Source organism: Strongylocentrotus purpuratus, unplaced genomic scaffold, assembly GCF_000002235.5.
Source record: "Strongylocentrotus purpuratus isolate Spur 01 unplaced genomic scaffold, Spur_5.0 spur5_scaffold_6, whole genome shotgun sequence".
Classification (NCBI taxonomy): Eukaryota; Metazoa; Echinodermata; class Echinoidea; order Camarodonta; family Strongylocentrotidae; genus Strongylocentrotus; species Strongylocentrotus purpuratus.
In genome coordinates, this window is record NW_022145612.1 from 25939809 (window position 1) to 26083987 (window position 144179).

The 144179-nt window shown below is 36.8% G+C and overlaps 4 protein-coding genes, 1 long non-coding RNA gene and 1 other non-coding gene across 8 annotated transcripts; 3 read left to right on the top strand and 3 right to left on the bottom strand.

Annotated features, from left to right (window-relative positions):
* The first annotated feature begins 1544 nt into the window (after positions 1-1544).
* Positions 1545-1625, top strand: Mir182 (microRNA mir-182). Its single transcript, NR_036409.1, has one exon. It is a non-coding gene; the product is annotated as a microRNA mir-182 (primary transcript).
* Positions 1626-8687: 7062 nt separating this feature from the next.
* LOC115918326 (ubiquitin-conjugating enzyme E2 H-like) lies at positions 8688-41731 on the bottom strand. Its single transcript, XM_030973581.1, has 7 exons — positions 41574-41731; positions 25516-25592; positions 24018-24092; positions 21622-21661; positions 19640-19692; positions 15698-15826; positions 8688-13752 (listed from the first exon to the last, which is right to left on the bottom strand). The coding sequence occupies exons 1-7, from the start codon at positions 41624-41626 to the stop codon at positions 13634-13636; spliced, it is 546 nt and encodes a 181-aa protein (XP_030829441.1). The 5' UTR covers positions 41627-41731; the 3' UTR covers positions 8688-13633.
* Positions 41732-44997: 3266 nt separating this feature from the next.
* Positions 44998-56486, bottom strand: LOC762737 (nuclear-interacting partner of ALK). The gene is made up of 9 exons (XM_030972067.1): positions 56359-56486; positions 53872-54028; positions 53227-53377; positions 52465-52548; positions 51729-51853; positions 50809-50933; positions 50393-50534; positions 48883-49095; positions 44998-48185 (listed from the first exon to the last, which is right to left on the bottom strand). The coding sequence occupies exons 1-9, from the start codon at positions 56457-56459 to the stop codon at positions 48105-48107; spliced, it is 1179 nt and encodes a 392-aa protein (XP_030827927.1). The 5' UTR covers positions 56460-56486; the 3' UTR covers positions 44998-48104.
* Positions 56487-56589: 103 nt separating this feature from the next.
* Positions 56590-73392, top strand: LOC585525 (kelch domain-containing protein 10). The gene is made up of 8 exons (XM_030972066.1): positions 56590-56739; positions 65194-65342; positions 66014-66098; positions 67574-67725; positions 68522-68788; positions 69172-69286; positions 70147-70289; positions 70884-73392. The coding sequence occupies exons 1-8, from the start codon at positions 56682-56684 to the stop codon at positions 71118-71120; spliced, it is 1206 nt and encodes a 401-aa protein (XP_030827926.1). The 5' UTR covers positions 56590-56681; the 3' UTR covers positions 71121-73392.
* A 12063-nt stretch (positions 73393-85455) lies between these two features.
* LOC593261 (glutamate receptor-interacting protein 2) lies at positions 85456-143861 on the top strand. 3 transcript variants are annotated; one of them, XM_031000225.1, is made up of 18 exons: positions 85456-85671; positions 115589-115663; positions 117011-117082; positions 121554-121763; positions 122319-122481; positions 123312-123457; positions 129742-129889; positions 130855-131039; positions 131695-131847; positions 132375-132561; positions 133189-133328; positions 133709-133786; positions 134147-134216; positions 134601-134746; positions 135369-135513; positions 135900-136056; positions 136404-137357; positions 141703-143861. In XM_031000225.1, exons 1-18 carry the CDS (start codon positions 85629-85631, stop codon positions 141904-141906), a joined length of 3276 nt encoding a protein of 1091 aa, XP_030856085.1. In that variant the 5' UTR covers positions 85456-85628; the 3' UTR covers positions 141907-143861. The 3 variants fall into 3 exon arrangements, with proteins under 3 accessions (XP_030856085.1, XP_030856083.1, XP_030856086.1); XM_031000223.1 differs by lacking the exon at positions 85456-85671 and adding an exon at positions 98162-98269; XM_031000226.1 differs by lacking the exon at positions 85456-85671 and adding an exon at positions 112899-113216.
* LOC115929982 lies at positions 109245-111308 on the bottom strand. The gene is made up of 2 exons (XR_004066780.1): positions 111123-111308; positions 109245-110150 (listed from the first exon to the last, which is right to left on the bottom strand). It is a non-coding gene; the product is annotated as an uncharacterized LOC115929982 (long non-coding RNA).
* Positions 143862-144179: the final 318 nt, after the last annotated feature.

Below are 144179 nucleotides of genomic sequence, written 5' to 3' on the forward strand. Positions count from 1 at the left end.
CCCGGAATGAGAGGATCTATAGAAAATAAAATGGAAAGCACACTATGTTATGGAACGTTTATACCAAGATATTATTTATTTCCTCAACATTCACCCGCTGAAATCAAGTATGACAACATAATTAGAATGAGTGCCCCTCATTATGTAATCAGTCACGTGTCTCTCGTTAACGTGATGATCGTGGTTTGCTGAAATCTAATAATAGTATAGTCTGCTAATTGATTAAGCCCTTGCTTTGACCGTGGTACATCATTGTATTGAAATATCTGGTGTAGGATTTTTTGGTAAGCATTAGTAGCTGGAGGTATAGTATACTCACAATCCAATCCATTGTGAAGGAATTGAGAAAGATGGCCTCTGCCAAACAAAACTGTGACAGAATGCATAGGAGTGGAAATCCAGTCATGGCGAGTCTCATTCAGGAATCTCTTCGATTTGGAGTTGAATCTGCTCCAAATATGTGGTTTAAATTACTCTTATGAGAGTGGATTCCACTAGTTTAAACGTGAATTTCCACTCCAAAACGAAGTGATTTCTAGTATGACTCTAAAAATGTGGATTGCTATGCCTGTACATTTAGAAAGCGGAGGGGTACGAGGGGGAGGTGGTGAAAAGATGAAGGATAATATATGGGTATATTGAGTGCGGTTTTATTTTCAAATCTATAACTCTATATATAGACTCTATACAAAACCAACTGATATTCTTTTTGAAAATACATGATGAGGAGGACAAAATCTACATGATTAGTCGGGAAAGGAGGGAAGACATTGGTTTATAAAAAGTGAAAAGAGACATGAATAATAATTGTATTACATAAATGATCGGAAAGAAAAGAAAACCCCATAACGATCAATATAATCCTGATTTAGCCTGAAATCGATAGAAGATAGTGTGAGCCACAGCACGTAGAGAAACGGAACTGAAAATACGTGAATGTGGGCGAATTAGTAAAAAGAAGCATAGAAGAAGAAAAAATATTATTTTCAAGTAAGGGACAAAAATATGTTAATATTACTCAAATTAGATTCATTCTTGGTTTACCAATATGATGTGCTTTCAATACTTTGATTCCTGCATGATACGAGGAGTTCAAACTCGTTTCGGTATGACACAACTATAATTATAAACTTTCGTGTCCTTTCTGTTTCTTAACAGCAGTATATTTAATGTGAAAGTTTTCCTATACTCCCAACAAAGGAACACAATAAGAAATGAATAAACATTATTACTGTGACTACTTGGAACTCAATGTGGTTTCTCAAAAATATAGAAATTGAAAGTATAACAAATGTAAGTTATACTTTTATCATTACGACATCGAGATATCCTTGCTTAAAACTTCAATCATTATTATGTGTATAACCTATGATGATAAAGGAATGTAGCCACAGACGACGCATTTGACATGACAACATCCAGGAGACAGAACTGAAATCGAATTGAGACCAAGACGCAAACTACCAATGCCAGAGCTGAGCCATTCGACTGAGAGACCACCTCTATCCAACTCCTTCTCTTCAATCCTTCCCCCACAGTCATCCGCCTCTATTTTTGGCAATTGATAGAATTCACACTGTAACCTCATTATGTAATCAGTGGTTCTCTCATTGCCAAGCCTGGTGGCGTGATTTGATTACATCTCATAATGTGCACCATCTCCATCTTTAAAGCTACTTCATGGTCGAGTTGAGACGGAGGGAAGTATATTAAAGCGGTGGTAAGAAAGGTGAGTTAAGGGTATTTTTTCTTCTAAATTTAATACAAGAGAAAGTGGAAGAGAGTTGACGGAGGTTCCCTGTCTGCCACGCATCGATGGTCAAGGCTTTCCATTTTTACTTTAATGTTATGGGAAGTAGTGTATATGGTGGTACTAAGTGTTACCAGTCAGCTCGTTGAATCACTCCATTTGAGACGCTATCGCCTCCATTAAAAAAAAAAACCCACCTCTCTCACAATATTCAATATTCCAGTTAATATATCATTACCTTCTGTGCCTTTTTTATCCATTCCCTCCCCCATTCCTGACATATAATCTGGAATTATCTTCTCCTAATGATGTCTAGAATTGATCTTTCAATCTTTCAGGTCTTAAAATTATTTTAAAATGCCATCAGGCCATGATTTGAGACGGAGTTTGGACTAGGACAGCTGGAGACAGAAGAGAATGGAAATGTTATGAGGAGGGCTTTGTCCAACGTCTGGATGAACTATAGCCTGATAGATAAATAGATAGATAGGCCATGATTTATTTTTTACAAAAATCCTAAGATGAAGCTTTATTTAAGCTACCCTTGGACTTCTTGGCACATATTATATACGAAAGCGAAAAACAGAAAAGAAGTTCATACTTCATTTGGAGATGCACTTTTAATAGGTATGTTAAGGAGATAATAGTTGCTCTGTATGAAAATTGAGGTAAAAGGGTATAATTATGATGTATATCAAAAGATTAACTAAAAAAAAGATGTTCATGGAGGTTATAGTGAAAGTAAAATAAACTGAATAGAAAATTGATGACGCAAGATTTTGGTATTTATTTATTTTTGTACAGGCAAAAGTCCAATTTACTTAAATTTCTGACAATAAATGACGTAAGTGAACAACTTGAAATGTGTACTCCTTAAGCTATTGATGAGTTATGACTAAAAACTAAATGGGTTTAATTCCATTTTCGTTTTCGACGAAAAAGTAATTGGTATTCCTTCATTTCATTGTTCACATATAAAGTCAATGTTATGCATTAAATATGTTATAACAAGAAAGTATATATCCTTGGCTTATTTCTTTTTCTATTGGTTTGTTTGTCTTTCCCTATTAATCATTCCTGTGAACAGAGGCATTTTCATGTACTTATGGATATTGGTTTATTGAAAGTAAATAACAGATAAGATGTTGCATCAATCAACGATGACAAGTATCAACATCATTAGGAATTTGTGGTCATACAATGGCAAGGCGATGTTCTCCAGCGATGAATTCGGGTCAGACCTTTGCCTTTGCGTACCCCAGAAAGGATGGGTTTTGCTTGGATCCTGCTGGCAAGTGCGGCGGCACCCCCCCCCCCCCCCCCCACGCCCCCGATTTTTCAAGTACCGCTAAATTGCCCCTTTTCACATAAGAAAAGTGCCCCTTTTAATCTCTGATAATTGCCCATATTATTTTGACTTGTGCCCCTTCTTCTTTCTAATGAGTGCCATTTTCCGTCTGATAATTGCCCTTTTCCTTTGAAATAAGTGCCGTAGGCACCGCGTACCTATGGCGTATGCGATTGGCGTACCTATGCGTACGATTGCGTATAACAAGCGTAGGGTTCAGGCGTACGTTTACGTAGGCCTGGCGTATAGGTTTGCTTACGGTTGCGTACGGTTGCTTACTATGTGCGCAAGCATTTACTGCTTCGTAGGACTGGCGAAGGGAAGCGTTCAATTGCGTAGGCTTGGCGTAGTGTAGCGTAGTGTTGCGTAGACTTGCGTACAAAATGCGTACTTTCAGCTTCTAGTGTCTACGCCGAAGTATGCCAAGCGTCCATCTCGCGTACCCCTTTGCGACCCTCCGCTTATTTTTACGTACGCCAGCGTAGGGCAGCGTAAGCTCGGCGAAGTCGGTACGCAACACTACGCAACTCTACGCATGGCCCGGTGTGACACGATTTAAATGAATATTCAGACCATCAAACCTAACCCCAAAGTATGTTGCTGAAATAGTATCTTGCATCATGTAAATAGGAAGAAAAAAAAATCAAATCTTACCTCATAACGTAATATGCCAACGGCTAAAATTGTACAGCTTCGTTGACGAAGCTGTTCATGATGACCATGGCCCGACTGGGCCATTCGCTTTGAGATTTCCCTTTGCTGGTGCCCCTTTTCCAGAAAGTGCCCCTTTTTGTTGGTGCCCCACTTTAAAATAATTACGCCCGGCGCCCCTGACTGCTGGGAATTCTGCAGGGGATGTCAGCGCACGTTTTCTTGTCAGAAAAGTTTCGGGATTGAGCATTCTCCACCTTCAACATCCCCAGCAAAACAACATCAACAAAATCCCATGTTCTTTCATTCTACAGATTAATTTAAAAAAAAGATTTTCAGTACATTATTCAAATTCGATCGAAACAACATTTCTAATTTCAAAATGACTCTCGATAGTGTTAATGGAAGTGTTAGTTTACAGAGAGGAGTGACGAAAAAAATAGCAGGGGTAATATTTTAATTTTCTGCCCAAATGGAATTGATGTCATTTATCATGACTGGATGGCGCAATTGCTCCTTGAAAACCAATAATGTTGAGTCATATCACGGCAGAGATTAAATTTTCCGAGCCGATAATAGTTCTTTCAATCATAGCACGTTTAAGAGAGTGTATAAATTGTGAGGAGAGAGAGAAAGGGAGAGAGAGAGAGAGAGGGGGGGGGGGAGTGGGAGGGGAGAGGGAGGGGGAGGGAGGGAGGGAGGGGGAAGAAGGGGAAGAGAGATATAGAAAGAAAGAGGGAGCGAAGGAGAGAGAGAGAGAGAGATAGATATATATTATAAAGAATAAAAGAGACAGAGCAGAAAGAGAGACAGAGCACAGAGAGAGAAAGGTAGAGAGAAAGCAGAGAGATCAGAGAGGGAGACGGAGAGAGAGAGAGAGAGAGAGAGAGAGGGGGGGGGGAGAAAGAGAGAGAGAGAGAAAGAGAGGGAGAAAAAAAGGGGGGGGGGGGTGTATAGCCTTTACTTATTATATTTCTCGACAGTTTAGTTAACATTCACCTGAAACCATTTCTCCTCTCACTCATCCCCTCTATCTCTCTCTCTCTCTCTCTCCCTCTCTGTCCACACTTCCTCTTTCTTTTCCTCATTATCATCAATAGTTACATTATCAACAAAATCTTATATTGTATAAAATATGTGTCTCATGGAAGGCTGTTTTGTGAAAACAATATTCTGCGCAACTGACATTGAAAAGTTACAAGTATTTAGGATTAGGACTATGAACACTGTATAATTTTGTTATTTTCTCATCTGCGTTCCCAATTCTAAATTGATCTGAATGATTATATTCGCATCGACAATTATTGGTAAAGGAGGTAACGATTAGGAAAATATCGTTTAAGCAAGACATAATTAATTTCGGATATGTTTTCTCCAGAAATTCCAGAAACATTAAATTGGAAATGTCAATGCCCCGATAAATTCACCGAAGAGATAACCCAAACTTAGGCAACATGATCTAAAGATGGCGCTAAAACTCTTCTGTACCAATCGCAACATAGAGTGCCCATAACAGATTTTTGCCATCATCACAGTCCATTTACCATCGTCTCAATTTGTTTACCATCATCACAACCATTTTACACTGAAGTTTTTGCCATCTCCGCAACCTCCGCAATTCATGTTTCTATCATTTTACTATCATCACAATGTCATGTTACCATCATTTTATCATCCTCACAACCCTTTTACATTGAAGTCTTTGCCATCACCAAAACGCATGTTTCTATAATTTTACTATCATCACAATGTCATGTTACCATCATTTTACCATCATCACAACCCTTTTACATTGAAGTCTTTGCCATCACCAAAACGCATGTTTCTATAATTTTACTATCATCACAATGTCATGTTACCATCATTTTACCATCATCACAACCCTTTTACATTGAAGTCTTTGCCATCACGAAAACTCATGTTTCTATCATTTTACCATCATCACAATCTCATGTTACCATCATTTTACCATCATCACAACCCTTTTACATTGAAGTCTTTGCCATCACCAAAACTCATGTTTCTATCATTTTACTATCATCACAATCTCATGTTACCATCATTTTACCATCATCACAACCCTTTTACATTGAAGTCTTTGCCATCACCAAAACTCATGTTTCTATCATTTTACCATCATCACAATCTCATGTTACCATCATTTTACCATTATCAGTTTTATCACAGCCCTAAACATGGACATTTACTTTACCATCATCACAATATATATCACCACCATTACACTCTTCTCTACTACATTGTAATATTTTTGTTACCACCATCAGCACCTCATTATCTCACCTTATTACCATCACCAAAATCTCCTTTATTCATTCAGTCAGTCAGTCATTGATATCAAGTTTATGACTAATATTAACCCATATTGAGCGGCATAGCTATAGGGGCGTTGCGGAGATAGAAGGCAATAGAAATAGAAGGCAATCACCGGATTGTGTCCGTCTCGCCCACCTGTGACCACATTATACGAATGTTCCCAAAGAGCATCCCTGACTCAAGTTTGGTTGAACAATGAACAATATGGTATACAAACTTACCTTTTTCTGACAGTTGCTATGATTGTGTTGGGAAATAAGTCTTTATTGGTTGAAAACTAATTTGGTCACAATGGGATCCCGGAATGGGATTAACAGGTACAAAGTTATTTTCACAAGAGAATCTTCAAATGAATTTTACATAAGCATGTGACACTTGACAGCATCAAACTGTGGAGGTCCAGCAAATGGGTCTGGTACCCAAGTTTAGTCACAATAGGATAGAGGGTTGCAAAGGTAATTTAAACTTTAAGATTTGTGACGGACGCCAAATGACGATGGATCCCATAGTCATATACCACCTTATGGAGATATGGGTGTGTGAGGTAATGTGAATGGAAATTGTAAAGGCGTGTTCATTGATCACACAACATAACTCTCTTTATGATTTGACTACGAGGAAACAAGGTTGCACTGGCAATAAAATACATGATAAAAAGTATTCCCTTTTCGTTATTTTATTGGGTACTGATTTGCAGACACAACTCTTGCAAAGTGTAGTCATGCAAGCAAATAAATGATTCAGAATGAGAATCACAAAAATGAGGATCGTGGATAGCATTTATTCAGGTTCGTTCTTACTCATTACATGACCATTTAAACTAATTGCACGGAGTTTAAATGGTCATGTAATGAGTAAGAACGAACCTGAATAAATGCAATGAATAGAGTTTACGACAATGGTAGAAATGACGTCGAAAGTCCATGAAGATGATGACGGATGAAACGAAGAAAGGGGCTCACGCGATGATTGTGCGGAGGCTTGATGATGGAAACGCGACTTCATTGACGTGGCTGAAGAGCCGTGAAGAATGCGATGTCGATGCCGACGCTCGTGATGATGATGAATGTAGCGCTCGGGCGAGAAGAGAAGAGAAGAAATGTGGCACTCGACGACGAGGCAGTGAGTCGCTCGATGTCGGAGTCCCAGGTTGAAATGTAGACATCAAAGCCGGTAATTGTGGTGATCGTGAAGAGCGATGCTGGATCGATGAGCCGGACTTTGCAGTGAAATCATCAGAGTTGCAGTGAGTTGGACTCGTTGATGAAAGTTCAGACGAGCTACAGTGATTCGAGCTCGTGTGTGAAAAGAGCTAACGGAACTAAGAAAATGGCAGCTCCCAGCGGAGAATCAAGAATCATGTCGGGTCGTGATTTAAACGTTCCACTGCACTGCAAGACTGCCCGTCCTTTGAAGACGGCAGAGAAAGAGTTGATGTGCCATAAAAGAGGTGATAGGCACGGAAGAGAATTCTCCAAATGATATGAAGGAGGTTAGAATTGAAGATGGATTTGCTCCTGGTGTGCATGAAGCAAATTGTGGTGGTAGAGGTGACATTCTCAACTTGACGTGTTGCTTCGATGAAGAACTTTGAGAAGTGTGAGTTAGAGAGAGAAGATGTTGTTTTCATCCTTCTTGGGAGGCAGGATAAAACAAAGAGAGTTCTATACCAAATTCTGGGAAGTTAGGGCGAGTCACCGGTGATAACTGCAGTGTCCAGTGCCAATACGCTGGCACATATATAGGGATGGCAGTGCCTGGCATAAGTCAGAGGGCAATGTCCTCCCAAATTGGGTTTGCAAAGTAACAAATGAAATTGGGAAATAAAGAAAGATGAAATGAGGAAAATACTACAACCTCATCCTTCGATGGGCGAGACAACAAAAAGAGAAAAAGAGAGAAGAAATAAGGAGGGAGAAAGGAATATGAAAAATACTATGATCCCCTTCAACACCCCCTTAATTGATGGCCTTGTTAATTTGCCTTTCATCCACTCAGAAGATCGTCATTGTCAATGCCCCTCCCCCCCCCCCCCCTCAAAGGAGGAACCTAGGTTATTGCCACAGCATCACCACAATTCATAACATCACCATCCATATGATCCCCTTCAACACCCCCTTAATTGATGGCCTTGTTAATTTGCCTTTCATCCACTCAGAAGATCGTCATTGTCAATGCCCCTTCCCCCCCCCCCCCCCCCCCCCCTCAAAGGAGGAACCTAGGTTATTGCCACAGCATCACCACAATTCATAACATCACCATCCATATCCTTACAATATTCTTTACCATCATCACAGTATTCTTGATCAATCCTGTGTTTTAAATCATCACAAGCCTCTCTCTCTCTCTCTCTCCATCCCCCCCTCTCTCTCTCTCTCTCTCTCTCCCCATCCCTCCGTCTCTCTCTTTCTCCACCCCCTTCTCTCTCTCCCTTTCTCTTTATCATCATCACAATCTTTAATATCATATAAACCTTTAATGTCTTACAATCACATCCATCCATCAAACGTGTAAACTTTTCATCTCTGTGTATGTTTGTATGTGGTGAGTTTTTGACATGAAATAGAGCATATACACAAAATAAACACAACATTGACACCAGAATTGCTTTTAAAATATGAAAGATTGACATTCACAGGTTCTCTTTTTCTACCTTTCTTCATATAACCTCAAAGGGTTCCATGCAGAGCCTTTTTCGACATTGACAGTGCTTCATTCTATACCCATTCTATCTAATGTACAAATTGATATGTACAGCCAGTTCTAACATTTCCATTCACAATATACATTGTACATGTATCATAATACATAGGGATGTTATTACCAGTTCAAATGACAAATAAATGGAATCTAAGTGGATAAACAATACTGGTCAGGTAATGTTTAACAAGATACAACAGCACATGGGATTGAGGCTTTTCAAAATTTTATACTACATGTGGCATGATGCTATCTGTAAACAGACAAATTAAAAGAAGCACTACAACAGATTAAGAATCCATGTAAATTAGGCCACATAGACAATATTCAATAAAGAAATTGGAGAATTTAGCCATCAGTATATCACAGGACTTCAGAAAAAAAGAGAATTACATATAAAACTTTCAATGCTGATTTCTTAGCTTTTAAGCCAATGAATGTATGTGTCTCGGTTAAAGCCTCAATAATACACCATTTTGGTTTCGGCCACAGGACCTCTTTCTAACAAGACCACTGCTCTACCATCGAATCTTCCAGCTTCTTGGGGTAGGATTATTATTCAATTGAAAATTAAAAAATAAAAAAAATATACTGAGATTAAAGTGATTAGTAATACATGTACTTCTACTACTTGTTACATGCTGAAGTCACAGATAGACAAATGGAAATAAATAAATAACTTATTAAAAATCCTAAAGCACACAGTTCAATTTGATGGATAGCATTCTATATTCAAACATGTACACCCCCTAGGTACGATCCTTACTGCTTAATACCAAGGCAATAAATATCACCCTTGATCATTACACAGGGTACAAGCAGTTAAAAGATTGATATCGGAACATGTAAAATTGGGTTAGAGCTTTTATCTCTATGTTATTAAAAACTCAGGTTCTTTGAAAATGCTTCTCTTTTAAAAATGATTTTTTTAAAATGCTACTAAAATTATAAAAACAAAACAGACATCTGGGTGACATCTCTACCGAGATTGAGATAAGATTTATCCAAGAACGTTGCAAAGTATTAGGCAATATTAGGAAACACGGGGTGCAGGATTTTGCTGAACCAGCATCTATTCACCACATTTAATGAAACCTCACAAAAAACTGACCAAACAACCCATAAATGTGCATCAGACAATCCTCTCCATTGCCTACATAAAAAATACAGACAATTCTACATAAATGCCATTATGCGTATTGAACGAATCAATCATTCCTCCCACACAATACACAATACAGATGGTAATAAGAATACAATATATATATACTTGTCATTTAAAAACTGGCATGTTCCACAGTCCATCAATCACCCACCTACCTACCTGCCTCCTCCTACGAAATACATCTCAATATCTAATCTACATGCACACTCTAACTACGGTAATTAAATAGTTCTAGCAAAAATCTTCTCTTCGTATGTTTGTTTAAATATAATATGCATGTACAGAGGTAAACATATACAAATAGAGATAATGGACATAGATGAGATAGAAAAAAAGGAGAATATGGATTAGGATACGGGGATGGGGGAGATTACATATAGGTTGTGCCATGGGGGGAACAGGTTATACAATACAAATGTTTGTTTTCTTTCCATGATCTTTCTCATGAATCTCACTCGGAGTCGCTCTTCTGTCTTTCTATATTTTCATTTTCAGTCAAGCTAAGAATGCAACAAATCTCAACCTTCAAAATGGAATAACAGATATTTCATGAAATGATTTAGCAAGAAAAAAAATTTAGTTTTGGGGTGATGGTTATAATCCCACCCACAGAAAATTTTGAGGACTTTTGATATCAATTTTTTTTTGAAGACCCTAACAACATTCTTTCTCTGAAATCTGCCATTCGTTAGTAATCCATATACTTTTGATATTTGGTTTTTTTCATAGGATTTACTCAGCTTTCAAATTAAAAACGCACATTCATGTGGTACTTTACGATGATGATTTGTGACTTTGTATGAAAATCACATACAAGACATATGTCAATGTCAAAATGTTTATGTAGACAGCATATAAAAAAGAAGATAAAAAGCAAAAGTCCTTGGATATGGGTAAAAAATCAGACTGGTTTCATGACAAGATGATTGTGTTGTCTTGAGAAGACAACTGCTAAAGAATTAATGCAATGGGTTTGATTTGGTAGTATGCTCAGTCATGTATTTCCAAACAAAAACAACTTTTGGTATTAAAAAATATTGCTATATTCATTCATTCAGGTGACTATTCTCCTGTATGTGTAAATCAATAATTTTACCTTTTAAAAAATAACCTGAATATTGACTTTCATTATGGAACCCTTTTTTACACTTATTTGTGTGAGCGAAAGTATTGACCATATACAATTATAACTAGCAAAACTTAGACTGTGTTATTGGTGCAATGTGCAAGTTGTGAATACATGCATACTAGCTGGACACATACATGTAGACTGAACGAAGACATTTAAACATTATGTATGACCTCACTGTAACAACTATTGCTCTATTTTGACATCAACTTGCATGGTAAACTCATTCCAAATACACAGCTGAGTTTGTTGAACTTTTCTCTATCAATAAACGTGACCATTTCATGGAAATGAAATAAAATTTGGTTTCATGTGCTGTTTTGCAAACTAAAAGCATGGTTGACTCATATATGTGTGACCCAGTTACCCCACTCATGCAATTGCACACAAAGTTGGGAAAAGTTGCACTGAACAGCATCAACTTTCTCTTTTGAGTGAAAATACATCTGAACATCAGCTCAAGTCTTTCTTGTTGTTGATGTTATTGTTCTTCTTCTTCTTGAGCCACGTAGATTAAACGAAACCATCAAATACATTGCTTTACCATTCCAACCGTCATGAATATAAAATCAACAAAATTTACACCGCAGCAGCAAAAAAAAAAACGAGAAAGGATGGTAACTGTACAATTTGGTTAGACCTGCAGCTTTTGAAACCAATAACAAGTTATTCTCTTGAAAAATAAGAAATATTAAGAACACTTCACAAGTGTACAAATCAAAATACATGTTTAAGAATAAAATAGAAGTGGATAACTTGTGTTCACCGCTTAGGATACTTTTTTTTCAATAACTCCCTTTCACACAAGCTCATGGTTGGGATAATATTGTTGAATGAAGGATATCAATTTACTTAATTTCTTACAGAAATGTCATACTTTACTGTTCCCATAGAAATACATTCCATACCTGTTACTAAGAATTGCTAAATAAGAGCTTCTTTTGTTCTTTGAAAGTTGAAGGCATTTTTGATAAAAACTAAATAGTTTCCGTATTCATAGTTTTGTAGTTTGTTGCTTCATTTCTAATTTATTTCCAAAATTTATTTGTATTGAAGGGTTTCAAATAATGATAAATAAACATCCATGATAAAATCAAATTTTTTCTTCATTTCACCTATTTTAGAAACCAGAAACTTTTGCAAATTGTTAACATGTTTTCATGACATAGTTTTAGTGAAAATAAACGAGGCAATTCAATTATTGCAGGGGAATGAAACTTTGCCCGGTCTGGAGCATTGGCAAAGTTAATGCAAGCGCAAGTTTTTGGATTGAAAGTATACCATCTTCATGATCACACATAAAAATAAAAAAAGATTGTTTCAATAAAATCTGCAATAAAAGCCTGAAATCACCCTGTGCAGCTAATGCATGGTAATCAAAGCATCCTCTTGTAAGTTGTAGAAAAATTAATCAAAAAAAGATTAGATTTTAAGATAAAAAGGATAAATATGTTGAATAGATTGAGTATAACTACACCTGACAAGATACATTCATGGCACAACACTTCAGACTTTTGTATAACATCTGCAGGAGACCAAAAAAAAAAAAAAAGAAGATATGTCACAAACTCCCATCCTGCTTCTTTCAAATAAATACTCTATTCATATCGATACATTTTAAAAATAGATCTTTAAAAAGATTTGACAGCAGAGAACTGGCACAGAGGGCGAGGAAGGTCAAACACTGACCATGTTTACATTGCCGGGAAATTTATGATTCATGTCAAAGATCAATAAACTCTTTGTCCTTTTTTTTTCTCTCTACATTTTCTTAAATGGAACCATGCAATAATTTCTTCATGAAGCCGTCTTTGTTGTAGTGGTATTGCATTCAAACCTGGACGTCGTAAAATTCTTGCACCTGGTTTGTTACATTGTTAACCAATCGTCTTGGTGCAAGCCACTTCAAGATGCTGCACTGGTTTTTCTTGTACAAGTGAACATGGAGATAGTCTTCAGAAGTTTAGTTATGTGAATAACTCCGAGAACGTGGTGCATCGAAGGTTGAGGTGCAGTGTTTCTGTATGTATACTGTAGATGATCATATGAAGTGAGATGCCCCTTTCACACTGCCAGGTACCCTATCCCCATCTTTCTTCACCAGACTTTGGACATCAAGGTTGTTTGAAGCAAAAGCTTATAGCTGTCTACCGATACCACGTCACAACGAAGAGCTTTAGCACCAAATCAGAAATGATCCTCGTACGACTTTCTCTCTTTCCTGAAAGCATGCTTGATAATGGCGCAGTTACACGATGCATCACTGGGCATAATGAATGCTACAGTCCAATAATAATCGTACGATTTGAAGCCTCTGGAGACCCACGACAATGAGTACTGCAACCATTTAAGAAGAACATTTTTTGTGCTAGATGTCAAACAAAGTCTTAGCAATGTAAACAAGGTCTGGAAACAGGAATAAAACCAACATTTCCATATTCCTTCTTTAAAAACATTTCAATTCTAAGGGATTACTGTACAAAATGGGGGCTAAGATTGCAAGAGACAAGGGGGGGGGGGGGGTAGGAATAAAAGGGAAGAGGGAGGGGGCTGGGGCTATAGCTCCATCCCTTCTGTTTCATCTTCTGAAAAATCACTCATGGAACTTTCACTCGATGATGAAGGGTTCTCCTGCTCTTCCAGTACTTCCTCTGTTGCATATTTTTGTATATATTCTGCACAGACAAGAAATGTAAAAAGAAGAGAGAAAAAAGAAGATTTAGTAAGATTCCCAACTTTTCACATTCCAATTTATCTGGCTCTCCCATGGATATTAATTAACTATCTTATCAGTTTTTAAATCAATTTGTTTTCAAGTGCATTTACTTGGTTGACACTTAATAATATTTAATAATAATATTTAGCTTTTATATAGCGCTTAATACAAATGTCTCTAAGCGCTTTACAAATATACTATTACCCTGGTCACTTCACTCTGTTCATCAAGAATGATTTCACCAATCACTTCAATCTCAAAAATGTCTGTAATTGCAATGATTAAATTTCTATAGCGTACTCTTTGGCATTTGCCCTAATACACTGTACTACTATGATCACTTTAGATCACAGTACATATTTAATTAGATTGGCCAACAAAATTTTACCTGAAGTAAATGTTAATAATTAACACAGAAAACAATGATACAAAATATCGCCTCTAATCATACAAGTTTACTTTATATCATATCGCGATTCCACCCGATAACCAATATAGATCAATAAAAAGTAGATTTCCGCTGCTTTTTAAGTCCATCACACCCCCATTCCTCACCAGCCTTTTAGGCGCGGGGGAGGTTTCTTGGACTTATGCTGTAACCACAATCTCTGTTAATCTAGACAGTCATCACAGTCCTGCGACGATCAAGGACAGAGTCACTCAAGTCAATTTACTGGAACAACGACTAGGTAAGATGCAAAATGGTCGAGGGGTAATTTTTTTAATCATATGGAATTTTAATAAATTATGCATAATCAAGCTATTATTTATAACCCTTCTTATTTCATGTCTAAATTATAACAGCCCGGCCTCTGGCTGGGTGATTTTTCTCACCGCTGGGCGGGTATACCGTATGGCATCCTGTGCGGTGTACCGCCACCAGTGCAGCCTATACGGCCACGTAAGGACCGAGGCTTACTAAATTGATCCCCCAAATATATAGATTTGATTTGATGTTTGGTTTGGTTTGATTCATCCTTTGTCAAGTAAGTGTCTATAGAATAGGTCCCAGCCAAAAACCCACTTGAGTCTAGATCTATGTTAGATCTAGACCTACTTTGGTGTCTTACTTGTTGATATTTGCCTTCCATTCCGAGATGCATGGCCCTACTTGTATTCAGTGTCTGTGATGTGGTGTAATATTGAAGCCCTAAAAAAAAATTGCGCTTCAAAATGATCATGAAGTGCCTCAAAAAAGTAAAAATCTTTGAGTGACCGGTTTTACCATACTCATTTCCCAAATAGACTGTCGTGTTATGAAAACCGTTAGGAAAAAGAATTTTTAGATTTTGATTTCCAATCATAAATATCTTTATAATTAAACAGTCAATCGGCTTGTAAAATTCATGTGGTCCCTGACTTGCCCAAAGGTTTATAATTATCATTGCAGCATGAGCTTAAAGATAAACTCCAGTTCTTGTAATGCGATTGCATTGTGAAAGAAAAGGTGTGAAATGGATCAGAAACAGTTGATCATGTAGCATGTAAGTATTGGTGTGCACTGCAAGGTTCTGGAGTCATCAAAATCATAATAAATTTGGCCGAGTCTTGGTAAAGTAACAAGCACTGTACACAGAAAGCTATATATGGGACGACACACATGGTGTCGGGGCTAGTACTACCTTTATGTCCTTGTCTTTCTATGCTCATTACTCAGCCAGTATACATTTTCTTCCAAAATTGTTTGGCACATGTCATTTATTTGTAATCTTGAACATTCAGTGTAAGTTTCATTTGATTCTGTGAGAATAAATTTTCTTTTTTTTACCAGAACTGGAGTTTATCTTTAATCCAGGATTTTGTTTATGTTTCAGAATCTCAGACAAACTTATCCAATCCCTTTAACTTTTAAGTTACTTCCAATAATTGTAGGCCTACCTACATTCACCTGCTGGTTTACTTACCCCTGATTTTCTTCTGGTAATCTTCTGGTTTGTGCAAGAATAGTGCTGCAGCATCTCCGTTGAGAGGGTCTATCGGGTTGGGATAGCTCAGAAGCTGTGGAAGGAACTGCTCAAAGATATTCGATAAATCTGAAAAGACAATGCAATGAGCATACATATAGGTTAGAATATATATTTGTTTGATGCATCTACTAATCATAGAAACCTCAATGATAGCAAAAGATCTTCCCCACATTTTTTCTACAATTTGCACATTTTACAAAAGTATGTACATATAGTAGAACTAGATGGAACTTCGACTGCGCGCATTCGAAATGATGCCTCCGTCATAGAGCAATTTACAAACCAAAACAGAAGAAATTTTTCAAATTCAAGTTCAATTGTAATCCATTAACAGGTTCTCAGAATATTGTGATTACAAGCAATTTCTCATATACATATATGACCCTTTGATCTTTGACCTCATGACCCTAACATCTACTCAGTTCATTGGCTCTGCAAGATGTCCCGAGTTAAATAGTAATCCATCTGTCAGTTCTAATGAGAATGTGTTCACAAGCTATTTTTGCATACATAATGAGCCCGTGACATTTTACCTTTGATCTCATGACCAAAGAATCTACTCAGTTCATTGGCTCTGCAAGATGCATACATGATCTAAGTTTGGCAGGAATCCATCAATCTGTTCTAATGATAATGCGATCACAAGCTATTTTTGCATACATAATGAGCCACATGACCTTTGACCTTGACCTCATGACCCCAAAATCTAATCAGTTCATCGGCTTCGCAAGTAACATACATGACCTAAGTTTGGCAGGAATCCTTCAATCGGTTCTTGAGATAACGCGATCACGAGCAGTTTTTGCATACATAATGAGCCCTGGGACCTTTGACCTTTGACCTCGTGACCCCAAAATCTATTCAGTTCATCAGCTCTGCAAGATACATAAATGACCAAAGTTTGGCAGGAATCCATCAATCGGTTCTTTGGATAACGCGATCACGAGCTGTTTTAGCATACATAATGAGCCCTGTGACCTTTGACCTTTGACCTCGTGACCCCAAAATCTAATCAGTTCATTCTTCTTCTTATCGAGTCACTACACAAGTCCCGTCCAGTGGTCCACACAGGCTTTGGCACGGAAATTAACGGCTTCCAGGTCATCTTGGGTGCATGGCTCTGGCAGGAGTGGGCAGACTAGCAGGTGTTCCATTGTCTGTTCCTGGCCGCATTCACATGCCGTTTGTTCGTCTCCTAGACCCCACCTCTGCATTAGGACTCTACATCGACCGTAGCCAGTTCTTAGGCGGTTGAGGCTAAGCCAGGTAGGCCAAGTCTCACTGGAGCCGGTTGCGAGGGATTCCTTCGGGCTGAGGGAGAGTTTATGTGGAGTTGTCTGAAGGTGGTTAGACCACAAAGTCATCCTTTGGTTGTGAGGGCTAGTATTAAGAGGCTCTACCGAGTGCAGAAAGCTGTGTCTGGATTTGAGCCGCTTGCCCACTGGCTGTTGTTCGAAGAGTGGGTGGAGTGGATTGTTTTCTTGTTTGTCCTTTTCTTTCTGGGACAAGACCAACCTTCTGACGTGTGGAGGGGCAATACCGCAGAGCAGGTAGATGTCTTCTACTTTAGTAGGCCTTAGGCATCCAGTGATCGCTCTGCAAGATGAATTTAGAGCTGGGTCAATCTTGGGTGCATGGGCCGACCTACTCCATACTGGTGATGCATACTCCGCAGCAGAGAAGCAAAGCGCGAGGGCTGTTGTCCGGATTGTTCTGGCATCAGTCCCCCAGTTGGTGTTGGCTAGCTTCTTGAGGATGCTGTTGCGGGCTCCAACTTTTGCCTTTGTGTTGGCGATGTGGTTCTTGTAGGTAAGGGAGCGATCGAGTGTGACGCCTAAGTAGACTGGGTTGGGAGTGTGCTTCAGCCTTTTCCCATACCAGCTGATCCTTAGTTGATGGTTGGCATCCCTGTTCTTGAGGTGGAATGCGCTTATCTGAGTTTTATCAGGGTTAGCTCTCAGGTGGTTGGTCGCATAGTATGGGATGAGACCAGCCAGGGCATCACTGAGGGACTCCTCCAACTTCACAAAAGACTGGTTCTGGTTGGCGATGCAGAGATCATCGGCGTAGAGGAAGCTCCTGGTGTTTGGGTGGATCGGTTGGTCATTCGTGTACACGTTAAAGAGTAACGGTGCGAGCACACTTCCTTGTGGTAGGCCATTTTTCTGTCTGCGCCATCTGCTGCGATTCCCATTGAGAACCACAAAATATCGCCGATTGGACAGCAACGTCTGGATGAGTCCAGTCAGTCTCACGTCCTTTGTCAGCTCAAAGATCTTCCTGGTAAGGATTCTGTGATTCACGGTGTCGTAGGCAGCAGAGAGATCAACGAAAGCAGCTCCGGTGATTAGCTTACTCTCATACCCGTCCTCAATGAACTGAGTGAGGTTTAGGAGTTGGCCAGTGCATGATTTTCCTGGCCTAAACCCTGCTTGTTCTGGAATGAGATGTTCATCCACGAATGGGGCGATGCGGTTGAGGATAAGCCGCTCGAACAGCTTATATGTATGGCACAGTAGGGAGATAGGCCTGTAGCTCTTTGGACTGGCTGCGTCTTTACCAGGCTTCAATAGGGCAATAACTTTGGATTTCCTCCAGAGCTTTGGGATGTTGTTGGTGCCCAAACATTCGTTGAACATTTTGAGAAGCCAGTTGAGGGCGCCTGGTCTAAGCTGTTTGATCTGCTCGCAGAGGATGTCATCAAGTCCAGCAGCTTTGTTGTTTTTCATTGCTTTGATGGCAGCAAGCAGGTCGTTCATGGTGAACGGTCTAGTGAAGCCTGGGTCATCTTGAGAGCTTAGAGCGTCTGGGACCTTAGGGAGTCTGGCCCTTCTGGGGTGATGGTCAGGGTTCCCCGACCATTCAATAGGAGTTGATGGGCAACTTGGTCAGCAGTGACTTCAGTTCATTGGCTCTGCAAGATACATACATGACCAAAGTTTGGCAGGAATCCATCAATCGGTTCTTTGGATAACGCGATCACGAGCTGTTTTTGCATACATAATGAGCCCTGTGACCTTTGACCTCGTGACCCCAAAATCTAATCAGTTCATCGGCTCTGCAAGATACATACATGACCAAAGTTTGGCAGGAATCCATCAATCGGTTCTTCAGATAACGCGATCACGAGAACGGGACGTACGGACGGACGTACGGACGGACGGACGGACAACCAGAAAACATAATGCCTCCGGCTACTTCGTAACGGAGGCATAAAAATAGATCTAATATTAAAGTTAGCGTGTGTGTGCCAATCATATCCATCTCTAACCTGTAAGAATAGCTACAAACAATAGAGGGCAAGGCAAGGAATTTGGTCATTGCTCCATACATTACCTATAATAATCAACAAATTAAACCCTACATTCAGACTACCTGAATTCATTGTATAGCTACACAATAACTAGTTACATTTTTCCTAGTCTAAACGTTCAACTTTGTAGAAATGTCAAGGTAAACGTTGTACAGTGAAATGCACGTTTGAGCATAGTTTTGAACAAAACTCAATAAAGAATCAACGACCTTGGAAGTGTTTCACAAAGACTAAGATCGACTTTAAGTTGGACTTAAATATGGCAGGCTGTTCATGCCACTGTTTGCTTTCAACATTATGATTTTTGGATATTTTTTTCCTTCAATAATGAATTATCAAAATATATCACTTCTGTAGATTTGTGATCAACATTTTTACGTCCCTTGAGAGTCAAATGCAAGGAAATGCCAGTAAATGGTGAGATATCAAACAGTGGCATCAACGGCTCTTGAATAAGAGTTTTGCATAAAAAACAGCTAAATACACCATCTCCTTCATTTATTATTATTTCTAGAAATTGAAAAGAAATAATTTTCAATGATCGCTTATCATTAATTTAGATTTACCATACAACGGTGTCCATGCTTGGTTGATTACATCTAAACAAACCGTCCCAGAACTGCAGAGGAAAAAAAAAGTGAAGAAAAGAAGAAGTGAATTTCACATCTTTTGCCCAGATTTCTAAAAATGTTCTACATTCTCTATTGATTTTGAAATACTTGCAATTCCCCTGACGATGTGTTTTATAAAACTTATGTAAAAGCAAATTTATATCTCTTTTATACTCGATGATGAACAGGCATGACCTATTTTATTTGACTGTTATTCAACACATAAAAGTCTCTTTTATATGAATTTGAATATTATTACTATACACAAATATTTATTACAAGATTTCTAAAGAGCAAGGGATATACATTAAAAATTCCCACTGTCTATACAATATGTCATCAAAGATTTATTACTTCTTAAATCATTAAACAAGCATTAAAAACATACGTAATGTAATAAGAGCAAAAACAATGACATAAACTTTGCAACAGAAATTACGTCATTTACAGGGGTGATAATGAGCTCTAAAAAAAAAAGTTTTTTTTTTCCCCTCAACCACACCTCCCTTGAGTAAAAAAAATTAAAGAGGATTCGCGGGAAAAAAATTGCATCTAACATTGCAATTTATTGGGAAAAATAGGGGAAAATAGGGAAGAATAGAGAAAATAAGGACAAAAATCTGGAAAATTGGGATAAATTCAGGAAAAAAAAAAATTGGGGTAAAAAAAAACAACAGGAAACCGATTTAAATCTGGTTTTTATCAGGCCTGCATTTAGTCTGTTGTCATTTGGTCAATTATAGAAATTTGTGAGAATTTTTGGAAACAAAAACAAAAAAAAGAATGTCACAACTAAAACTTTAAAGCATTCTTACCAATTTTATTTGCACGAGGAGATTGTGGACTGCTACAGGTGACGTCTTTCTAAGGCACTGCCAGGCACTGCCAGTGCCTTAAAAGGATGTCACACCTAGCAGTCCACGTTCTCGTCGTGCAAATCTAAAAGTCCCTATTGAGTCTGAGGTTACATTTTAGGCATTTAAAAATGATGAGTTGGTCTTTTGAATGACTTTTTTAATTATGAATTTTTCAAAATATTCTAAACTGCAATAGATTTGTATAGATATAATATTGTAGAAGATTTTAATGAAAAAAAGATGCAGAAAATTGTATAATTATAGCTAATATAGGCCTTCAAAAATATTTTATTTCATACGCCCTCTAAGATGAGTATGACAAATGGTTATCTGCACTTACAAATGTTTTATACAGCATTTTCAAAGATGATCAAAATGCATATCAACGACAAAATTACTGACGTAATCCATTACTCATTGCAAGCATAAAGCTAGGATTGACTGACAGAAAATATTGTGTTAATAGGGTTGCATATTTCTTTTCTCTAGATACTTTTAACATATTTGTGTTGTTTCTCAACAATTTGCCACTGTTTTATACTTTGATCAATGTCAAACACTGTCGAAAACTTGAAAGTGCAGGTAAAATCTTCTCATACTCAACATTGAGGGCATGTCAAATAAAATATGTTTGAAGGTCCACAAAAGCAATAAATATGCAGTTTTCACAATTTTTTGTCATCAAAATCATCTTCAATATCCTATATATACAAAGAATAGGGGAAAATAGTCATACATCTTTTTGTAATATTTTATAAAATACCAATTGAAAAAGTGCCAATTCAAAACCCACAAAAAAGGCCCAAATCCCCATTTCTAAAATGCCCGAAAAGTAAGTTTAGACCCATTTTAAAATTAAGAAACAATATGAATGTTCTTAGTTGTGACATTCACTTTAAAAAATATATGTTTCCGAAAAACCTCGTAAAATATCAATAACAGCTCTTTTCGACCAATTGACAATGGACTAATTCTTAAAACGAGGATAATTACAACAGGAAATGTCAACATCATAAATGTGAATAGATGTAAGTGCTCCAGGCAAGGGAATAATATTACAAAACACAAGGTATTACTTACGCCTCGTCTATATTTGGATGATATATTTTGTTCAAGAAGCCTGGATCGAAACAAAGATAACAAAAGAACAAGAAAAAGACAGTAATAAATCATGAGCTTAGCGATACTGAGACAAAACATGTTTTAGATGCACCCTAACTCACAGGTTTCTGTCAAAGATATCTTTGAGAGGATTTTGAAGATACAAGCTGCATGTCAACAAAGGAATAAAAACTTTCTTTTTGGTTCTATTATGCTTTGTTCAGACCTAACTCTGTCACTGAATTAGTTACTCTGTATTAGACACTATTTGTTCATTTGAATAATATCATACATAACATTCACAAGGTTAGTCAAACTTTCATTCATTTTTTTCTGGAATTTCTTTTTAAGATAAAATTATGATATAAAAGACCCTAATTCAAAAATTTCAATACAAAGGTTATATTTCACTTAATTTTTATTATTAATTAGGGATTAACAAATATATTTGCTCCCTTGCCATAAATTGGAAGATGAGGTATAATCGCTACACACATACGCATTTCTGGTGTAAATTGAGGAATCATATTTACACATCAGTATGTTATTACACGTTCAAGGAAACATGTATGTAGGAATATAATATACAGATGACAATCTCAAAACGTACTGCTTAACAAAGGACCTACTTTTTCCAAGCAAATATAAAAACACCAAAATAAACATATCCTATATAAAAGGGCCTACAATTTTCTCAAAACATGGACGTCCTTGTTTTGCAAGTGGTCTCAAAGTGAAGGTACAGTTCTTATGAGTGTCCTTGGTACCACCCTCCCCCCACCACACGCACACACCCATATACCTATTCTTAACCAATCTGACATCACTGGCAGATTGGGAGGGAGGGGGGGGGGTGCATCCAACCCAAGCCCTTGAAAACCAAGTAGTACACCTGTCCTATAAAAGGTGTGACCGTCATATTTCATACCTGCCAACATTTGAAAATGAGAATTAAGAATTTTTAGCACGGTATGTCTTCGAAAATAAGAAATCTGTACCCTTAACAGGCGTTCGCACATGCAGCGGCAGTGTAACTGGCAATACGCGGTAAATCTGTGCAAAAAAGCGAATACAAATTCGCTGCTCAATCATGCAGCCCTTCAACGCACGCAATATGTGAACTCTCACATCGCGGCATATGATAAAACAAGCTTAATTTGGCTTAAGCAAAAAACAAACACACATAAAAAAAAATTTTAAAAATGAAATTTTGAAAATCAGGGATCTCCCGCATTTTGGGGTCCTAAAAATCCAGAAAAACGGGATATTCCGGATTATTTGGGAGGGTTGGCAGGTATGATATTTGATTGAAGGTGATGCCCATTGTTTCAGCTGTCTGAAGAAGTTTTTGTTGTTGTAAAAAGGCACTGAAAAATTCTGTGGATAAACCCCTTTTTCCTCTTTTATCAGCAAAACGTATATATGCCCCCTTTTTACAGAATCCTGTACCCGCCCCCTATGTATGTATGATCATGTTAATATACACTAATACTGAGTCACCGTGTCTCCTATTACCAGTATACATATGTTTTTAAACTTTCCAGCTATCAAAGTGTGACACACTGTTCAAAGTTTCATCAGCCAAGGTTATTATGTGGTTAATATGGCATACAAGATAAACACTATGGTTTATCACTTTGCAGTAAAAAAACACTGATTGGAGTTCTACTGTAGGGGGTGCTTGACCACTCTTTAGGCATGAGGCCATGATAATGAATGTTATCATCAGATATGAAGACTGCTTTAGATCCCACAACAGCCTTACAGCCATTGAACACACCTTGTACATACATGTATAAGACTGCAATGTAGTTTCAGATAGTTAATCATTGACAGTGTTATATTCTTTTCTGATTTTGAAGTAGAATAATGATTGTAATTAAAATATAACAGGCAGCACAATGAAGCCGGCATAAAGAAAATAAACTAGAAACCACCAACAACAAAAAAAGAAAAACTAGAAATTCTTACTTAGCTATTTGTACAAGCCTGAAATCTGATATGTACATTTAACCTCACAAGTAGAATAGTAGAAACGCCTCACAAAGGGCATGTCCTCATCAGACCGAAGTAACCCGCAAAATAACCCGCTATTTTCAGACTTAGGATATTTTCCCGAAGCTCGAAATTGTGTTTTCACCAGACCGAAACGCTCATCACAAACTAGATAAAGACAGGCAATTTTGGAAACAAGACCAAGATTTCTCTGGATATTTTCTCGACCAAATAACCCGCTAATAACAAAGCGGGCTGTTGAAGAAGCAAATTAGCTGGCTTATTTGAGATCGGGCCAGTTAAAATAATGGGTTATTGTGCAACTTCGGTCTGATGTAGACAGGCCTACAATGCACAAGTATAGGCTTGACTGTACTTACCAATGGAAGGTGACTTATAAGGATACTTGTCTGGAAGATCTACTCTGACTTTCCATACTCCTCCCTCATAGGCCGCTACAAACAGAGAAAGAAAGGAACGGAAAGAAGAGGGAGAAAGAAAGATCAAGAACAAGATAAAAGTTATTCAAACAAAAAAACAATTAGAAGATTTTAGGGAATTTAGGGAATTTGAAAACAAAAATAACATAGAGAGATTTAAAAACAGAAGGAAGAATAAGAATAGGAGAGAGTGAGAACAGGGAAAAAAGGAGGATGGGAAGGTAACAGTAGTGTTTTGAAAGTGGTAAGAGAAAATATATACTTATGACTGTCACAAGGGAAAATAGATCAAAATACTTGACAGAATAATATACATTGTGTAAAAAGCTTTACATCTTTTTTCCCCAATAGAATAGGAAAACAAATCAATATACATATCATATGTGTTGCCAATTTAACATTTTACCTATACATATTTTATCCATTGTCCATGATATACTGGCAAAAATTAATTTTACTTTCTTTCCCTTGGACTTGAACTACTCTACATTGATCAATGTGTTTCTGATTTTGCCACCACTATTTCATCTTTTTCATTTGTTCATTTTTATTGCCATTAATGCATGTGATTTGCAGAAGTACATCAATCACACGTGACAGATTCTCACCGTATAATTATTAATGATAACAAAGGCCTGACATCCCTGAAAATTATATTCCAGACAGACCACTCTAAAGCCCTGAATGGCCTTAAATATATGTCCAGTATAACAATCGCCATACTTGCCCGAGTTGAAAATATTGTAGGTTATATTAGAACTGAGATGTAATCATTCACTTAAAGTCACTTACACCCTGTTCCCTCTATATAATACAGGATCACCATGAAGTGAAATGAGTTTTCAGTTGGGAAGACGTACCAAGTATCCTCTTTGTTTTTATCACTATACACAGGCTGTAATTTGACATTTCAAGAAATCCATTTCACATCATGTCCAATCATGGACCCTGGTCCAATACAGAGCAAATGCAATATGGGTACCTGTAATGAAGTAAAGAGGACCTTTGGGAGCTATAATAAATGGCAGTGTTCATTCCTCTTTCTCAATATAAAAACCCAGTATATTTTCTCTGGATCAAAGTCCTGGGGGGTGTTTCACAAAACTTGTCATCAGTGACAGTTTTTGTTATAACTTATAACAAAAACAGAAGCTGAGCTACTGAAATCCCTGCTTCTGATTGGTCATCATCAGATTTGTCACTGACTTTTGTCATTTGTCATTGAAAAAAGGCTTTGTGAACCCCCCCCCCCCCCCCTGGACTACAATATTGCTTGGAATATATGATTTGTATGTGACACAATTAATTGTCACAGTCCACTGCCAGTTCCAGTAGTTGAAAAGAGTTAATGATTACAAGGATTGAACAGTGTCCTAGAAGGCTCCTACAAATCAGTATAGGGTGGTTCCCCTACAATGATTTATCATTATATACTTACTTCCTTTAGGTCCGTAGAATTTAACAAGGAATTCATTCAGCCCACGTAGAATAGTCACTTCTCGTTTTGCCTCAATCCTGATTGAATAAAATACTTGAATTAAGGAGAAAATATGTCAATACTAAATAATACAAGGTACAGTGGACCTTTAGAACTCCACGGACACCTACAGATACAGAGGAATGTGTGAAATAATTTTGGACATGTTTATCATTTTCCATGTACATGTACACTTTATACATACGTACAGCACTTTGTTTCTCACTAAAGCTAGCAAGACATGCATGTAATTGGTGTCATATTTTTTGTGTTTTACATGTGATGGTGAAATATGGCAAATGCTTGCAATTCATAAAAAGGACATTCACTAACAATTTGCAAATGTTCAAGGCATTATTAAGAGTGGCTAGTTTTGACAGAAAATGACATCGAATCTACATTCTGCAACATGGGTATATAAAGATCGCTAGATGTGTCTTTTGGCCTCCTGCTAATACTTTGACATTTACATCCCTTCATAGTATGATATCTAACACAGATACAGACACTTCACTCCAACCCATCACTAGCTCCCACCTCACCACCTTAAACATCCACACATTTCATTGTTTGGCTCAGGACTTAAATTTCATCACTGCAGGAGAGATCCATGACAATAAACCAGACTATAATCACTGTTAAATGTACATCATGTAGACTTTAGGTTTGCGATCCAAATCAAATCACAATAATGCATACACAGCAGATGTATTTTGGATTAAAACATATACTAAGCAAACCAATTAAGACACTTGACTCAGGGGTGTCTCCTAGTAAGTGTTTGTGATGCTTGACTCAAGGGGTCTCCATTCCTTCTCCTAGTCACCCGTTGTGTTACTTGACTCAGGGGTCACTATCCCTTCTAGTCACCCTTTGTGTTACTTGACTCAGTGATCTCCACCCCTTCTCCTAGTCACCCGTTGTGTTACTTGACTCAGGGGTCACCATCCCTTCTAGTCACCCTTTGTGTTACTTGACTCAGTGATCTCCACCCCTTCTCCTAGTCACCCGTTGTGTTACTTGACTCATGGGTCACCATCCCTTCTAGTCACCATTTGTGTTACTTGACTCAGGGGTCTCTATCCCTTCTAGTCACCCTTTGTGATACTTGACTTTAAGTAGTCACCATCCCTTCTAGTCACCCTTTGTGTTACTTGACTCAGGGGTCTCTATCCCTTCTAGTCATCCTTTGTGATACTTGACTTTAAGTAGTCACCATCCCTTCTAATCACCCTTTGTGTTACTTGACTCAGGATCGAGTCACCATCCCTTCTAGTCACCCTTTGTGTTACTTGACTCAGGGGTCTCTATCCCTTCTAGTCACCCTTTGTGATACTTGACTTTAAGTAGTCACCATCCCTTTTAATCACCCTTTGTGTTACTTGACTCAGGAGTCACCATCCCTTCTAGTCACCCTTTGTGTTACTTGACTCGGGGATCACCATCTCTTCTCCTAGTCACCGTTTGTGATACTTGACTCAGGAGTCACCATTACTTCTAGTCACCCTTTATGATACTTGACTCAGCAGTCACCATCCCTTCTAGTCACCCTTTATGATACTTGACTCAGGGGTCACCATCCCTTCTAGTAACCCTTTATGATACTTGACTCAGGAGTCACCATCCCTTCTAGTCACCCTTTGTGTTACTTGACTTTGGGATCACCATCTCTTCTCCTAGTCACCGTTTGTGATACTTGACTCAGTAATTTCCATCCCTTCTCCTATCACCCTTTGTGATTCTTGACTTAGGGGGGTCACCATGCATCCCTTCTAGTCACCCTTTGTGATATTTGACTCAGTGGTGACATCGCTTTTCCTAGTGGCTCTTTGTATAGTGGCAAATATAATCAAAAATTAATATTGAATTATGGACATGGGGTGTTTTCAATTCAATTTACAGTATTCAAGATGTTCACAAGAGTATCTTTCTCTTCTGCTCTCTTTCTTCATTCCGAAGTGACAAGAATTACTTCATGCCTTCATATTCCAGATTATTGGAGATAAATGCAGACACTCCATTGATCCTAGTAAAGTTCTTCTCTACATCCTTTCACATAGGTACATGCGTAATATTTCATCATTCCCTTTATCCATTTTGCTTACTACATGCATGTTTTGTCTATACTTACAGATTTTTTTTCTCTCTATATATAATCATACACTATAGATTTTTAAGTGAAATCTAATCTAGCTCTATCATGAATCTCAGTTTCAATGTTTTTTTCTTTCTATTAATGTAAGATGCTCTCTTCCCCCCCAAGGAATTGGAATGGAATATAAAGACAAAATATTTACATTACGAAATCCATACATACTGCAGGGAATATGGGGCTTAAAAGTTAAAGCTTGCATCTGAAGCAACTTCTCCATTAGCAAATCGCAGACAATATCAAATTGCAATGAGCAGCCTTCAAGTCACACATATGTATTGCACATGGCATTGGTGTATGCTTGGGTCTATTTAACGAAAACTGCAATTGAGCTTACTGTGATTACTTGGACTCCACTCCAATGGAATGCACGACCCTATGATCTTGATCTAATTAGAAAGCTTAGAAGCTACTTTCGTTTCAACTTGCATTACATTAACACAGCCACAGGGGAAGCTAGCTGGCAAGATAAATAAGTTGTAATGAATTCACATGATTACATGGATGTCAAAGTTGAATGGAACAAGAAAAAAGAGAGTTTGAATTTTTGATCATGTGTTTCTTCTTCGGAGTATATCTGACGAAAACTCTTTTATTAATTTTGCTTATTACACTTGACTAGTTTTACATACGTACGTACTGCACTTGTACATGTACATGCACATGCAAAACAAAGGATCTTCTTAAAGGGATTGAGGAACTTTGTCTCAGATTCTGAAACAAAATCCTGGATTTAGCTCATGCTGCAATAATAATTATAAACCTTTAGGTACATGTAAGTCAGGAACCCATGACTTTTACAAGCCGATCGTCTGTCTGATTATCAAGATATTTATGATTGGAAATCTTAATCAAATTTTGTGTTTTCCTAACGGTTTTCATAGCACTATAGAGAGTCTATTGGGGAAAACGAGTATGGTAAAACCGGTCACTCAAAGATTTTTACTTTTTTGAGGCACTTCTTGATCATTTTGAAGTGCCATTTTTTTAAGAGCTTCAATATTACACCATATCACAGACACTGATAACACGTAGGGCCGTGCATCTCAGATTTAACATTGTTAAACAATGCCTTAAAGTGTATATGTATCTCAATTTATCTGAGTTTTGAAGCATTACACTATCCATATTGGAGAAAAAAGAAAAGATATGATGAAATATTCATCTTCCTAGGGGTCATATATTCTATGTACATCTACAGGAGAACAACACACTGTTAGTCATGATGGATGGTATTGATAATATAAGAGCTATTGAGAGCTCTGCTAAGACTTTATAAAGATGTTGGGGATGGGACCGGAGACGATCAACTCATTTATCATCTTTTCCAATAAAAGACCATGATGGCAATGATACCGAACAGTGCAGTTTTGTCTAGTTTTAATGATTTATTTTATTTAACAATAAATGTACAAACTGTAAACTATTAAACCACTATTAAACCAGGGACCTACCATTATTAAACAGTGCATCAATTCAAGCAAATGTGAAATTCTGGGTATAGTTCTACATTAGAAACAATAACATGAGAACCCTTAACCTTTTAAAAACCTTCTCTTCTTTAATAAAGCAGACTTTATCAACACATTATTCAAGAATTGAGGAAATGAAGAAGACCAAATTTGCAACATTGCTGAAAATACAACACATATTTTTGTTACCATCCCACATTGTATTATTTTTTAAAGCATGTCCTGTGCCTTGTGTTAGTGTAAGACTTGTCATGTGCTATGACTCACAATGCTAGTCATAGCTCAACTTGTTGTTAAATCATTCCTAAGAATCCTATACCAGTTCAACCATACATGCATGTATTCGTCCTGTTGGACATTGTGGGCTTGCAGGCAAATACACATTCAATTCAAAGTGTTGCAGGATGTTTATCATGATTCATATATTCCCTGATGAGATATCTTAAGCTCTTATTCTTACCTATATGTGTCTAAGTACATATTTTCCAAGCACATACTTGGCATTTACAATGCATCTAGAGACGATTTGCATCATATGTGAGATGAGAAAACATATACATATTATAATCAAATTTAAATATTCAATGTATTGATGTACATTTGTAAGCCTGCTTACGCACAAATTAATAATTATTAAGGAAGCAACACTGAAGACAAATACAAGTAGCATTTATGCAGTCATTTATTGTAAAACTGTTGTCTGCTTATATAGCATTGGTAATTTTTTCACTCCATTTCAGATCAATAGATTCATGTGCAAGAATAAAATTAATTTTGTTCACGAGAACTGTTCTGTGGATTTCTTACAAGATCAGTGATATTTCCTCAGGGGCCAATTTCAATATTTAATTGTATAAAGCTAGATCTATGTTTTGAGCTTTCCAGAGCAACTTGTAAATAACTGTAAGCTCTATAATATTTTAATTGTAAAAGTAAGTCATTTTAAAAGATTGCTTTTGAGGTGACTATTAAAGAGTCGACGCAAACAAATTCCTAGGAATTTAAACTGAATTTCTTTTTTCTAGGAAGGTATCACTTGCATTAATTTAAGTGCAATAATCACTAATCTTGTGTAAATGTTTAAGAGCAGTTCATTTAAAGTATTAAATAGAAGCAAGCTATTGAAAAGGTATGGAATGCAGACTTAAGAATTAAGAGTTCAATGACGTTACTAAAATGTTAGACAAAAAAAATAGCTAATGAGCATTATACAAGTATATTGCTTCTTTTCTTTTCACTTGTAAGAGGCACATACATGTAAATGTATCACATTATTAATGTGTATTGCTCAATTAATTTTTCTGTAATTGCATCAAGGTACATGCATGTACATAATAGTGCTACTAACTACATCAAGATGCAAGTTTAAGTTGATAGTTACTAATAGTGAATAACATGCAACTGGCTTTCAGCCAACCATTTGATTAAGATTTACACAACGATTTCAAGTAAGCTATATGCCAACAACTGTGGCATTTTTTCATAAGTAGACCAGATAGATCGAGGCAATGAAAACTCGCATGTCCATGATTCAGTGACATAGAAATTTTTGGCTCAAGCCATCATTCAGGAAAAGCTATTCCTTTCCTGAAAATTTCATTATAAAATCAGATCTATTGATTGTTGAGGGTTTATAATAACAGTTTAGCACCGTTGTTCAATAGAATCAGATTCTCTCATTTCCTTCCGTACTTCAATGTACATGTATATGCAACACTTGGAATGCTACTTTGCATGTTCAATGTAATGTATGCTCATCAAGGTTCAAAAGGGCCATTTACACTTAAATTGGTTGAATTAATAAATGAATAAATGAATAAATCATTGGTTGAACGTTCAACTCCTTTCAATGATATTTGAGATAGATGTTGAAACAAGGCAACGCAAAGCATATATTTAGCACTTTTTGCATATTCAATGAGCTATGACCTTTGACCTTTGACTCACATATTCCGAAATCGAGCTTAGGCTGTATTTTGATACCATGTACCTTCATATCAAATTTCATTAAAATCTGTCAAACATTATTTAAGTCATCGAATGGAAACCACATTTTTTGATATACAATTAGCTATTTTTGCATATTTGATGAGCTATGACCTTTGACCTACATACTCCAAAATCAAACTTGGGCTGTGTTTTGATACCATGTACCCTATATCAAGTTTCATTTAAATCCGTCAAACATTACTAAAGTTATTGAACGGAAACCAGATTGTTATGGAAGTACGAAAAAACAGACGGAGGACAGCGTTACTACCGGTTTATATCCCCTCAAACTTTGTCGGCAGTTATAGGTAGGTAACCAGATATAAAGGGAAAAAAATACATTAGATGTTTTATTCCAGAGGTATGTATGAAAATAGAAAACTGTCTCCATTAATTTTATACTAATGAGATATAAAGTCTACTCTGCAACAATACAAGCTAAATCAACCCCTGCATTCATCCACTTTAGGGTACCGTATTTGCCGGCGTAGAGGCCGCAGTATTTTTGGAAGAGAAAATATCAAAAAGTCGGGGTGCGGCCTTTACGGCGAAACAGAAAAAAAAAAAAAAAAGTCAAAACCAGCACGAATTTGTACATGGGACTAGATCTACGAACGGTACAATAACTATACATTTCCACACATCTTACCGACAATTTTATCTTGCATTGTTGACATGAAGACGAAAATAAACTTCCAAAAACAAACATGCCGACAGATTTTGATCTAAGTTCGTGCCAATGCATTGCAAAAGTAAAAGAAGGGCCCGTTTAACAGAGCCACCGCGAAGCATCCAGCACGCGCGGTTTAAGGTGGTGATTTTAGTCACATCAACATTTGTACGCAAGAGATCGAATCCCGACTTTGGCAAAAGATCTTTTTCTTTTTTTTTAAATGTCAAAATCGGGGGTGCGGCCTATACGGCGCTGCGGCCTTATCGCCGGAAATACGGTATTCCCCTAAGCATCTATATACCGGTACTTGAAATAAAAGCATTAACCTAATCAAATCTGGAATATTATTCACATAATCATCAAGCAAATGCATAAATTATATGAAAAGGTCATTACACAAATAATTCATGTTTGTTGGTGCATTAGTGAATATGCACTGCAAGCATGTTAAGTCACAATGGGATAATGAACAAGACTTGTCGAGGTGAATGTCCGCTCATTGTAACGTATCTGAGTACAGTGCAGATCATTAAAACAAGAGCTTCAAACATAAATTATTTATATCATGAAATGGGTCTACAATATGAATATAAAGTCAAGAAATAAGAGACATTGATGATTGGGGTGTCATTAAAGATTTATTGAATGACGTACATCATAATATGTCAAACAGTACAATGCACATCTCCATGGGTGCATCAACGTCCTTGCCATTTGAAACTATGTGTATTTTATCACGCCTTTAATTTCGCACGAGCTAGAGATGCGCATACGTACATCACAGCCATATATTACCATTGTCAGCCGTGCGTTATCACTTTTTGATGGGAATTTAAGCAATTTTAGAAATAAACCTTTTCTCAGACTTTCACTTCTATTCAATTTGTTTTTAATTTGACAAGAGGAGCTACAACTTCCCAATGTATTTCATGACAACTACCACTGAAATTAATTGTGATATAATGGTATCATTCTGATAAGTGCTCTTATGTATGCCATTTAAATTTCACCATTTGTGCATTTATATCTTGCCTCATGGCAGAGAACTAAAGACTTCAGGAAGAGGCATTATCTGCACTTCTTTCAATTACTATATTTTCACGATACAGTAAGTGCACTTTACAGTTAATCTATTTTTTTTCTGGTTAAAAGGGTGCGATTCAAGTTAAGATTTTTATGATAATGTTTAAAAATTTACCAATGGGACCCAAACCTAATAGTACTTCCTCGTAAAAAAAATGCCAGATAAAATTCTTTTAGCTCTCTTTAGCTCTCACGCTACGACGTGGTGTCCTTTTTTCATTTGATAAAAGTGCTCTATAAGGAAAATACTCTATCCCTGGAGGACATTTATTTTGGAGCAGTTCACATTTGGGATGAAGAATGAACGTAAAATTAACAGGTAAGAAAACATCAACATTTATCAATGTTGTGCTATAAAAGTTGAGTTAGCTGATCTTAAGAGCTGAAAATAGATCACCAAGGTTACACAGTCACACAGGTATTATGCACCACTTCCTCTCGAGTCCTAAAATACTTCACACAAGAAACTTATTGGATATTAAGTTTTACCATGGACTAACCATAGAGATTATGGATGACTGTACATTACATGCTTGTGTATATGGTAATGTGAAAATTAAAGAACTTTTTACAATAATGTTTAAAAAAAAATTAACAAAAATTCCCACTAGACTACGGTAATTAATATTTGTGCCACAGGTTTCCTCGCAGAATATGGTAGTAGCTGCAGTTACACTACAACAAAACGAATCATTAATTTTTCTCACATTTCGATGCTTTGTATGCAACTACCAGCAAACACACTCAAAATTTATATCTAGAAAGCCACCTCTGGAGTATGTTTTTTGTAAACGCCTGTCTTACATGTAGTTTCACCAATTTTTGCAGTGTAAATGTAAACTTCTGTAAAATACTGATTTTTTTTTTGCTCACGTGACTCTCCTTGCTTCCGGGCAAACGCTAGCCTTTTGACAAGGCCTCGTGACTCTGGCTAAGCGGCTGAGATGAGTCTAGATACCCGGAGTGAACGCGCGACCGAGTGACGAATGTCACGAGGCCTTTTGGAAAGTAGGTTTCACTGCTCTGCATGAATTATTCATAGACACATATTAGCATGCCAATACGCCTACCGGTACTTTGGATTTATTGACCAATCATAACGGCAATCTCCCAGTTGGCTTCGTTCGTGATTCGTTCCATGTAGAGGTCAGTGGTCTTAGCACGTACGTAATAGTTCATAGTAGGTCCATGTTCGTACTACATAGAGTTTACTGTGTGAGTGTGTGTGTGTGTGTGTGTGTCTGTGTGTGTGATGGATACTATATGCTGACGTCGTGCGAGGATACGCTCGCTGATTGGACGCTTTCCAGTAGGAAACAATGGTTAACATAAGAAATCCAAACCAGATTGATAAAGGCTACTTGGAAGGGCTTCTCGCTCTCTCGTTCACTCAGGTTTTCGCGATTAGTCTCGTTTTAGTCGCTAGGCGTCTATCAGACAAGTGGCCTTGTTTAAAGGCTAGGCAAACGCATGCAGAGCACTGAAAAGTGGTGCATGCACACTACTCACCAAAAAGCCTTTATAAGCAAACTTTTATTGTGTTATTTTATTTTTCCAGTAGTGTAAATGGTAGTAAAAAAAACAATCAATGATTTTTCAAAATGGTGTTTGGGCTGTGTAAATGGGCCTACTGGTATTGTCATTTCATGCAACAACACAGTTTAAAAAAATGATTGCTAGCACACCTAAAATAAGCATTGGGGATTCTTCTATGAAACATGATATGCAACTGGGGTCAAAGAGATTGCTTGCCTATGCTGAACAATATGGAACGGGTGATAAATCCCCCAGCTGCTTGCAATTCGCAATAAATCTCTTCTGTGTGTTAATAAAATGGATGCACTTTAAAATATGACAATCATATAACATGCACAGTGCCAATAGTGAGCTCTAATTTTATAGGAACGTGAAGGGCTCTGATTGTACAGGTCTCAAAGTGCAAAGATAAACTGCATGGTGGTCAATTGTTTCCAATTTTGTCAATTTCCAACTTGCATTCTGTAATATTCGCAATTCCACTTATCTGTTTTTCATCTGCTCAATTTGAATAACAGTCAGGAAACATTGTGCATATTTCATAAAACTGGTACTTGACTGATGTGTATCATTGTTCTGTTGATAACAGTCAAGAATGGCAAATTTGATATATTTTCATATTCATGCCCTGTTTACTAGGATCAATGGCACACAAAACTATTTATATCTTCCTTTCAAATGTGCATATTTAGCACCAATTTGCAGAATCATCACATTAAAAATAGTTTCCTTCGGTGTTTGTGTCTGCTGGGTTGAACATTGTCCATATATAACTAATGAATGCTGGGAAAGATATTAAGATAATATAACAACAATGTATGGCATTTTCTTACTTTTTACATATGTTTCAATACCTAATATGTAGTCCAAAAATGATATTTGCTGTCCGATATATTTCATTGGCAATGTCCCAATATATTAATAGACTGACATACATTATATACCAAATGGTGCTAATAGAGCTTAGTCTAGAATGTTAGTGTTTTCAAGAAGTATCGATATGCACTTGACTACCGTTAACATGATCTTAACAGCATTTGCTTAAAAACCACTTTGTAGTTTGTATGCCTTCTAAATGCATAATCAAGTTATCAATCAAGGTGCATACATGTACATGTACATTCATTAGTCCCTAAAATCAAAATGGCCAATAATTTCTTGCATCTAATTTAGCCTGGTCATTACATAGCCCAAAAATTAAGAGTGATGATGTAATTATCCAGCTATTACACATTTGCAGTTACATGTAGGAAACTAGCTCAAGCTTTGGCAAAAACAAGAAACTCTTATGAACTTTTAACGTAATTTTACAGGTCTCAACCACTTGCAAAATTGTGAGTTTCATACATGCAAAATTTTAAAGTACTACAGTATTATCTCAAGCTATTTTTAATTCACCTTACACCCCATGTAGCTACATTTTTTACCGTTTAAAAAGTCATATATATTGCGGGCTCTTACAAATATTGGACAAAACAAAATAATAGTACCATATGTGACACCTTTTCAGCCCGTAAGATAGTCGCTAACAATACTCTATTTCATAAAAGACTTTGCAGATCCGATTGAGTAAATAATCTTACATGGGACTAATTTTCCAAAAATCTGGAATTGGTTTAAATTCTGATGTCTGAGCACGCTTGGGAAATTGAAGATGTACAATGTATCTTTTTTGATTTATCAATCCATGTGGAAAATGAATCTGTCTTGAATGTCATCTTGAATGTCATCTTGGCTTTGAATAAGTTGTAATACCACAAATAATTTTCAAGACGATTGATCGCGAACAACCCCCCCCCCCCAAAAAAAAAAAAGCGATAAAGAGAGCAATAGAGAGCACTTTGATCATTTACACATAATCATAATTTATGAAAAACAATGGAGAGTATTGCAGAATCAAGCATCTAGCATAAAAACACAACTCTATACTTAGCCCTAGAGCTTGGTGAAAGGTTGACCTTTTAATTAACACAAACTGAGAGATCATTGTGTGACCCTCGATCTGCTTCTCTGTTATTGTTAATTATTATTAATAATCTTGTTATTGACAAGAAACACTGTCACAGAAATCGTTGAGTTCTAGTTAATATGGAAATCCAAGAGCAGAATATCCGGAATGTGAATTCAACTACAAACATTGTAAGCATGATGTGAGTTAATTGGTACGAGGTATACACTATCACCTGACTACCACTGGTACATACATGTGTAGCTGTGTCTTTGTCCAAATGACTTAGGGTGCGTTTATCGTGTCTTGCCACTAGATATGTACATATTATCGAACCCCACTATACAAAATAAAAAATACGATTTGCGGGATATCGCATTTATCGTCTCTTCACGATTCAAAATAAGGGTCTTGTCTTTGCACAGCTGCTTTGCACCGTTTGACCCGGGAAGCAGACAGTTTCTCTGAGGTCAACTAGATGGACGAGTAGCTTGTACAACAACATGACCACTGAGGTCAGTGAACATGACACAACACATGGCACGCTATCTCTGAACCGGAAATTAGTCTGCATGGGAAAGTCCGATTTGTAAGTGGGGTTCAAAACAGCTTTGCGTTTATGTCTCAGAAACGTGATTCTGGCTGTATGTCACATTCAAAACGCATTTATCACCTTAAAAATTTGCCTGAAAGACGTTTGAGAAACCCAATTCTAGGCAAAAAATTGGTCAATAAACGCACCCTTAGACAGTCCCAATCCAAAACTCAGATGCATCTTCCACCTGGTGACTTAAGAAGTTGGTTACCTAGCTATGATAATAATAATAATTGGATATTTCTATAGTGCACATATCCATTTACGTGCTCGAGGTGCACCAAGAATTTCCCGGCTCTGTTAATCTAACAATTTCAGTGCTCACAGCATCCAAGGAATAATTTCTTCCAAGTGGTACCAATTTCGTACCTGGGTGTTGAGTGGCAAATGTAGATTAATGTCTTACCAAAGAACAGTGCCATGAAAAGACTCGAACTGCAAACCATGTGATCTACAGTCCAGCAACGTATCCATAATTAGACCAATACACCTCTACAAATGTATGTAGATCAACACTATTAGATTGATGCGCATCTGTAAAAAACACACACATACATACATGTACACCCAACCCCATATATTTCTCTTTGGAAATCTCAATGAACTACAAGAAATCTTATCAATGGCCATTACTTCTAGAGATTCATGTATTTGACGGGAAATGCAAAGGTAATGACTTTAAGCTCCCGCGTGGTTTTTACATCCTTTTAGGTAAATTTGCCACTCTTGACCCAGGTGTAGTACATGTAATAAGGTACATGGTAAGAAGGTGCATTCACTGAATGTTGTAAATGCTAAAAATGGTAGCTAACATGCAACACACAAGTATCTACAGCCTGGGTAATTCAAGAAGGCTACATACACAGGAGACACATTGGAGGCAGATATGGTAGCTAATTCTCATCTCAAGACTAAGACCAAGAAATAAGTGTACCTTTACATGTACAGGACACTATCACAGTTCTTTGGTAAAACCAATCACAACTTGCAGTTTCTTTGCGTTGGGGTTTTTCTGAAGACAGTAAAAATAAGTAGGAAGTCATGTTTCTATGCCAAATTGTGCATACATGTATACACATTATGTTTTCTAGAAATATCTCTTTGCTCATTCAAATAACCTTTCTCTATATGTACCGGTACATGTACAATTGTACATACTGAACAAACATGAGCTAAAATGTTCATTAAAGCTAATTGCACAGCTGGTACACAACTGGCATTAGATTACTGTACCGGTAACTACAATTCCAGCGATAACAAGGGATTACTGAATAAGGATTAGAGATACACTAACTGATAGCTACTTATGGTGATACATTGCTTAGGATTCATTCAAGCATAAAACGTAAACAAGTGGAAGAAATGAAGTTTTTGTACAATGGGCAAAATCTGAAGGGATAGATTTTTCTGCACGAGTAAAAAAAAAAAGGGTACTATTTTCCAATTGAAAGACACGCGGTATAAACCCCAAAGCCATTGTGCAATGGTAGTCTGGTGAGGGAAGAAGTGATTTTGGATGCATTTTTAGGTTTTGTTTGACTGCCTCTTCATACAGGGGTATGGGTGCCATTCAATGCTAGGTGATATTAATATCATATTTTATATTATCACCTAGCCCTCAAGGCTACAACATCGTCGATTCAGTCCTATTATTTTTGTCTTTTTTACATTAAAAGTATGCTACCTATTCTAGCATGAAAATTTACATCATTATTGTAAATGTTTTTTTGCGTACGAAAGGCAAAGAATTTAAAAAAATAAAATGAATAATTGTACAAGCCTTGACTGGCAAATACATATTTCCGAGAATTTGCCACAGCGAATCCAAAGTCCGCACTGCATGAGCGTGCATTGCTGCAAAGCTTTTCTGAGCGAGCTACCTGGGCGTCCAAAGCGCAGACATAACCCCCTTTGGTCACATGGATTCGTGACCTCCTGTTTCACTTCCTTTGTGAGCAGAAAAGTCTGCCCCCTGCATTAACTGCTGTTTGTTCTCAAGCATGCACTGAACGCTGCACACCGCGCGAAGGCCCATTAGCTTACTAACTTGCTAGCTGTGCTAGCAACACCACCCCATGCTTGCAAACAGCGAATTTCTGTGCAACCCATTTTTTATATCAGCAGTTCGGATCGATTTAGGATGGGCTAGAATATGAAATACAAATTAGAAAAAATGAAGAACTAAAGAGTTTTAAGGTGGATGAATGTCTGTGGTGTGCAATACTGCAATTTCTTATATATTTCACTATTTTTATCGGAGCATAGATTTCCAAAAAGTGAAATCCAGGAACCGATGGCGACAGTCGGGATTCGGTGTGAACGGTTGTACCGACTCGGGCTTAACATGTTTTGATTTATAGTCTAGACCAGCGTTTTATTACTAGGATGCCAGGGCACCTGGGGTGCAGGAAAACATCTCTAGAGGTGCAGTGGGAGAAATTTAGTTGCATAAAACAATTATTTTGGAATAATAATCATGCAATACCATACATTAGAAACCGCCTGAGTAGATGAGGGAAAGTCATGGTCAGTAGCCCGTCGTAAGAAGGAAAGTGCTGACTTTAATAAATGATGATGTACACTGGTCCGAGAATAAGGATCGTCGGCACAAATGAAGATTGTCTTCGTAAACATGGACAGAAGTGTCCGCAAAAATAAGGATCTTCCACATTTACGCTGTCGATTCTGATTCACGAGTTGGCAATGCAAAAAACGGGTTTCGCAATGATTTTCTTGATGCATTTTACATGACGTTACATTACGGTGAGCTGGGGTTATTTTATTATGCGGGATCCGTTTTTCACATTGCCAGCGCGCGGATTGGGAACCCGCAACCTGCAGAGTGCCGAGGAAAAAATATGAATGCAATTCCTATGATACAGCACATTTTACAGAAGCAGCACACTTTACGGAAGTGCCGTCAACACATGTCAGAGGTCAACACCAATTTTTACACCATTGTAATGTATCACAGATCGTAAAGTCACACGCTCCTGTAGAAAGTAACTAAGCCAAGCTATATTGCTCTGTTAAGATATTTGCTAATATTTCGTTATTTTTATCTCTGATTTTTAATTGCCGTAGGTCATTAGGAGTAGGAGCGGCATAGCAAACGTTAAGGTAGACAGCAATAACCATCTGATTTGGGTCATTTCTTTAATAAAACTGACATTTGTTGTCATTCCCCAATACAGATGGCAACCCAGAGATCTCGTACCGTGGGGGTAGCTATAGCCAACAATGGCAGCTTTTTGTGTCAAAACATTTTCTCCCCGATTTTCTTTATTTAGATCTAATTTTCTGATTTCTAAATCAGATGTAAATTAGGTCGGTATGTCATTTGTCCTAATTACAGTTATCAAAATTTGATAACTTAATATTAAATATATAATTTACGGACTTACTTATATGAATTATCCAATTTGTATCTCAGATCCGCGAAGCAGTACGTTCATGCATTCGAAATATTACCCGGCGGCCGATATATTTCCGGGTCCACCTACCAAAACATAGCCAAATGGCCAATCAGAGCACTCGTTTCGTGGGAGTTCGTTGGTCAAGCTGGGCCGACTCGTACGTAGCTACGGTAGCTATTGGACGTTCGAAAAGAAAAAATGAATATTCATCAACTAAAACCAAGACGGATAATGTTGACGACGAGACTTTCTCGGATTAATCATTAAATTAGGATCTAAATGAGCAAGCTATCGTAAGTCAAATAAGCTATATATATGTTATTTTTAATTTGTGTTGTAATTGCAGCAGTTATGAGGATGTAAAGAGTGAAAATCTCGTTGCATATCTCATTCATCGCGGTCCGGTCGAACCGAACCATTTGTTCCGTACAGTGCCTCACAGAAAGAGGTCCCCAGACTTCAGTCTCTATAATCGGAGGTCTAGTGGAGCCAGACGTAGTCTCAGTGGAACAACCGACGATTAGAGAGACTGAAGTTTTCGGTCTAACGTTAAGGCCACTGACTAATATTCGTTGGGTGCGGGAAAGGGCAATTTCGGACGCATTATAGGGTTTGTTTACCTGCCTCTCTGCGCACGTCTATAAGAGCCAGTTAAGGCTTGGTGATATCAATATCATAAAAACATTATCACCAAGCCCTTAGGGCTACGCCCCTACTGAATATATATTTTATATTGTATTTCACATTCCTCTTCTAATTTTAATATTAAGTGGTAAAAACTAGTTTGGCATTTAGGTCTAGATCTAGATCTAGATCTAATAATAACATGAATTATTTAATAAATGTCAGTTTGATTTATCATTCTACATGCACATGCAAAGAATACAGCTGTGACTACTAATCACCGAATTCTTCACCACACTCGCAACATGCAATGTACAAGTTCTTTTCTGGTCGATGGCCTAAAGAAGGCTTTATTTGGTGTTCACAACACAATACGTGTACACACATTCAACTCAACAGAATCCAAATGAGAAGACCTCTCTGCACTGCACTGCCTACGTTGCTGGTGCGAGTAGTAAGTAACGATAGTCAGATAACATCTTCTAAAAAATGGACGAAAAATAATATTATCACTTATATTCAAAAGGATACAACTTTATTATGTCTGCATCTATTCTTTTCTTATTAGGTGGTGGCGAAGACATCTTGGAAAAGGCCAATTCTGGGTTGTTATTTTTAATGAAAACACAGCTGATTTCCACAACTGGCCGCCCACAGCAACTCGCAGAAAACCGAACTTTGCCGAACGAACCAAAACAATGACAGAAGTGGTCCCTTCCATTTGGAATAGGGGTGAACAAGTCCGGTAATTAATTGATCAGTAGATCATGTAGCTCAAATATGTTGTTTATACTTAAAAGAGTTGTCTTTAAAAATATGAATAAATACAAAAATCACACATATACAAGTTCTAAGTATATTCATCAAGGAAAAATAATTATTATCACTTTGTTTTAAATATTGACTTCGCTTGTTTGTTATCCCTCTGATATCATATCCTTTTCTAGAAATGATGTAAGCACATGAGCTTCATGACCAGGTGAAAAGGTCACGAACGCAGGGTTGAGGATATTGCATAATATGCAAATTAGGTAAACAACCTATCAACGGGGAAGGATCAGCTGTTACGGACATCCTTTGATTATTATTTTTGATAAGCTTTATTGAATTGTAATCTGATCATACCTTTTGTCTTCTCACAGGTATCGAGGTTTTGACAAAACAATATATATCTTGGCCTTCCAATAACAACATACCTTCTCTCATCATGCAGCACAACTTTGAAAGTTTTATAATGCACGGTTAGCTTAGGTGCATGCATACACAGTTTTGACTGGCCTTTATTAATTATCAAAGTGTATTGCCAAGGGAAGAGGCATAAACTAAAAGACAAGCAAAATATTTGCTTCAATTTGATTTATTAATATCTTACAGCAAGAGGAAGCAATATTTTGTTAGTTATTTCATGCACTGTATATTAAGCAATTAGCTTCCCCTCCTAATAAATACATGAGGCAGGTGCAATATAAGCCATTTTATTTTTACTAATCATAGCAGATGCACCTTTCATTTCATTCGATATTATGTAATAATTTTCATCACATTAATTCATTCATGTATCACACAACTTTCATGCTAATGCTGTAATGATTGTGAAACCACTGTTATTTATTTGTTCATATTTTTGTCTTTACTGGAGATACAAGTTGGTAAAGGTTCCAATTAAAAAAAATATAAAGAAATGAAAAATTATTTTCCTTGGAATTTGTTATATATTTCATGTTATGCAAGATAAAAACTGTAGTGTGTGATCTCTTTCTAAGATATTCACTGTATTTATAGAGTAAATAGGTCTTCAGTTTTCAATGGTTCTTCTGAGTCTTTATGGCATTCATTTTCAAAGAATCACTAAATGGAATCATGTCATATCTCAACTTTCAAATTCGTTTATAGTCATATGGTATATAATCTTTCAAATATGTAATTTAACCGATTTGCTATTGAATGGTTATCACAAATTGCCATCAACAGGGCCTTCATGTGCAGCCAAAATGCAAAATGCAATCATCATCATACATCATGCTATGTACATTTCATGCAACTTATGTAATAATGGTTCTAGTATTATATTTGTGCTGAATGTTCAGAGTTGAGGAGATTTATATTGTTTGTAAATTGTAGCATTTTAAAAAATATTTTTTTGTTTAAAGATAAACTCCAGTTCTGATAAAAAAAAAGAAAATTAATTCTCACAGAATCAAATGAAACTTACACTGAATGTTCAAGATTACAAATAAATGACATGTGTCAAACAATTTTGGAAGAAAATGTATATTGGCTGAGTAATGAGCATAGAAAGACAAGGAAAAATCAAGGTAGTACTAGCCCAGACACTATGTGTGTTGTCCCATATATAGCTTTCTGTGTACAGTGCTTGTTACTTTACCAAGACTCGGTCAAATTTATTATGATTTTGATGACTCCAGAACCTTGCAGTGCACACCAATACTTACATGCTACATGATCAACTGTTTCTGATCCTTTCCACACCTTTTCTTTCACAATGCAATCGCATTACCAGTACTAAAGTTTATCTTTAATCATTTTTTTAATTAACTTTTTCAGTATATTCAATTTTTATTCCATCTTATTTTGTTATCTTCCCCCTTTTATCAGGTACAATATTCTATGTATAGAATTTTTAATTATGTACTGGGAGTAGCATGTGTGGGGGCACATGCCTCCGGGCAACAGCGATGAACTTCACTTTTGCGCACCCTGACCCACTTGCTGCTCCCTTATCTCTTTGTTTGTTAATCCTTATTATGTACTTGTCTCTTGCTATGCTGTATGGTATTTGTGCTTTTTATATGAATAGTCGAACAAATAATAATAATAATAATAATAAAATATGTGGTAGTCTTAGTTGTTTTCTTCAATTAAATCATTGGAAGCCTCTCTGCCTACTCCATATTTGTTTCACGCATTTCATCTGTATCGATCTTATGCTTGTGGAATCTGTACTTAGTGTGTTGGAGGGGGTGGGGGGGGGTGAGAAGGGGGTATAAGGTATTAACAAATATTTTAAGCAGAGGAAAATACTTGCACACAACAATCACATATACACCATTTATACTGTCGCTTTTGTTATGTTTTTAACACTGGGGAATGCATCTTGCTTGCCTTCCTCTCCACTCACTCATCATTTTTTAACTGTAAATGGTGGAGGATAGATGATAGAAATAGGGTATTAAAAAAATATTTCTAGGCTGAGAAATTCTTGAAATATCTTTTGTTAATATGCATTATAGGTGAATATAACTTGCTTAATAAATTACATGGTAGGCCTACCCTTGCTTTATTCATCGTATTCCAGTGTGATGCATTAGAGACATGCAACAATTATGAGGCGTTGCGATAAAGTTGCAATCAATTGTACATCCCCAAAATCAAGCGTACCGGTAAGTCTTGCGATTAATTGAAATTGCAAATTTGCAATTTATTGCAACTCATCTTTCTTGCAACGCTCCATTAGTAAGAGAGAGAGGAAGAGAGACAAAATCCTAGGAAATTTGGGAGACTAGTGGGGTATTGCAAGAAAGTTGAGTTGCAATCGATTGCAAATATCAGTTGCAGATTTTGCAACTTGCAATCAATCGCAACTTTCTTGCAACGCACATTGGTCTCTCCCTTATTAGCACTCGGAAGTGCATGATGCCTGCCAATTCCCTTTTCAAATTCTTACTACACATGAACATTTTGACTACTTGTTTCTACTCAAAGTCACGTGTCTTTCAGTTACATCTTGTTTCCCCAACTCATGTTATCATCTAGATGAAATTTTGTCATTTTTGAAAATTCAATATTTACACGACTAACAAACTTTGTTTTAAATGTATCTCAAGGATGTCTTATCTTTGAGAAGTCACAAATATTACTGTTTCATCAGGCAACACATCAATTTGAAAGATTGGAGAAGGCAAAGCAAAAACAATATAATAAAAAGCAATAGATATTGAAGTATGAGTATCCTTTTAGTTTTATTTTGGTACAGTTTTGGTACACATTTATATACAAAGAAGTTAAGGAAATACATTATTTATCGAAGTTTGGACTGTTGATAAATGTTGTGAAAGTGTAATGAATCTCTTATTTTCAGAGTCCATTTACTACATACTCTGAAATGTTATCTCATATTACATTGTATAAGATTGTGGGACGCATGTACATCATGGCCCTTCAATGAGGCCTCACATCTGTGTTAAAAAATCAAATAATAAATTGACGGCAAGAGACTAGATGCATCAGTCAAAGCCCTTTCCACACTTAAAAAGAAATGAATCAGAATATCTTGTGTTATTTATTGAATTATTTTACCTTTGACATCCTGATGCATGCATACAATGTAGCCAATCAGAAAAACCCGACTCTGAGCGTGTGCATCATTCGGATGAAGCTAAAGTAAACAATGGGCAACATTCCGTCGAAATTTGCTATAAGAACCCTTTTATATGAATTATTCATGTCATCTGTCAACAGAATGAATATTCATGATCTCATAAGTGCAGAACGTCAAGTGGCTGGAGTAAGTCTCTTCACATCAGTCACAGACTTGTTTAAAGGCTAATACAGCCAGTGAATGCTAAAATATAGATATATGATATTACAAAGTACTCCAAGTTTAGAGAAAACTTGAAACTGAAAAAAAGGATAGTAGAATTTTAATTGTATTTCAAATCTTAATTTCTTTTAATTTGGCTATCTTGAACATTTGAAAGGAATTTGCCGAGGTAAAATAACAATTTTTTAAAAAACAGAGACTTTTACAAGATGAAACTTTATGAATTGTTCAAAATCAATGTTGTATCAATTGCAACTCAATAGTCATGCAAGAAACTTTTGCAACTCTGAATTGCCTAAAGTTTCATGCACATACAAGTTTGGGGCTGAACACCATTTTTTACTGTCTGAAACAAACCCTCTTCCATATTGGATAGTGTATTCAGTTCATTTAGTTTCTCACCTTTACATAGGAACAAAATCTATACAAAGGAATGTGAAGAATACTTCATGTTCGGTTGCATGTTATCATATAAGGTGCAAATGGAATGATTACAACAGCATCTCCAATATGCCTCCACCTATTTTCAATTGATCAATGACCCTGTGACCTTCCACATCTGACCTCATTAACCAGAACTACATGTTCTTCCAGTTACTCTCGACATACTCACACATACTTGAGCCAACTTTAGTAATATTGCCTCCAGGTTCCCCAAATTAATGTAGTAAACAATGAATTTTCTCTTGATCTTGAACTCTTTTACGAAGCTGTGATTTTTTCCATTTTGACCTTTAAAACTGCCACTCAATGGTTTTCAAGTTACTATGGCAACACTACTGTATTATTATATATAAAATGAACAGCTGATCAGAGAGTCGGGTGAAAAACTACAGCACTGCAGTTTATACAGAGGGATTAAAAAGATCATTAAGCCTTTTCGATTCTAATAACTAAAAAAGTCACCACTCGTGTCAGATTGAAGTTTTATTTCATATCCTCTTTTCAACAATTCAAGACAACAAATTTTTAGTATCACTAACTATGGCTATGCAAATTGCATACTATTGATGCAAACAATGGCTGCAATGAAGAAAGTGTGAATACATGTTACCCATAGTGCATAAAATGTTGTCACTTTTGCACAACAGAACAATAAATCATAAATAACCTCATAGCATTTCAGCTGATGGAATAATCCCTATTGAATACCCTTTTTCGTATTAGCTTCTTTCATGCAACATGTTATAGCCTTGTTGGTAGTGAACTGCAGAGGGCTTTACATATTGCAGGTTTGGTACCTATTTGCTTAATTTTTTTCATTCAGTCAAAGCTCCCATTCAAATCATTATATCTTTCAGCTCTGTTTAAATGACAAACAACTTACATCAGTAATTCAACCGTTCCTACAATTGTATTTGAAACACACATTTCCACACATATACAATATCGTATGTAAACATTGTTGTTGTGAAATACTTAGAAAACTTTAATATTCATGGTAATTTGGAATATCACCGTGTGATTCAGGAGGTTGGGTTTCACTACGATATTAAAATGAATCGACTTTAATTACCGGTACCATGATCTCAAATCAAATTCGCCTTGTAAAACACATATCAAACGAGTATGCACTTACAGCTGCAATTTTCGGAAAACAAATAAATATTTTGGTATTGCAGATCAATCCTTGATCATGACCTGCTATGAACTGGAATACCAACAACAAAAACATGTCAATATCTTGCATACATGTGTCTTAGAGCCATCATGAAAATGGAATTATTTAGGAACAGGTGTATAATCACACTGTATTTTTCAAATCCATTTTCTAATCATTCCACATAGTGGTGGTTATTTTACCCGACTGGTAAGAAAGCATAAGTGCTCGTTAATACGCAACCAGAGGACCGACGACGGCTTTAGGTCCTCTCCGAGGGGGGACTGGTCCACTTAATGATCAATTACCAGCAATTGTGGAGCTCCAGGAATGTCAAGTCTAACAGACATAAGCACTATGCAAGAACCAACTATTACTATTATAATTTCTTCAGCCCATACAGATGAATCAGAATAGAACAAAATTTTACGTCTCAAAACATATAGAAGGCATGAACATAATATGGAAAGGAAAGGAACGTTTGCAAGGCACTTCTCTTCATCTAAAACTGGATGAAATAGTCAGTTTCACAGCAGCAAATTACATTAATATCTCTTATCAGCATACCAGTTTAATAATCAATCTACTTGACTTACTGCATTTTCGAAATGACAAAACCTCCAAGGACTTGAAAGTTTGTACACTCTAATCTCAGCTTACTGAAGGCAACATGTAAGAATTCAGTTGATATAAAAACAGTCTTTTGAAAATAAGTGATTAAAAAAAAAACACTCCTTGCATCCCTTTTAAGAAAACCAATGTGACTTCATAAATCTTGTTTCCAACCAGCATGCATGATTCTCAAAAGTACTTTTATGAACTATGCCCATGTACAATCCATCCACTTCAAGAGGTTAAAATGACTGAAATAAAAAGTCAGTAAACATCTACATCAGTGCAATCAAGTCTTCTGAGCAGCACTTCGACTCTGCCAGAAATTTGTTATTCTCCTCACTGCTTTCCATGCTTGGCTGGGTGGTGTCTGAAAAAGCAAAAATTGAAAATGATACAAAAATTACTCATTGACAATAATGGCAGCCACAAACTAATCAACTAGTGTAGCCTCTAAATGTTGAAAAGGGGGAAGGAACACTCCCTAACATTTGGCAGTCACAAAATAATGAAATATAGGAGCTTTCAAATTCAGCTCTGCTTTCGAATCATCTGTATAGAATGCTGAACTTTCAATTTTTTTCACAACATAAATTAATGGTTTATAGCTTTCCTAAATGGTTTTATTCAATTAATTTGGAAAGAAACACAGACATGACAAATCTTGATATCTGGCAACAGCCTGAAAACTGTTACCCCTGTTGAAAGATTATATGAAAGATATTTGTTGAAGGCACAACTTCTACAAACATGAATAGGTCAAAGAACCTTTGTCGAGTCCAGTATCTGAACTTTCAGGTGTTTAAATAGTTGTTAGGTGTTAGGTGTAAGGTGTTAAGTGTTATAGGGTAAAATTTTTTATTATGTCATAAGAGACCAGCACCACATAAGACTTTATTATTCTTTATTGCCGGTTTCCTCATTCGTATATTTAATTGTATTTTGTATTTATCTTTTGTTATGTTATTTGTATGTTCTTTAATCATCTGTAAATATCAATGTTATAATTATATATGTTTTTATATGACAAATGGAATAAAATGAAATGAAATGAAAAATGAACTTACCACTTGTTTGTTGGTTAGAGGCCCTTGTTTGTTAGGACTTGATCTTTCATGTAACAAGACCTGAAGCCCATGCCATGCTGGTCTGACGGGTGTGTTATTGTCTTGGTTCTTATCTTGCGGTAATGACCGGACTGTGTATGTGACAGATGCTGGCTTGGTCCATGGACACCAACTCCTGTGCTCTTCTATAGGATTGAAAAGTCCCTTGTCAACCTGAGATATGAGAAATAAATAAAAGATATTTTGAGTTATATCCACAAAAAGGCTGGGTTATTTGATCATCTCACAGGAGGAGGGCATTAAACACTATAAAGTCTATACATATTTATAGAATTTTAATATGGAAAGCCCAGTGGAACCTCAGTATAGAGAGCTCTGATATGATGAGATATCATAACAAGGTGATTATGCTAGTCCCAGCTCTTTATATTATTTTGGGTTTTTGTACCATGAAATAACAAGATTCCTGATATTATATATCCACTGCTATGAGAGATCTGGCCGCTTCTATAAGCCCAAAGGGACAACCCAGGCGCGCCAAGGAGTCATGGCAGGATGCAACGTCCCCAAGAGCCAGTATAGAAAACAGCCAGACCTCCAAAATTAAAGAAGTCAATATGTCTTTTATATACCAATTTGACCAAAAAAAAAACTACCAGGAATTTTAACTTTATCCTTTTCTTGAGTAAAGATTGATTAAAAACATCACAAAATATCTGAGACACTGTCTGTTAATCTTCGCTGGAAAGATGACTGAATGTTACAATTATTTGGGAATCGCAGACAAAAAGCACAATTTATTTATGCGGCCTGTTACCTGGGGTAACGGGCATCTTTAAAAAGACTATTGACCGGTAGGCTGGCTTGCGAACATCTTTTAAAAACTATTGAACATTAGGCGGGCGTGGCTTAAATCACCACACTAATTTCGACCAATCAGATGGCTATATTTCTAAAGAAAGTTTCCACTGTATCTTGAAGTGATAATGGAATTATTACTCATTGATTACTCACACATTCCTGTACCACTGTAGTATGTACAGCACATGATGGAATAATCCGTCTTTTGGCTACGACAGAATGATAAATTTTTGCATCAAAATATGTGTGCGACTAAAGGCTGTACATTAACAAAATCTTGTGGTAGCAATTTTTCAAATGAATATAACAAATGAGGCAGATTCTAACCCAATGCCCCCTCCCTCCCCCACCACTGGTCTTTTTAGGTAAAATTCGCCTGAAAGAGTTGTAGCTCAAATATACTGATCTCTCACAAAACAGGACCCTAGAAATGAGAGTCTCACAGATGTAAAATAAACTTCACTGACAGCGAGAACAATAGACATGAAATTGCATGATTTAGCATATCAAACACTTTTTTCAATTACTATTTCCTATAATTCCTTGCATCTATTGCATGCGTCTCGTTATGCCTGCAGAATGATCAAGTTTTAATGAAACTAAAAACCTCTTCAAAATTGAAACCCATGCCAGCCTTTGTAACACCTACCTTTAGTCTTTTTGCTGTGGGTTCCGATTCGTCTTCATTCGTTGTCTTTGCATTCTGTTCAAAAGGTGTAAAGTTCCAGAGACCAACATTCCGCCTACAGAACTCACATGACATTGTTGGGCTTTGGGAGACTTCAGGAGAACTAAAGTGGATCAATATCAGATAAGCAAATTATGACTGGGTACCTGGTAGTTTTAATTTTGACAGGCATCAATGTAAATATACTTGGTTCCAGAAACATTAGGCATACGATTATTATAGTCTTACTTGATTTCACATTTCCATCTGTATATGAAGTAAATAAAACAAAGCAACAATTATTTTCTTAGATTAAATTTTCAACATTATGACCACTAAATCAACATATTAGGTTGTCATTTTTTTTTCTTTTTTTCTATGTGCTCTTAAGTACTAACCTCCTGGACCAGCCACTCAGAGCCATGAAACAGACCAACTCTATCCTTTCTTTGTAGTCGGAGGTTGGCTCTTCTCCTAAAACTCCTGTCACAAGCCTAGATAACACATCTTCATTCTCCTGAACCTTGAAATTAAAAAAAAAAAAAATCAATATCACAAAACGAGTGGTAAAAAGGTCTCCCGCTTTTTCTACTGGTGGTTTATCTTTTGGTCAGTCACCTAACAAAGAAAGATGAAAGCTAAAGAAGTCATTAAATTGACTAAATTGACCTAAACTCATAGACAAAGGTAATACAAATTGTTGGTACAGGTCATATATCCGGTGAAATGTCTAGATAACCTAAGACCAAATCGATAGCACTTTTGTCTTCAATTATATTTGGAAGCTATAAGAAGACAAATAGGAAGTCGACACAAGCTGTCTGTCAAGAAAAATCAAGTTTTCCACTTCATAAACATCGTTCTCCATTGGTAACCTTTGGAAAGTTGTTGTTACTTTGAGATTCAACATGAAAGAATCTTATCTGTAATTGTACATTAAGACATTGATTGAATCAGTTTTAATTAAAAAAAGAAAATAATTGGAGATGGATAAATCTAGACATATCCTATAAAAACAAAACCCCACATGTGCGATTAATTAAATATGCAGGCTCTCGTGGCTCAATTTTAGTGGTTGTTATTAAGCTTCGTACATCTATTAAACAACAACAACATGACATGAGAGAGAAAGAGAGAAAGAGAGAGAGAGAGAGAGGGGGGCGGGGGAGGGGTGAGGGTGAGAGGGAGGGGGGAGGGGCTTTGGCTTTAATAATCAAGGTGGATTAGTTTAAAATGCAATAGTTTATCTTTCTAAATAGCTTTGCTAAATAAAGATAATTAAGGAGTCGAGAATATTTTGTCTCTCTAGTCAACAAACCTGTTGAAGACATGACAAGTCAACAGCTGGAATAGAGGTTCCAAAACATCTGATAGATGCCACTCTGTGAAGAAAGTCATCCACTGCTTTCTGGGTGTTCACTAGATTCACTTCAAGAAATGATGCTGAAACATTGAAACAAAAAGTAAAATCAATACACACAGTCAGAAACCAAATGATTTATAGGATGGTGATGAATTGGTGATTCATGACTAATCAGGATTGTGATTAAAATAGTGATTATTACATTTATGTTCAAAATTCAAAAAGAATCATCACTGATTCCTAATAATTTAAAGGCACTATTTAACCTGTATACTGCAGAATTCCCTCATTCCCATTAGCTTACTACAGGGACCAAACGGTTCAATAGGAAATGGGTTAACACGTTAACATGTCAAAGTAGTTGCATGGTTTGTTAATTTGATCTGGAATATAACGGACACAAATTAAGAAAAACTAACTAAAAATCATTATGGAAAATGATCAATTTTCATTTTCAATATAAAACATAAAACAATTGTTATCAACATAACTAAAGGAATAATTTTAAAGGCATTCCATACTATTGTCACCATCCATATATTCTTACTTCCAATATTTCAAAACACCTCTTGGATTGTATCTTATCATGCCTTTCAAAAACTATGCTATAATAGCTTACTTCACATTCACTTAATAATCAAAAAGCACAAAATGATTTCTTTAAAGAGCATTATTTGAATGACAAGTTTACCTGGTGAGGGGTTGCTTTGCCAAGGACAGATCTTACTGTGACCAGCCTTCAGTGACTCTTCTAATTTCTTGCAGGCTTTCTCATCTGATAAAGGAGAGATATCAGATTTTACAATCTTCTGAAAGTGTTGTACAATCACACCTTAATACATTTTAAGAAAGATTATCTGTCTATTGATAACTTGTAAGCTACACATTGACATGAATAAAACAAAGTAAAATATAACATCATCTCATGAGATCTTCAAAGGCTATTCATTAAAAATGTATAAATAAATAACTATTCCTTCATTGCTTCTGAAATAGAATATAAATTAGTAAATTACAACATTTTGCTACAAACAAGCATAACATAAATCTTGGTATAGATTAATATGAAATTATGACTATATAGACTTACAATACACCAGCTGGAGTAATCTACATGTTCAAAGACACACAAAACAAAATTAATGACCCAGCAGTAACCTTCGAATATAACTTCCAAGTGATAAATCATCTATTTTTTTAATACAATTTACAAACATGCCTACCATGTTACTTGCCAACACAATACTGAAACCAAAATAGGCTGCAAGAATGACATGGCAGGGAATGCAGGTACATGCATGTTTGCAAACAAAGGTCATATTGAACGTACTACGTAGAATAGCATTCATCTTATTTCATGAGCAAGAGTCTCATCGTTAGACATCTTAAAGACAACCGTTGTGTCCAATATTAAATACAAATGATTTTAGAAAATGAAATAATGTGAACTTACATGAGTCTGTTTCCCACTTTGGGGGCAGACCACCATAGAGTATTTCCTTGCAGCTGACACACTTGAGAGAGTCCACATCAATGTTCTCCCAGCCATACTGAGCACAGCGAAGAGGAGATACTTCGTCTGGTTTAGCAAACCATGATGAGATCTACATGACTGTGTCAAGGATAAATGTCTTCAATACAATTTTCTCCCATGCAACATAATCAGGGAAAAAAATACATGTCGAACTCGAGGCGAAATCGCCCCGGAAGTCATAAAAGAGCCCCCCAAATTTTGCATAGAGTTCAATGCAAAAAAAATTAGAGAGTGTTATTTTCATGCAGGCAAGCTTGAATTTCCTTGAAAAGTAGCCCCAAAAATTGTTTAAATATTTCTCCCCTGAACATAATAAATATATAGAGATATCTGAGTCTACCAAGCAACTAAATTGCAGCAGAACAATTACGAATTCATTAATAATCCTACAGGAACACAACCTCTGGAATCAACCAAGTTCAAAGGATGTGAAAGAGTATGATGTCATCAATGGAAGACACTGCACAAATAATAGTGATGCTTGAAAATAGGAGGTAAAAGAACATAACACGTGTTAAGCCTTATTAAGGTTTATAAAATGAATACCATTTGTTGAAAGGATACAGAAAATGTCTCCACTCTGTTGAAGAAAAGTTCTTGATTCAATGGCTGCACAGTGCTACTTTGTTCAGTGGAGATTTCATCAACCACCACAAATCCATCTGCAAATCCATCTGCATCATCGCCTTCAGTGGGTTCACTAATCACTTCCTTGTTCTCACTATTTTTAATAAAATAAAAGTTTAAAGTAAACAAAAAGCATAACAGAATGCCATATTACAGTAGTACACAACATAATACGAATGCTTTCATGACATTGCCCCTTCTTATTTATGTGAACTTTTATCATTATATCGGCCTACTCGTACTTAAAGATCAAGCTCAAAATCATTATTCATTGTCCCTCCCACCTCAACAAAAACATACGGTGAACGTTCTTTTACACATGCCTCCTCAGTTCTATGGAATTCACTTCCAGATTCCATGAGAAATCACAATGATTTATACAAGTTTAAGGTTTCTCTTAAAACGTATTTTTTCAATGTTAAAAGTGTACACCCATGAACTCAACGTCCAACACTACATGTACTTCTTTGCTTCTAAGTGGATTTTCTAATTTGTAAAACTTTTTCTTGTAATTATTTCCTTTCTATTTAAAGCGCATAGGGACATGCTATCCTGTAATGTGTTATGCGCTATAAAAGAACAGAGTATCATTATATCATTATAGTGTAAATTCATGATCTCTGAATTCTGTAAGGCCATCTATATTCAAATGCCAGTTACAATTTGCTCTTTTAAATGTTAACACATCATACATGTACAGTTTTTAATTAGGAGAGTTGGGCTTAAGCTTCCCTTCCATATAATCTTGGGCTTTGAATTGAGGTTTTTTCCTTTCTTTAAGGATTGGAAAGTCAAAGTTGTAAAAGAAATGTTTATAATATACAGTGAAATGTGTATAGGGCACCAGACACTGCAAGCAAAGTCATGAAGGGGTAGAACAAGCAAGAAGTTTTTATAGATCTGGAAAACAATGGTAACTTCAAACGATTTGCTGTAAGGCACTAAGGGTTCTCTCATAAAATGTTCAATATTTTCATTAATTTGGGGGAAGGATTTGAAATACTTAATACTATATACCATAACAGAGGGGGTATTCGGTCACTTAGACAAATCCAATTTTAAGACTATTCCATTATTATTTTCACTTCACACTATCTTCTTGCTCCCTCAATGAGACGACTCCATCCAACAACCCCCCCCCCCCCCCTCTCTATCTCTCTCTTTTACTCCCACCCCTCCTTTCTCATGGCATGCTCTTACTAGATCTAGTCTTACCCTCTCTCTCCTCTTTTTTTCATCCCCACCCCCGTTTCTTTTGTTTAATTTTCTCTTTTTTCCCTGTTCTCTGTTCCTTTTCTTTCGACGGCCGACCGACATCATACATCTCACCGAGTTCAAACTTCTGCACTGATAGTTATTAGTAGGAATAGGAATTAGATCTAGGATCGAGCGTGTGAATACCAACACAGGTCACAGCTGACCCAACACTAGACCGAATTTTCCGTCTCTTTCGTTCGTTAGCCTCTTATTGGGGTAGGGTCGGCTCTCTCTTTAGAGACGGAAGCCGTTTATACACATGTCCTTGCTAACGCCACGGCCAGTTCTGGTCGTAGCGTTTTGCCCCCAAAATCCCCCAAAATGTCATTTTACCTCGAGCATGTTATATTGTAAATTAGGCCTAGGCTATAATAAATCAGTTCCACTTACCAACTTGACTTAAATAATCAGTTTAATAGTCCCTTTTTAGGAAATTATGGGTCAAAATCGGAATCCATGTTGAAAAAGATTTTTCAACATGGATTCCGATTTTGACCCATAATTTCCTAAAAAGGGACTATTAAACTGATTATTTCAGTCAAGTTGGTAAGTGGAACTGATTTATTATAGCCTAGGCCTAATTTACAATATAACATGCTCGAGGTAAAATGACATTTTGGGGGATTTTGGGGGCAAAACGCTACGACCAGAACTGGCCGTGGCGTTAGCAAGGACATGTGTATAAACGGCTTCCGTCTCTAAAGAGAGAGCCGACCCTACCCCAATAAGAGGCTAACGAACGAAAGAGATGGAAAATTCGGTCTAACCCAACACATATCGTATCTTTCTTGCTCTAGCGACGACCCTGGTTAGTCCCGAATCTGGCCGATTTAATCTCCACCGTACCGTACCGTACCATACCAACGCAAATATTCTTAAATTTAAACATCAATATGCAGCGCTTTACGCGCTAGGATGGCTAGGTTAGGTTTAAAAATATCGCCGTCCAGTCAGCGCTATAGACCTACAGCTCAGCCTTTCTCCCACTGCCAGCTACGGGGCGGGCCTCTACGACTACGCCTACGGGTCGGCGAAGCTCGAGTAGCTCTCTGACGGGTCATCCGCGAACATTCAGCAACATATCGGATCAGGCGTAAATTTTGTCATGATTCACATAGAAAAATCAAACTCATTTTACACTTTATGGACATTTACATATTGACCAACCTTTGTTTTTTTTCTTCACGAGAAACCCCCTTCAGAAATGAAGATAATAAAGCTTTAATCCGACGAGGTTTGCTTACTTCACAGTTGGGGACAGCCATCATTGCATTCCTACATGTATTTCGAAGTTCGCGAATTATATTTAGTGATCAACCTATCTACCTTACGCCGGCTCTAATTGGTCAATAATTTAGCTGAACGCAAGGCTTAGCCAATCATTATGTTCGTTTATACTGTAACTATTGATAAGGAGCGATTCAATCAAGAAAGTGCAAGGCAGGGGAGACTACGGGGAATCGGGACTAGACTATGTTGAACCTGTAAAAATGTCGCATCTGCCTATTTCAGTGAAGAAATGCAATATAGAAAAACCAGCTGATGAATGTAAGTTGCAGCAAAAATTCTTTCACATCTAATCAAGACAGCGCGGCGTTATTTATCATTTATTCGTGTGGGTAGTCCCACCTCCTTACTATTTTGTTGGTTGACACTAATTACAGCGGAGAAGCACTTGTTCAAAAACCTATCCAAAATTTGACCCGTAACTCCGGCGTGGAGATACCCTACTAAAACATACCAAAAACGAAGTAAATATTCATTAAAATGTCCAAATAAAGATCACGAGTTAAAATTCGTTATGTTTGTTACCTGTTTCGTGTCAAATTTCTTGTTATTTTTGGAGTATTTTTCGGATAGGGTCTAGAGGAATCTAGTTCTAATAGGGAGGCCAATGCCCAAATCTAACTTTTTAATTACTAATTTGTTTATACTAAAACTAAGATTAAAAGAAAGCATTTACTTTCACTAAGAAAATCCACCCATCTGCCGACTCCATAGGTTCCATCAAATAGGAGATATCCAGCTGGTTTGTAGCCATTTCCTTCTACGCCTTTCCGTACGTAAGAGCCTTGAAACAATTATATTTCATGTCGCAAAGTTACGTTCATAATTAGACAGGCCCGAGGGACAAAGTTCATGATGAAGTTTAAAACTTCGCGCGAAAGTGCAATCACTCAACAGCGGCTAGCCTTGAATCGGTCGCACACGTACACACCTTCTTCTTCTTAGTTGATCCCTCCACCGACACAGGCAAGCCCCGATGCAGGCTGAAGTCCAGCCATCAATGTGCGAACGATTACATCTTCTACTACTACGAGCCGAAGACGATGGTTCAAAAATGAAGAATAGAAATATATATAACAGGGCTCGAATTACCCACCGGCAATCGGCAATTTGCCGCCATGCCCCTCTCACTGGCCGGAATGCCCTTTTCAAAATCAAACCGTTTACGGCCACAATATTTTAATCCACAAAAGTTTTGCCGACATTATAGTCATCGTAAGCCAACCCGACTTGTAATGTTCAAAAAGGTTTTGTTGCCCATACGGAGCTTTAAAAACAATGATAGTCGGCAAGGTTTTGTTGCCCCTCCGGATCTCTAAAAACAATGAGAGTCGGCAAGGTTTTGTTGCCCCTCCGAGTCTCTAAAAACAATAATTATCGGAAGGTTTTGTTGCCCCTCCGGAGCTCTAAAAACAATAATTATCGGCAAGGTTTAGTTGCCCCTACGGACCTCTAAAAACAATAATAATCGGCAAGGTTTTGTTGCCCCTCTGGAGCTCTAAAAACAATAATTACCGGAAGGTTGTGTTGCCCCTACGGAGTTCTAAAAACAATAATAATCGGAAAGGTTTTGTTGCCCCTCCGGAGCTCTAAAAACAATATTTATCGGAAGGTTTTGTTGCCCCTACGGAGTTCTAAAAACAATAATAATCGGCAAGGTTTTGTTGCCCCTCCGGAGCTCTAAAAACAATAATAGTCGGCAAGGTTTTGTTGCCCCTCCGGAGCTCTAAAAACAATATTTATCGGAAGGTTTTGTTGCCCCTCCGGAGCTCTAAAAACAATAATTACCGGAAGGTTTTGTTGCCCCTCCGAAGCTCTAAAAAAAAATGATAGTCGGCAAGGTTTTGTTGCCCCTCCGAGGCTCTAAAAACAATAATTATCGGAAGGTTTTGTTGCCCCTCCGGAGCTCTAAAAACAATAATTACCGGAAGGTTTTGTAGCCCCTCCGGAGCTCTAAAAACAATGATAGTCGGCAAGGTTTTGTTGCCCCTCCGGAGCTCTAAAAACAATGATAGTCGGCAAGGTTTTGTTGCCCCTCCGAGGCTCTAAAAACAATAATTATCGGAAGGTTTTGTTGCCCCTCCGGAGCTCTATAAACAATAATTACCGGAAGGTTTTGTTGCCCCTCCGGAGCTCTAAAAACAATGATAAGTCGGCAAGGTTTTGTTGCCCCTCCGAGGCTCTAAAAACAATAATTATCGGAAGGTTTTGTTGCCCCTCCGGAGCTCTAAAAACAATAATTACCGGAAGGTTTTGTAGCCCCTCCGGAGCTCTAAAAACAATGATAGTCGGCAAGGTTTAGTTGCCCCTCCGATGCTCTAAAAACAATAATAGTCGGCAAGGTTTTGTTGCCCCTCCGGAGCTCTAAAAACAATATTTATCGGCAAGGTTTTGTTGCCCCTCCGGAGCTCTAAAAACAATAATTACCGGAAGGTTTTGTTGCCCCTCCGGAGCTCTAAAAACAATGATAGTCGGCAAGGTTTTGTTGCCCCTCCGGAGCTCTAAAAACAACAATTACCGGAAGGTTTTGTTGCCCCTCCGGAACTCTAAAAACAATGATAGTCGGCAAGGTTTTGTTGCCCCTCCGAGGCTCTAAAAACAATAATTATCGGAAGGTTTTGTTGCACCTACGGAGTTCTAAAAAACAATAATAATCGGCAAGGTTTTGTTGCCCCTCCGGAGCTCTAAAAACAATAATAGTCGGCAAGGTTTTTTTGCCCCTCCGGAGCTCTAAAAACAATGATAGTCGGCAAGGTTTTGTTGCCCCTCCGAGGCTCTAAAAACAATAATTACCGGAAGGTTTTGTTGCCCCTCCGGAGCTCTAAAAACAATGATAAGTCGGCAAGGTTTTGTTGCCCCTCCGAGGCTCTAAAAACAATAATTATCGGAAGGTTTTGTTGCCCCTCCGGAGCTCTAAAAACAATAATTACCGAAGGTTTTGTTGCCCCTCCGGAGCTCTAAAAACAATGATAGTCGGCAAGGTTTTGTTGCCCCTCCGAGGCTCTAAAAACAATAATTATCGGAAGGTTTTGTTGCCCCTCCGGAGTTCTAAAAACAATAATAGTCGGCAAGGTTTTGTTGCCCCTCCGGAGCTCTAAAAACAATATTTATCGGCAAGGTTTTGTTGCCCCTCCGGAGCTCTAAAAACAATAATTACCGGAAGGTTTTGTTGCCCCTACGGAGCTCTAAAAACAATGATAGTCGGCAAGGTTTTGTTGCCCCTCCGGAGCTCTAAAAACAACAATTACCGGAAGGTTTTGTTGCCCCTCCGGAGCTCTAAAAACAATAATAGTCGGCAAGGTTTTGTTGCCCCTCCTGAGCTCTAAAAACAATATTTATCGGCAAGGTTTTGTTGCCCCTCCGGAGCTCTAAAAACAATAATTACCGGAAGGTTTTGTTGCCCCTCCGGAGCTCTAAAAACAATGATAGTCGGCAAGGTTTTGTTGCCCCTCCGAGGCTCTAAAAACAATAATTATCGGAAGGTTTTGTTGCCCCTCCGGAGTTCTAAAAACAATAATAGTCGGCAAGGTTTTGTTGCCCCTCCGGAGCTCTAAAAACAATATTTATCGGCAAGGTTTTGTTGCCCCTCCGGAGCTCTAAAAACAATAATTACCGGAAGGGTTTGTTGCCCCTCCGGAGCTCTAAAAACAATAATAGTCGGCAAGGTTTTGTTGCCCCTCCTGAGCTCTAAAAACAATATTTATCGGCAAGGTTTTGTTGCCCCTCCGGAGCTCTAAAAACAATAATTACCGGAAGGTTTTGTTGCCCCTACGGAGCTCTAAAAACAGTGATAGTCGGCAAGGTTTTGTTGCCCCTCCGGAGCTCTAAAAACAACAATTACCGGAAAGTTTTGTTGCCCCTCCGGAGCTCTAAAAACAATAATAGTCGGCAAGGTTTTGTTGCCCCTCCGGAGCTCTAAAAACAATAATTATCAGCAAGGCTTTGTTGCCCCTACGGAGATCTAAAACAATGATAATCGGCAAGACTTTGTTGCCCCTACGGAGATCTAAAACAATAATTATTGGCGAGACTTAATTTCCACTATGGAACTCCTAAATTAATTGGCGGGACTTAATTGCTTACGGAGATATGAAAGAATGTCTTCATCCAAATGACTGAAACGTTTGGCACAAAAACCGTAATGACTCAGGCTTAGTTTTTCAATCCATCCTTTTTATTTGAACCAATCAATATCAGGAAGTTTTGTTTACCCATCGTTGGTTCAACATCTTAACTTCGCGTTGTGACCTTTTTTGGTGCGTTTTCACAGTTTTTAATCAGTGAAAAACTTGGATTTTTCTCGGGAGGAGGGTCTGGAATTAAATCAGAAAAGGATTAAGAGTCGAGATAATGGTACAAAGAATCGTCTTCTTTACCATACGTTTTAATTAAAACGTCATAGCTTCCGCCCATCGCGCGGGAGGGGTGTGAATTGAGTTCAGAAAAGGATAATACCGGTAGTCGAGATCGAGACGAATCGTCTTCTTTCCCTAATAATTTATTAAAAACGTCTAAGCTTCTGCGCTTCCCTTGGAATTCAGAAAAGGATAAAGAGTCAAGAACGGTACAACGAATCATCTTCTTTCTCTAATAATTCAATGAAACGTCAAAGGGGGAAACTCCCCCCCCCCCTCCAGCTCCCCCCCCCCCCAATTTTTTTTTTGAAAAGCATTTTAAAGAGAAATAGAAAGAGAGCAAGAAAGAAAAAATAGTTAACTACCAGTTTCTCAACAAAATAAGGTATCAAAAATTGCTCATCTGATCGTAATTTAACGCCTAAAACCCCTGAGCTTCCGTGGGCTCTGCCCCCGGGACCCAACCAAGGGCCCTTTGGCAGGCCTCTTGATACTCATCTGACGGTAATGTAATGCTTTAAACCCATGGGCTTCTGGGGGCTCCGCCCGCGGGACCTCACGCCAATCAGTATCCTGCCAGTGTCACAAATAAGGTATAAAAATATGTTCATCTGACCGTAATCAAATACCTGAAACCCCTGAAATTCAGGGGTTTCCGCACCCTAGACTCCACCAGGGGCCCTGAGGCGGGCCCCTGAATGCTTATCTGACCCTAATTTGCCTTCAACCCATGAGTTTCCGGGGGCGAACAAGGTATCAAAAGATGTTCATCTGACCGCAGGCACGTAGCCGGGGGGGGGGGCAGTGGGGGCGCCCCCCCAAAAAAAAAGCCAAAAAAAGAGAGGAGAGCAAAGGAAGAGGACGTATGAAGAAAAAGGAGCAGACAAAAAACATTTTTGAAATTCAGACAAGGATTAAGAGTCGAGAACGGTACAACGAATCGTCACAAACTAGGCATAATAATGGCGTGCGCCTGTAATCCAGCTAACAGTGGAAGTTACAAACTGATTCAGCCGAGAACGCAGGTTCGAAACTGAGTCACGTCTTTCGGATGGTGACGTTAAAAGTCGGTCCCCAGACGTAAATAATCATATCTGATTGATACACGTCTGTAAAAACCCAAATACACACACACACACGAATCGTCTTCTTTCTCTAATGATTTAATGAAACATAAAAGCTTCCGCGCTTTGCGCGGGAAGGGGAAAACTGTATTCATGCAGGCGAGGATTATTTTCGGGAACAGTACAACGAATCGTCTTGTTTCTCTAATAATTAAATTAAATGTCAAAGTTTCCGCGCTTCGATCGCGCAGGAGGTGGGGTAACTGAATTTAGACAAGGATTAAGAGTCGAGAACGATACAACGAATTGTCTTCTTTTTGTAATGATTTAATAAAACGTAAAAGCTTTCGCGCTTTGCGCGCGCGGATGGGGGGGGGGAACTGAATTCAGACGAGGATTAAGAGTCGAGAACGGGACAACGAATCGTCTTCTTTCTCTAATGATTTAATGAAACGTAAAAGCTTCCGAGCTTTACGGGGGAGGGGGGGGGGATGAATTTAGACGAGGATTAAGAGTAAAAAACAGGACAACGAATCGTCTTCTTTCTCTAATGATTTAATAATACGTAAAAGCTTCCGCGCTTTGCGCGGAGGGAGGGGAACTGTATTCAGACGAGCAGGCACGTACGCAGGGGGGGGGGGGTTTGGGGCGTTAAATCCCCCCCCCCCCTTCGGTTTTTTTTATGTTTGTATTTTGGAGCAAACCCCCCCCCTTTTTTTTTTTAAATGAAACACACACACAAAAAAAAATTATGCCAATGGCTGATATAAGAAAGGTTACCTCACCTCCCACCCCCCCCCCCACCCCAAAGGGAACAAAATGTCAAATTTTCAAATTTTGAGACCAAAAAAAAAAAAAAAAGTGTCCTCTTACCCCCCCCCCCCCGCTTATTCAGCGGCTGGCTGAGTCGTTGCTATTTTTTTTTTGGGACAAAAAAAAAAAGGGGCCCCCCCCCCTAAGGAAGAAATCCTGGATCCGCCCCGGGGTGCACATATCCCCCCCCCCCCACCTTGAAAACAATGACGTGAGGTAATTTTACGCGCACTTTCCACGTTGGCCTTAGTGCCCCTTAGGATAGATTTGTGCCCCTTTCAGTGGATTTGTGCCCTCTCAAAAAAGTGGCCTTGACCCAAATTTGATGTAATTCGAGGCCTGATATAATTCATTGATATTTACCTTAGATGTGTATTCCAATAATTTGATTTTCTCATGAGTATTCCTTATTATCAATGATCGAGAAGTTACGAGGTCCAATTAAAATCCATCTTGCAGCGAACACAATCATAGCGCACATCCATGCATGCAACGTACGTGTACTAATATTTCTCTCACTCTCTCTCTCTCTCTCCCTTTCGCTATACGTAACATACACACTCACTAACCATGTATCATACAAGTACAACACACACCTTCAAATCATGGCTTTCATTTCAATTCTCAATTGGAGTATAGACTGCTCACGTAGACTTTTTTTTTTACTGAAATATCTTTTTTAACACTTCTCATACATTACTGCACGACACTCGTATCTAGTGCTGTGAGAATAAGGTACTAGGGTCTATAAATAAGACTACGCTTTGGGCACGATCTGACCGGAGCTCAGATTATGTCGCAATACCCTTTATTTTTGGCGCGAACAATGACGTCACTGTTCACTGTTTTCCTTCTCATTTTGAGATGGATGTAGCTATAGGGCTCCAACCAACGCAAGATTGACAGAAACATCGTACTCTATCTACTTTCGAATGTTCAGTTTGTAAAAATCTGTATTTAAAAAGATACAATCTTTTTTCTTTATATTTTCTAGTTGTTAGAAGTGGCAATTGTGAACATCTGAAATGTTGATCTCTATCAAAAGTTCTTTACTCAAAACGGATCCCATATTTTTAGGGTCTACCTTCTGCCAATGAGAAGGTTTTTAGTGAGCAAACCTCTACGCCCTCTAGGATTTTCTTAGTCGGTGGTGCGAGTGCGTCAAGGTCGTCTGCAACCACAATTATTGGATTAAAAAACGTCAAAATCTGCAAGATTGTCAACAAATGGTGAAAGACTGTTACAGATCCGTGATTATAGGTATGTTGTGAAATGTATAATTGTATTTTCTTTTCATATTTTCTTCAATTTTTATTTTTACATCATTTTTTTCCCTTTGCTAATTTTTTGAAGTGGGCGACGAGCGCACAAATCGTAGGTGTAGAAGCCTTACGCCCGGGCATTGGCCTCCCTAGTTCTAATTATAAACGTTGAATATTAGTAGACTAGACTATACACTTTTTTTACAGGTTTCACGGCAAACCGCTGCACAATACAAGTACATACCGATGGCGGATCGTGGGCGGGCGCGCGTCTGTGTGAAGTTATCTAGAGTCTATTGTAATGTCTCAGATCCTCATTACGGTAGAGTAAAGTGAGGAGGATGGAGAAAGGTGATACGAAAGAAGATGTACTGCTCTATAAGGAGTCGAGCTAACTCGGACCAGGGGACAACTCGGCCCAGGTACAAAAATGGTAATTTTTTGTCATTTTAGGTTTAGGGTTAGGTTTAGGTGAGGGTTAGCGTTAGGGTTAGAGTTAGGGTTGGAGTTAGGGTAAAATGACAAAAAATGACCGTTTGCAGCTGGGCCGAGTTGTCCCCTGGTCCGAGTTAGCCCGGATCCCTCTATAAGTATAGTCGTAGTAGACTAGTCTATATGCATGTCAGCAAAGCAAACAAAAGGAAAAAGATGGAGAGAGATAAAGTAAACGAGAGATAGAGTAGATGATGCAATGATAAATCGAACAAAATATAGAACAAGAACATGAAAGGAGAAAATGGAGAGGAGAAAAAATTGATAGATCTATAAGAAAATATTTTTAAAAGAGAAGATGATAGAAGATAAAAATGAAGATGTGGAAGATTACAGGATAATATATATACATAAGGAAAGATGGCAAAAAGATTTGGTGTTTTTGATACTACACCTGTATATGAATGATATATCTCCATTTAAAGCTATCTGTACTAGTTTATAGGAGAGAGTAGACCAAACTGCAAGGTCACTGGACAGGTGGTTATCTCATCAACTCAGCTCTCAATTAACATAAGAAAAAGAGGATCATGGGGGACCAATAGTCACCGATTAGGCATTGCTTTACAGACATATTCTGTCAAATTGCTTATCTCACTTTTTCATGAAAGAGCAGGCATAGTTTCCTAATATCATTATAATATACTTGTACATGTTTTTTCTTTGATATGTGTCTATTCTGTTTTGAGAAAAGGGTTATTTCAGGTTATTATTGTTGTTCGTCTACAGGTGCAGAGGCCCAGCCATACCAGCGAAGCGGACATTGTTGCGCCACCGATGGAGTTAATTTGTATGTATTTGGAGGGTACCATCCAGAATATGTCTTTGTCGATGATAGGAATCTGGAAGGAATAGCAGAGCATAAGGTATTCAGAGATGTAAGTATGAATCATGTAAAGTCTTATTCCTCTCCAAAAGCATAGTATTGTCCACAACAATGATGATAGCTTATCTTTTGAAAGCTTGCATATTGTCATATAGTATAAATTTGTATCCATACATCTACCATGCTACCATAATCATAACTTTATTATTGTTTATTATTTCTTTATTGCAACCAAAATTTGGGGTTGGATTTCAAATAGATACAAAATACAAACATACAGATAACAATTTTAGAAATTACAGGGACAGTTGAGTTATTGTTAAAGACTGCAAATGCCTTCACAGTGCATGATTCTTGCTCTTATTCTTATGTATGATATTTTTAGTGCCCTTTTAGGACCTAAAATTCCTAAGAAGGTAATTTTAGACCCCAAAATGTGTGAAATTTAATTTAACAACAACATTTAAGACTATGAAATTAGAGGAATTTGTTCCTTACTTCCTTCTGTGAAAGGAAAAACTAATGAAAAAGGGGAAAATGAACACAAACACCCACAAACATGATAATCTGCCATTTAGAGCACCTTCATTAATAATAAAATATTTCTTTACACAATCATCGTTTTGTTCTCCAAATTCTTTAAGAAAATTTTATTTTCAATCCTTTATTTTTGTTGTATTCCTATATTTTCTCAATGCTACTTATCATTATTTTAATTTTTAGTTGTGGTGTTACAACTTTGCTACAAAGACATGGTATGAGGTAAAAACATCAGGAGTTACCCCTTCAGAGACAGCATCAATGTCAAGTAATAAATACAAATCTTGTTTCTAGCATGGTTGAAATATGTTTTTGTATGTGTCACTTTAAAGGGAAAGTCCACCCCCAAAATAAGTTTGTTTCGATAGAGGCAGAATAATAAGAAAATCAGGTGAGTGAAAGTTTGAGCAAATTCTGAATGAAAATAAGAAAGTTATGAATTATTGAAGTTGTGATCAATCAAATACAAATTGGCAACTCTGTGACTTATTATACGAGCTCTCCTTCATTTGCTTTGTGCATAATATTCCATAAAATCATGTTTTCTTCGTTATTGATGACGGAATATATATTTGTTCCTTGCAGGGGGAGTATAGAAACATATTTGCAATTATTATATTTAGGGTGCATGTATGGTTGAAATTTTTCTTGAGGGAAAATGAAAATTTTAGATTTTTTTAGTACTGAGCAAATGGAAGTTGAGCTCGCATGATACGTCATAGAGTTGCCAATTTGTGTTTGATTGATCACAACTTCAAAAATCCTAACTTCCTTATTTTTAATCAGAATTTGCTCAAACTTTCACTGACTTGTTTCTCTCATTTTTCTACTCCTATTAAAACTAACTTAATTTCAGGGTGGACTTCCCCTTTAATATTTTTTGGTCGATAGTAAATCATTGTCTAAAGATATAAATCTTTAAAATGCAATGAAGTTTTGATACTTGTATCTTTACCATAAGAATCGCTTTAAATAAAAATGAATCATGACTATCAAAAGAAACTAGTTTTACTTATGATATGTGGTGTAATAAGCCTAGATTATATTTTTAGTCTCCATAGATAATAGCAGTATCATGGTAATCAATGAATAAATGTAGGTTGTATAATACTGAAGGCAAGGCTGTGAACAGTCAAGCTAAATCCTCTCTGGTTTGAAATATTAATTGCTTTGTGAAGTAAGGGCTGCCATCATACAGAAGATTTACTATTTACAGAGTCAAAAATAGCTTTGAAGCCTCACAAGCATTGCATCCTGTTGTCTCAAACCTGATTAACATCTTTCATAGATACCTTTAAATAAAAAAAATTATAATTATAATTTAATATATATTTCCTAGCCAGTCATTTATGTTATTTCACACCCAAATAATTAAAATAACTGGTGGTTGTTTGCATGAATTTGGCATTACTTTTCAACAGGTTAGTGTAGAAAAGAACATTTTGAGACCAATTAGGCCTGTTTTCATCAGCTCGAGTTTGCCAAATATCCCGCTATTTTCAGACTCTGGATATTATCCCAAAGCTCAAAATTGCGACTTCACCAGACCGATACGCTCATCACAAACTTATTGGGATATTTTCTCAACCAAATATCCTGCTACTTGCAACTGCTGGCTGATGAAGATGCAAATTAACTGGTTAATTTGTGATCAGATAGTTAAAATAGTGGGTCATTTGCCAAACTCAAGCTCATGAAGACAGATTATATTCATGTTGTGTGATCATTCCTTACTCCTTGTAGTGATACTGAGTGGAAACACTTTAATCTGTTTTGGTGGAACTCTCTACCCATGGGGGTCAAAGAGCAACAATAAGATAAACACCCTCAACCTCACAGAACGCAAATGGAAAATACTGGACTGCAACGATACTATCCCGGCAAAATACGGACAGGTATGTTCTATGCCTTGGCATTTCTTACATTTTCATGTCTTCATAACCAGTCGTAATTAATTTTTGTTTTTAATGATTTGAGCAGCCTATTTAACGAGGTAAATATACATTTTTAAAGATTTTAACTCATGATGATATCTGTAAAGTTACTTGTGTCTAGGTATGAATTTAAAGATTAGATTTTCATTACAATATAGGCTTTATAATAGCATATAAAAACTCTTCAGTCTTAACCTTTCACTTAGGGGTAACAAAAAAAGATGTTATATTGCCCTTTAGGGTGCCAAAACATGGGTCGGTCAGTCGGAAATCTTTTTTCTTTTTTTCTTTTTTTACAATCTCTTTTTGAGCTGATATTTCTCAGTTTTTGATGCATTATTTTTTTTCTCCCCTCTTTGGGCTAATATTTCTCAGTTTTGAATGCTTTCATACATATTTTTTTATACATTATTTCCTCATATACAGTAGGCTTGCAGATGCACCATGTGAGAGAGAGGGAGGATTGAGGAGTCCTGAAAAGGACTCTCTATAATCTTTCTTGAGGGTGTGTAGTCCTGAAAAAGACTGTTGGTTATCTTTCTTAGCTTATAGTTCTAAGGAGAACTATAGCGCTTGGAGATGATGGGTGGCGGGAGTGGCTTTTTGGCTTTTTTTTCCTAAAAAACAGTAAGAAAAAAAAAACTTTTAAAAAATTGTGACCATAGATTTCAAGATTTTGGGGTCGGTCTGAAAGGGCAATACAACATCTTTTTTTTTAATGCCTTATAATAATTGCTGTAATCTTTCTTGAACGTAGGCCATGACCCTACATGACGGAGCCCTCTATGTGTACGGTGGATGCAGACGGATCACCGAGGTGGATCATCTGTTTGATTCAGAGCTTCATCGTCTAGACATGAGGACTCATGAATGGTCTCTCATCCTGGATAAAGACCGGCAGGAGACGGCTACCATGGCCCATATGAGAGGCATGTACAGACATGGATTGGCTTACTGTCAGGACAAACTATATGTGATCGGGAGCAGCTGGGAAGAGCTTACCAGCATACCTTTATATCAGAAGGTGACATTCTACACATCTTGTCCCGGTTACATTCAATCCAACACAATGTATTTCTTGAATAAATGTTAAAGAGAGCTTGCCACAATATCCTGTGTTTTTTTTTTACTAGAAATAGTGTGAGTCTATGAGACAATAGTTTGTGTCATTTTACTTTAATTGTATAGTCACTATTTTAAAAGTTAAATGGAATTCTCACTGTAGAATTTCTGATGTGTAGAAGATTCCAAGTATAATTCCCTATATTATGAATGCTTAGTATAAATATAAGTTGGATTTAAAAAAAATATATATTAAAAAAAAACTTGAAGCATGGATGATAAGGGATGAGAAGAGGATCCGAGTGTCATTGACTGTACTTACTTTCATTTTTGTTTTTATTCAAGGTACATGTATTTGATATAGCAGAAGGTAAATGGTCATGGCAGACAACAATACCTACAGAAGACGACCGTTATCCGCGGAGAAGAGCATATCATGGCTGTGCACAATGGAAGTCAGGTCTGATGTTATTCATCTTTATATTTCACTCATACCTTTTTCCTAGTCCTATCAGGGGGGAGTTTCATAAAGCTGTGCGTTAAGTTACAAATTAGGTTACAAATTATTTGAATATGAAGAGCCAAACGGGATACCCAAAGTTTTTCTTGACCTTTTAAACAAAGTGTGACTGTATTTTCCATAATCTCAATTAAATTGTAGCCAAAAATACGCTTTGCATAAAAATGTTTTGTTAATAATGATAAGGTTAATCTACATCTGCATACCTGTATTTCAACTTTAGCTTATGCAATAAAAGGATTAGAGAATCCTATTTAGCTCTTCATATTCAAGTCATTCCTAAATTCATGCGTATTGGACTTTCGGGGACCAGTGACGAACGAGTCACAAAATCCAAACATCAAATGTGTGATATGATGAAGACTTTCCCATCTTTGGTCAAGCTGTTTATTTTATTATATGAATTCTAAGCGTGAGATATCTTTGGGCTGGATTCTTTGTAAAATGCCAGGGCCCCGTCTTACAAAGAGTCAATCGCAACTATGTACATAAGAGATAGGAGACTGCAAACTTGCGATTGATGCGAGTACTTGCGATTAATTTGGATCAATCGTAAGTCTTTGTAAGACGGGGCCCAGCTATATCAAAATCAAAACATATGCAACAGGTTAAGGTAGAATTAATAGTAAAATAAAGTGGCTTATAAATGCCCCAAATGTCCACAACTGGGATCAGGCAAGTGTGCTGCAGTGTCGAAATTACTACTTCTTGCTCATGCCTGTCCCACAAAAGAGTTTGGCGATTTGACTGAAATATTACATTCTAAGTCTCCTTATCTCAATATCACATCACCTTCACAGAAGTTTACATGTGTGGTGGTCACGACGCCCGATACAACGTCATGGATGATATATGGTGTCTGCATCTTCCTGAGCTGAGATGGGAGCAGTTATCCACCACTCTACCGGTACCAACCTTCTTTCACTCGGCAGCAATAACTGATGTGAGTCCATAACAACCATACCCTCTATATATTCAAAGCCAATTAATATGCCTGGGGGTGTTTCACAAAGACTAAGATCAACTTTAAGTTGGACTTAACTATGGCAGGCCATTCATGCCACTAGTTGCTGTCACCATTGGTCGCTCAATTTTGATCTTTAGATAATATTTTTTCCTTCAATAATGAACTGTCTAAATAGCTCAATTCTATTGATGTGTGACCATGATTTGTACATCCATTGAGAGAGACCAATGCCAGTAAATCTTGAGAGCAAACAGTGGCATGAACGGCCTGCCATAGTTAAGTCCAACTTAAAGTTGATTTTAGTCTTTGTGAAACACTCCCCTGTACATGTATTACAATTCAAATATAAATGATGAGCAAATGAAATGGCACTCTTGTATTTGTCTTTTTCTTGACAGATCCCTCCTCTTCCTCTCTTCTCTCAGCCGTCTTCCCCAGCTTGTCCATTATCATTTTTCCTTTTCTCTCATTACATTATAATTCGATTTTTGTTGTTGTTGTTGTTGATCTGCAATATGTTGAACAATACTTCTTCATTCATAATCTCAATTTTCTTTTCTCCCCTTCCAGGCTAAATGTATGTATCTCTTTGGAGGTGTTAAAGGATTTGCTGGCGGAGTCCACAATAATGACCGTGAGCGTACCAGGATCATCCAAAAGATTTGGCTTGCCATCCCTTCTCTTTCTGAACTCTGCTGGCAACATGTTCTGGATCTTTGTCCAGACATGGCTAAGCTTTCCAAAGAGGACCTGTTTGGTCTGGGGATACCAAGGATTTTCACAGAAAGATTAAAACCAGTTAGATGAAAATTAATAGACCATAGTTTTCCTTCTGGAGACTATGAAAGATATATGGTACTAAATCCAGCTGACGTAGATAATACATATATGTTGATTACAGAATGTTTATTGTCCTTTAATTATGTTGTATCCTGCTATGCGAGATGTGCATGACACCATGCTATTGTTTACAAATATTAAAGAATAAACTTATTGACAAACCATGCTCAAGCAATGAATGATGGCGGACTAATGAATATTAGAAGTCAGAATGAATCAGGAGAGCTTAGGTATTTGTTTCTAGTTCATCATGACTGTGCCATGGACCAGTTATGGCCTGGTGGTAGAGTCGTTCCCCGGCAAGCAGTAAATCAGGTTCAAACCTTTCTGGTTCAAAGATTTTTCTGACTGTTTTCAATTATAGATCAATCAATTGATCTTTATTTACTGAGTGTAAGCCACAAATATGTTTAAACAATCTTTAGTTTGATAGCTTGATCACTGACTACCACATTTATTGGTGGACTTGCTTGCAGTGTTGTCTGATTGTTTGGCTTCTATTATAGACACAAAGTTGTGATCACACCAAAGATGTTTAAACAATCTAGTTCACTGCAGTTCAGTTCAGTTCAGTTGATTTAGTTATGGAGCTTACAATCTACCAGCAGTCGTTTTACAGAAAAGCCAAATGCCCTGGCGGTCAGTGCGAATGAACGCTTAGAATGTTTTGTTCAATAATTTGTATGCTCCTTACCTTAAACAATCATCGTCACCTAGACAGTTGAGCACTTACTTGCACAAGGAATTTCTAGATGTTTGGAAGGTGAGCCATCAAACTGATGAAACATTGCCAAAGATTGAGGAAAATTTGTCAGTTTTAGAGCGATCACGCTTTTTGGGAGACCCAAATACAAGATTTTTACAATGTGTTTATTTATTTTCTTTTTGCGATGATACTATCATACAATCTAGTGAGTTGCCAATTAAAATTCAAGACCTTTCAGTCAGTGTGACAAATTTCTTTATTTTTTATATTTTATTTTTTAAATTATTGTTATAGAAAGATTACACTTCTTTTCTCACAAGCATCACCCCCACATTGGAGCTTTTATTTGAATTTGAAATCTTTGTTTATTTTGTACACATGTGATTGTGAAGCTGCAAAATTGATTGTGATTGTATTTAATGAAAACGTTTCTAAAAATGAATAAGGATGTGAGGTAGATATCACGCTTTTCTCTGTCAGTTTGATATCTATTACTTCAGAACAGGATGACCTTAGTGGTAATTAATGATCGGAACTCTTTTAATTGAAGTTTAATGGATTATTATATTATTATACAATATGAATGTATTACTTTATGTCCAGTGTGTGATATCCAATGTTTATTGATAAAAATGATCATTTATATATCTATTTTTTAATTATATTAATTACTTTGAAGTAGACCTATTATTGGTACATGTACTCTGGACAATACTTAATCAGTACACAAGTCTTGTGGATGACAATATGAATTGGGTAATGAACATGATAAGCCTTTTGTATGATTAATATTCTGTGTTTTATCTCTGACAAATAGGTCAAATGCTGCAGTAGTAATTTAACAAGTGAGTAATGGACAAAACTGTTAAGTGCATGATACAAGATATGAAATCATATGTACATTGTGTTTGTTTGTGTATGCAAGTGAACTCTAAAGTGCTACTTGCAAGCATAACTTTAAGCCTACCGTAATTGGTTTTAGACAAACATATATTTGATTCAGTAAAACCTTTTTTCCAAACTGCAGTGTCCCTAATTTGTTGAATTGTCAGCATTAGTAAATAGCTAATGACTGAAAATGCAAAGACCAGTAACTTTTGTCACAGAGTATGTAACATAAATTTCAGTGAAACATTTTCCTAATATCAAATCTTGTTCAATGTCAAATTATGTTATATCATTTTGATAACTTCTTGAAATGTTTTATGTTTATTGTTTTGTTAATTATGATTGATTTTACTCTACTTGAAGACTAGAAATTACAGAACATTGTTTAGCAATTTGGGTGATCTTGCAATTCATGAACTAGAAAATAAAAAATACTTTTCAAAGGCTTTAAGTTTATTGAAACATGGTGCTGCTTTTATGAAAAATAGTAATAAGTTGCCTATATTATGTGTATAAACTATCTTACAACTCAATGTGTTTCTAGTACTGTATATTTAGGTACAATATGAACTATTATGGTGTTTTGTAAAAGGTTATGTCTAATTTGCAAACAAAATAAACCATTTGTTTAAAACTACCTGATAATTTATACCTATGTATCCCTTCCATTCTGATTTGTTGACACAATTAGAACCACAATATATGTTCTTATGTGATCAGTTTTCAGAGGATAATAATAATAAAAATAATAGTAGCTAGTTCTTATATAGCGCTTTTCATGACCGAATTTCCTCTCAAAGCGCTTTACAGATATATATATTATTACCCCGGTAATAGGATTCAGGCTTACCCGCAAACAATGTATGCACATTCTCCACTCCCTGGGGAGCATTCCAGCCAGGCGTCTTTTTTACAAGCGCACACTTGCTAATCTAACCACATTAGCTTTTGCATCTTACCGGGTATCCATTTAACACCTGGATGGAGAGTGGCAAATGTAGATCAATGTCTTGCCAAAGGACAAGCACCGCGGTGGGACTTGGACTTGAGGATGCTATGTGGGATGGTGATTCATTCATTGACTTTCATTCAAGAAGTTCAAGAATTTGAAGCTTTACTAAGTTTACTGTGACCACCATAATAATGATGGACTAACCAAAGTCTTGAGCTCTACTACATTATGGATAAGAATATTATCAAAGGATTATATATAAGAATTTACCAATTCAGATTAATCATATAATTTTTTGTGGTTAAGTTACAAACTATTCTGTCCCCTGATTGCTAGTCTCCAAAGCAAAACTTTTATGATAGCAATTGAGACAACGGTACTGTGGATAGTTGATTGCATGGTATTTGTGACATGTCTACTTGGAATCGTTAGATGTGTCCAACTACAAATTAAAAACAATAATTTTTGTGTTTAAACGACGGAGATCTGAAACAAGGACTTTATTTATTTATTTATATAAATATATAGCTGTATGCATGGAGCAATTTTTGTTTAAATGTTTATATTTGAATCATTCTTTTCAAATAAAAGAGTATGCCAAGATAATAAATGAATGCTGAATCTCATGTAGAAATTATTGATAAATACCGATCAAGACAGTTAATATTTGTGCTGTTTAAGGGCAATCCAACGCTAATAATAACTTCCTTTTTAATAAAAAAAAATCAGAGAAACAGAATGGTGCAAGTTTGGAATAAATTGGACCAATAGAATGTTTGAAATATGAGATCACTACAGCTATGCGAATCTCAAATTGGCACTTTTGTCAGTGGATTGTGTGTCAAAACAAATGGGAAAGTTGTCTGCCACTACATCACAAAGACATTATCGATTCAGGCAATTTGAAGAGCCCATACCCATAGTGATTGCAATTTTAAAAATTCATAACTTTCTAATTTGTTGTCCGATTGCATTCCAACTTCACTAGTTTGCTTCTCTGATTTTTCTGCTTCTTCTAGAGAAGTTAACTATCAAGGTTGGATTTCCCTTTAAAGCTTATCTGCCGTAGTTTATAGGAGGGATTAGACCGCTCTGCAAGGTCATTGGACAGGTGGTTATCTCATCAACTCAGCTCTCAGTTAACATAAGAAAAAGAGGATCATGGGGGACCATTGGTCACCGATTAGGCATTGTTTGTTATAAAGAGGGCGCAAGTAGCTACCAGTAGTGCAGTGGGCCTTTAATACGTGAATGCATACATTTACTGATCCACCCATACACATCACACAGGGTCATCCCAGTAGACCCCAGTCCACTTGACAAACATTGGCAACAGTTCACCAGATCAAAGACTGAGCCCGCAAGACTAACGACCCATGAGACTGACATTACAAAGAACTAGTAAAGCAAGATAAAAGAAAATGTTGGTTTTATGGGCTGCCTGTCTAGTGAACCCTCGACTCCAAATGGACCAATAAAATGTATCTGAATCTAAACACAGTTGTGAGGAGCCCCTCGAGACCAATATTGTCGGTCTCGTTGGCTGTTCTTCTACAAGTATATATATTCTTGTTTATACAAATGTATATACTTGTACACAAACAAATTTGAAGAATAGCTACACTAATAATTCAACGGATGGATATTGCTTGAATACATTATGCTTTACTCTCTCCCTTTCTCTGTCTGTCTGTTTCTTCATTTATCTTCTTTGTGATATACTTTTGCGCTCTATTCATCTCCCCTTCCTCATTTACTTGTCTTCAGATGGAACTACTTTGTTCTGTTTTGAGTCTTTATTTATTATACATTATCACTTCCATGATTTTTACCATTCTCCACTCATAAATCATGTCCACAGTCTCTCCGTATAAACTTCCGTATAGTATTCTTCAAAGTGTGCGTTTCTCTTCATTGCAATTAGAATCGACTTTGTGGGATGATTATCATTTCATGTAAGATCCTCTCCTGCTAGCTCTCTTTTCCCACCCTCCCCTGAATCGCAAGTGGCAGTATTCTGTACTTTTTCTCTTTATTTAAAAAAAAACTAATTTACTGCAAACATGGATTATCTCTTAATTATTTGATTGATCGTAAATACAAGGGAAAAATGATTAAAGATGGCCCGATCAATTTGGCTTTAAAAAAAATCACAACACAATTTTACGGAAAATCAAGTCAGAGCAAATGCATTAGTGTATTTTCTATTTAAAAGTCGAGGTTAATAATACAATGATAATTATTAGCATGTGAGTAAGAAAATAGACAGTGCGAGCATGGGGTACGACGATATAAATTCGGGACTAAAATGTTATCATGAAAAACAAAGCCAAACGCTCACAAAATTTCTCTTTGCGTGTACCAAACGGATTAAAGATAAGACAAACGATAATAATTTTATTTATAGAGTGTTTTATTAAATTATTTGTTCAATGGTGCAGTCTCCGCTAAGCTTGCAGTATCATTATTCTTGCGATGTATCACTTGACAATTGCCGAAGCAACAACAACAAATTCTTACATTAAATATTCGGAAAATAATTTGTTCAGTCGTATAGAAGACGGAATTGAATTGAGGAATATTACAAGAAAGGAAAAGAACGACAGAGACAATAATACAAAAATGATCACTGGAAAAATATAGTTCGGTCTAGATGATGATTGATATATGGGGATGATGATAATTTTGTTGTTGTTGTTCGTGGTAGTGGTAATGATGATGTTGATCACGATGACGACAATGATGAGGACGACGATAGTGGTAGATTTATGCAAAAATCAATCGGGGAAAAAAGTCCTCTAAGTTGCATGTGTAACTGACCCCCCTCCCACAAGGTACAAAGAACTTCGATAGAAATTTTAAGACTTTTTAGTAGGAAATTTGGTATGATATTCATTATCCGGTTCAGGGGCCACGGATCGTCTTCAAAGTGGGTGGGGGCGGGGCACAAACAAAAAGGGCACTTTCTGGTGAAAAGAGGGCACATTCAAAGGGTAACATCAAAGCGAAAAAATACAATTTTTATGCATTGTTATATACCCCTACATTGCAATTAATATAGTATGAGAGGTGATCTTCAAGACTTTCTTTTACGTGGTCCGAGATACTGATTCGGCATCATATTTGCAGTTGTTTGATGGTTTGATATTCATTCAAGAACGAGCGAGCGTATTGCGTCCGATTAGATCCTATGAAGAGGGAACAATCATTAATTATCAAGCATAATCTCATAATGATCTAAAGGCAATTATTAGAAAGGAAAATAATTAGAAAGGAAAAGGGATACTTAGTAGCTAGGGGAGCTAATGATACTTATAAATGAAGGTTACGTATCACATTCAAAGGGGGCACTTATTCGAGAGTGAAAGGGGTATTTATAAGGGAAAGGTTTATTAAATCAAAAGGAAAGGGGCACTATATCAGAAAGTAAAATTATTGGAAAGTTAAAGGAGCATTACATGGACATTTATTACAAAGGAAATTGGGCATTTATGAGAACGTGATGGGACTATTATCAGAAAGGAAACGGGAACTTATCGGAAAGGAAAAGGGGCACGTGTCAAAGTAATAGGGGCACATATCAGTGGTGAAAGGGGCACTTGACACGCCTGAAAGGGGCACTCATCATCAGGCCCCTAGCCACGGGGCCTGATGATGATCCATGATCGGTTGAACTTTTTTAGGCCCCTCCCCAGGACGTCGATCAATTGCATGTAATAACTATGTGCCCCCCCCCCCCCAAAAAAAAAAAAACACACACACACACACCAAACTCTGGCTATACGGCCCTGCTCATCATATGGATGAAAAGGGGAAAGAGGCACTTAACAGATTTGAATAGGGGCACTTATCAACGGTTTTTGGGGGTATACTTGAAAAACTGTGGGGGCACTGTGCCCACCTTACCCCCCCCCTTTCGTAGGAACGTCGTTTCTGATCCGCTTACAAAACATATAGTCCTAGCATGCTCATTAATTTAATGGGCGAAAGTCCATCCAACACTTTATTTTTCTCTTTCGTTTATTCCATGACATTTGCTCCGGCGACAATTGCTCCGCGGTAAATTTCATACACTAATCGAATGGCTAACTTCAACCCTGGATTCAACACTATACCCTACCCTAAACCTAACCCTAAACCTAACATAAAACCCTATTGAAACCCTAACCCTAACCCTACATCTTAGACGAAATAAAGCCCGGAGCAATTGTCGCAGGAGCAAATGTCGTGTCACCCTTTATTCAAGATCGTAACAAGTCGGACCGTCGTAAACACTTTTATCACAAAACTACCAAAACTACAGCCTGTTGGAAATTTTCGGCTCAGAGTCGACACAATTTGTAAGAAAATTCCCAGGTTTCTAAGGATTCAGCGACGCCAAGTTCCTTCTTGCTACGTGACTGCATCAACGTTTTAGATTTAGTAATGATGAATATAATATGCGTCAAAACCTTCATCAGTGAAAGTCATGAATAAGAGTTTACCTGTTATTGTAATGTTGTGTATATTGTCCCAAAACCCAGTCAATTATTATAGAGTACCCTCATATTTATTCTCTGACAAGATGTCCAATTAAGATGCACTTAAAAGCCAAGATTAAGTTTATATCTTTATAATCCTTCCCAATTAGTGCATTCATAACCCCCTTCCCAGGAAATACCACCTCTGTTATGTTTAAGCCCATACATATAAGGAGTAGTCCATTGTTTTGGCGGCTCTCAATCATGTATTTATCCCTTTGACACAATGTAACCTACCCTCATATTACTTGTATCCTTCTGTATAAATATTAAATGTTCTGGCTTGCTGAAAGGAGTCGAGTTTTGATCACCATCAAGACCCTCTTTCTAGCTGGCTCGCTCTTCATCTTGTATTTTACATAATTATGTGGAAGTTCATAATGATGTGACTGATTTGATTCTCCAAAGTTTGGAGGTAATAAATACTCTCATATATAATGACTCCGGAATTACTAGTCTCCCCTTGCTGTTTCATATTTGAGTATCTCTCCTCATGCCAATATCAAACACGCCGATCCTAAACACGACAATAAGAAAGAATACCGGTGTTTAAAAAAAAGAAGCGGAAACACACTAACATTAGAGCTCAAGGATAAGAATGGCGGGGGCGCAAGGTTGGTGAACAATAGAAGGATTTTTTCCAGACATGCCCCCCCCCCCCCGGCTCCCCCGCGTACCACGTTATAGTCCCGAGAGGGAGTGGGAGGGGATATCCCCTTGCGCCAAAACTCTTGCATTGCAGGGGACTATTATGAATAGCATGTTAGGCTTATATAGGACTATAGATTATTGTCGGATGGAAGCTGATGACGATGAGGATGATAATAATGATGAAGATGATGATGTTGAAAATAAAGTTGATAATGGTGATAATCAACCACTTAAATTAATATACATAATGTAATCTTATTTTAGTTTCGTTCAGTTTAAAATAATTTTTAAAAGGCGCGGACTGTCTCTTTTGGGGCACCGAAACTGATCAGAAATGTCACCTATTATGTAATCTTGTTTCAGAAGACTACTACGTAAACAGGGGGCGGCGCCAGGTTATTTTATTAGGGGGGCGAATTGGGCCGCCACGCAGGGGGGGGGGGAACCCCCCTCAGAAAATGAAGATTTCTTTGCATTTGATGCATAAATGGCTCGCGTTGGTGCATAATTTTTTGCTAAATTAAAGAGAAAGCAGTGTTAAGTTAAACTAACAAGAACGCAGGGGTGCTTAAGTTAAACTATAACAGGAACAAGAACGCAGTGGGTGTTTGACGGGGGATATGTACCCCCCTCAGATTTGAAGATTTTTTTTAAATTGATGCATACTTTTTGGCTCGATTTGGTGCATAATTGTTGACAAATTAAAAAGAAAACAGTCTTAAGTTAAACTAACAGGAACAAGAACGCCAGGGGGTGTCTGACGGGGGATGTGCCCCCCCCCCTCAGATTTGAAGATTATTTTTTAAATTGATGGTTAAATGGCTCGATTTGGTGCATGATTTCGCCAAATTAAAAAAGAAAACAGTCTTAAGTTTAACTAACAGGAACAAGAAGGTAGGGGGGGGGGGTGTCACCATATTTTTTAGAAGGGTTGTTATAGATGAATTTTTCGCTTCCATTGAACAATCAGCAGTAAGGTCGGAGATACAAGGGATTAATTTGATTTTTTTTCAGTTGGCTAAAGGTTTTTTATCGTAAACAATTGTTTGAACTTCCGGTAATATGAATGTAAAATTGTCGCGTCTAAATCTGATCGCCTGATTTGGCTTGCTTTTTCTCTTTTTTTTGTTCTCAATCTTTATTCTCCCCCCCCCCCCCCCCACCCTATAGTTCTCTTTCTCCTGGCCTTTCTCTTGACCTTTCTCCTTCTCGTCCCCTTCCTTTTCTTTTATTCCTTTTTCTCTTCATTTCTTCTCCTTATTTTCCTTTCCTTTTCCTTCTCCTTTTCCTCTTTCTCCTTCCCTTTCTCTCTTCCCTTTTTCAAAATGATAGGGGGCGCCGCTACCCCCCCCTCCCCCCTGTTCCCCCCCTGTGGCGCCGCCCCTGCGTAATAAACAAACATAATTTAGTGACATGAACGTCCATTTTCATTATTCTGACTGAAACTGCCACCCATTTTCAGTCATTTTATTATTTGTCCGTTTTGTTTTGTTTATTACTACATGTACTTTTCCCCCGCTTTTCTGGTGACGGGTGTTGGCTAAACCTCAGAAACAGACAGTTTCGGTCCCGTTTCTGGATCGAATGACAGCGGATACATCCACCGCGCAGGAGCCACACCGCCAACGCAGTCTAGCTCTCGTACCGCCGCGGAGCTCCACGGCGCGGCCACCACACTATGGGCGGCCAAACGGGCCAATATCAACAGTCACAAAAACAAACAAAGATGCATACAAACAAACAAAGAAGCATACAAACAAACAAAGGACAGAGCAAAATAGACAAAGTACCCAGAAGAAAGGACCAATTAACAAAGAATAAATCAAAGGTCAGAGCAAAATAGACAAAGTACAGGTCAGAAGAAACAGAGGGCGTTTTGGTTTACGGTAAGCAAATAGACATCAGGCACGAAAACGAGAAAGGACAAACTCAAAAGGACATCACCTCAGCTACGAAGTGACCCTCAAAGGACAACAGAGGGCGTTTTGGTTTACGGTAAGCAAATAGACATCAAGCACGAAAACGAGAAAGGACAAACTCAAAAGGACATCAGCTCAGCTACGAAGTGACCCTCAAAGGACAACAGAGGGCGTTTTGGTTTACGGTAAGCAAATAGACATCAAGCACGAAAACGAGAAAGGACAAACTCAAAAGGACATCAGCTCAGCTACGAAGTGACCCTCAAAGGACAACAGAGGGCGTTTTGGTTTACGGTAAGCAAATAGACATCAAGCACGAAAACGAGAAAGGACAAACTCAAAAGGACATCAGCTCAGCTACGAAGTGACCCTCAAAGGACAACAGAGGGCGTCCTCGAGGTTTTTTTCTTTTTAATCTAGGCCCTACTCCAATATAATACGCTGTAGGTCAATACAACAAATATGGGCTTTCATCGAAAGGGTGCGGTGCGGTGCGGCGCGGTGTGGTGTGCTCAACGCACCCATTCGATAAAAGAGGGGGGCCTTTTCTCGAAAGGGTGCGTTGAGAGCGGAGTACCATTTTAACACACCCTTTCGATGAAAGCGGGGGGGAGGGGGGGGGGGGGGCTTTTCTCGAAAGGGCGCGTCGACTAGTCTTTCGCATCAGTCGTTTAAAATGAGGATCTCGGACAGAAGGTAATAGTTGCCAATTTAAGTATATCGAAAATGTATTAAGTGAAATGGAATGGTCTTGATTACAGAGTGGTCTCTTTGATGGGGGAGACAGAGAGAAGGAAAAAAGGTAAAGGGAAGATAAAAGGAAAGAAAGAAGAATAAGAAGAGAAGAGGGAATAAGGTGGGGGCGAAGGACTCTTGCCCCCCCCCCCCGCCAAAAAATAAATCAGAGAGAGAGAGAAAGAGAAGGGAAAGGGAAAGATGATAAAAGGAAAGAAAGAAGAAGAAGAAGAAGAAGAAAAGAGGTAAACGGGGGCAAAGGGCTCTTGCCCCCCCCCCTGCCAACAAAATAAATAAGAGAGAGAAAGAGAGTGAAGGGAAAGGGAAAGAAAATATAAAAGGAAAGAAAGAAGAGGAAAAAGAATAAGAAAAGAGGGAAACAGGGGCGAAGTGCTCTTGCCTCCTCCCTCCCCCCCCCCCCCCGCCAAAAAATAAATAAGAGAGAGAGAGAGAGAATCTGTTCTGATCCTGGTCCTGATCCTCAAGAGGGATATAAAGATGACCAATAAGAACGTTATCGTTCGAGAGAGAGTGTTTGTTGCTTCTAGAACATTTTAGAATTAAGTCCCATCACATTGCAGTTGTGGGGAGGGACTATGATTATATTAATTACCCCCTTGGATGGCTTCCCATAAGAGTCCGGCTTTGAAGGTTTCGACTGCGTCGCAGGCAAAGATGCTGGGGGGGGGGGAAGTAAATTCCAGGCCCTTATGGTTCTTGGAAAGAAGGTGAGTCGATATATATCCGTCTTGCATCTTATGTTGGAGAAGGAGAGGGAAAGAGAAGATAAAAGGAAAGAAAGAAGAGGAAGAGGAAGAAGAATTTGTGTTCTGCCAGTGTCACAAATAGATATATAAATATGCTCATCTGACGATAATTTGATGTATAAAACCCCTCACCTTCTTGGGGCTCCGCCCCTTGGATCCAACACCAATTTGTGTCCTTCCAGTGTCACAAATAGATATAAAAATATGCTCATCTGACCGTTATTTATTGCCCAAAACCCCTGAGCTTCTGGGTGCTCCACCCCCTGGACCCCACGCCAATTCGTGACCCCTGTGTCACAAATAAGGTATAAAATAATAATTATTTAATGGACAAAACTCCTGAGCTTCTGGGGGCTCCGCCCCCTGGACCCAACACCAAATTGTGTCCTGCCACTGTCACAAATAAGGTATAAAATTATGCTCATCCGACGTTAATTTTGATGTTTAATACCCCTGAGCTTCTGAGGGCTCCGCCCTGTGAAAAAAACGTGTAAAAAAAACACGTTAATTTTTACCGTTTTTGGGAGATACCCCCCCCCCCTGGCGTTCAAGGGGGGGGGGGGGGTACGATTTTTCAAATTTTTGAGGGCCCCAAAAAAGATTAGTGCTTTCTAGTAATTTCGCGACTACTCCGGAACCGCGGCAGTTTTTCTTTCATGACTTTTTTCTTTCGAGTCTTACGCATCTTTTGAAACATTTTTTTGTTGAAAATCGGACGTATAATTGCGGAGTCACGTGACCTTTTGTTTTTGCATGTCAAACAAATCTAAAATCGCTCATTTTTGTGATTTATGTACCAAACATATGGAAAGACCATTTATTCTTTTAAAAAAAGAGAAAACATTGGTTATTTGGTCTTGTTTCAAGTAAATTTGTTTGATTTTGGGTAAAAATAGTTGAATTGTGGTTAGAAATGAAATGAAATAACAAAATAATATAATACATAAATACAAATAATCAAAACAAGAGATAACATAGGGATAAACTGGCTCTTCCAACTTTGTTGTCGTATTATTATTCTAACGAATATATGAAGTGAAAAAGAACGCTCGAATATGAATTATATATGATTTATGGGTAAAAATGTGAATTCTCTGACCTTGTTTGCATAAATTACCATAAATATGCATTTTCGCGGCGATCGGCTGTGAAACGGCCGAGATCTTAGGAGGACCCCCCCCCCCCCCACCCTCAAGTCCACTCCAATCACATTGAAAAAAAGTATGACTTAAATCATCTCTCTCATCATTATACCGCTATAGTATTCATGTTTTTAATATTATTTATTTTCCATTAAACAAGTTCATAGAGAAAATACTTATCTCTCTGCAACATTAAAAAAGAATCTTCATTAATATGTCTTAATTTGTATTGATAGCCTTGTGGTCGCCAACAGTGGCGAAGGCAGGGGCGTCTCCAAAGGGGGTGTGGGGGTGCGACACCCCCCCCCCCCCACCTGTCAGGATATTGTCGGTAAAATTGCGCTGCTGTCGGGAAAAAGAGAAAAGGGGGAGGGGGAAAAAGAGAGTAAAAGGGAAAGAAAAGAAAAAAAGAAAAAGAAAAGAAAAAAAGAAAAGAAAGGAAAGAAAAGAGAAGAAAGAAAAGAAAGAAAGAGAAAAACAAAAAAGCGGGAGAATAGGAAAGAAAGGAGGCAAGAGCCCTTTGCCCCCGTTACCCTCTTTTCTTCTTCTTCCTCTTCTTTCTTTCCTTTTATCTTCTCTTTCCCTTTCCCTTCTCTCTCTCTCTCTTATTTATTTTTTTTGGCGGGGGGGGGGAGGAGGGGAAGAAGGGCTAGGAGGCAAGAGCCCTTCGCCTCCGTTTCCTTCTTTTTCCTCTTCTTTCTTTCCTTTTATCTTCTCTTTCCCTTTCCCTTTCCCTTCTCTCTCTTACTTATCTTTTGGCGGGGGGAGGAGGAGGAGGCAAGAGCCCCTCTTTTCTTCATATTCTTCTTCCTTTCCTTTTTTATTCTCTTTCCCTTTCCCTTTCCCTTCTCTCTTTCTCTCTTATTTATTTTTTGGCGGGGGGGGGGGGGGAGGCAAGAGCCTTTCGCCCCCGTTTCCCTCTTTTCTTCTTCTTCTTCCTCTTCTTTCTTTCCTTTTATCTTCCCTTTCCCTTTTTTCCTTCTCTCTGTTTCCCCCATCAAAGAGACCACTCTGTAATCAAGACCATTCCATTTCACTTAATACATTTTCGATATACTTAAATTGGCAACTATTACCTTCTGTCCGAGATCCTCATTTTAAACGACTGATGCGAAAGACTAGTCGACGCACCCTTTTGAGAAAAGCCCCCCCCCCCCTCCCCCCCCCGCTTTCATCGAAAGGGTGTGTTAAAATGGTACTCCGCTCTCAACGCACCCTTTCGAGAAAAGGCCCCCCTCTTTTATCGAATGGGTGCGTTGAGCACACCACACCGCGCCGCACCGCACCGCACCCTTTCGATGAAAGCCCATATTTGTTGTATTGACCTACAGCGTATTATATTGGAGTAGGCCCTAGATTAAAAAGAAAAAAACCTCGAGGACGCCCTCTGTTGTCCTTTGAGGGTCACTTCGTAGCTGAGCTGATGTCCTTTTGAGTTTGTCCTTTCTCGTTTTCGTGCTTGATGTCTATTTGCTTACTGTAAACCAAAACGCCCTCTGTTGTCCTTTGAGGGTCACTTCGTAGCTGAGCTGATGTCCTTTTGAGTTTGTCCTTTCTCGTTTTCGTGCTTGATGTCTATTTGCTTACCGTAAACCAAAACGCCCTCTGTTGTCCTTTGAGGGTCACTTCGTAGCTGAGCTGATGTCCTTTTGAGTTTGTCCTTTCTCGTTTTCGTGCTTGATGTCTATTTGCTTACCGTAAACCAAAACGCCCTCTGTTGTCCTTTGAGGGTCACTTCGTAGCTGAGGTGATGTCCTTTTGAGTTTGTCCTTTCTCGTTTTCGTGCCTGATGTCTATTTGCTTACCGTAAACCAAAACGCCCTCTGTTTCTTCTGACCTGTACTTTGTCTATTTTGCTCTGACCTTTGATTTATTCTTTGTTAATTGGTCCTTTCTTCTGGGTACTTTGTCTATTTTGCTCTGTCCTTTGTTTGTTTGTATGCTTCTTTGTTTGTTTGTATGCATCTTTGTTTGTTTTTGTGACTGTTGATATTGGCCCCTTTGGCGCTCCATACCACACTAGCTGGCTGTACAGCTACAGCGGACAAAATAATAATGCGTATAATTGGATGAGACAATCGGATCGAGAAAAAAAAAGAGTGGAACCGCACAGCTATAGCTCTAGATCTACTACAATAATGGTCTTTTGACATGTTCTGATTCTGTTTCGAAGAGAGGAAAATTGATCAGAGAGAATGCCTGGGTGGAAACCATCCTGCCTTAAAGCAACAGAAGACGGTATGTTATTTCCATGTATTCACTGGAATAAAAGGGTTCGCTCTGTGGCTTTTACAGTTTGCCCTTTTGCTTCGGTCCCATGCGCCGATTTCCATGCTGTCCTTTATTTTTTTAGCGTTTCAATTGTCATATTATTTATTTTGCAATTCACCGTATCTAATGGGGAAAAAGTTTGAGACATGTAGATCTTATTGGAGTGATTTTCATTGATTTTAAAGTTAATGGTAATTTGATCATTCAAGGTAGATTCTATGAGAAGATGACTGATCGACTGAAATGTCAAATGACAAGTTTCATGATCGGCTTCAAAAAAAAAATTCTTCAAGTTGAATATGAACCATTTTTTATACATATTCTACTATAAATCTAATTTGTTATAGCTTGTTTTATATCTTTTACAACTTGTTTTTATAAATTTCAAAGAATAAAGCTGGAAGGTCTGTACAGAATATAAATAATTTAAGGAGGCAAACTGGTTCATCAGTGATCAGTCGGTAAAGCATCTGCCTGCCTGTCAAACCAAAGTCGGATCATGGGTTTGAATCCAGGCAGATGACCGAGACCTGTGTTGTGTGCAAACATGCCCCTCCCCTGTTTCATAGACGCATGCTAGGAGACAGTGAAAAACACTATGTCCCTCGGATAGGACATTAAATGGAGGCCCTGTGTAAAGGATAGTCACCACCACAGGAGGTGGGAAACCTTGATGTAGTGGTCCACTTGCACAACTCCAATTAGTTACCAGTAATACTGGGAGGAGAAAGTCACAGTATATCATAGTGATCAGTTCGCGTCTCCCCTCCCAGGCACATGTGACCCAAAATACTTAATAAAAATTCAGCTATACAACTTCAAATTTTTAAGACAAGCTTAAAGGTAAAGACCAGTTATGGTCATGCGATTGCATTGTGAAAGAAACGTTGTGGAATCTTTCAGAAAATGTTGATCATCTAGCATCTAGCATCTGCAAGGTTCTGGAATCATCAAAATGATAGGAAATTTGGCCCATTCTTCGTAAAGTTACAAGCACTATACACAGAAAGATGTATATGGGACTACCCTATATCTCTCACAGACCATGAGAGAAACAAATTTACCAAATATATGAATTAGTAGGCAGTTTCCCAGCAAATTTTTATCATCATGTATTAGTCAAAACATATTCTTTCACATGATTGGTAATGAGAGCTTCCATTTCATTTTTTGAAATTGGGGCGTTTCCAATACTGGTCTTTACCTTTAAAAAAAGAAAAAAAGATATCATAGTCTAAAGCTTAAAACTATACAGAGAAAGTCAATCAAACATTTTTTTTCTTCTCTCGTTTATTTCTACCCATTTTCATTTCTACCAGAACTAACAAAATATCAAAGAGTTAAATTGGATATTATCAATAATTAAGATAAAGTGATCTTAGGGGATGAAAGTGCAAAATCCTCCACTCCCAAAAAGCAGAATGGGAGAGGATGTAGCAATTTATGTCAATGGCTGTGAGACACTTAAACATCTCCTCGAATTTTCTTAAATATGATAAAAGAAACCAGTATCATCTTGTTGAATTCATTGTTGTAATTTTGCCTGTTTAATTGATTGATTTGAGAATGGTAAAAATGTGATTTTTACCTTGTAAAAGTTGCACAGTGTCATTGATGAATGATGTATTGGGGATCAAGAATTTTTTGGGGAAAGAAAGAAGAAAGTACAGCTTATCTCCCAGTCCCATTTTTTTTTGGGGGGGGGGGGGAGAAAGAAAGACAAGACAAATTGCAAAATGCAATATTTTTAAACTAAAATATTAACATTCATTATCATTCAAAAGGATTTTTTTAGACATTGAAACAACTTTGAATTTAATTAAGTTTCAGTGCAAATTTCAGAGAACTTTCACAATTTGATCAGTGTTCTTTGAGAGGAACAATGTTGAATATAGGGTTCAGAAAAATTTACTAATAATCTAAATGTTGAAAAATGCACAGATTTCACATAAAATATTTATACAATATTACAAGTACATGTAAGTGCATACAAAAATATACATGTGCAGTTTGTGTTAAAACAAGTATTTTTTAAAGGAATGTGATACCAATCAGCCATTTATACATATATTTTTTATGTTGATTATTTTGTTTTTGTTGAGGTGTGTATTTCATGAGGTGTGTATTGTATGAAACGATGTGTTTTAGGTTGTATTTATTAATTATGTAGGAAGGATACACATGGATGTAAAAATATATCTTCATTTGCTGACAAATCAATTATTTTAAGTGATGATCCAGATTGCTTGATAGCCATGTATTTGGATTAATGGATTACAACCCACACACTCACATGTTCATAATCACAATTCATAATGTCATTTATTGCGAGAAATCCTGTACTGTTCTGTGTATGCTACAACTTATAAGTAATGGGCAAAATGCTTTTACACTCCAAGTGCTACCTTTAAAACTTGGAAGATATGAAAAGGTAATTGTCATGCAGGCAGTATGTGTGTGGCTCATCACAAAGAAACAGATGTTTCCGAACATTGTGTATGAGGTAACTTCCTCCGTGGGGTCTGTTTTAAATCTTGAGAGGTTCTGATTCATCTTAAGTACCCAGGAGCAGCCCCTCTTCATCTACGTGCCCTGGAAGACAATGTTACCCTCCACAGGGCCCTGTCTTTATACAAAGAGTTAATATCAACCGCAACTTTTTTGCAATACATACCAGTACATGTAAGAGATAGGAGACTGCAAACTTGCGATTGATAAGAGGACTTGCGATAGATCAATCGCAACTCTTTGTAAGACAGGGCCCAGATGTAAGTTGATTATCCATGTGCCATGGTTTAATGTTACTCTTTAGATGTGAATGTTGGTGAAACCACAATGCACAAGTTGATCGTTGTGCCTTGGTAAAGAAATGTTACTCCTCTAATATATAAATGCACTGTTCCAGAATCCATGTGCCCTTTTAGAAATATCAGGCCTTCATGTACATTTAAAGATAAAGTTGAGTTTTGGTCATGCGATTGCATTGTGAAAGAAAAGGTGTGGACTGTGGAATGGATCAGAAAAAGTTGATCATGTCGCATGTAAGTATTGGTGTACACTGCAAGGTTCTGGAGTCATCAAAATCATAATAAATTTGGCCCAGTCTTGGTAAAGTAACAAACACTGTACACCGAAGGATGTTTATGGAACTACACAAATGGTGTCGAGCTAGCTTACCTTGATTTCCTTATCTGTCTATGCTCATTACTCAGCCAGTGTACGTTTTCTACCAAAAGTGTTTGGCAAATGACATTTATTTGTAGTCTTGAACATTCAGTGTAAGTTTCATTTGATTCTGTGAGAATTCATTTTTTTTTTACCAGAACTCAAATTTATCTTTAACACATTGATAAGATGGTATTCCACTTTTAGCTACAATAAATACATGCACTGTGTTCCAAATACCATGTTTCTCACACAGTGTAGGCGATTATAATTTAGGAAAATCCAAGCTGATAGACACATCAGCCATTCCATTTATTTGAATCATTGTATTTGAATATTCAAGTTTGGTTGCATTTGAGAGATGTTCTCTAACTTTTGTTTGTTTTGCAGTGTACTGTACGTGTACATGACTTCATGCACAAATTGAACATTGTGAGGTTTAAGTTACGCATATTACTATCCTTTGTGTACCTGTACCTGTTTGTGCAATGTATAGTTGGAAGGGCAACCACAAACCAGTGAGGTTCAGGAACAGGATGAAAGTTTTTAAGGTTCAATTGGGTTTTTGTCATATTGTCATATCTCTGTGGCACATTGCCAGTTTAGTCTAACCAACGTCAGCGGGACCCCTGAGTCTGTGAGATGGAAGTGAGTGATAGCAATCATTGCTGGGATCTGTATCGATTCCTTTTTTTTAAGGCACCCCCAAGAAGACCAATCCATCTTACTTGGGATATCAGTTTTGTAGGCTAGGTCAAACTGTCCAAACATTGATTAAGTATATTCTGGAATCTGAAGAGGCCAAGTAAGCCTGAATTTCCTGCAACACCCTTGAGAACATTTAAGAGAGCCTTGTAGGAGCTGATTTTAGGGACCTTTTTGGCATTTTTTTAGATTATGACTTGATCAGTGACTCTCATTTTCAGGTGAATGCTATGATGTATTTATGTAACTGACTTTACACAGCGTTCATATACATGAACATGTACAAGCATTTAGCCTTGATCATTTTACATACATGAACATGTAAATGTACTTGAAAGAATCTGTTGTAATGCTTAACATTCTTGATTATCTTTTGTGTATCAAGATTGTAGGCTTCAAACTTTACTCTCTTTTTTTCTCTTCATGCTGATTGTTGTACCGGTACATACATGTACATGTATGCAGATAATATACTATAGAATTACCAAATTTGTGCATTGATCATTTATATGGCTGGTACAAACAGCACATACATGTACATGTTCGATATGGAGTTGAATTCTTAGCATTGTTGTTTTAATTTCTGTGATATAGCATGCAGTAATTAAACGTGTCACTTTCAGTGATAATCTCTTTACCACTGAAAGCAATCCCTATCACTTTCACCCTGAGATTTGTGTGAAAGTGACACAGTGCCCTCTATAGTTCAGGGTTTAACAACTGAAAGAACTTTGTTTACATCCATGAAAGTCTCAGCAACACAAAACTGTTAGTATGTACATGCACATGGATCAAAGAACGTGAATTACTTTCAGATGATATCAATTAAAATTGTTTGTGTTGTTTGCAGTTTTGAACAATTAATTTTTGTTCATTGATTTAGAGATGTACATTGACAGACCTACTGTGGAGATCGGAGACAGTAAACATCTTTATAAACATAATTTATTTAAAAAAAGATAATTTATAAGGGAAGTGGTCGGTGTGTTAATTTTGTTAATGCAATGACATAATAAAGAAGGAAACAAGTTAAATTAGATTAAAAAGTCTTAAAAGCAGTGTTTTGCTGCATATAGTTTATTGAAATATTGTGACATTATATATTATATTATTTCTTAATCTTATTCTCTCTTTTAAATCATATTAAGCAACAATTAGCTACTTCCTAAAATAGATGTCTTGTTATAAGTTGTTAAATCCCCTGATGTCTTAATTTATTCCGAGTTCCTGGCAAGGCTGGCATATTAAATGTTACACATTCATGGGCTAATGGGTGACATACATGTGAATCATGCTTGCAGGCTTAGTTTAGGGTGTTGTCACACACAACTGTAATCACTTAATATCTCAACTAATTATGCTAGCGGAACATGCCAAAACTAATTGTTGAAATCAAACCTAAATTGAATTACATCCAATCGTTGTTACAGATAATGCTTTGTTTTGAGTTTGGTCACTACAATGTTGTATGTATGAATGAACACAAAGAGAAAAAAAAACCATTTACATACATGTACATGTATGTAAAAATTTACTACATTGTATGCTCTTCATCTCCTTTTACAAAGCTTTTTGTGAATGGTTTCCTAAATCATCATCTTATTTCATGGTAGAGTTGTACAGGTTACAGCAGTCAGCTTCATTACCAGAAAAACTCTGCCTAAAATTACTTAGCTATTTGAATGTTCTTGATTGTTGGGATGTGATAAAAGATCATATCATGAGGTACATGTAATTAACAAACAGATATCAAAGACAGATTAAAACCGGAGAGAAAAGAAGAAAAATAGAAAAGTTCCAGTTTATCAGACCTCTATGAAATATTTCCCATTGATATTCATTCTGCTTCCACCTATCTTTTTATGATTTCTTTTCTTCATTGTTGACAAGGGCCCTTGAGGCACCTCGAAATTTACAAAAAACAGTTTGTAAAGGAAACGACACCAAACACAATACTTGTCCAAGCATATTCAATATTTACATACCGTTTGCATAACAGTTTGTCCAACACCAAATATCATGCAGGTACCTCGCTCACCTCTCATGCTTTCAGGATGTCTAGGGCTCAGCAAGTTTTTTCAATGAAAAGGAAAAGAAAGAAAAGTACAGATTGAAATTTATGAAGTTATAAAGGAGAAGAAATTTCTTATGCCAAAGTTTAGCTAGCTTAAAAATTTCATACATGTTTGTTTTAATATCACTTTATTAACAATCATGATTATTAACAAAGGAAGTAATAGTATATGTACATATACTTGTATAGATACTAATAATTATTTAAAAAAGTACCAGAAAGAAAGGAAGCCCAGGTCATGTTTTATTATTAACAATGTAGGCCTAATACGTCATATTATTTATAATGGAAACAAGAGACAAGAATACCGGCCCTTAGTATGTATGAAATAGATATATTGGCTGGTTGCTGTAAAAGTTTGTATCACTGAAGTTTAAAGGAATTTTGTGTGAGCATGAGCCTCATTAATTAACTCCTATTCCTGTCTGTCACATTGTGTACACAATGTTCATGTACACTGTATGTAGTTCAAAGGAAGAAAAAGAAAAGTACCTGTAGTAGAAATTACAATTGACTAAATATAAACTTACATTTTGCTATGTAATTTAAATTCTTTGAACCCTTCTCATATGCATAGGATACATATTCCGAATTTCTTATGCAACAATTACGCCCTTCCATCTCCTGATTTTGTGATTCGTAGGTTGAACAATTTTATTCAGGGCATATTGATGAAGTTACTTTTTAAATTCTATAATATATGTTCAAATCAAGCAAGCATCAAGTAATCAAGATAAAGTCATTTGCTCTTTTTTGTAAATTTCACCCTTTTTGCATTTGTTGAAGAACTGTCAGACTCTAATAACATCTCCATGAAACGAGCTAGAAATGTCTATTGTGAATCTTCATTGGTGTATCTTCATTGGTGTTTTCTATGAAGCTAGACACAAATACTTGTAACAGAAAGACACCCCTTTTCCCTGGCATCAATTTTCACTGTTGAATGGAGATGGTGTGAGGACCAACAAGCTGTTATTGTTCTCCTCCAGAATTCTCATTTACATGTAGAAGGACCATCCACAATGAGGAGAGGAATCCCATTCATACCTTTAGTTTGACCATGAATACATTATTGTAGATCAGTTGTAGTGTGTCTATTTGAAGAATGAATCAGTGTAAGTGTAATGAGGAGACCCAGAGCCTGATCCAGCTCTAGAGCTTTCCCTCCCCATCATGGAGGGTTACATGTGCATGGAGTCTTGAGGTGGGAATTACAGAATATCAGTGAATTGGACTTTCCTTGATAGTTTTTGTTCATTTGATGCTCCTTTTTAGCCTGATAAAAAGTTTTAACACAATCCTCTTCATGCTTTGGACTTTCTGTGACAATGTGGGTTAAATTTATCTTGGACTTTTGACTTGAGCTTTGGGAGAACTGGTGTACATTGTTGGAATACTTTTGGCTTATTATAGATTTCTCTGTTATAAAGGATTTAATGAGTTCAATGGCATTTTCGTCTTCGGATGGTGATATTTTTCTGTGATGATTCTATTCTACCTTGCTAAGAAAACAAGTAGGCCTTTATGTAGGCAAATAACCATTTGGCTCTTTAGGTATTAAAGTGCTATCCAAGAAATGTTGCAATTGAGTATTAGTGCCTTAACAACCTGATTTTGAACTCGGAACCTCTGTTATGGGACCACTACCTTCGTCATGCCTTCTCATACCGTGGATATGAATGGATTATGTGCATTTGAATAATCTTTCTTGTTGGACTATCCATATTTTAATTAACTTGTTGTTGATGTGCCCCTCTGTGATCATATTTCTTAAATTCCTATTTCTGTGGTACTCAAGAAAAGAAATACACACAGGTGTATAGAGTTAGAGAGAAAGTTGTTTCACTGAATTTCTGAATAACTCTAGCTTGACGATATTTTAATTCAGAAGAGACTTCATAATACATGTAGGCTAAGTGCAAACCTGCGTGTATTCTTGACTTTTAAAGTGAAGCCTTGATCAAAAGTACAATAACTATGGAGATGTCAGAATATCCTTAAAAGTTCATCCAACAACTTTTGCAGCTTGTATAGAAGTTTGACAAATAGACTCCCACTGAATTTCATGTTCTTTTTCATGTATTCTCCCATGTTCAGTGTAAAATATACGAAATAGGAGAGGGAAAAACACTAAACATATTCTATAGTATAGGGCAACACAGAGCTTGTTTCTATTCGGCCAGTGACCCTCCAAAACGCTGTTTTCACACTGTAATGACATCGTGTGAAGTGATCGAGTTAAATACTTTCTCAGCCAGGAAATTAACTTGATTCGAGGCATTGACATTTTGGCCAACCTGCTTTTACATTAGGTATAAGGCTTTCCATTAAATTTGTTCTGTGCTGAGAAAACATGTCTAAACATTACTTGAGGCCATGAAAGCCGAAGTAGACTAAACTACTTACGGTAGTTCTTTTTATGCTGGAACTGTGATGTTTTCAGAACAAGCAGCTTTGAGAAATGCCGCACAAGATTTTTTAGAGCCTGCTGGTCGTTGATGAAAACTGGATACTTCATAACCAACCAAAGTGCAGTAGATGTTCCCATTTAGATGAAAGGATGTAAAAGGACAATTTAGAATTGTAAGAACGATAAAGAAAATTTACTAATTTGCTCTATTTGTCATATTTATCACTGCCATGTTTAAGGATTAAAATTACATGTATATCAAGCCCTCAGAATAATGATGCTGGCAAAGATGTTGCACATGTACAGCAATATATTTCAAGTTTCCTGTGGGCATTCATTAACTTTGAGATTATGATAGATACATTTTTCTTAGTTGCAATCCAGCTATGAATTATTTAGAAGTTCACGTGTAGATGCTCAGATGTTAAGTGTCGAGGGCAGTTTCTGTTACAAACGATTTTTTAAAGTATTTGCTTCATGACATCCATCAGTATGACAGAACTTAAAGGCCTTAACAAAAGAAATTGTTCCATTAGGTTATAACTTTAAAAAAAAAATTGTTTGATCAGGTTATAACTTAACAGCAGCGATAAGCTCGGCATTGCTCAAATAGCCATCAGTATGAGTTTAGACCTTTGAAGAAACCAATTGATCAGCTAATGATTTTACTGCCTTTACAAGCTTGGTGTTACTTTAAAAGAAGTCACATGATCATTATCAAAGAGGAGAGTGCACATGCATGTGTCTGAGAATTCTCTTTTATCTTTCCTGCATGGGCTTGACATTTTCTTCGCTGTACACTTATTGAAGCAGGTCCATGTATCATCAAAGCCTGTGGTCATTGAGGTGTCAATAGACACCTCTACTTTTTATCTTAGCACACCTGGCGTCTTTAGATCCCAACCCACCACCAACGTCATTCATCTGAAGACTGCCTATTGAAGACCTACATGTATTATCCATCAACAGCTTGCAACAAAAAGTTCTTCCCATGATTTCCTCTTCAGCAACCTTTGCCTGAGTTTTCAGACATGTCAGGATAGTCGTATCTAAAACTATAGAGACATGCAGCTAATACATTATTTGAAGCAGCGAGAGTTTGTTTGAAGAATTTTGGAATTACCTGATGGAGTCTTCTACCTTTTTATTTCAACAGCAGTCAAATCAGAGGAAGTATTGGAACCCATAGGAATCATTGATACCAGTTAGACAGGTTTTTTGTAATCATAATCATTGTTTAAATTCAGTCAAGACATTTAATGACTTCCAGATTAGGAAGTAATTGCTGGTCATCTCCTTGCCTAATTGCCTGCGGGGTCAGTTGGTCGTCTCAGATAATTTTCTTTCTGTATTGTAGCCAATGTTGCAGTGCGTAGGTATTGTGTGTTATTGACCCCCATCAGGAGCCCATGTGGGGTGTGTTTGTAGATAATCAGAGTTCATTAGAGGAAATCAATCAAAGAATGTGATCACCTGGTGGATTAAATTTGTGTCAATTCATTCCGTTCGTTCATGAGTTGTGACATGATCTTCTAGAACAGCTGATCGATCATTCTACCTGGATTTTACCTGTCATTCTTGTATTCTTGTTGGTTATAGATGATTAACTTCGAGAGAGACTGGTAGTAGTTCACTTGATTTGGTAAGGATGCATACTAATTGACAACATTTTTAAACTGGAAGAAGGATAGTAAACCATAAGAAAGAATTGTTTGAGGGAAAGTTTTGCTTTTGATTGAGTTAATTGGTCTTGTATTTCTGTAGTTTGATCATTGTCAGGATTTATAAAAAAATCTTTGTTATTGCAAACTAAAAATCTTTATTACTCTTGAAATAATTGCCTTGTGAAAACTTGTCTAGAAGAAGTGGTGTTTGGTTTGTTGTAACCCAATTTTGGGTAGCCTCATTTCAAGAAGATGCAAAAGTGACCCACTGCTGAGTTCACAAGCAGGAAGAATTAATCTTGGCGTGATATACTACTGAACCCGCGGAGGTCAGGCAGATGTAAGAATCCATGGTTATCATAACGTTATGAGCGATATGAATTATGACTTGCTGGATGGATACTATAAAGTAGCTGAACTCTGAATGGCACAGCTAGGTCAGCTGTTAGTGACAAGGATTCTGCATTTCATGATAGTGGTATTATTCTGGATGGACCTTATGGAGGTTAGTGAAGATGTAGGGTCTGTTCTTAAATTGGTAAACTGAAGCAGAGTTCATTGTTAGGATGCAGAGTTCGGATGCAGTCTTTCATGGATGGATCAATATCTCCTGTATTGATAGTGATGCGTCAGGATTCTTCAAAGTACCTTCAGCATATTGCTCAACTTTTCAAGGAAATTGTTGTTATCTACATTGTCAGTTTTCCTAGAGGAATCAGAAATATTTGTTAAGACCTTCAGTGAAGTTTGTCCCTCCCAACAGAACAATAAAGTTTGGGACTTTGGGTGTATACTGTACTGTGGTCTGTAGCAGCAACCATACACTTGATTTATGCAGCATGTATTTTGTGGTCAGAGCTTAATTTCTCCCAGGTGTTTGACTTGCGTTCTAGCATTTTGGTATAATTTCATCAATTTATCAAACAGTAAAACAGAGAGAGGAGTCTGTTGTATGGCTCACTACATGATCCAGATGCTCTAGTTACTGTTGCATTATTGACCAGGCTACTCATCAATGTGATGGGCCTGTCTCTGCCGATAAGCTGTCAGTTGCTGAAGATGTCACTTTGAATCATCCAGGAGTCCACGTCTTCTGTCTACAAACATTCAGTAACATACTTTTACGTTTACTCACTCAGCATACCTGTGATATCTTCATTTTATCATCAAGGGATCTCTGTTCAAACACCCGATGTCCGTACACCTGGGGCAATGCGAGGTTATAAAAATCGCTTCTGTTGCTACTGCTGCTGCTGATGACGAAGGGGCGATTTAAGGATTAAGAAAATGACCTCACTGAAGCGAAAGCTTTATATTTGATCTTGAGTGAACGACTAGGCGTGGGCCTGGGTAGATGGAAAATCAAGCAGCTAACAAGGGGATGGTCGCGGATAGGGGATTTCTTTGTCATTAGGGAGTAGGGACTGATCTTACACACTGGAGTCACGTTCGGAACTCATCCTCAGCTGTAGCCTTTTTGTGATCGATGATTTTCTGATTTCTTTTTGCATTTCAACAATAACGGTTGAAAGTATGAACTGAATTTGTGGATTCATTAAGTTGGAACCCTCTGTGATACATGAAACATGAAGGAGCTGTTTAAGATGTTGAAATAGAAAATAAGCACACCATATGCTGAAAAAGCAAGGAATAATCTTTCAAACTGAACCAGATGAGTGGATTCTTACTTATAATCTAGGGAATCTTACCATTCTTAAAAGGACATCAAAAAACTTGATTTTTGTGGATATTATTATTAATACTGTCTTGACTTTTGTCTGGAGGAAGTTTCAAATGTTGATGTGACCTCATTTCGAGAAGAATAGTTTATCTGTGGATCAACCAAAAAATGGAATAGGCCTCAGTTCCACCTTATGGATAAAGCTCTTAATCTGAGTCTTAATCCATCATAAACCGTCGTTCTGTCACTATAATTGTGATATGTCTACTTGGCATGAGAACTTGTGTGATTATGTAGACTCGTACAGGATTGGTATTTCTGCAGTATTTTTGTCTTCATGCATGTTTCTGTTATTGAAATTCTCTGAAAGAAATAGGTATTTATCAGTTCATACTTGAAGAATCTGATCCATCATACAGTGATTTGGTATTCTTGACATGGATATTATAAGTCTGCTGGCTGGTCAGTTGTCAATCCTAGGATACTTCTGAAACTTGCTTGAATTTTGCCACAAAACATTTCTAATTTTCTACAGCATTAATCGACCTGAATCAGGATTAACTTTGGATTTATCAATTGATGCCATTCTTGCAGTCTTGCGACTGTTGATCTCTTTCTTGTCATTTTGCCTTTTTGGATTACAATTGTAAGAGTTTGTGACTATCCATTGACATTTACTGGAAAGGAATATTACCACATTAAAACTTCATCTGCATGTACAGTGTAGGAGGTACCTGAGACTTAAGTATTTCAAGAGGAATACCCCCCCCCCCCCCCCATCAAGATGCCGCTAAGATTGAAGAAAGGATGGAATTGGCGTACCGCCAAGCTTTCTCTCTGGATGCTTGACATTCTTCGTAAAGATGGTAAATATTCATCTTCATTCATACTAATCAGGTGCCGAAATAACAACCAATTATATCCTAATGGTAACCAGGTAGCATTGTGGCATTGATGAAATTCATTTGTACACGTTCACTTTGATCACTGGCAGATTTAACAGGGGAGTTCTTGCCCTAGGAAAGTTATTCACAAAACTTGTGAGTCAAGAATTTGTATTACTTTTCGATTTAAAAATCATAGCAATTGAAGTTTAAAAAAAAAATTGTTTATATAGAATTTCTCATGACATATATAATAGTATAACAAACTATATACATGTATAGGCGTATATTTAATCATTGACTACTAAAGTGTTACGTATTGTAAATGTAGGTTTCTGTGGGAACAGGCCTACTTTCTCAGGTTGAAAGTAGCCTCACCACTGTAGCCTTATTCATGTATACATGTATTGTAATAAAAACAACTTTGGCAAAATAAGATGTTATTTGCTTCACAATTGTGTATCTTAAAGACCAAGGAGTTACACACAGATAAGTGCACACACCAAGGTAGGTAGGACTTTTGTTGTAATAGCAGTTACTGTTCTTTTTCACTCCCACTTGCCATTTATTCACACATACATGTAATTTATTTTGGTGTAGTACATGTAGTTTACCACGGCTTATCTTATGTGAACAGGGCTTTACCTCCCCTTCCTCCGTGCACTGTTGAATTATGGGACTTCATTACCGCTCTGGTATACAGGAAGATGGGTGAATGGATTGTCTATTTGTATGCCCTAGTTCATTATGAATTGACCAGCATGTCCTTTATGGTAATTTAATCTGTTCAGTTCAAGGAAATGCTGCCTGTTCTCAATCATCATAGTGAACAAACTCTGATAAATGTAGACAGTGTCTTCTAAAAGTATCTGCATCACTTCTTATCAAAGTGAACTCATCAAAATTGGTTCTTTGTTGGAGTCTGGGCAAAAATTCAATTAGGCCTACTCTTTGTGCTAGCTGCTTGGTTTAAAAATAAACTTTAGAGTTAACAGTGGGAAAGTGAAATTGTTTTTGGTGCTTCATATATATTTTTGGGATTTTACTGTAGTAACTTACTAAATTTATGAAATTAGAGTGACCCTTTGTGCAAAATCCTGTTTGGATGCCCTGTTCAAGTTCATACAAAGACATCTACATGTACAGTATCTGCTATAAAGAGGTAAATAACAACAGCAACAATGGTGCATTATTGGCTTGTTAGATGTAGATGTGTTATCTTCTGCAGCTGATGAATATCAAATAACTTTGTAAGTAAAATAAAATGTTAGAAAGTAAAAAAAAAAACTGATGTACAGTTACACACATATTGAACAAAATGTATATTGATGACTCTTATATGATGTAGGATTGGTTGGCATTTGATTTGAATGCGACAGATCTTTAAAAGGAAATATTTTCCTACAGTCTGGAAGGAAATTTGTACTGTGATTGTTAGATCAGATACCAGGGGCATTTACACTGTTAGTAAAAAAACCTGCAGTATAAATGTTCGCGCGCAAAACATCCGTTAACTATTCAGGTTTTTGCCTTTGCCTATGCGACTCTCCTTACTTTTGAACTACGGCGTGCAGAGCACGACAAGTCGCACATGCGCACTACTCAGAACCTGAATGTTTCAATGGCAAGCATATACAGACAATTATAAATTGATTTTTTCAGTATTGCAAATGGTAGTTCACATTAGGTTTTTTGCAGTATGAATAGGCCTATTGTGGCATACTGGATACATGGGATATCTCTCACAACAAACAGACATTAAAATCCACAGCCCAATGGGACAAACAGACTTATCAAATCACTGATTTCCGTCTCGTCTCTGAGGTCCAAACAACCCTATCCTACTGATATTAAACTTGCAAACTCTGACAGGGAATGGTCAATAGGAAGTCATATTCAAAGACAATTGTCTGACCTTGAAAGTTATTTCAAGGCTCCTGTTCATCCGCTTTGTGGCATTTGTTATGGCCAGGATAGAAAACCAGAGACAATAGTGAGGTTCACATGGCAGTCCTTACAATTTAAGTGAAGGTTGTGATTTTATACTTTGAATTTATTTTGTAGTTAGGGACAGTGCGGATGTACTCATGGTTACAAAACTTTAAGTTATCTCGAAGTTAGTACAAACTATGACACATCTTAAGATTAGCGTGATAACTACGAGCATCTGGGGGTCCTTATTCAAAGTTATGTGTTGTGTGGACAAAATTAACTTTGACGTTACACTAGCTTGTAGTTTACTTTATATACTGGTTTCAGTACCATGTGATCCATTGTCATGGTTAGTGGGTCATTGACTCATTGTTTTTTACAACTTTGAGGTTTCGCGAACTTAAAGTTTAAAACTATGAACTTTGCATACAAAAATACATGTACAGTAGGTATATTTTAAGAGCATTAACTCATATGCACAGATTTAATGACCCCCTGGCTGATATATGATATTTGATACATTATTAACCTACAAAAATGAGTTTTAACTTTAGATTTGTAGAATGCATAATGAAATGCATAATGAGAATATTCAATAACTATAAGGGTTTGTATAATGAAGAAAAAAAAAGTTTTAAGAAATTATAAGTTTTCAGAGGTCTCTCTGAAGGATCAAAGGAAAACAATGTCTTTAATTGGCGCAAAGAAAAGCATTCCAAAATGCAGGAGCTGATTAAATGAAATGATTGGTTACCATATCACATCATGAACACATACATGTATATGTTCGGCATGCGTGATATTTCAGTCTCCATGAACAGTGTTTGCTTTTGTTTCTAGACATTCATGGACATGGGTTTCTGATACCCTTTGTTTATGTTCCACGGTCTATTTATACAGTGATTGACATTATGATTACTAGATATTAACTTCATGATCCTCATTTTATCTTCGGATGAACCATTATACCCAGTTGTTCCAACTAGTGCTATTTTAGTTTGAATGGGATTGATCTCAATTTTTTATTTTGGGTGATTTTAATAACCTTTGTGTTTTTATTCATCATCATCGGTGTAATTGAAGCTTTTATACAGCACGGTATAATTCATAATATTTGGGTTTGTACCAGGAAGACGGGTAAAGATAATATTATATAGAGGTTGTCTGTGCGTTTAGTTGTTGGGTCATTGACTCATCTTACCATTGACATTGTGTGTGGGTTGAAAAATCTCTATTAGCATGGGTGCCAGAAAGTTTGATAGGAACTTGTTGAACACGCACAGGAAGAGATTCCATATTGTAAGATTGCCGTGGACATTGTTCTCTTTTTAAGTGAAAATACCCCCAAAAGCTGTCAACACAGATATAACAAGGAAGCATCTATTCCAGATCCATCATCTTTAAAGTTGTTTTTTTTTCACAAGTTTTAAGAACATTTTGAAATTTCCTTGGAAGTTTGAATGATTCTGTTTGTTTTTGAAGCTCTAAGGATATATTTCAAGATAGAACACAAGCCAATTTACTCATTATCTCTTCATTTATTTATAGCTTTTGGTGATTAGTTTTTTAGTTTCAGTGCTGTGCCAAAAAGGTACAAAAACTTTGATATTGCATGAGCTTTAACGAAAAGGTTTTATCCAGAGTCAGTATAGTTTTCGTATACTTTTTATATTTATTTTAAACCAGATAATTGCAACCTTGAACTGTCATGAATTGCAAACATTTACCATCTTATGCACATCATGAAACTTTGGGGAATCTGGAGTCTACTCCTGAAAATCAGAAAGAGAGAGAGAGAGAGAGAGAGAGAGAGAGGGGGGGGGGGGGGGGGAGCGAGAGAGATCAGCTTTTGAAGCTGATTGGAGTAAAGCATGCGACACATCCGATTTCATCATTCAGACTTCACCCTAAATCTGTCTGTGTGCATGGGAAATCATATCCATCATGATGTTCAATCTGTTAAAGAGTAAAGTGGAACACTTTTTGGACAAATGAGATCATGTATATGTTAGTCCAAAAGTCAGCCCCCCCCCCCCCCCAAAAAAAAAAGAAGCTGTTCCCTGAAGCCAATTTCTTCCTTGGTATATAAGAAATGCCCAATTTAACTTTCACAGAGAACACTTTTTACAAGTGTACAATAAAGTAAAATTCCACAAAAGGATTGCACACTGGAAAATGAAAAAATAGAAATTAAGACCATATTTCATATCTTCTAAAATAAAAAGATTATATGGGGTAGGAGGTTCATGAGTGCTCTGAATGTCAACCCATTTTAAACCAGGTCGACTTTTGTACTGCCTTGATTGAGCTCTTGATTCAGCCCACATGCTGCTCTCTGCTCAGCTTGATATGTATTCAACACATGTTAGAAAAAGGCTTGTCAAAAGTGCAATTTGGTTCAAGTTCATGATTTTTTTTGGTTGGATGCATGAAGTGTTACCTGGAATTATTGAGTGAGAAGTCCTGTAACGTGGACAACTTAGAGGCAAAATCCATTAAAAGTGAGATTCGACCAAATTTCTTGCCAGAAAATCTAAGAAGGCTTCTTGAAATGAATATTTTAATGCTTTCTTGTTCAGGATAGATTGTTTGTATTTCATGTCATCCACCAAAACCCCTAGCTTTATATATTATCTTGTCATGATAGATCAACATCCTAGTATGTAAAGTAATTAATTCTTCCTTTTGGGAATGATTGCATCAATATTTGCTTGATTTAGAAATAAAATTCAGTCATGTCGTACGTTTATGCCCGTAAATGATTAAAGAATAACTGAAAGGTGACCACTTGAAGCATTGGACAATTTATACAATATATTTTTGTGGGGGAAAACTGAATGATTTTGCTATATGTGTTGCTTGCAAGTTGTTCCAACAGTGTTAGGCCTATTTTTAGTGAACAGGTCAACGGACACATGAGATGTTTATCATCTATCACTCATTGTTTTACTTTGCACTATTTATGAGAACACGAAAGCAGTTAAAGTAATCTAGATTACCCCAAGAATCAAATATATGCAATGTGAGATATCATAGGCATTCATCAGTTCATTCACACTCAAAGCCAAACTGTATTCCTAATCACTTTTCCTTTAAGGCCTCCCATAATCAAATCATGGCATCTTGCCGTTAAGACCTGGCGAGTCAATATCATACTCTCCCATCAATGAATCCTTTTCAAATGTCCCTTAATTCTCTATTTTGACTCTCTCTCTCTCTTTTCTCTTCTCACACTCTTCTCATTTTGTTTTTAAACTTGGCTATGAAATAAAACTTATCAGCTTAGTGGGATTATGCTGGTAACAGTCACATCACTCTGTTAACAATCTCTGTGAAACGTAAGATCTTAGAGACATTTCGGATCGCAGTTTCCTGAGCGCGGGGGCTGTGATGCAGGAATATTTCTAATTACGATTAAAACAAGAGATTGCTCCTCTAAAGGAAGCGAGAGAGAGATATAGTCCGTGGGAGATGGATGCATATGTGCCGTATATGAGACGCCGCCATCAGAGATTTAGGGCGCGATTGAGACTAGGCAAGGAGCAGAGGCTACCCACTATCAGAGGTACGTGTTTTTGATAAAGGTCATCTTCTAAAGACTGGACTTAATTTGACTTTGTCACTTTTTTTAATTGCGAATCATTGCTGTGATGGAAGTAGGATTTTGGGAGGATGCTGTCAGGATTATGACGCTCTTTAGTACCTGTAGGCCTGAATATTAACAAGATGTAGTTTCTCTTTGAAAAGCATGTTTCTTTTCTTTGTGGATAATGATTTATGATATTATATTTAGTATCTTTTGTTGTTGTTGAGTCATTGTGGAATTTCTGCTTCGATATTGAAACTCACATCATATAAAGTTGCTTTCTTGAAATTGTAGTAAGAAAAGCATCCATACAAAATGTATAAGAAAGATTTAAATCAAAGTGGACGTGTAACTCTGCAACCAGCACTCAGCAATTTCCAAAGTTGTTTTTAGGAGGTAACAAGTTATCGTGGCTTTGCGGTTTGTGAAAAGCTAATGCTGATTGAAATGCATTATGCATTGATTCATTGGAAAAGTTGTTTTCATAATCAGCTATTGTTGAGCTGAAAAATGGTGTAGAGATGGTATTGTTGACTTTCGACCCCTTGCATGTCATTCAAGAGGTTTTACAAACAAAATCAGAGGAAATGCAGCATTTTATATCTCAAAGGATGCATGAATGAATGAATGAAAATCTCCTCCCTAAATCATCTGAATCAACATCGGAGCAAATGATAATAATAAATGAATAAACTAAAAATGAATCAGGGCTAATGAACCATAAAATAAGGAGACTTAGAATTCAGGCTGGCTTAACTCAAGTACAATTATTGAAATGAGAGTCGTGGAGGTAGTATTTTTTATACCTCGGTCGCACCGCCAAACTGACTCCAGATTGACCGATTCATGGGCATTGGGGTAATGTACATGTGTTTATTCTATTGTTGGTCTGGTATCTGTTTTGTCAATGTTACTACATGAGTATCAAAGTTTTCTGTACAAGGTTTAACATTATTCTGCCAAGCTTTATTGTAGTCCTTTTAAAACATCATGGAGCTCAGCTTGAGTGTATTTGATATGTAGTTTATTAATGTCACCCACTATTGTACACAATCAAGGGGTTCAACATCTTTCTAAAGCCCTGTCATAAAAGTATCAAGCCAATAGCTGTGTATCAGTAAATTCAATTCAAACCAATCACTGCATATCCAGCTATGAACTTGTAGCATTTGTGACGTCAAATTTGCAAAACCTGGCAGGTAAGAATAACCTGAGGGTCCACAAGGTTGGATAATTGACCCACTTGGATAATCCACTTGTTAGCAAATATTTGAGCTTACAGGTTAATTTGGTTGGACAAAAGTCTGCTCTTTGCACTGGAGATTTACAGAATACAGCCCCAAAGAAAAGACAAGAGAAACGGAAAATAACTATTTTATGGTCTTTACTCTCCTTTGTTGGATCATTAAAGGCAATTTTTTTCACTAAGCTTGATAAAAGTTTATAATAAAGCATTTTGGTAGAAGGGACAGTTTGCTTTAGTGTAGTGCATAATAACTTGGGTTTTAAATATACATTCTAAGTGTATGTATATATTGTATTGGGCTTCTTTGTGCAAGCTTACTGACAAACTATGTACATGTAGCTATCAATCTGTTATTCAATGCACTCATATAAATTGACAGTGCACAAAACTTCAAACATTCTTTTCATTTTCTGCATTCCTCTGAAAAATACAGTGTGAAAAAAGACTTTAGAACTCTTTCAAATCACTCTTAAGTGTATAAGTTCTGCTCAAATAAATAAATCTCTCATCATATCACTCACCCTTGACTTACAAATGTAGTCTTTTCATATCGCCGATAAAGGACCCTTTCATATCTGCAGCAGTAATATTCTTACCAAACAAATATTGTGCAACTCTGAGATGATATCAACTTGTAAGACAATCTAGAAATTCATTACATGGTCCAACGCTGAGCCCCCCAAATTACATTGTTTTACATGTGCAAAAAGTAACAGTCCATTATTTATTCATTTTAAGTAATTGTGGAGTGCCAGGAGTGTCACGTCTGACAGACATGGGCACTTTACAAGAACCCACTATTGTTATTGGACCTAAATGTGTATTTTTTCATTTCACGGGGAATTAACATGAATCCATTACAATGGATCAAAGTACATCAAACTCAAAGTGTGGGTCTGATGTGACAGACTAGCCATTGTTAGCGAAAGTTTGCATTTATTGTACGACCTGGGATTTTAGGTCAACACTTGTGCCAATGCTGACCCCAGTATCCTCAAGATTAAGGTCACTGAGGTCATGGGGCCTCCAGGGGTGTTCAGTGGGTCCTCTGTGGATCACTTTGACAAGTACAGAGGTTTTCTCTTCACCATTCATGGAGAAAGTTTACTTTTTAAATGGTCCATTGGTTTGTACTGTGGAATGCTTGTTCTTGGTTAAAGCATAAGAACTAAATAATGCCAACTTCTAGGCCAAACAAATTTTCTGCCCCTATATTGAAAAAGTAAAGTACCGTATTTCATTTCTTTGGAGAAGGTTGCCTATTGTATCTGTAGAATATTTTTAATTAACTATTTAAAAATATACGCAGTCTGGAAATTCTGTAAATGTAAACCAGAGACTTTTTCAAACTTTGTGAGGGGTCTAAAATTCAATAGTTTTCTTTCCACGAAATGAATGAATTACAACAATGAATTTTGGCAATGCACAAAAGGTTCTTGCTGTGGAAATGGTTGTCTATTTATTAACAAAGTGTAAAACTTCCATGTTGCTAAAGTTTCTTGTTTTAGAGGCCTATATGCCACTCTTATTATACCAGGGGAAAGTTATTAGTTTTGTTAACACATTCCCCCTTTGGTATTTACTTGTAAAAGTGAGACTCATCTTTATTATCCCTTCGCCGACGAAGTTGGAGGGGATATACATGTAGAAACGCTGCTGTGCGTCGTACCGTGCGTGCGTGCGTAACAAATTTGGTTTCCGATCGATTACTTCAATAATGTTTGACGGATTTTAATGAAATTTGATATGAAGGTACATGATATCAAAATACAGGCTAAGTTCGATTTTGGAGTACGTAGGTCAAAGGTCATAGCTCATTAAATATGCAAAATAATACACATCTGGTTTCCGATCGATAACTTTAGTAATGTTTGACAGATTTTAATGAAATTTGATATGAAGGTACATGATATCAACAAAATACAGGCTAAGTTAGATTTTAAAGTACGTAGGTCAAAGGTCATAGCTCATTAAATATGCGAATCTGGTTTCCGATCCATAACTTTAGTATTGTTTGACGGATTTTAATGAAATTTGATATGAAGTTACATGGTATCAAAATATGTGTACAGCCTAAGTTTGATTTCTTAGTATGTAGGTGAAAGGTGAAAGGTCATAGCTCATTAACTATGCAAAAACACCTAATTATATATGTGAAAAGGTGGTTAACTTCCTTGCCTAGTAATATAGTAGTATAGTCCAATGGAGGTAACTTGTTCTGACTTATATAGGCCATTTGTACCCTGCGAGGGGATGCTACGCTTTGCGTTGACTTGTCAATTTTGATATTTTATTGTAGATGGATTTTTCATCAGTGATCAGTCAGTCCGCAGCGCCCGCGAATTCGCACGTATTTATACAAGTCGTATGCAAGCTATGTACGGTAAAACCGGACATTAAGCAGAAAACATTGGTACATGAAAATTACGATTGCATCAATGTTTCTCTGTAGATTTGTTTCATTTATGTACCAATGTAAAGAAGATGGACCAAATAATCCATCTTTACAAAACATTAAGATATTTTTTTAACGTTAACATGCTTTAAAAAGAGCATTTAAAACAGTCTAAAAAACACAGCAACTTAACGATATGCAGCATTAAAAAAATATATGAAAACGCTACTGCATCAAAAAGTAATTTGGTTCATTGTGATGATAAATATACAAACTTTCAAACCATCACTGTTTCCTTTGTTTTAGTTCTTTATATCGGTCAGGAACACGGTAAATACAACACCATGTTCATTCCAACATATTCAACAGCGGTGACACAGCCGATATGCGTGGGTCATCAGAGTATGACGTCACCTGCCGACCGGGGGATACTACGTTATATCTAGCTTTGCGTCGATTATCGATGTTCTGTGTCCGTGCGCTGTACATAAACACGCACGGAGAATAGACGGTGATTAGGGATATTTACGTATTGCTCTCGGGTGCGTAACCCCCGGACGTAGAGGCTTTTGTATTGCCCCAGATACTTATTATTGTGTATTATACTCATGCGCTACTTAATAATAGAAGTCTACAGAGAGTACAAGTTGGATGCGGATACGTACTCAAGTACAATCAAGTACACTATAGAATACCAGCTCTAGAGTGAATAGGGGACAGTGGGGAGTGTTTAAGTGTCTTTATGCTATTTTTGGCCAGGCTTTGATATAATTTTAACAAAGAAGACACATTTTCTTTCTCAAATGTTTATTTGTGAAAATACAAACTTTCGGGGGGGGGGGGGGGGGGGGGTTGGGGATGCGATCGGCATTGTGATTGAAAAATGAAAATATGATTGTTCCCATCCCTGCTGATAAATTTCATGGTTTTATTGCAGGCGGTTAGTTGTAAAAGTTATGAAATGTGTTTTTATTTAAATTGTAAACCATGGACTAATCAATGACAAGAGCCTTAAACATTAATTCATTTTGGTAATCCCCAGGCTTTCTTTGATGGTAATATTTTATTTGATGGTTCTTTTGTCAATTTAAGTAACTCCAGTTCATGTGTATTTTTAGAAATAAAATAATTACAAAATTCTTTCCCTTATTCGCTTTTCTGTTTGATTTTGTTTATAGTGACCCGCAAAATATATATCTGATCATTTATTTTCTGTTTCTGTTTATATGGTAATGACCATCGGATATAAATTTCAATGTGTGGTGGGTTGAAAGGGTGCAAACGAAATTAATAATATTCTAATTTTCACCTTCAACATCATTATCACAATCATCAACGTCATCATCGCCATCACAATCATTATCATCATCACCACCATCATGATCCCCATTATTAGCATCACCATCATCATAATCACCATCACCATGATCATCGCAATCACCATCAGCATTATCACCATAGCCATCACGATCATCATCATCATAATCATCATCATAATCACTGTCAGCATTATCACTATAGCCATCACCATCATCACAGTCAGCATTATCACCATTAATTGTCATCATGATCATCGCCATCATCATAATCACCGTCAGCATTATCACCATAGCCATCATGACCATCGCCATCACCATCATCATAATCACCGTCACCACCATAGCCATCATCATGATCATCACCATCGTCATCGTAAACACCGTCATCATTATCACCATAGCCGGTTAAACAAAAAATATATTATTAACACTACTACTAATGATAAAAAATTATAAATGAAATAGGACTAGGAATAAAATTTCCATTTTATAATATTCATATTTTATTTATAAACTGACTTTGACATGTATGTTGAGAACTTGAGACTATTACTTGCTCGTCCTTGTTTTCACGAAGTGACGGTAATGAGGAAAATCGTAACGCAAAGTGAATGCAATTTTTTTTCACTACCGTCACTTCGTGAAAACAGCGACGAAATGTGTCGCTGAGAATAAAAGTATTATCAGAGTAAAACACCTTTAAATTGTATAACGGTGACAGTTCAATCAGTTTTTTTTATTATTTATAATAAATGCTTTGTTCATGTAAAGCTCCGGAACCCCACCTTCGAAGTATCAGAGATACAAAATGTAATCACTTGAAATGAATTTTCCTTTTACTGAAAGAATAAGCTGAACAAAATCCTCCTCGTCCTTCTCCCAAACTCCCCTTTCAAGATTGTTTGTTCCTATGCGAAGTCCAGAAAATGCTGATCCAGGAATGCAATGGAGACTGATGTGTGAAGTCTGTGTCTTAGAAGATTTGTTGTCTATGTCCCGCAAGTTTCGATGGTTGAGTACATCTGTCAGAAAAACAACAACATCTACATCTACATCTAAGGTGGTACTGGACCTAACCAATTGGTATACGTCCAGACTTCTGTGGCATCGCAAAATGTCAACAAACATCACAACTGAGGGTGCAGAGTTCAAAAGTCAAAATAAAAAGGTGCTCATAAAAATACAGTGGGTTGCAGACATCATCTAATTTTTAGATGAAGTAGAGCCACATCAACGCTCTAGCCTGCCTGTGTACAGCTGCGCTGAGTGGTCAATCTGCATGTAGCTCCAAATTTTGGTATTGGAAGACTTGGCCGATGTTGACTCTTTGATGATTCCATTGCGAAATGGTACAAGGATAGAAGCTGTTCTTGGTATGCTCGGTCCTGGCAAATGACAAATGATAAGAAGGAATATAAAATGGCTTAGTTCAGGTATTTTAAAAGATCTGATCAAAGTAGCTAGCCATTTATGGTAGACAAAACCCGCTCACATTCAAATTAATTGTTTGTAATGAAAACAAATTACAGGTGTCAAATTCATGAATTTTTCCCTTCTTTTTTCCGCATGTGCACAAGTTAAAATTAAGTGTTTAACTTTTTGTTTTAATTCTGCTTTGTTCACATTACTCGCACAAGGGAAATGCTGCTTATTTCTATGGCTGGTTGTAAAGTTTGAGTTGACCAGAACCAAAACAAAAGGCACAACCAAAGTTTGAGAATCCCTAATAAAGGCCTAAATTAGTCTGACCAGACGCCAGAGTCACTGTTTAACTCTCACAGTTGACTGTTAAATTCGTGTCAAAATAAAATGGATTAAGCATAAATATTATCAAGAAAGCTTGCTAATTTAATGGGATAGTGCATGATGTAATTGTAAGTCGAGGGCCCCAGATCAGATATGGCTTTGTTTTATGCCGGATCGGTACAGAAAAGGCTATGTATGGGACCGGTACGCGGTCACGGTGATGACTACGAAAGTGCGGCCATGTGTACTCTTTTCGCGCCATATCGGCAAAAATGAGTGTTTTTAACGTAGCCGTCACACAACTTCCGGTTGAAAATCGAAAAATGTGTAACTTTCATGGCCATAAAAGCTAATAAAATACACCGTGCATCAATCGAACTCTGCGCTTTTTCACTTCTGCCAACATTGTTGATGTGAAAAATCGAAGAATTGGGGAAAAACATCTCTTATATCGGTCAGGAACACGCTAAATGCAAGATAATGTCAGAATACCTCCTACGAAAGAAGGAAAATATGGACACATTTCAATGAATATTTACAATCACTCAGATGCGGTAAAATTAGGAAAATTTCATATCAAAATACGTAGAAAAGTATGGAGATTCACTTACCCCTACATGCTACGCAGCACAGTGAAAAACAAAGCAGCTGTGATAAAGTTTGTTGACCTGTGCAAAAGTCTCGAGAAATCTCGCAAATCGCGGGACACGAAATACGACGGTTTATCGCACTTCCGGGTGCTGTATAAATTTGGTCATTCTGCCTAATTATCGCGGGCGTTGCGGACTGACTGTGATCCATTTGAACTTGTGTGAATCGAATCGCTATTCCTATTTTTTGATTACATTTTTTTGTGTGCTTTGTTTTGTTTTAGTTTTTTGCTATCTGCATTGCATTTTAGGCAGACAGCTTTGAATATGGATTGCATGAGATGAAGTGATTGCACTGTTTGCACATGACTTTCCTATAAAAACATCTAGACCAGATTCCATTTAATATCTTGAGATCTTGCACATCTAGTACATCGACCAGATAAAACTTATTTTAAAATATTGATCATGTTATGCCATGCTATACTAAAATTCAGCCTCACCGTCACATGCTAACTGAGACCTGAGATCTATGCACGAGTAAGTTACAAATTAACTCTGCCTCAGTCTTAGATAACTGTTAATCTCAAATTAATAATCCTCTGCAATTCTAATCCGTTAATGCCATGTCTCAATTCCTAAAATAATTATAGGTCACTCTGTACCAAATATATGTTCTACAAACACATGACAACATGACATCTAAGAAGCAAGATTTTTTTAGAATCGTGAAAACATGTTTTGTACAACTGTAGTCATAGTGGCATCTGTGCCAAGTTTGAAAGAACCATTTTTCCAAATATAATATAACTGAATAACAAAGAACATATAAATGTATTAAGGTATAATACAACATATACAAACAATAATGTCTTCATGTCAAAAAGTTTTTTTTAACATAATATATGTACATATACGAAACTTAATATTTCCATAACATATTATCATGAATTTAAAGTATTATCCGAATTATTCTGATGGAAAAGTGCAGTAGACCGCAATCATAAGCGAAGCTTGACAAGGATGGCGGCCTCAAAACAAAAACAACAAAAAATATTATGGTAAAACTTAAAATGAAAAGGGCATAACCCCAAAAAAACAAAAACAAAAAAAAAAAACAAACAAACAAAACAAAAAAAACAAAACAAACAAAAAATAAATGAAATAATAAATAAATAAATAAAATGAGAAAAAAAAATTGTTTATAAATGTTTGCTAAAGGCTAATAAATAAATAAAATGAGAAGAAAGAATTGTTCATAAATGTTAGCTGAATGCTAATAATAAATTAATAACATCCTATAAAGGTACTCCTGAGGCTCCAAAGTGCTTGCTGTAGCTGCCCCCCCCCCCCCACCCCCCTCCTTAGAAAATCACACCGGTATAAGACGTGTACTTCCTCCCAGGGTATGACTCGTAGCCAGCGTTAACCTTGTCACAATTATTGTCCAATTCTCTTATTAGGGATGATTGAAGTTTGTTTCTCGTTTCTCTCTGCCCTAGCTCCTGTCTCGATCCCTATGACAGGTTGTACTGATTAAACAGTAGTCACTTTCTATCCTTCACCCCTGAGGCGTTACATGTGCTCTATGCAGGCAGGCAGGTCTAAAATAATACAGATAGATCCACACATATATATATATATATATATAATCATGTTCTGGAACGTTTATTTTGTATCGTGTGAACTTTTGGATTAATAGTACTACCTAGCTTCATCTGACCTGGGCGGGACGATGTGTGGCATTACATCTGAATGCTTCATGTGATTTGTACCTTGTGGTGACACTTTAGTGGCTCAGAAACAGTTGCTGGCATTACTCTCCAGTTAATTTAATTTCACTACCACGAACGAACGGTAGATTTGTATTCAATATCTGGAAGTTGCTCTACGCTGCTATTTTTGTACAATGAAGAGGTTACAGAACTTGATTTAAGAGATAAATGATGCCACTATCTCGGTTGTGATCATCCACTATTAACTTTCAATTGTGGGATAGTGAACTTTGAGGAAAGCATACTTTCTGATCTGCATTGCATCTGTTTGGTTATTAAAAGCTAGGATCAGGGAGAGTCATGTCTAAGACAAGCTGCTTCCCGAAATCTCGTAGAGCAGGTTGGTATTCTTGTGAATGTTCTACTTTTTATTACTCATGATTTATATCATCTTCTGAGGACCAGAGGGGTATTCACTCATGTACTTAAATGCAGACTTTATACACTCCTGGGTTTCAACAGATGATATTATGTTAGTTTTAATACAGTGATCAGAGGTTTGCTGCTAGGCAGATGCACTATTACAAAAATAAAAAACAATGAACAAAAACAAACAAACAAACTCAAAGTGTAATTATAGCACAAATCTCTTGTCCAACCAAAGTTACATTTTTTTTGGGGGGGGGGGGGAGGGGGGGGGGGGTAAGTTTATCATATTGAAAAATATGAATACATTCTAACACTCTTTGAAGCAAACATCAAAAAGGATGACCAGGAAAAATGTATTTTTTGACTTTGTAGTGATTATGGAAAATGGTTTATAAAGGAAAAATGCAACTGGTTGTACATTTGGAATCATAGAAAGATGTTTGTGTCAACAGAACTTTCCTACCTTTCATTGGAGTACAATCTTACGATGTACAGTTCAGTATATCGGTACATTTGATATGAAGCGTAATTGCATTGCTCTGCTAACCCTCTTGATTTGGATGAATTATTTTCCACAATTGATAAAGGCTTATTTTGTAAATAGGAGGGGCACCGTGTGAATTGTTACTCTTATTAAACCTCATTGTAGAGATAACAAACAGTTGATCTGTATTTAGATGTGTTCAGTTTAAAGGTACACACTGTTTTTATATCAAAGGTGTAAAACTTACATGAGAAAGGTTTTTTAAAATCTTTATTAAAAGTCTGATTTCTCTGTCTTACTATTCAATACAGAGAGTGTGATTGCCAAGATAGAAGTAGTGATTGTATTGTATTAGACCAGTAGTTTTAGGTACCGGCATAAAACGTCAGTGATAGCTTTTATTGTATCTGAATCAAAGTTCTTTCTAATGGCTTTATTTTTCATGGCTACCTAATGTAGCTTTTAGAAAAGCTCTTGAAATAACAGTATGAAACTGAATCGGTCTAATCATCATCTTCCGTTATAATAACAGAAATTATTTAAAATCCTTTTTAAACGTTCCCTTTTTCCCCTTGACTCTCTTACCCCTCATTACTGCAGTTAGTGGTATATACCTGTTTAATATAAGCCTAAACACATGTCCATTGCACTAGTAGTATTTAAGAACCAATACAATACAAATGGTTTAGAGTCACGCTTATTCATGCAGTATTTATAACAGGAGACAGGAAGTCAGAATTTACACAATTTGATTGATCATGCATTGAACCAAGAACTAACCCAAAGGGTCATGAACATAGGAAAGGGTCGCAGTATAGTTCTGCTGTAGAGTAGCGTGTCCAATGCCGGGCACATACACCTGGATGAATTCTGCCTAGTATTTCACAAGTTCATGACCCCCCTGCTGAATGGCAAAATTTATAACTTTTTTTATTGCTTGTCATTACAACAAAAAAAACCTTTGAGACCTTATCATACCTATAAAGGAAAAATTGATATGTGTTTTGTCATTTTGTTTTGTTTTGTTATGTTTTGTTATGTTTTGTTATATTCTAATTTCTTTTTAAATTTTTGCTTGTATGGAGGATAAATCAGTCAACTTCAGCTTTATATTTAATTTGAAAAATTGGTTTAAAAATATCTTTCAATATATTTAGTTCAATTGATGAAATTGATGTTATATTGTAATTTGGATTATGTGGCTTCTGGATTGCCTAATTTGAATTACTAGTTCATAAAGTTGTCTATTTTCATATATTTTAGAAACAGCACATTAATGTAGGATATAATGTGCTGGTTTTGATTACCAGATGAAAAAAACAATAACCAGCTGACGTCACGGTATGCAAGCAGAAAGAGATCTACCATTCCAGCTATATATAATTCATTGGTATTTTTATGTTTGCTTTACTATGGCTTATCAATGTAACGGTTCAAGCTGTTCTGCCAAATTGAAATCGTTAGTGAATTATTGCTGACATTTGTATTGTCGTTAACAATAGTAAAAGAAAACATCAGTGCATTGAATGTGCCAATCATGTTGGGTATGCATTCGTGTGGTATATAAGACTTGAGGGTAAACCTGACCGCAATCAAATGTTGCCACTGATAACTGTGCTTTCTTGGACATACGATACATGAAGATGTACTGTTAATATGTCTTCACTTGTAGCGTGTAAGAACTTATTGTTATATTATTATACTTTTGTATATATATACACCTTTAAAGAAAACTGTTGTCAGACTTTTAAAAAGATATGTGTATATATTTTTCCATCTTTCAAACTACAAATTTGCACATGTCATTTTGTTATGATGTAATAATTCTCATGTATTCTTCTCTTTTATTGTCATTTCAGATGATGACGGTCGCAAGGGTAAGAGTAAAGCGTCCCAGGAGATAGCATTACAGAATGAGGCCTCTACAATACCAGGTACACTTTCTTTTCTTTTTTGTAAAGTATATTTTTGCATAGAATTCAATTCAATTTAATTCATACTTATTTCATTTCACACAGAAAGATAAATAAAGATATTACTTTTTTCCCATACATAATTCATTTGCACATAATACAATCATTACAAGAAATTTTTAACTTCTGAGGAAATGGGGGGGGGGGGGGGGTCCACTAAAAAGCAGTCTTTGTAGTTTGTGGATCCCAAAGAAAAAAATACAATTGTTTCAAATTTTGCCTATGAAGACTTGGAAGACAGGATAATATTACAAAACAACAAACAACCACGAAACGACAAGGAGGAGTAAAACAGATAAGAAGAAGGAAATGGTTATAGTGGAAAATTACTTGTTTTTATTCTTTCATAAGGAATATGGGTTTCTAATATAGCTATTCCAAAAAGGTTCGCCAGACAGGACACTTTGTTTCCTTGTTTTGTAGAGTTTGTTTTGCAATGAACAAAATAGTTGTACAGGAAAATTACTTGTTATGCTTGGATAAAGAATGTGGGCTTCTAATAAAGCTTTAAAAAAAAAGGGTTTGCCAGACATAGGAACCCATTTCTTGTCATTCTATGACAGACTCGTTGACTCGTTGACAACATTGTCAAGGCATTAATTAAACGAAGTGGGTGGATAATGGAGCCTAGTCAATGCTATGTTTCCTTTTCTGCTCTAGTATCATTAATATCATACATTGCTATGTCTCTGTGATATCCTCCGTCTGGTAAATTCAATCTTGAAAACAGTTTTTGCTGTCATCAGTGTACCTATACATGAACTGTCCATTTTACCTGTGTCAGAGATCAGAATATCACTTGTTATTTAAAGCCAAAGAAACTAGAAGCAAACTTGGAACATGTATATTTAGAGAGAGATAAATTCAGGGAGAAATTCATTTATATCAAATAGGGTATTGATTTCTTTCAATGATCCACCCCATTCATCTCAAATAAAAAGCAAGTGCTTGCAGGGTGACATTGCCTGCAGGGGAAAATAAGATTTTAATTCAATTCAGATTTTCAATTTGTATGAATTATTGAATATTACGTTTTGCAATTTGTATAAATGTAGCAGTGTATTGGCATCCAGTCAGATTTTGATTCCACCAAAGTCTCATTTTCCCCCTCTCTTATGGTCTCCTCTCTCTTTCTCTTCCCCTCTCTCCTCTTCCTCTTCCCTCTCTCCTCTTCCTCTTTCCCTCTCTCCTCTTCCTCTTTTTTCCTCTTTTTCTCCTGTTCTATCATTTTTTGCTTGCTCTTGCTTACTTTCTTTCTCCCCCTTATCTCTTTTTTCTTTTCTCTTTATTTAAAAAAAAAACTCACAGAGGAAGTTCGTGCACACTCCATTGTTGAGTTGGAGAGAGCGCCCGGAGTAGGATTCGGTTTGACAATCTCAGGTAAATCAAGTTTTTTTTTTGAAGGAACATGGATCAAATTTCTCACCTCCACATTGTGTTTACCTTGCCTTGGTGAATAAAAGGATTTTGGATCAAGACTCTAGCTTAAAGTTGGCCATGGTAAAAACTTGTCTGGAATTTGTGGGTGTGGGAAGCAAGAGGTAAAAGAAAGAGGTATTGGATCAGTGACAAACAATGTTAGAAAATATTTTGCTCTTACCTGGGTGGGGGGGGGGCAGTACTTTTTAATAGAGCATTTAGAGTGTTGTCTGTGATAGAGTATTCTTGGCCTATAGGGTAGATACATATTTTTGTGATGGTTCACTCTTAATATGCAAAATCACTGTTTGGGAAATTTGGATACCTCTTTGCTGGTCTTTTACTCTTGGAAAGCTCTGCCATAGTTGACTCTGTATTTTGGCAAAGCTCATCACCAGAATTCAGCATGAAATGTACAATCATTTCCTGTGATGCTTCTTATCAGCAAAACCCAGATCATACATATTGCGAGCTCGATAATGAATTCGCGATATCCAGAATAATTTACACTGACATTGCAGTTCAGTGCACTATACAGTTGTTTCAGGTTCGCTTGTATCAAACATGTATGCCAATGAAGTTATCCATTTGTATACACAGATGTAGAAGCCTTATTTTGAAACTCGGTGATAGTGCTCCTTCTACCTTTCAGATCATGACCACATACATGTAATAGAAAATATGGATATCATCATTTGTAGGTCCGTGCTGAAACAATTACATTCAATAGCCAACTTAAATAAACTTTTCCGTTTTGAGTCATTAGGCCTCGCTTGAAAGGAAACACACTTCATATAACATTTCTTATCAGGGAAACCAAATTGTGTTTGACCCTGACTTATAGAACATTGATACCTGCAACTATCATTCAAAACTTGAAACATTCTTAGAAAATTACCTCCAGATTTGAGGCACTTTACATATTCCTCTTTATTTTTCAGATTGAACATTCTATTGGCCTATATATTGATATTTGCGTACCTGTAAACTGTAATTGATTCATCTGGCCTTCGATCAAGCCCATTTTAGGGTAACAATAGCCTTAATTACATGTTAATCTTCAGTTGTTAAGGTTAAGGTTTTTTTGTTCTCTTGGCAAGACATTAGGAGGTCTTAAATATTATCAATTAGTTATGATTTTTAAAACACTTACCGGTATGAGAATTTGTAAAACAATATTTCCCTTTCCAAAAATCACTTTTATCTCAATGTATGAGCTTCAGTGCTACTCTTCTTCCTTCTGGATAATATATTTTTTCTATACAAAGATAGAGCCTAGTGGAGAGGGTAGGGAGCATTCAGACTATTTCAATTTTAGGGAATGAAATCTTCAGATGGTCCCTGGCTTTACTTGGCTTATCCATCATCTGCTTATATGGGTAGTAGGGACCCGGTAGAGAGCTTCCCGCTATTTCTTGGGATATCCATTCTCTGGGTACATGTGGGTGATAATGTTTATTATGAAGTATTTTAAACATGGGATTGGAAGACTTCAATCTTATAGAGGATGCCAATGTTATGAAATATGCTGTATGATTAAGTATATAAAGAGAAGATTCAGGATAGTGTTTTTTTTTTTATACAAAATTGTGGAAGGGAGGGGGGGGGGGGGGGGAGGGCACCATGATAATTCTGAACATTTTCTGATGAGAAATCCTTCAGTGTGCTTAAGGAATTCTAGATAGGGGGTAAAAGGGGGCAAAGGGTTGCTGTGCCCCCCTTTAAATCTACCAGTGATGAGAAATAAAACTTAAAATGAAGAAGATGAGAAATAAACTTGCTTACTTGAGACAGGAAGACAAGGGGAAGGATAGGCCAATATGGGACACCCATAGTTCTGGCAATCTGCCATTGTGTATGCAACTAAGGCACAGGAAGTCACTTTTTCTGACACTTCATATTTTGCTTGCTCATGGGTTGATAGACTTGAGCACTTGATCTTGTTCATGTATTCCTTGCCTAAAACAATATTATGGGTGAGAAGAGATGGAAGGGCTTTCTGCTTAAAATCTGGCGAATGTCATGAAAATTCTGTTGAAGTGTTATGATTAAAGGTTTTAATAGGTCCCTGGAAGTTTTGGGAAAATTCATTGGAAATAGCGCCCAGAAATAATCAAGTTTTTGAATGGAATGTCTCTTCCAGGAATGGAAGACAAAACTTTGCATCTTGACTGATTTGTTTATTGTCTTTTAAATTTTTAAGCTATTTGATAGAACATTTTATGCATAACATTCTTCATTTTGGCAATTTGAGAGACTTAATTCTGAATTGAACATATTTGATGGTGTTTACTTTTATCATCTTTGTTCAGGAGGCAAAACATAAAATTTAAGTAATTTTGAAGCCAAGATTATCAGCAACATGATCTTGGAAGAGAATCATAAATTCACATGGCTATTCGCCCTAGCAAGCGCATGTACCGGTACTTAAATTGTATAGATGACAGATTCAGGTCATTTCCACCCCCCTAGCATACATGAACAAGGGCATGAATACTACATGGATAATGTTTCACCCGATGTAAACAGACTTGCACCTTGAAACATCAATCACACTGTGACATAGAGCTATGAGGTGATAGGATGCAGCACTAATTCAGTGAAATCACTTCAGGAAATATTACCTTTGTATCCAAGGTCTCGTACATCCCACCATCTCAGCACTTTTTACACTGATGATTTTGCCATATTTTGTCACTCTTGATGGAAAGTCAAGTTCTGTTGCTACATGTATACTATAGGAAGGAATGAAGGTGCCTTAAAGGTGGTCTCTCTGTAGATGTGTTCATGTAGCATGGTAGAGAGAGATACTTGGTAAAATGCCCCCCCCCCCCCTGCATATTTTTTATATTTTTAAAAAATATCCTCTTTTTATAATATTTGATGGCCTCTTTAATTGATGTTTTTATACATACATGTAGTTGCAAAAAAAATATGATAAAAATGTCTCTATTTTTTTAATGGTATATTCATGTCATCTGTAACTTAGTGCATACGGTAGTAATGATTTATAGGATTCAGTCAACGCAAGGAAATTTGGTGGAATATTCTTTTTATTGCTAAATTGCGCAAGATTTGTTTAGACAGGACTGATGAAAAAGCCCTGGATTATCTTTTAAATTTATGATCACCATGCATAGACTCCTCACAGGTTTAATATACTGTCACCAAGCATTACCGACCATTTAGGACTCTGAGTCTTGAAACCATGACAGATGGTTTGATCACACGCCAAGATAGATAGTGAGATAGAGTAAGATAGAAAGAGAGAGAGAGGGTGTGGATAGTATCCCAAGACAGACCAAGCTGACCAAGATTAGATTGAAATACTGATTTGAGCTGTCCTTCTAATCAATGTGGATTATTCTAGGTCTCAATCAAGATCCTGGCAGAGATTTAGTGGATTAATAGGTTTCAAGCACTTTTGACGAGCCCCTGGTCATTTTTCTTAATTTTTATTCTGATGCTCCCTTGATTTATTTCCTGGTCTAAATTTAGAGTTCAGAATCTAAGAAGATATGTGATAATGTAAATAAAACTGGGAATATAAATAAAGCATTCATGTACTTGTCATAGAATTTCTAAAGAGTAATATAAACATAACAGTATGACTCTGAAGTCATGAAAATCAAGGAGATATAGGTAATCATTTCATCTTAAAAAACAACCCTGTATTAAAAATTGTCACTCTTATTGAAGCGAAGCAGTATTTATAGACACATCATGTTTTATATGGATCCAGGGTAGGCATAATCTTGCAATGTATAAAGCGAGAAAAGATCAGGAACCTGATTTGCACATTTTAGGAGATTAGTAAGAGGAAATTGAATTAAAGCATTATGTGAAAATGTAGTAACATGATAAACAAGTGTGCATCGTGTTACTTCAAAATGGAGGAAAACAAGAAAAAGGGGGGAAATTTCTTGCATAGTCATGATGATGAGGGGTAAGATATAGGGTCTGAATACTAATACAGAAGTTGATTATTAAATGCAAGAAGCAGGGAAGCCTGTTATGTTTTCTAAATATTTTGAATGTAAAACATATTCTGTTGTTTTGGGATAAAAGTGCAGTTGTCATGCGCATTGATGAATTGAATTTATATGTTTTTACTGTTTGCGTTTCAATGGTTTCCAGCAAATTGTAGAACTTGAACAGGAAATTAATTAATTGAATTGTTTATAAAACTTATGAAGAAATTAATGTGATGTTAATTTTCATTCAGTTGTTCTTGGATAAATTTAGGTAATTTGAAATTAAGGACAGTTAATTAGTTTATTTTTAATGTAAATATTAGCATTCTATCAAAAGATTTGGCACTGTTATAAATCTAAATATTGGGATCCTATTAAAAGATTTGGCATTGTTATAAATGACAGGGATATTTTGAAGTCTGCAGTACTAAATAATCAATCCCTCTCTCTTCTTATAGGTGGTATAGACAAAGATGGCCGACCCAGAGTTACCAACATGCGTCCGGGGGGCGTGGCCCATCGCAGTGATGTACTTCAGACTGGAGATTTCATCACATCAGTCAACAATGTGAAGACTGTTACGCTGCGACATGACGAGGTCATCACTCTCTTGAAGAATGTGGGCAATAAGGTCTCTCTGGAGATAGAGTATGAGCTCCCTGTATATAGTAAGAGTATACCGAATCATAATCTTATTTTGATAAGTTGAATACTCAGCCTGACATTAACCAAGCTGATGTCCATGCAAAATAAATGATTTTTTCAAATAACATCCAACAGAGGTCAACCTAATTAATTTCCTTCATCTTTATTTTATAAGGCTACAAACGCATATGAATGAATGTAAAATTACTATTTTGTAATATTTTAGTCCTTATTATTCTAACTTGATTAAATGTGGTTAATTTTTAGCTGGAATAGGTGAGATGCTGTGTGCTATACTATAGAGATTTAGATACTTGAAGTAACTCTTAGGTGTAAGGGAGAGTTTTCCACAGGGATCATCAAATTTAGTGGGAAGTTAGTAACTTTCATAGCTTTGAATTGAAATGATATTCTAGTTCCCTCCTTTTATGAGAGGAGGAATTTTTATGCATTTTTTATTCCCACGTACCTACCACTATAGACTGGTAGGAAACACCCTCATCAGGAAATCACTATAGACTGGTAGGAAATCACCCTCAACCATTTATCATACTACCGTCTCTTGTATTTCTCTGCAGCTCCCTTGAGCCCATCAACGGGGTATTCTAAGACTCTGGACATCAGATTGACCAGAGAAGACGGTAGCTATGGATTCACCATCAGGGGCGGAGTCAATGCAAACAGCTCAAAGACACGCCCACTGGTTGTCACGCATATCAGACCGGGTGGACCAGGTGATAGGTAAAAGATTCTTATCTATTACATAGAGTGTAGCATCTGTAAGGACTACACAAGATCTTAAAAGTATTATATGTAATCAGTCTTTAAGATATAGGGGAAAAGGTTACCTAGGTCCGATGGAAAAAGATGGCTCATTTGCATTCCATGATCATTTGTCTGATATGGAAATATGAAATATGGGTAAAGCATCTAAACATACCAGATTTACTGGAAAATATTGAAGATAATCACCCATATTTTCTTTTGGTTTTTATAAAGACTGTATGATGATTTTTAGACAACTTGGAGGTGTTTCATAAAGCTGTTCGTAAAGTTACGCATGACTTTACTAATGACTTGATTATGAAGTGCCAGATAGGATGCCCAAAGTTGAAAAGGTGCACATAAATGACTTTCTCACTGTCCTAGATAACTGGATTTGTTTAAAGATGGTTAATATCAAGGAAATATCTTTAAAAATATTGTAACTGTCAAACATACATGCTACCTTCATACAAACCTCTTTGTGAAAAACTTAAAATTCTAAGCAAGGGAGCATAGGAGCATTTCTTATGAGAGTATAAGAATGAAAACTTCAGCTTCAAATAAAATAGAAGATCGCTGTTGAAATTTGTTTATCAGGTACTTCCACTGGTATGTCAATAGAGAGAGAAGATGGGTTTCATGATGATTGATTGATGTATTTCATGAAAGAAATCCTAAACTAAGAGATCTCTCTCAGGCATGATGAATAGACCCATTATCTCTACTTGATAACTAACGTCTTTCATAAAAATGGAAGAAGATACTACGCCAACACATTAATCCGTTCTAACCTTTGACCCATTCAGGGAGGGGTCGTTGAAGGTTGGTGATAGATTGGTAGCCGTGGAGACAACGAACCTGGGTCAGGCCTCTCACATGGAAGCACTCAACATCATTAGGCAAGGAGGCAACAGCGCTGTGCTGAGATTTGAATATGATGTCTCTATCATGGGTAAGTATGGTGGTTGAGTGGTTTCATTGTGAGCTGCTCATCATGACAAGTCCAGGGTTCAATTGCCTTGACCCATTGCATTTGGGTTCCTGTATTACCATTAGGGGAATGAGAGAATTGAGCAGCCAATGGGTTAATAAATGTAATGAAAAACCTTCCTGAAAAGTAGAAGACCAATTATGTAGTATAAACACTTTTGATTATGTGTTATTACTACAACTTTAAAAAACGCCCAATTTATTCGTTATTCTTCAAAAGTGATTGCAAAATGATTTCATATTCTATTCAGTATTTGACTTAGTTAGGCTTGATGACCACATGCATTCTTTCATCACTAAATTAAATTAGTTCTCAAAATGATAATTTTGTGAAGGCTGAATGTCAAGTTAGGGTAGGGGTTAAAATTTTTATTTGCTGTTCTTGTTTTGTTTATAATAATATAATAATCATACCTCAGAAATTGGTCATCTTTCTCGAAATTCTCAATAAATGGCTTTATCCAAGCCTTGTATCTTCATATAATAACAACTCCCCTCACTTGTATCATTTCAATAACCACCCTACACCCACTCTTTATCAAGAGTCATGTATGCCAATGTAAATTGATCCTCACAAGCCATTACCATATATACCTGTAACCACCCAAACCACTTTCAAATGTATGCCACTAACCTCATCTTTTCTAACCCTTCATTTACCTCTTATTTTCATCACTCTGTGCACAGTGACTAAATCAAAGGTAATAACATAGTATTTTCATTTCTGCTGGTTGTCTTTTGTTCATTTCATTTTCCTTTGTTGGAGTATTCATTGCTTTGTTTTTTTTATTTGTTATTCAGCTTCTAATGTTTTATTTGGAGTGTTCTCATGAGAGCATGCATTAATATTACTTTTTTCCTTTATTTGTTTTGTTGTTGTTGGTGTTGCAATGTCTCGTTGGTATTTGTGTTAGGCTATAGCTACAATGCTTAAAGCTCACTTTATTGATAATTTTTTTTTATAACGATATACATAGATGATGTTACATTAATATGACTTTGGGCTTTAGGTTTTAATGGAATTTCACTTAATTTTCAATCATCCTTTCAAACTCTTTATAGCAACCAAAGTTCCATACAATATAAAAAGAGTCATTTGAGTTCATCATCACTTTCCTTTCAGTTAGTGATAAGTTTGGCTGTAGTTCATGTGTGCAGCATGACTGACCATAAAAGTGAAACCATTATGGTAGTACAATCACATCACTCCACATTAATCCATTATTCTGAATTAGATCAAAATTTGATGAAATTTTACTCAATTTCCAACCATTCTTTCAAACTCTTTATAGAAATCAAATTTCCATTCAATGTAAAAGAGTAATTTTGTGTTCATCATCACTTTCCCCTAATGATATTAGAGGTAGCATGTAGGAACAGAGAACATTTATTCTTAACGAGGCAAATCAGATTAAAATGGCCATGGAGACATGAATATATTTATAAACTGACATCCATCAGCAACACCAAAGGGGAAAAGTAAGGAAAGAGCAAAGTGGATTATAGGTTTGGAGATAGAACGATAAGATGACAAAGCGTGTTTAGAATCTAGAGAATAATACGGTATAAAAAGAGTTGCCTACGTCAAGGTTCTCTTGTGGTAATTCATGTAGGAAATGGTGTGGATATTGGGTAAAGTGATTACTGGATGTCTTGTGATGCAGGCCAAAGATAATGGTGATGGGTAGAAGGAGTTCAAGTTTCGTGTCAGGTGACCAAGTCAGGTGATCTGATAGAAAGGTTAAAGATTGTCCAGCTAACTAAACCTTCAACCAAGATTATGTTGTCCCCTTTGGAACAAAAAAAAAAACAACAGAAAAGAGCTGAGACACCCAAATTTAACACCTCTGATATTTTTTGATTGATAGCCCAGGCATTTGTTGACAAAGATATTGAATTACTTCCTGTGCAAAGGGGTACCTGGATTTTTTTTAAAGTCAAATTTTGTTTCTCTGCCTGTATGACCTTTCCCCAAAAAATTGATTTCTACCCTTTACCGTATATAAATATTAGATTACTGTAGCAGTCTACTGTTTGCCTCATTCTTGTCTATAATAGATATTTAATAACTTTAAATAAACTCTTATATAAATAGGTAAGAAATATTCCTTTTTGGTACTTTATTAGTCAGAAAAAAACTGGATGTGAATTAAGGGAAAAAAAAGGATGAAACAGGAAGCAGATGTTTCATGTTACCGGTATATGATTCACTGGGTTCACTATACCTTCTACCAGTCCTTCTGGGAACTTTTTTTACTTTCCTTTACTCCTGGGATCTTGAATATCGAACCCCGGTTCTAAGATGTCTCCCTCTGAGAAACATTTGGTATAAAAAGAAAGAAAGAAAGAAATGATTTAGCTGTTTTGCAAACAAAGTTCATGTTTGAGAAGGGAGGCATAAAGGACCATGCATGCATGGAAAGTGCAGGGAGTAGTGATTAAATCAGAATCTACTTGAATTTGTTCAAAATTAATGATGATGTCTGAATTTTGATTTTGACTTTGATTCATCTTCTCCAAATTAATGACACTTCCTTTGATATAATCCATTTCCTGTAATGAGCCTGTTTCATTTTCTGAATTTTGACATCGATGTTTTGATTTGCCTGCAATGCCCCATACTCTACTCGGAATTGAGACAGGAGGACGATGGTGAATCACGGTTGACTAAGCCCCTATAATCCTTTTCGAATGACAAGTGGGAAGTTATTCATGATTACATGGAGCTGATGTTCCAAGGCCAGGCTTTACACGCTATCCAAGCTTGAATATGATGCGGCTATTTTTAAGAGTGGCTATTTTAGAGTAGCCACACCCCATCTTGGACGTGATGAGATTTTGTGAGGTTGTAAGCGCAGAAGGTCACTGGTCCGTACTAAATCTCCATGGGATGTGACTGTTCACTTGTTAGAACGAATTAGAACAGACCCTATGTTAATGTGAACAAACATCTGGCAGCGTACCAGCATTATGCAATGATTCACAGCTATTATAAAGCTAATAATAGAGAATTGAATTTATACTTCCTGACAGAATATTCCTCAAGTCACTCCAAATTTTGTTGGATAGATTCTTTAAAGTTACATCACATGTACAATATTTTAATTCAATAAATTTCCTCTCTTTCTCTTGGTATCTCTCCGTTTATATATGTTTTTCTCTTGCAAATTATACACCCCTTCTCTCTCTCTCTCTCTCTCCTCTGTCACTGTACCCTCTCTCCCTTTCTTTCTTTTCACGCTCTCTCTGTCTCTTTCTCTGTTAATTGAACACTGAGAAAAAAGATAAAAGCAGATTAGCCTGAGAATATTTAAACTACCTACTGAAATTAAAATTTGATTGATTAACATTGTGTCATACATTTGTCACTTCCAAGTATATATATGCATCTGTCAAACACCCGTCAAACAACTGCCTCTCCCTCATCATCATTATAACTGGAAATGGATACAAATTGGCCAATCATTCATCATGCTTTCACCTAGGCTAGAACGAGACCGTCCGGTTTCTTTGGGTTTTACACAATAGGTGGCTGTATCACAAGGATGTAGTAGATACATTCTAATTATCTTGTATTCCATTTTTTTGTAGTCACTAAATGCTTACTTTTGTTGAGTGAAATTTAAGTCAGTGGAAGCTATTGCTGAGACAATTGTAAAAAGTTACATTTTTAATTTTTTACCACCATTACTATGTACAAGAATCCAGGACCACTTCACTCCATTACCTTGATGGTTTTTAACTAAATGGTAAAACTTACAATTTATGTAAAAAAAGAATGATAATAATACATTTTGAAATTTAGAACCATTTCAGAAGAAAGCTTCTCAGCTTCTTAAGAGACTGAATGTCAGAACTAGTGCTTAAAGGAGTAGAACTGAAAAAATAGATTGAATTTAGCTCAAACTATTGATGAGTCAGGGTCTTTCAAAATTGATTGGGGGAAATTATGACTTCCATTTTGTGATAGATTGTCATTAACTTGTCTTTTCATCTCCCCTGATAACATTGTACAAACTTTGAACTATTCCTAGCCCTTGATATAGATCTTTTAATCATTTGAGGGACTTCATCATGGTTGAGAAGTACCTGGTAAAATGGCGAAAGGAAGAAAGATTTGTAGATAGGAACTTTTTTAACTGATCTCAGTATGGCATATGACTTGTCACTCCTTGCACCCATGTGACGTAGAAAGGAACAGCCTCCAAAAGTGTAAAGCTGGCCTTGAGATATGGTTACTAGATTGCTGTAGACCATTTTGACAGCCTCAGCTGAAAGTTAAGCTATATTTCCATGTTTAAAGTAAGCTAGAGTAATGAGAGAGGACCACACAAGTCATTGGTTGTATACATATGTGATTTGGAAGTCAGTATTTTTCAAGTGTACATGTATATTACATTTTATCTCAAGAATACCTATATTAAAGGTACTATGTCCCTTTTGCAGCCAGCCTCAAATTCTGTAGAACTTTGCAGGAATTATGAATATGCCATGTATGTCCTATCTGTGAAATTTAAACGTTAGCTGTGTCCTCATATTCAAATTATGCAAGGAAACCCATTTACTTGCTAGACTTCACTGTCAGACACTATTGAGTGACTGACTGGCTTTTTTCTTCTTTGGTAATAACATACATGGAAAGAGTTGTAAAGGGTACATGAGCATTTGTCTACATTAATAACTCACTTCTTGTGATGGCCAAGATTAAACTGATTGAATCTTTGCGAAGCATAAAATGTATGACCATTCGGTACAACTGTCTGAAAATCGAGACTATTACTTTTGGGCTCTATAGCCCTAAAGTCGATTTGACAACTAATAGTCGTTATTTTCCCACTTGCAGACATTTTCAAGCCCCACCTTTTTTAGGGAAGTTCTAAATTAGTATTATCTTTCAAATGCAGTTGGAATTTAACTTTTTCATTTTTTTTGGCCTGCAAATGGGACATAGTACCTTTAAAGGATGTTACATTCCTATTGTCATAATTCAATTTGGCTGAGGCTGATAAAAGAAATATCATACTATTTTAGAAGCAGTATATTTCCTTAACTTATGATTACTTTTGTTGTAAAATTTAAATAATCCCAGGAATTCAATTAAAACAGATAATTAGGACAGGGAAACAGTACATTCATATCTTTATTATCTATCAGTTGAATCAAGATTATTGATATTTCCAATATGTCGCATACATATTGTAACTCAATTTAGTGTGGGATCTGATTTTTAATTTCATAGATCACTGTTATCTTAAGCTAATGAGTCTAACATCTCTGATGGTGTGTCAAACGATCATATTTCTTTATAACTATATTTTCTGATGGATTGCGTTTGGTCACAGGGAGCTTGATTGGGATAATAGTAAAGGAAATAGTTCATAATGTAGGATTAATCTAGAGATTAATGGTGGTATTAAGTAATTCAAATAGTAGTAACTGTTTAGCAGGTCAAGAATAAAGTGACTATGAATAATAAGCTTGCTGTAATCATGGATCTCTCAGAAGATAAGTTGATCACAGATACTCTTTTAGTCTTTTTAAAGTTCATGAATATGGGTCATTCTGGTTTCCCTTTGTGCACTGTTTACAGTCTTTTAAAAGAGAATTGTTTTACTAACAGTATTTATGGTCTGGTTTTGTTTTTCTTTCTTTATGTTTTCACAGTTACCGGTATTGACATCTAAACAATGTGATTGTATTATTTATTTTGTGTTCAAATATGGAAATGATAAATGATAATTTCTAAAGTAAACTTCTTTCTTTCCATAATGCCACATTTTCCCCTTTTTTGTTCAGTTCTTGGAACTGTATAGCTTTACATGGGTGCTATTCCCATTATTGCTTAAACAATTGTTTGTATTTTTGTTGAAAAAATGTTTTCATTTCAAAAGCCTGGCTTGGAATTTTTGTAAACATCGTTATCTAATCATTTAAATTAAAAAAATTATGTTTGATCTGTTTAATTGCTTCTGTATTCCTGTGTAGACATCTTTACATTCAAAATATTTTGTTAGTCAAATTTAATTGATGTGCAGATTAATTCATGTCTTTGAAAAAGCATTATCCATTTTTCCTCTTTTTACCCCGCAAATGATTAAAATCCAACAACATCTTTATCGCTTCATTTATATTTTCTCATTACATCCTTTCTTTTCACTTCTTTTCAAAATTCTATCTTGTTCCAAGTTATTAAAGTGTCCATGCTATCATAATAAATCTTGCTTTCTTTTTATTTATACTTTACAGAGGCAGTGAAGAATGCCACAGGTCCATTACTGGTAGAGGTCTCCAAAACCCCCGGTGCACATCTAGGTGTGGGACTGAGCTCAATTCCAAGGAACGGAAAGGCAGTAATAATCATAGATAATCTGAAGCCTGCCAGTATAGCAGATAGGTAAGTCTAAAGATAACATTCAATCGATGTCTAGGTGTGGGACCAAGCTCAATTTCAATGAGCGGAAAGGCAGTTAAATCATTGACAACCTGAATCCTGCCAGGATTGCAGATAGGTAAGTTCTTTACGGGACAACCCTTGGTGCACACCATGGTTTGGGTCATAGCCAATAGTTCTGAATCACGGTAAGAATATCGGGAGGACATTCCAGTACACTGTCAGCAACAAGACAGACAACTTTCACAACCAAAAGACTGCATGACCAACAATTGACTGTAGCCACTTAGGTAATGGTTCTACATCAAACAGAAAATCAAAAAATGAACAAAACGGAATGTTAGACACAGCAGGTGTTTGAAATCTACCATTGTACCTTACCTCAGGAAGTAAACAACATCCAAGTTATTTTCAGTTTAATTAATTTGAGATGATATCTACAAGATTGCAATGTGAGGCCATTGTCTATCTGAAACTGACATGAAATGGACATTTGACTTATTTCTGTTATTGACTTTCAAGCAGTGACATCTGCCAGCATACTTTCACAAGCAGAATGAAACTGACTTTAGAGATCAGTGGTCAGAGAGTTTTGAAAAAGCAAGGTCAGAGAAAGGTCACTGCAATTGATCATATATATTTATTTTTCCTTTTCTATTTCGTAGTGCTTGTGAAATCATAGTTTATAAACTTTACTATTCTCTCCTTTTAGAATTGTGTACATTTACCTAGGAATTTCTACTATAGAGGGCAGCAAACCAACTTGCTACACATACAGGAGCAGAATGTATTGCTCTTACATTTCAGTGTACCATAAAATGAGAACTTTCACAAATTGTATAATATGCCCAGCTTTGTGAAAATACCACCATATATGTTGATAGCTAGATTGTTTTTCTGATAAAATCAAGCTGACCAAGTTGAAATGTCAGAGGATGTCAACATGGAATTATGTTTTTATTTATCAGATGTGGTGCCCTTCATATTGGTGATGAGATACTGACCATTGATGGATTGACCACTACTCACATGGGTGTAGCCGAAGCCATGAAACTGTTAGCGTCCGGTACAGAGCAGGTCAAGCTTGAGATACTACCGGTCAGTCAGATGACCCCTAGATTGACCTACTCGAGAGATATGCAGAAATTGGGAGGTAGGTCTCAGGAAATGTGCTATCAAAATGATGCTGATATTAGTGATGATGATGATGATAGTGATGATGATGATGATGATGGTGACATTGATGATAAAGATGATGATGGTGATGATGATGATGATGATGATGATGATGATGATGATAATGATGAGGATGATGATGATGATGATGATGATGATGATGATGAGGATGATGATGATGATGATGATGATGATGATGATGATGATGATGATGATGATGATGATGATGATGATGATGATGATGATGATGATGATGATGATGATGATGATGATGATGATGATGATGATGAGGAATAGGATGAGGAGGAGGGGGAGGATTAGAGTAAAGAAGATGTTGGTGATATCAATGATAATGATGATGAATATGCAGAACTTGAAATAAGCAGTGATGTAGAAGTGATAGTATTGCTTTTATGATATGAGAAAATCTTTGAATAAGTTTGAAAGCCCATTTATCCAATGTTGCATACAGATGCATGAAAGGTCTGTTACTTAATCAACATACTGACAACAATGAATTAGATTGATCTTATAGGACATGTTCGTTATCTTTAACATTGTAATTGTATAAAGTGCTTCAGATTAATGATGTCATCTAATGATACAAATTACTTTTCTCCTTTTAATCCTAGGTCAACCATCACGATCTACAACCCCCTTGATGCCAGGGTATAGCCATAGTAGCCTGTCTAGGGTAGGAACAATGAACTCACAGAACACAAGGCAACAGAGCAGTACCTTGGCACGTAAACTCAGATCGAAGGGACATAAGACGGGATCGATGTGTAAGTTTAACAGTACTCCAACATGTTATTCATATTAGGTTGTGCAAGTGAAAACGAATTTTCAGCCATGAAATTGATTTTTTTTTTTTTAAAGACACCATTCTTGGGAAGTCCTCAAAATATTCTGACAGGAACATCTCAGTTAATTTTCAAATTAATATGAATACTTTAGTCAAATGAAGTGTCTTTAGAATTCATCAAAGTGATCTTGTGAATCAAAGCAGTTTAAAAAAATGTACCTTTCAAAAGGAAAGAAGCTGCTGAATATTGTATTATTCTGACTTCAAAGGAATTTTTCTACCAAGTACACTGGTGAAGTGGAAGATATAGTTACATGTCTTGTCATCTTTTTAAACCACGAAATCTATACCACTGTTTATTTTTTGTTAAGCCTTTGTTTCATGAATATATATTTGTCTTCCCAATGCCAGAGTCCAATAATCACATATCAATGTCGTAGGTGTGATACGAATCACAGCCGTTCATCTTTATCTTCTAATCCATCCCATTTTCTTGTGTCCTCACAGTATCCCTTGCATCAACCATCAATGGCCTATCATCACCTCAAGTATGTCACACAGACTCTGTGGATGTTACCCTATACTCCAGGACAGGTGACTACGGTATACAGCTACAGAGTGGTGTCTTTGCTACGGAAATCCTAGGCTCTCCTGCTGTCGTTGGATTCGTAGAACCAGGAGGAAAGGCTGAAAAGTAAGTCCAACTCTGCTGAAAGCAGGACTCCACTACTTGTCGCTACTTGCGCCCTCTATATAGCAAACAATTCCTAAGCGGTACCTGTTGGTCCCCAGTGATCCCCTTTTTCTTATGTTAATTGAGAGCTGATTTGGTGAGATAACCACCTGTCAGCGACCACGCAAGGATGTCTAAACCCTCCAGACCAAACTAGTGCAGATAGACTTTAAATGAAAGAGAGGCAGTTCTTACTCCTTCTTTTGATACTTCTTTTGGGAGACAGAAAGGGGGCTGCAGACATTATCTTCACCTGGAAAGAGGGAAGAACTGATTGGACAAGTGCTGCATAACCTGATATCATTTAGCAATATTCACTAATGTTTCCAAGTGCATTTTTATCCAGTTGATTATCTAGTGGTTTTATGATTCAGTAGTGCAGGTAGCCTGTGCTGTGGCAACAAGAAAAGTATAAATCAGTTCTAAATTTTGTATCAATGTTTGAATTTATGACAGTACAGTAAATCCTCTACTTTCAATTAGATCATTTATACATGTAGTAATGTATTATAATTTGAGCAACATGAGTTCGATCAGGCAAAACCTTAATGACAAAATCCTGATGCTCTTATATTCTGTTTGATACAGGAGTGGTGTAATGCAGCCTGGTGACCGTTTGATTGCTATCAACGGTAGCTACACAGAAGATATGACAGCAGACGAAGCTAATCATATCCTAAGGGAAAGTGCACCTCAGGTCACATTGGAAATAGAGTTTGATATTGCAGGTAAGAAATTTCTTAGTAGGTTTGAATTTCATTATAACTCACTTCAATCTAAGTTGAATGAGATCATTTTCTATGTAAAGTTAAGCTATAATATTGCTCATAATATTGCTATGTATCAATTTTCAGAAATTTCAAGAAGTGTTAGTGGAAGAAGAAATGTCATTGGATTTGAAAATAATTTGTGACTCAAAATTCACCACATAATGAGGGAAAAATATCTTCAATATAAATCTGTACGTATCTTTCAAAAAATAGATTATATATATATATATATATATATATATATATAAGTCCGTGAATGGATATTTTGATCTAATAACACAATTTGAAGCTGTATGACTATAACCTGTATTCTTTCATATTTGCCCCTATGTTTACAGAGTCTGTTGTGCCCAGCAGTGGTGTCTTTAACGTTAAGTTACCTGTCAGTGAGATGGGTCTTGGTATAACACTTACAAGTAAGTCAGGCTTTCCTTTACCTGCTTTTCATTGGTAGAGCTGAGCTTATTTTTCTCTTATGAACGTGCAACAAGGATGCAAAATATTGGTGTACATTTAAGGAAAACTTGCATTAATTAGAAGCACTGTATATTGTTTGATGATAGTTGCATGCAGTTTTTACTTTTTGACCTCTGTCAAACTCAAGTTAGTAACATATCAATGTCAATGTCACCCATACAGTAGTTTTAAAAGTGTGTGCGTGTGGTGAACTAAAAATTGTAAGAAATTTATTCTGTTAGTTCATTTTTAAACAATTCAAATTATTGTGTTTGAATATATGAACAAGCAGTAAATGTTTGATTTCTTCTATATTTCAGGTCTTAAACACAGAAGGCTAGGTGATGGGCTTCTTATATCAACTGTGAAGAAAGGCAGTGTAGCAAACAGGTAATGAAAAAGAGATGTTTTCCTTTAATTTGAATCATGTCGAAACATGGAAACATTTTATTACTTGATACAAGAATGAAAAGTTATATCAAATGTTATGTTATGTAATGAAATGTTAGTAAAATTGTCAATGTGATTGAATTTGGTTGATGATTGAAGATGAAAATAATATTTTCACCTACGTGTTAGTCTTCAATTCACAGAAGAACATTCAATTTCTTTTAATACCTCCGCCACACCGACTCCACATTGACTCCAAACCTACTTATGTTTTGCCATGTGGTAATGCACTTTTTCTGATGGTTGGTCGTTTGTTTGCCTGGTGTAGGCCTTGTCAGTGTGACTTGGGTATTAATATGATGATTTTCTTTCATGATATTCTAGGAGTGGTACGTTAGAACCAGGTGATCAAGTTCTTGCCATAGATGACATCCATTTAGACAGTATTACAGTAGAAGAAGCCATGCATCTCTTGGCTCAGGCAGATGAAATCGTCAAACTCAAGGTCAAGAAGAATGAGGCTTATTCGGGTAAGAAGACATCCAGACTTTCTCCGAAATAAACTGGATTGGGGTTCAATTTATGTTTGGTAACAGTATATAATAATAATAATATTACATTTATAGAGTGCAGAAACTATCCAACATTAAGTATATATTCTACTGCGCTACAAGAGCTCCTGATATGCTTACATTTACAGTTAATTGAAAAGATGTGTTTTCAGTTTTGATTTAAAGATATTCACAGATCGTAATTTCCTGACTTCAAATGGTAAGTTATTCCAGAGTTTTGGGGCTATGCAAGCAAATGATCAATCGGTCCAGAAACTAATATTTAGGGGGTGTAATAAATGTCAAAGCTTATAGGGCCGGTTTACCTGATTGGAAATTAATGGAGGCCATTGTGCCCCATTGTATTTTCAAACATGACTCCAGTATACACTGTGTATTATTATAGAGTGATTTTAGGGGTCGTATGCAATCTTACTTTCAGAGTAAGAGTTTACTGTTAGTAAGATCGCGTTTGTAAGCACCTTGAGAGAAAATTTCCATTACTAATATCATTGTTATTGCAAGAATAGTTAGCTAGACATGTGAAGCAGATTGATAGAGTACATCAAAGAATGCTGTTTATTTCTTTTCATTTGCCCAGATGAGCCTGATGTAAGCGGTGCAATATCTTACTCGGTGGAGCTGGTCAGACATGGTGGTCCGCTGGGTATCACAATCTCAGGAACAGAAGAACCTTTTGATCCTGTCATTATCTCTGGACTCACAGAGAATGGTCTAGCTGAGAGGTAAGTTCTTATAAATCTTTTGCATATTAAGTTACTGTGCAAAGAGAATTCCATTTGTCACTTCGTGAGGTATTAATTGCTATGATTACAATTCTGGATTGACAGAACATGATCTACTAAAATGTTTTTTTACATATGAAATCCTCAGGAAGAATTTTATTGAGTTCCCCATATTACTGAGTTGCCCAATATTTGAAGTACCTTCCCACTTAAGTGTTCTCACCTTTAAGATTAGCAGCAGGGCTCGTATTAAATCTCATGTTGTTGTTTCATTTGTCATACTTAAAAAAAAAAGTTATAGTACTATAAAATCAATTGTTATTATGTATCAAGTCTATAGAACGTGCCCATGTAATCATGTTATTTTCCCCCTCATTATTATTCAGGACTGGTGCTATCCACTTGGGCGACCGTCTACTAGCCATCAATGGCGTCTCGCTGAAGGGCAAGACATTGTCTGAAGCTATTCGTCTCCTGCAGTCTGCTGGAGACACGGTGGTCCTCAAGATCAGCAAGAAGGAGAAGCACCGGGGACATGACCAGGTGAGATGATCACATGATTGTAATGTTGGGTCTGTGTGAATGTGAGATTTGTAGCAAAAAACGAGAAGAATAGATAAGGTTGTATGGATTGATGCAAGAATTTTGAGCCCTCATTTGTAGGTATTCAACACAAGAAGAAATGAATATTGTGAAAACATTGTTATCTCACTTAATTATGAGCAAGTCCCAGAGAGAAAGTGGAATAGAAATATATTATAGCCTGTATTTTCAAATTGTGTTTAACCTTTAATATTTGTTGGAAGGTGGAGGTATTTGTGTTGAGTAAAATTTCAGTTTATGTGTGTGTTTGTCTGAGAATATATTGTGAAATTTGTTTTCATTTTCAGGGCAACAAACCATCCTCAAGAAGCCAAAGTCCTAGTAGGTTCAGTAGAGTAGCTACACACTACGACGCAGACCACATCGCTACGCCAGTCATGATCCAGACCAATGGAGACTCATGGGAAGGCTCGGGTATGGATACCGGTTACCATAGTAACCACACGCATCACTCTCGTTCCCACTCCCCAAAGACCAGCCGCTCCCGACGCAGCAGCATGTCTCCTTCGAGACGAAGCAATCGCCCTAGGAGGGTGCACAACTCTTCACACTCCACATCACCCAATGATGCCAGCGAAGATGAGCTTGATGAGCGGCGAAGGGCTTTCGTCAACGGTGCCAATGGATCGTATCCAGTCGATATCCTGAGCTCAGATCAAGACGACAGTTACGCCCACTCTCAGCACAGCTACCATCCTCACGAAGCACAGATCGCCAAGCACAGAGAGTTCCTACGTCAACTGGAAGCTAGTTTCCTCAACACCGATCAGTTCACATCGAGCGAGATGCGACGGGCTGGTAGCGTCGGTCACGGCTACTATCTCAACCAACCGGGCACGGTCGGGGGACGTAAACCGAGCACCAGCTCTCTTCAGATGTACAGTGACTCCTCCCATAGCTACACGCTGCCACCCCATGCTCCTACGGGTGGGGGAGGGGGTGGATACAACCAGTTTGAGAGCTTCAGCTCCAAGAGTGAGAGTGTGAACACAACGCACCAGAACGTCATGAATCAGAACGATGCCTCACACCTGGGAGATGAGTCGACGGTATCTGAGGCACCGAACCCTGCACCGGTGGAGCTCCACAAGGTTTCCCTCAAGAAGGACAGTGATGTAGAGGACTTTGGATTCAGTGTGTCCGATGGCATATCAGACAAGGGTGTGTTTGTGAATACAGTGAGACCTGGTGGACCAGCTTCACGCAGTAGCAATGTCAAGCCCTTCGATAGGATACTCCAGGTGAGTTGACCATTTTTTCCTTCTATTTCATTCTATTTGTCTTTAAAAGACAAGATTTTCATTCTTTTTTCAAAGTTTTTCTTTCTTTATTGATTTACCACAGGAATACTTGGACTTTGTTGATGATAACATTGATAATGATGATGATGGATGGCAATGATGATGATGATGACTTGATGAAGATTATAACTTGATGATGATGGTATCGAGATCAAGGTGATGCCGGTAATGGTGATGATGATGATGAATATAATGATAATGACTGTGGCTTTGACAACAGATCTTGATCTAATCTTATTGTATTGTTATCACTGAACAAAAAGAACAAATAACAGGGATGACAGGAAAGAGGTATGATAGTACAGAGTATTTATTATATATGAAAATGCAGGTGATGATATTTAAATGTATGAATGTATGACAAACCAAACAGGCAAAGAGCTGCATCCTAGATTTGAACCAGTAATGCATCCACTAAAACTACAAGTCTCTAGACCACTTGACCTTAAGGTCAAAGCTGCTGTCATAATGACATGAATGGTATGTGACTGAAATGTGTTTTGATAAACAATTCATAATCTGTAGCTTTACGAAGCTTCTATCAATTTTTAATTTTGTTGTGCAAGCTTTCGTCCACTCCTGTGGACTTTCTCAAGCTAAGTGATCAGTCACACGTTTTCTTAGCTACACTGCCTGGTGTCCTGCGATCACTGGTGTCCTGAAAAAGTCCACAGGAGTGAACGAAAGCTTGCGCAACAAAATTCCAAGGATAATAGAAGCTTCAAAAACTACATTTTATGAATATCCCCAACCGAGAAAGTTTCCCATTTCATAACCTGTATAATCCTTCTCATGGAGGAGGTTTTTCAAACCCTCTCTGTCGGTAGGAGTGAAATATATGAACTTCATTCAAATATTTTGTCTGTACTGGACTAAACTGCAGTATTCAAATTGAATGAAGGGTATAAAAGGATTGCCAGTGTTTGAGCTTCACAGCAGTGTTCAACACAAATTACTCTCCTCTGTCGACAATTGTAGCAATTTATAGTAGAGTAATAAATGACCTTGTTTTGTTGTAAACAAATTATGAATGGTCAGATCGTCAGCATTTCATCTGTCCCTCCCACGGCAACTGTTGCCATTAGCAACCGCACGCCTGGAATGGTGCAACAATAGATTGTGTTGCTTACTTCCACTTTGTGAAGGACCTGTGTTTGTGGGAGAGAGAAAGATCTTGTTATTACTTCTCCTTCAGTGGTTTCAAATACGTCAAAAAACTATAACTCGATTAGAGTGTGAGGAGGAAATGCGATTAATCCAGTATTAAAGAGTGGGATTTCAATAGTGAGGAAAAGCCTGAACTAGCAGTAAATGTTATTGAATTATTTCTGTGAGGATGGTCTTTGAAAATATGCATTTTACAGTCTTAATGATGTTGTACTGAATAATATTTATAAAAGAAATACGTTTGATTTGTATTCACGCAGAAGAAAGTTAAAAATAAGATTTACATGATAGACAAACAATGTACGAACTGTGAGCGTGAGTGAAACTGTGATATTGGCGTGATAGCAGTTGCACTATAATAAAATCATTTACCAGTGTAGAGTTTGATAGGTGTCAGGATGTTTGTACAACATAAATCCTATCACAACATACTGACATCCATGAACCTGGTGACAGATGATGATTGCTAAGCCTAGTAAGGCTGGCTGAACATGAGTCTCACTGGTCTGACATTCACACAGCATGCTAAAAAAAACTGCTATGCAGATCTTTTTAGCTCATGTGTGTTAATACTCACTGTTTGGGGATTTGAAGAAGATAGAAAGAGACAGAGAAAGACATATGTACAAACAGATTAAGAGAAGGGGGGGGGGGAGGGGGGGGGGTTGGAGGGATTTAAAGACAAACGTGTAGTCTCTTTGAAGAAAACAATAAAATGCACTTTTAGTGTAGTAGAGCTTTAGTGTGCTCATGGATAACTTCTTGGGTTTTGCCCTAAGGCATTCTTGATGTCATTGTCAACTACTCTCTGAAATGATATGAGTGCTAACGACTACATGTAACTAGTGTTATGTGTTAGTGCTTTTTTTTCATTCCTGTGTTCACATTTCAATGAGTGCATTGCTCTCTTCTATGACAAAGCGCTTTTATTTTGTAAATGTGTACTACATTTTGTATTAACTCTTCATCGAAGCTGGAAGACAGGAATTTGTAAGGAAAATTGAAAAGTGGAAGAAAAGAGAAATATACTAATGGACATTAAGTGTAGAATAATTAAAGAGGTAGAGAGGGAAAGATTGTTGACCATTGGCAAATATGCAGAGAGAGAGAGAGTCCTCGGCATACAGAGCAACAGACAGACCGAGAAGGAGAGAAAGGGAGAGAGAGAGAGATCACGAAAGGAGAGAGAGAGAGAGAGAGGGAGGGAGGTAGAGAGGAGAGACAGATTGAGAGGCAGCGAGAGAGGAAGGAGAGAGGAAGAGACTAATGGTGACAGACAGCAAATGAGTGAGAGAGACAGAGAGAGAGGAAGGATGTGGAGGAAGAGGGAGGGAGGCACACACAGAGAGAGAAAGAGAGAGAGAGAGCATGGACTGACAAGATGGATGGGAAGTGAATGAATTCTGCAAGTAAATTGCTTCAAGCCTTGCACGCTCTTCCCTCTTACATCGTTCTTGATTGAAAGCATCAACAGAGCCAGTAGTTGTGGGAGTCCCTGAATCTCAGAATGGGTTTTCCCCATGGCATGTATTATGTGTGCATGTGGGATGAGATGAGGAGCATACAGGGTGTCCAAGTAAAACATGTTGAAATTCATTCTCTCTTACTTTGTATGCCTGTACATGTATGTCCTTACAATGTGCATTCATAGTTACTTGTAATGGAATAATTTCCTATTTAAGGGAATCAGGGGGATATAGAATGTGTGTATACACCATAGTTCAAAATGATGGTTAAATATCATTCATCAAGTATTACATGATGTGGATAACTATCATACAACAGATTGCATTACATGTACAGCCTGTTCAATATGTAAAAATAATATGACGGTGCGTTTGCTTACATTCCTCTGTTTAAGAAAGAGAATGGTGGTTGGAACTTCGTAGAGCATTATGTATGGAATGGTCAATTTCTGTTTATTCCATTAAAATTTTAGAATCATGTAATGATATTTTCTCCCTCCTTGCCCTTGGTGTGTTAAATTTCATAACTCTCTTATTTTCTTGTTTTACACCAAAATCTCAATTGAACAAGCAGTAAAATATTGATATCTTGTATAAGAGTGTAGGTGTGGATATTACTGATTATGCATCAGAATATAATGCTTCTGTGTGAAACATCTCACCTTGTTAATATCATGAGATGATATGAGATGCGATAAGTGTTAGTAGAAGGATAGTACAATCATTATACACACTCACACCCCACTCACACCAATCAATAGGGAATGTCAACATTGAAAGTGGCTGGAAATTGGACGGTATGAATGGAGCGGTATCCCCCGGAGGCTGTAATCGGGCTTGAAATTGCTTGGCGCGATGGACGTAGTACATGATGTATCATAAAAAGATAGAATAATGTACATTTTATCATATATTGTATAGCTTTCTTTCAAGTTTTATGGAGAGTAGAAAGCCAGGGTAGATGGATTTTAATATGTTGTTACAAGATATTGATCAAGAATGATTTTGTCTGCTCAGAGTCAGAAGGGTGTTAACTCTGTGTTTAAGTATTGGTGAGTCAGTTAGTGCCTTTCTGGTTCCACATAGACATACAGTCTGTTTCTATTAGTTAAACTGAAATTATCCGGTTAATTTGTTTTCTGGAAAAAAGCATATAATACCAGGGAATGGGCAGTTTCTATCTAAGCATAACTGTGGTTAAGGCCAACAGAAAGTATTGTGGGACTGCTAGTTCAACCTGGGATTTTAGTGTCGGGGTAAAATATTCTGATCACGTGATCACTCCTATTTCCGGTTTCTCTCTCTCTACTTATGTTATCCGGTTAGCTTCCCCTGCAATATCCTTCTAAGAGAAGGATAATTTTGCCTGTGAAGGCGTCACAGCTCTCACGGCCATTATCCAGATAATAGCGGAAAAGGTCAGTTTCTATTATGCAAAATTTATCCCTTATCGGCCATTAACTGGATAATGGCTTGTATTAGAAACACTCTGAACTGGTAAATTCATCTGCTAAGAGCCAAATGGGCCTTAAGTGGCTCTCAGCCGGTGATATAATGGGCACTACATACACATATTTATTTTACGTTTGTACGATAGCCATTAAACAATTCAGACTAAATTTGTCTCTTTAAATCCTCTCTTCTTGCTACAGATCAACCAGACGCGTACCCATGACTTTGATTGCTGCATGGTAGTACCGCTCATCGCTGACTCTGGTAACAAGCTGGAGTTGGTCATCAGTCGTAACCCGATGGTCAAGCACCAGAACGGTGGTGGTGATGAGGAAGGGTCGTGGTCCGGTGTAGAGAACGGTCATTTCGTTCAGATGCAACCTGCTGCCGCGGCACAATTCTAAACTGGACACAGTTCTAATCTGCAAGACACTGCAAGAAAAGTATTAGAAACTTTTTTGAGGGAGAAGGGGGGGGGGGGGGGTACGGTTGATATGATAATTGACAATAGCCTAAAAAGGGCTTTAAATGATGACATACATAGTCCTCAATAAATCGTAATTGGCTTCCTTTGATCTATGCAACTCATACATTTTTACTGTTAAAAGTAAACTTACTTCAAGTTAAACTTCCTAATGTTAATCTTGACATACAATCAAACCTGTCTATTGAGGCCACCCATAGAGATAGTGACCACTGTAGACAGGTGGCCTTTCTAGACAGGTTCTACAAGTACAACACACATTTCTTTCATGAGGGAGACAAAACACATGACCACTACAGACAAGTGTCCTTCATGGAGCAATGACCACTAATTAAGATGGATTAGACTGTATTTCTGATAACGTTAAAGATAACTGAAACTGTAAAATTGGTCTAAGTAGAAAAGATATTGGATAGCAATCTTTCACACTGATTTGTGCTAGGGAGCTTTCAAGGTGGAATTTCTTGGTCTCAATACCTTTTCTACATAGATTTTTCTAGTTACTGTAGTACGGATTACCACCTAATCTAAACTATTGCTTATTTGTTTATACAACAAAATAGAACTCTAAATTAAAAGGGATCAGATTACAGAATTTATTTGTCTGATATTTTTACTCAAGAAACCAGATGAATGAGCGGTTTGATAATGTAGTTGTTCATAATTTCTATTGATATTCCAAAAATATAATGGTGCCATTTTACAATTATGCAAATTCATCTCAAATATATTTTTGGCTAACTCTCCATACTTGTAATATAACAGAATGTATCAAAAATATGCCAGATCTTAATTTTGTAAGAAAAAAAAAAATGATTTGGTATATTACTACATCTTGCCTCTGTTAGTCGTCTGTAAATATGATTATTTTTGCTATGAGAAAAGACTCATGTCAAAGTTATCTACATATCTTATTCTGATTATTGCTGCAGGTGATCTTATCGTGCAGGAATTCAGTTCTGTGTGCATTACATTCTATATCTCAGTATATCTGTATATATTTATTTATGATTTACTGTTCATTTCAGTCTGAGTCTGTACATTGCGGAATAAACTGTTTAGCTACATTGTACATGTTCTTGAGAGACAAAACATGGAAAAGAGTTATCAGTTTTATGTTGAAGCAGATATTGTGTTTGAGTGACGTTGATCTAACTGTCATTTTTCAAATCTGCTAGACTTGCAAGTTGTAAAGTGAGGGTTCTGTGGTCAATCCCAAGAAATAATGACAAATGTGAGTATTTCTGTCATAACAAATGATTTATTTTATCTGACATACATGTAGGGCTGAATCAAGTCATTAGAAAACATCTCCTTTATAGAAATGGCAAGAAATTTAGAATTCTCTGATACAACTCCTTTTCTCTTACAGCTGTATGAAGAAGCTATTTAAGCAACTTGGCCTTATTGATAATTGCATTTTGTAAGACAGCATTTGCCGGTGGCCTGTAAGTAAAAATTGTGTAAATTTAATGGAACGTTAGGTAAACAAACATGGTGCTAACTTTAATGTATAAATGACAAAAGTAAGATGTTAAAATTGCATGTATTCTGTCCTTCAGTGATCTATTGTATTGTTCATATTACCATTCTTACCTTTCTTCATTTTTCTTTCCTGTCATCCCCCCCCCCCCCCCCCTCCTTCCTTTTTCTATTTCTGTTTTGGATTTGGTCAGAAGTATTATGGATACCATTTTTGAGGTTGTTTCATGAATATCATGTTTTTTTGTGGTTGTCTCATAAACCCTTTTGATGTAAGAGAATTTATAAGGGTATGGTATGGCTAAGGGATGGGCAAATGCATTACAAAATTCATAACTGTATGTTCATATATTCTTCCAGTCATAACATGTTATCGCATTCATTGTCAAAACATTGAACTCAATATCAATGTAATAACAAATTTTGAATGGATTTTACGATCAATTTAATATGTAAGAGGATAAGAAGCTAACTGAAATTTTCAAATATTTAAAATGTGAATGATATATAATTGGAAATACATTTTTGTTTGTGTTGCTCTTTTGTGAGAGATGACAATTTCTAAATGCTTTGATAGGTTATGCTTTGTTGAATTTGATTGTTTTGATGAGGTTGACAAGGGAAAAGAAATGTATTTCTTTTCATGCGTTCATTTTGTTGTCATTTGAACATTTTCTTCAATTATACACACTTGGTCAAGACTTCCCTACA

Coding starts and splice junctions, on each gene's coding strand:
- LOC115918326 (XM_030973581.1), bottom strand. CDS start 41,626: ATGTCTTCGCCACCACCTAATAAGAAAAGAATAGATGCAGACATAATA. Junction 19,693..21,621: donor CATCCAAATATAGACGAGGC/GTAAGTAATACC, acceptor TTTCCTCTGCAG/TTCTGGGACGGTTTGTTTAG. Junction 15,827..19,639: donor AGCATGGACACCGTTGTATG/GTAAATCTAAAT, acceptor TTGTCTTTTCAG/ATTTATCGAATATCTTTGAG.
- LOC762737 (XM_030972067.1), bottom strand. CDS start 56,459: ATGATGGCTGTCCCCAACTGTGAAGTAAGCAAACCTCGTCGGATTAAA. Junction 54,029..56,358: donor CGTGAAGAAAAAAAACAAAG/GTTGGTCAATAT, acceptor TATTAAAAATAG/TGAGAACAAGGAAGTGATTA. Junction 49,096..50,392: donor CCACAGCAAAAAGACTAAAG/GTAGGTGTTACA, acceptor CTCATATCTCAG/GTTGACAAGGGACTTTTCAA.
- LOC585525 (XM_030972066.1), top strand. CDS start 56,682: ATGTCGCATCTGCCTATTTCAGTGAAGAAATGCAATATAGAAAAACCA. Junction 56,740..65,193: donor AGAAAAACCAGCTGATGAAT/GTAAGTTGCAGC, acceptor GTTCGTCTACAG/GTGCAGAGGCCCAGCCATAC. Junction 66,099..67,573: donor AGAGACAGCATCAATGTCAA/GTAATAAATACA, acceptor TACTCCTTGTAG/TGATACTGAGTGGAAACACT.
- LOC593261 (XM_031000223.1), top strand. CDS start 98,188: ATGCCGCTAAGATTGAAGAAAGGATGGAATTGGCGTACCGCCAAGCTT. Junction 117,083..121,553: donor ATTCGGTTTGACAATCTCAG/GTAAATCAAGTT, acceptor CTCTTCTTATAG/GTGGTATAGACAAAGATGGC. Junction 129,890..130,854: donor CCTGCCAGTATAGCAGATAG/GTAAGTCTAAAG, acceptor TTTATTTATCAG/ATGTGGTGCCCTTCATATTG.